The sequence below is a fragment of the Pholcus phalangioides genome, unplaced genomic scaffold (assembly GCF_987345545.1).
Source record: "Pholcus phalangioides strain wild (caught in Gottingen) unplaced genomic scaffold, Ppha-v1.0 ptg000028l_1, whole genome shotgun sequence".
Taxonomy (NCBI): domain Eukaryota; kingdom Metazoa; phylum Arthropoda; class Arachnida; order Araneae; family Pholcidae; genus Pholcus; species Pholcus phalangioides.
In genome coordinates, this window is record NW_028301618.1 from 778,951 (window position 1) to 909,466 (window position 130,516).

At 42.3% G+C, this 130,516-nt stretch overlaps 4 protein-coding genes and 1 pseudogene across 5 annotated transcripts; 3 read left to right on the plus strand and 2 right to left on the minus strand.

Moving 5' to 3' along the window:
- Positions 1 to 5,411: 5,411 nt before the first annotated feature.
- On the plus strand, positions 5,412 to 23,974 carry LOC149067699 (uncharacterized). Its single transcript, XM_089252185.1, has 9 exons — positions 5,412 to 5,583; positions 5,762 to 5,894; positions 13,938 to 14,111; positions 14,228 to 14,454; positions 16,065 to 16,174; positions 18,274 to 18,367; positions 18,459 to 18,605; positions 18,694 to 18,822; positions 20,542 to 23,974. Exons 1-9 carry the CDS (start codon positions 5,563 to 5,565, stop codon positions 23,230 to 23,232), a joined length of 3,726 nt encoding a protein of 1,241 aa, XP_089108311.1. The 5' UTR covers positions 5,412 to 5,562; the 3' UTR covers positions 23,233 to 23,974.
- On the minus strand, positions 23,351 to 40,256 carry PolG2 (DNA polymerase subunit gamma-2, mitochondrial). Its single transcript, XM_089252186.1, has 8 exons — positions 39,932 to 40,256; positions 37,913 to 38,028; positions 34,826 to 34,991; positions 32,861 to 32,969; positions 32,434 to 32,739; positions 28,399 to 28,589; positions 25,644 to 25,740; positions 23,351 to 23,694 (listed from the first exon to the last, which is right to left on the minus strand). Exons 1-8 carry the CDS (start codon positions 40,078 to 40,080, stop codon positions 23,620 to 23,622), a joined length of 1,209 nt encoding a protein of 402 aa, XP_089108312.1. The 5' UTR covers positions 40,081 to 40,256; the 3' UTR covers positions 23,351 to 23,619.
- Positions 40,257 to 51,885: 11,629 nt separating this feature from the next.
- On the plus strand, positions 51,886 to 52,617 carry LOC149067701 (synaptobrevin homolog YKT6 pseudogene; annotated as a pseudogene).
- A 5,694-nt stretch (positions 52,618 to 58,311) lies between these two features.
- Positions 58,312 to 78,085, plus strand: LOC149067702 (blastula protease 10-like). The gene is made up of 11 exons (XM_089252165.1): positions 58,312 to 58,453; positions 70,168 to 70,218; positions 70,369 to 70,543; positions 72,943 to 73,072; positions 73,185 to 73,254; positions 73,379 to 73,573; positions 73,673 to 73,805; positions 74,892 to 75,038; positions 77,366 to 77,469; positions 77,582 to 77,724; positions 77,823 to 78,085. The coding sequence occupies exons 1-11, from the start codon at positions 58,397 to 58,399 to the stop codon at positions 77,947 to 77,949; spliced, it is 1,332 nt and encodes a 443-aa protein (XP_089108291.1). The 5' UTR covers positions 58,312 to 58,396; the 3' UTR covers positions 77,950 to 78,085.
- Positions 78,086 to 93,478: 15,393 nt separating this feature from the next.
- Positions 93,479 to 113,509, minus strand: LOC149067703 (uncharacterized). 2 transcript variants are annotated; one of them, XR_016195279.1, is made up of 7 exons: positions 113,288 to 113,509; positions 104,879 to 105,213; positions 98,727 to 98,823; positions 98,196 to 98,319; positions 97,138 to 97,210; positions 93,963 to 95,725; positions 93,479 to 93,906 (listed from the first exon to the last, which is right to left on the minus strand). XR_016195279.1 is itself a non-coding variant. In XM_089252160.1 (6 exons), exons 2-6 carry the CDS (start codon positions 105,186 to 105,188, stop codon positions 95,238 to 95,240), a joined length of 1,092 nt encoding a protein of 363 aa, XP_089108286.1. In that variant the 5' UTR covers positions 105,189 to 105,213; positions 113,288 to 113,509; the 3' UTR covers positions 93,479 to 95,237. The 2 variants fall into 2 exon arrangements, 1 of the variants encoding a protein (XP_089108286.1); XM_089252160.1 differs by having other exon boundaries at positions 93,479 to 95,725.
- Positions 113,510 to 130,516: the final 17,007 nt, after the last annotated feature.

Here is a 130,516-nt window from a genome sequence, read left to right on the forward strand (position 1 = left end):
TTCCACCCCATACCATCCAACCAACTCGTCTGTATTGTGACCTTTCACGAACGAATGCGGGGTTATTTCGAGTGCCCCTGTCCCTCCTCCATACCAGAACACGTCTGGTGTCACACTCCAGACTGAATCGGGACTCGTCTGTAAACAGCACTTGGCTCCAATCATGTTGCTCCCAATCTCGATGTTCAGCAGCCCATCTTCTTCGGGCCGCACGGTGGCGTGGGGTCAACGGAATGCAGACCATTGGCCTACGTGCATAGAGCCCTCCCTCATGAAGCCGATTACGTACTGTTTGGCTGGACACCCTTCGTCCTGTTGCCAAGAGCAACCGTCTTTGCAGCTACGTAGCATTCTCTGTTCTGTTTCGACGGGCTGTTAACCGTATATACCGGTCATCAGTTGCTGTAGTGGCGCGTGGCCGACCTTGCCCTGGTCGACGTCTAACATTTCCTGTTTCTTGGAATCGATTCCACAGCCTTGCAACAACACTTCTGGCGACTCCAACAGCGTCCGCGACACTACGTTGTGTTTGCCCGGATTCCAGTCTGCCTATAACACACCATGCCATGGATTCCGGTAAATCACGTTGTTGAGACATCCTCAAGTCACCTTGTCTCAAAAAAAAATACTGCGCAATCGAATTTCACAGTTACGGCAGTAAAACAGACGTTTCTGCAACATCCCGATTTCTGCCTTTATCTCCTTTCTCTGGTTTTTGACGTCATTTGCATATGAAGTTTTCTTCTTCCGTTCCCTGCTAGGCTTTAAATTATGGATGATTCATTTTATGTTACTTATCGGTATACATCTTTGCGTAATTTTGTTAAAACCATGTGCTCCCCCAATTGTTTTGAGCAGTGTAGTATGCAAGTAATGTGAGTATATACAATTGAATGAGAGAATTTATGTATTAAAATAGTATGTATACAATGAGATTTGTAGAAGAAAACATCTTTACAAATTCTCCCATGTAAGGCGCCCAATTTGTTTGGGCCTCCTATATTTCCTTAAGCAGTCAGCATCATAGTCAACAATTTCCCTCAGATGTTCGAATTAGGAACTAAACATTCGCTCGAATTGATCATTGTTTAATGTATGTGAATATGTGAGGTATGTCCAAGTCTTGTCTGATGTTTATTCCACGAACAAACCAAGGGGCTCCAACAAATCTTCTGAGTATTTTGTTCTGCATAGTCTGTAGTTTTTTGATATTCGTTTTACAAGCATGCGCCCAAGCTGCCGAAGCATAGAGTAGAGTAGGTCTTATTATGGATTTAAAAAGAATAATTTTGTTCTTTAATGAAAGTTTTGCCTGTGGAAATGTGATGCGATTGAGCATACCCATAATTCTATTAGATTTGTTTATTACATGATCAATGTGTGAAGAGAAAGATAGATTTTTGTTGAGGATACAGCCCAAGTATTTTATTTGTCTAACAGGGCTTAAAGATTGTGTACCAATTTGAAGTCGTCTGTCCGGCGGTATTTTGCGACGTCTAGTGAACCATAAAAATTTGCATTTGTCACTATTCAGTTGGATGGCAGATTGATCACACCAATATTCTATTTCATCCATGGTTTCTTGTAAATTGTCGAAGGCCTGATTTGCATCCCTGCTACTGCACAAAACTGCACAGTCGTCTGCAAATAAAGATATTATGCCATTTTGGGGACAAGGTATGTCATTAATGTATAGCAGGAACAGTTGTGGCCCCAACACACTGCCCTGAGGCATGATTTTGTTTTATTGAAGAAAGTGTATTTTGAATTGTTACTTGAAAAGTTCGACCTAAAAGATAGTGATAGAAGAATATGACCATATGCGGAGGCATATTTAAGTCAATGAGTTTGGAAATCAATGTAGCATAATCACAACGGTCAAATGCTTTTGCCATTTGTCTCGTACTTACGTTGTTTTACCGTATTTAAATTACAACTGTTAAAATATCGAGGCAAACGTAATAATTGAATTAATATTATTGCTCATATAATATTTGCTAGTATACCATATTGCTTTTTATGCAGCAGAATAACTAAAAACCGGCCACATTAATTTCAGTCGAGCAATCATGACAGTTTCATTCGATAGGTGGCAGCAGAGGTGCTAGTTTAATGGTGTTTTTTACATCTATATCTACATATATAAAATTGATTTTCTGTGTGTGTGCGTATATTCTCCATACAAATCTACAATTTTAAAACTATCGTCGCCAAATTTCGAATATATTGTTCCGGATAATTTTCCACGAGACTTCGAGATTGCGAAACAAGAAGTGCTTCGACGGACAGACACAGATTTATTTACAGAACAGCAATTTATACACGTATTTACAGGCTAATCAGAGAGCTAACATCTTTCTCGCAAAGATCCATCACAACTAACTTTTCATAGAGTCTCTCTCTCTCTCTTTGTGATCGCCTATTTATAGCTCTGGTCGAAAATTCGAGAAAAAGAATATTCCACAAATTTCTATTTTATAGTACCAGGTTTGTGGCGCCACTGTCTGGAGGGGGCGGAACCCTCTGGAATGTTCTCTGCCAACCCTCCGCCAGTTCTCCGTCAATCGCATGTCTTTGCGCTAAACCGAAACCGATATCAACTGCTGCTGCCAACAGAGTTCGATATTTTGAGACCCATCGAACAAATCGCGCCATCTATTATCTATAGATCGTAACAATATACCGAATGGGACTCGACTTGAACGATAGGCTACTTTAGAAGTTCGTCTGAGCAAATGTTCGAAAAGGGCAAAATAAAAAACTAAAACTTTCGGGCGACAATGCTTTCTCGGCCTCAACAGTCACTTTCGAAACGTTTACTTTGGTTCCCGTGGTTCCGCTCCAATGACGTTTCAGGCATGCATATGCCTTTACAATGGTTTGTCACTTCTTTAATGCTGCTACTACTAAACCATACATGTACCTCGTCCATATTCCTCTGCGGAAACTCTAACGAATTGGTTACATGTTGGAATGTGGGTGTATGTATAGTGAACCGTCCGTGAAGTTTGTTTCTGTGTAATGCTTGTTATGTGTAGTGCTGCCATCTGCAATCAATTTTTCAAACTACAACCCCTCAACTCATAGAGCGTGAAGTGTAATGAATGAATAATTACAACATTGTAGGCCTGTTGCTCTCTGCGGCGAGACGGAAAGATCAGCTCGCATTTACGCGAAGTTGGGAACCGCAGAAAACAAACTTCAGCCGATCACCACTGCGGTGACGGTGGGATTTGAACCCTGATCCTCGCGATGAGAGTCCGTCACTATGACCACTCGACCACCACAGCGGCGCTTCTTCAATGCTGCAAAGTATTATGCATTTATTCCTTAGTCTACAAAATATACACTTTTGGAGTCCGAGCGAATGCTTCCGTGTTCCATAGAGTTTTTTTGAAAGCGCAGGAAATTCCTTGTATATCGAATAATCGAATGATATTTCGTCGTTCCTCACAGATATCGAAACACTGTGAGCAGAGAAACACCTGGTTTGTGCAGGTGAAATAAAAGAGAATGTGTCCCCACCTGGGGGAAAAAAAAAAAATCCTTGCATGGCCCGGGATGGCTTGTATCGGGTGTACATAAGGTCAGTTTATGATAATGGGATCAGGTGCTATGATAAATAGCAGGTGCCACTTGGGCAAAAATGCCTCATTTGTCCAAGCGGAAATTCGAGCAACTGAAAAGGGCCACGTAATCGGACCGACCCTCCGATGAGGGCTTTTCCCGGGGGGGGGGGGGCATCCTCCGGAGGCGGATTTATAGTTTCGTCTCCTGTGTACTCTACTGAAATTTCGCTGCCCTCTTAACTCATTCTAGTCTAGTTTTTTTGAACTACTCATTCCATCAAATGAGCCGCCCCCAGACTATATAAGCCCGCCCCTCCCATACCGTAAATATATATATCTCTGCGTCTAAGCAACACCCCGTAAAGATCTTCTTTAGGGGGGGGGGGGTGTTGGTCTAAGTCATTCTTTCGGTCGTTCACATGCTTTCACATCCACTAGGTCACTGTTTTCGTCCGTCGCTCAGCTGATCATTCTTTCGTTCTTTTGGTCACTCGCATGCTTGCACGCTGTTTTGGTCACTCGCATTGCATTCTTGCACACTGTTTTGGTCAATCGCATGCTCGCACACTGTTCTGGTCACTCGCATTCTTGCACGCAGTTTTGGTCCCTCGCATGCTTGCACGCTGTTTTGGTCACCCGCATTGCATTCTTGCACACTGTTTTGGTCAATCGCATGCTCGCACACTGTTCTGGTCACTCGCATTCTTGCACGCAGTTTTGGTCCCTCGCATGCTTGCACGCAATTTTGGTCCCTCGCATGCTTGCACGCTGTTTTGGTCACTCGCATGCTTGCACGCTGTTCTGGTCACTCGCATGCTCGCACACTGTTCTGGTCACTCGCATGCTTACACGCTGTTTTGGTCACTCGCATGCTCGCACAATGTTCTGGTCACTCGCATGCTTGCACGCTGTTTTGGCCACTCGCATTGCATTCTTGCACACTGTTTTGTCACTTGCATTCTTGCACGCAGTTCTGGTCCCTCGCATGCTTGCATGATGTTTTGGTCACTCGCATGCTTGCACGCTGTTTTGGTCACTCGCATGCTCGCACACTGTTCTGGTCACTCGCATGCTCGCACTGTTCTGGTCACTCGCATTCTTGCACACTGTTTTGGTCACGCATTCTTGCACACTGTTCTGGTCACTCACATTCTTGCACACTGTTTTGGTCACTCGCATGCTTGCACACTCTCTGGGTAAGTCATCCAGCTGTCTGGATTTTTTTTTAAACGACACTATCTCGTTAAAATTCAAAACAAAGACCAGCTTCGCGAGTGCCAGCAAACCAGAAAAATTTCTGCTTTGAAAGCTTCCCGGGTTCCGATGTTTTTAAGGGTTCCGTTGGCGCTTGATCATGCGGAACTCCCCCCCCCCCCCCCAAAAAAAAAAAGCTGTCACGGGAACATCAGTTGGAAACCCGTGAGTTAGACATAGGCGTATTTACAAGGGGAAAAGGGGGGGGGCCTTGTTTCTGGTGGAGGTGGGATCGGAGGAGAAGTCAGAGAGTCACTCACAAGAAGAAAACAGTCCTTAATGGAAGAGGGAGTTAAGGAGACACTTCCGTCCTAAGGCACCGCGGCACGCTGTTTGGGAATCATTCCCTCCTTGAAAGATGTAAAAGTGATTCCTTGACTGAAGAAGGCCGTTTCGTCAAGAGGATGATCCCATCCGGGGTCAAACTTTTACTGAAGGAAGCTGAGGTCATCATGATGACGGTGACCCCCAAAAAGAGAAAGAAGAGGAGAGAGAGAGAATCTTCCTCAATCATTCTTAGAAACTGGTTGGGAAAAATCTTTGGCCCTAATACAGGTTGTAATGACTAGTCACCATCACCTTCACTTGCCACAATTAAGCCTGCTTCTAACTGTTACAAAGCACGTTTGTCTGGTGGTGATTTTTTTGTTTTCACAACTTTTTTGGATACAATTGAGATCCGTAAACGGTTTTTTTAAAATATTTTTAAAATTTAATTCCTTTTAAAATCCACTCCAGGATGTTGATCGCATTCCGGAAGGTGAGTCCTGACTTCCGCCGCGAAGCTGGCCTGGAAGAGATCTCAGAAACGGGATAAGTCCGGCGCGGCAGAGAACGCTCATTTATTCATTATATGCTAGTATGTGCTGTAGGTCATTACAAAAAGAGTGTGTCACGTAAGCCTTTAATTTCAATTTCATTATTTTTTTTTGACGTAGGCTGTACGAGATAAGACGGTTATCCTGGTCATGCTGACGCTGGCGGTTACACGGCCAGTGTCTGCGGTCCACGGTGGTTCGAAACTGGAACCGATCCGGACGCTCGATGGGGCGACGCCACCTGGAATTGTCGGTAAGTGGTACAATAGAATGCTATTAAAGCGGCCGGTCCGCAAATATATTTTCGCCCGATTCGTTTATTAGTTTTCCCAAAATGGTTGCTGGTCCGTTAACATGTTCTATTCGATTGCTTTTTGCCGCCCTATTTCTTTGTTTATTAATTTCTTGGAGATCCGCGCGACTGTATTTCTATCCATTTTCAGCTGAATATTTCCATTTATGCACATTTTTTGCTGTGTGTGCGGTCTTCTGTTTCGTTACTTATTCTTTTTTTTGTTGGCCGGCGAACTATTTCTGAATTTATTCATTTTTTTTTCTTCTGGTCCGCCAACTGTTTTTTATTCATTTTTCCGGTCCACTAACTGTTTTTATTCATTTTTTTTTCGGTCCAATAACTTTTTTATTCGTTTTTTCTGGTCCGCTAACACTCACTCACATTCACTTCTGAAATATAGATGGCAGCACTGAAAAATCAAACACAACACTACATACGCATTCAGACTATTAGGCACACACACAATTACACTTCCGGCACAGCTCACTAGGCAGTAAATCACCATAGATGGTGATAGACCTGAGTTGTGCTCGGTTTGAAAGAAAGAAAAAAAGGTCTGCTAACTGTTTTTATTCAATTTTTTCTGGTCCGCTGTTATTATTATCATTTTTTCTACTACACTAACAGTTTTTATTAAATTTTTGTCTGGTCCACAAACTGTTTTTTATTTATTTTTTTCTGGTCCGCTAACTGTTTTTATTCATTTCTTTTCTGGTCCGCTAACTGTTTTTATTCATTATTTCTGGTCCGCTAACTGTTTTTATTCATTTCTTTTCTAGTCCACTACCGGTTTTTTATTCATTTCTTTTCTGGTCCGCTAACTTTTTTTATTCATTTCTTTTCTGGTCCGCTAACTGTTTTTATTCATTATTTCTGGTCCGCTAACTGTTTTTATTCATTTCTTTTCTAGTCCACTACCTGTTTTTTATTCATTTCTTTTCTGTTCCGCTAACCTTTTTTTATTCATTTCTTTTCTGGTCCGCTAACTGATTTTATTCATTTCTTTTCTGGTCCGCTAACTGTTTTTATTCATTATTTCTGGTCCGCTAACTGTTTTTATTAGTTTTTTCTAGTCCACTAACTGTTTTTTATTCATTTTTTTCTGGTGCGCTGATTTTATTCATTTTCGCTGGTCCGCTAACTTTTTATTTATTTATTTTTTGCTAAATTTGAATTGCAATAAAAATTTAGAAAAAAAATTGAATTTATGAGCTAAATTTGAAATAATGGAATTTTAATGAAAACTGAAAAGTTCGTTAACTGTTGAATTGTGAAAGGAAGTTTTTAAAATTCACAAATGTAAAAACTAATAAAGTTTAAAAAAAATAAATTGAATAAAAATTGAAGAAAGATGAATGAAATTAAATAAAATTTAAAACTGAATTAATAAAAGCTGAACAATAAAATTAATAAAAACTGGAAAAAAAAAATTTGAATTGTGAAATGAAATTTGCAAAAACTGAAAAAAAAATGTCAGAATTAATAAATTGAAAACAAAAATAAATTATTTTAAATAAAACTTCAAAAATCGAATTTTATATTCATGAAATAGCAACTGTCAAAAATTGGGGGGAAAAAATCGTCGAATTTTGAAATAAAATTTCCCAAAAATTTCGCAACGGTAAAATCGCCAATCAACATTGGAACAAAGATAACCACATGGAAATCGAAACCAGTGAAAACTTGTTAAAACTGTCCTAAATTCATGAAAAAAAAATTTATCAAAAATTTAACAGAGAATCAGGAAAAATCTATTTTAACTGCAAGAAAAAGGGAATAATATCAATTGTGACGTCATAACGAGCGCGTGTGTGTGTGTTATATCGGTGACGTGAGAAAACAACGATTACCCCATTTTGCGAAAAAATAGTTGTTATTTTTGTGTTAACAACAGTCTTTTTGCAGTATGTTGTGCGTAAATATGCAAGTTGGCATTTTTTTGCTTTCTCCCTCCTTGTTGTTCGCCTTGAACTGGAACAGAATTGATGAGAAAGTGCCGTCAACTTTAACCTTCCAGACATGGAAGCGCTTCTCTAGTTTCCGTCACTGCTTATAATAACGCTTCTGTGTCCCATTTTTTTTGTTTATACTCATTCAAACACAAGAGAAAATAAAAAAATGGCGGAGATGCCTAACTTGTTTCCATATCCAAAAAACAAATGGCTACTCTCGTGGATACCGAAAACTTTATTCGGAAACGAAACGCTCTTATGTGTCATAAACAGAGACCACGCGGCTGGGGTCAAAGATCTTTGGTTCAGTCAGTGAATTTGCATTACTTGACAAAAGCTATAAGTAGAGCCCGGAAGATTTCGGGCAAAATGCTATAAATGCCGAGTTTTTTGTTGTTGTGAAAACGCCTTTTTTTGGTTAATTTTTTCCTGCCATACATGCCTATTTCAAACGTTGTTTCAAGTTTGTTCGTGAATTTATTTCATGTAGAAGAACTTGGATATTTTGAGTATGGGGGAAACTGCAAAAGACTTGATACAAAGGCTATTAACAGCTGGCTGATGTGAAGATTTTTTCTGAAAAGAGAGAAAATTAAACTGCCCCTGTGCGGGGAATCGAACCCACGTCCTTTCACTTTCCGGGTGAACGCCCTAGACATTCCGAGGAAAAATCCAATAAAAAAGCTCCACTTATTCACCTTCTGGTCAAAAATCGAATTATTATTATTTTTCTCATTGCATAAATCTCTCTCCCTTGGCCTTATTAAGATATCCTGAAAATTTGGCTGTATTCGCGGAGTACAAGAACTTTAATTATAATCACCCTGTACATGTCCGTAGATGTGATAATATGAATGGAGAGAAAGTTATTTTTCCCACAACAATAAAGCATGGTAGTCGTGCTTCCATTATAGAAAACGAAATGAATGTTTTTAAAAATTATATGCGACAGTTAAATCAGAATCATTCGTAACTCGAAGGAGCCGCACAGTCAGTTTCTCTACGGACTCCGCGTCTAGTAATGGTGGAATCTACCTCATCCTAATTACAGACCACAAACACTTTACTTTTGACATAAAATCAATTTAGTTTTGAAATTGAAGCGATTGTTACCTGCTGTAATTGAAACGGTAAACGAAGTGTAAAGTGCAACCAATTTTTCGCTACTTTCTGGGCGCTTGAATGCCTTTTTGTGGTGCCTATATTCTAAGCATTTTTAGTGCCTAAACTGTTGTAAGGAATAGCGTTATTTTTCGTTATATCTAATGATAGGCATCCTTTTGAAGTAGTGGTTCTCAAAGTGTGTCGCCAAACTTTGTCGGGAGGAGGTGGGGGGTCGTCGCACCCAGGTGCGGATCCAGGGTCATGTGTCGGGAGTGGGGACTTATTACGTAGGTTCATTGGACCATCCCGTATTTTACGGGACAGACCTATATCATTCTGCTGTTGACAAGGGCGGCCCTCCATCACTCCCCCCGGATTTGTGTCTGAGCGAAGACAGGGAATGGGAGTGGAAAAAAAGGTGGCAGTCATCTCTCTCTTCAGCTGAGAAAATAGCGGAAGCAAGCGCAGATCCAGGGCGATGTGTCAGAAGAAGCGACTTATAAGTCGGATTGTTCCGTATTTTACGGGACAGACAGATTATCCCATATGGTTCTGCTTTTGGGGAGGGTCGATCACACCCCTAATCGCCAAACCACTGGATCTGCATCTGAGCGGATTACTCTTGCGAGCAATGAATGACAGGAGGCAACCTCCTTTCTTGCGAATACAGATGACTGCGCGTTGACTTGTCTGTCGTTTCTAATCACGCCAGCTTTTATACGGATGAGAGGCTTTTCTCTACAGCGCCCTCTACAGTAACTTTTTTCTGTGATTGCGCGGCTGTCCGAAACGCAGTTTTGCATTGATTGGTTGTCCCTTAGCATTTGTTAATCATCGTATATTGTCCAAACGGTGCTACTCTTCAATCATAGTTCGAAAAAATAGATAGATGGCAGCACTATAGCGAACTTCACGCGAGGTTCACGACACGCACATTCCAACATGTACCAATTCGATAGACATTCCGCAGGAGAATGCATACGAAGTGCATGTACGGTTGAGTAATACCGTGCATTTGTTCGAATTTTTGGATCCCATCAACAACCCACATCCTCGATCAACATCTTATCCGCCAGCACTGATTACGAGGATAAAATAAAGTAGCCCTGAGAAAGTTATCCTCGATGGATACGAACAATAAGATTCAAATTAATGCAAATCATCCATCTCAATAACCAGACTGGTTCCATCTCAAAGCGGGCCAACGGAATTACTCGGTGTGTGTGGCATCCGAAATTGCAGGTTCCCACCCACTATCGTCTCGAGGGTGCTGACCTTTACCCGTAGCGTGGGAAAGCGAATATAATACCTTAATCCAATAAGAGACAGAATTCGAAGATGCTAATCCAGCCCTGGTTCGGTTGCAGATCGTGACCCACGAGCAGGTGTCGATTTTCGCGATTGGGCTATAATCACGGGTTTCTCTCTCAAAAGAAATCTCGGAATCACGAGTTGATCTTCCTGATGTTGCTGCGCCAATCAACCAGTTCTGAAGATTCTCAGTATGAGGGAAAAAAGTCTCTTTCATTAATTTTTACGGGTTTGTTTGATGAAATGAAGCGGCCCCGAATCATTACGAAAGAGTATGGGTTTTACACGTCGCTGTCGCTGACGGATCAGCGACACACCCTCGGTTGACATCGAAGCATATCAGCGACACCTCCAAGTGACGTGACTTCTTAAGATTGGCCGAGAAAAAAAATCATAAATTTCAGAGAGTATATTCTACCCACAAAATAAATTGCGGCATCCTAAAGTAGAAATACGGGGTGTCGCGTTATCCCAAAATAAATAGCGGCATCCGAAAGTGGAAAGAATACGGGATGTCGCGTTATGAGTTACTTACCACGACCCGGGGCTTCGGACCCCATACGGGGGATCCCCGAAGGGAGCATTTATTTTCTCAATCAAAAAAAAAATATATACATTCTATATCACCGGAGCACCATTGGTCCGAGATTAACAATTCACCTTACAAAACTCGGGCAACACCATTAACAACCCGCGAGCAGGAATTTGGTGCTCCCGATTACCACTTTTCAATCTATTTGTTTCTCTCGGGAACATTTCACTCTGTTCCTAAGTACCTTTGCACTGCCAAGTCCATTATACCAGAAAGAAGGGCTCTTGTTTTTTGGTTTTTAATCCGTGCCGTAATTGGAATGTTAGTGCTTGTGAAGTTTATCTTCTTTCTCTGGCTTTCCCAATATTCGCATTGATATACAGTATAAGATGTTGGGTGGTGCCACTATCTTTGTTGCAGAAAATGCACATCGGGGACTTTCCATGAAACCTAGCTTGAGCAATTCCTGTGGCACCATGTTGCGTGAGTAATTGATTTATATAAAAGTCTCCTTGAATTCTTGTGGTGCTAATCTTAGGGAAGATAGCATATGTGACCCTTCCTTTGTTGCTATCATCCCAATATTCTTGCCACTCTTTGAGGATGTCTTTCTTGATAACTTGTCGAATATATGATTTTGTATATTTGTTGTTGATGTCTACTTCATCCTTTTGCGTGGCTTGTTTTGCTTTTGTATCAGTATAGTCATTTTTAATGTTTGGGGTGTCGCGTTATCCCGAAATAAATAGCGGCATCCGAAAGTGGAAATACGAGGTTAAAAAAAACTAACAGTGCGGAAAAGCAAATCGCACATTTGTGGCACCAGGGGATGAAAGGGGTAAATCCGTAAATAGTTTAAAAAAACAAAGTAATTGGTATATTTGGATGCGGTTTGCGGAAAATTTATTCACACGAAGATTGTTATTTTTTTTTCTTCGGTATAGTGAAAAAAATTTAGTTCGGATTTTTGTCGGTAGATGGCGCTGGATTCGGAAAGCTAATCGCTGGAAATTTGCAAATCAGACTCCTTCTCTTAACCAGATCTTGGCTCGCCTCTCTCTCTCTCAATGAAGAAATTTCAGCAGGTGGTCGAAGAGGACCCGGGCTGTGCTGGACGCTGTGCATGTATGTGTTGTGAACCTAACGTGAAGTCTGTTTCTGTGCAATGCTTGTTATGTGTATAGTGGCCATCTACCATCAATTTTTCGAACGACGAGTGAAGTGTAATGATCGAATAATTGTATCGTTGTATGACTCTTGCTCTCTGTAGCGGCGAGACTTTTCAACGGGGAAATCGGCTCGCATTCGCACCTCGAAGTTGCGAACCACAGAAAACCAACTTCATCCGACCCACCGTGACAAAGGTGGGGGTTCCGACCCGGGTCCTCGCGATGCGAGTCTGTCACTATGACGACAACAGTGGCCTAATCAGGCTCCTATAAAATGCACGATGTACGATTAACAGCTCATTTTCGAGTTTTCCTAATAGTGCCGCTTACATAAGGTTTTCATTGTGACTACTACAAAGCACAGCTGATGAAGTTGTTCCAACTCAGCCGCGAATTGCTGGCTGAAGCCTTTCGAACGTTTCTGACACAGAAGAGATTGGTTCAGTTCCAATCAATAACTCCTGACGAACTTTTGTGCCCGCCATCTACCGGCAAAAATTAGAACTAGTTATTTCTGGGGGGGGGGGGGGTTAAAAAAAATCATCCCTTCGAATTGACTAATTTTTCGTAAATCGCATTCAAATATACCTTCTCCTCCTAACTGGATCATGGCCCGCCGCTTTGTCTCAATGAAGAGATTTCAGCAGGTGGGGTCGAAGACGTGGGACATGCTGAAAGTTGTGCGTGTGTGTCGCGAACCTAACGTGAAGTTTGTTTCTGTATAATGCTTGTTAGGTGTGTACATTCAAATACAGGGTGGGAAAAAAGTCCGTAGAAACTTTGAAAATCCATAAAAACCGGAAAAATAACCAAAATAAAAAACGGTTTGCAGGGTTAGCGTCGCTAGGTCACTGGAATATTTTTACGACAAAGAAAAAAAAATTAAAAAAACAGCTGATAGGTGGCGCTGACGTACATAAGTTAAAGAAAAGATACGCAAATAACAAACAGATTGCCTCCAAATCGTTTATTACAGCAGTATGTGTTCCACACGTAACCACCACCACCACAGGGATTGTGCATCGAACATTGCAGGCAAGTCACAAAGCCAGCAACGGCATAGCGCGGCAGTACATAACACGTCTCGGCGGGTCGCATCTTTCAGACAGAATGAATGGACGTCATTTGCGTCTCTTTTCTTTGACTTGTGTAAGTCGGCGCCACCTATAGGCTGTTTTTTGAGTTTTTCTTTTCATTCATTCGCAGCTGAAGATGCCTGCCTTTGCTCTATTTGATTATTAAGATGCCTGCAGTAAACTTCCCAACGTCTTCTTATCGGTAGCAGGTCCTCGGCTGTACTTCTTCTACGATTTCAGGACGAAATAACTGGGTTCTAGACTCCCAAAAGTAAAAAACAACACTTTATTCCATTTATTTTCCAACACCTCCAACGAAACCGTCATGCCTCTTCGGTACAAACTTTCACACTATTCTTCTATCTTTTCCCGAATGTCTCAGTTCGTTCTCTTTTCTTTCTCTCGCGACTCCTGTTTCTCCTAGGCCTTCTTCGCACTTTTTCTCCCGAACTTTACACCTGCCTTCACTCCATTCGCAGCTGAAGATTCCTGCCTTTGCTCTATTTGATTCTCAAGATGTCTACCTCCTCTCAATTCGCCGCTGAAAATATCTTCCTCCGCTCCATTCACAGCTGAATACAGGGTGAAAGATATCTACCTCGCCTTTATTTGCAGATGAAGATGTCTGCCTCCACTAAGGTGCAGAGTCAGCGGGGTGCAGTATGAAAGGCCGCCCCTCCCAAGAGCCGAACAGCATGGGAAAATTTATCTGTCCCGTGAAATACGGGACAATTAAACGAACTCGCATAACTTTCCTCTCCCGTTGCACCACCCTGGATCCGCGCATGGTGTCTTCTCGCGATGTATGGGGTCACGTGCTGTTTTAATAACGCAAACGACATTGTTCTCTTCTTCAGGAAACCAATGCCAGCAGCGTCGGAAACTGAACTCGGATCGAAGCATATTCTGCGCGTACAGACCAGGTTCCAAGAAGCTGGACGGATCGCTCGACCCGTGCCTTTGCACGCATCTGGTTTATTACCCTGAAGCCGGTATTCATCACGTGTTATCGGAGCACCTTGGCCTGAACGGTGAGCATATATTTGATATTGGCGAATGAATGTCGCGGAAATATGTACACCCATAACAAACATTGTTTTGTCCAGAGAATGCGACTGACTCTCCGAAAACGTTGTTTCCATTTCAGACGCGGATCGGTTGACTCCGAACCTCTCGAAGATCACCGATCTGAAGACCTTGCTTCTCGTCGACTTGCCTAAGCCGGGCGGCTCGGACCTAGAAACGAAACAGGCCGCCTACGAAGCGTACGAAGAGGTTCAGAGGCGAAACTTCGATGGCGTCTTCGCCACAGTAACGCCCGATGATGGACATCCGGGAAACAAAGAATGGGAAACGCATTCGACTTTCTTCGAAGTAAGTACAGCCTTCGAATTTGAAGGGTTCTCTGTTTTCTTTCCTCTCTAATCACCGTAAAGCTTTGTTATAACCCTACGAAGTTGTTCTTTTTACCTTCCTTTTGTTTCTATACAATTATTAGTGACTTCCCCCCTCCCACATATATATTCTTCTCCACTATATGCGTATAAGGAAGGGGTCATTCAAGTAGTACGTCAGCATCGAGGGGAGGGGGAGGAGGGTTGAAGGTTGCTTACGTCATCAACCACCCTTTATTGAAGATATGAAATATTCTAAGCTGCTGACGGGAGGGAGGGGGGGGGGGTCAAAAATGGCTGAAATTCTGCTTACGTAATACTTGAATGGCCCCTAAGAGCAATAGAGAACTAGTTGGGCGAAGGTAAAAAGAGAAACCTACTTCGTATACCTACTCTCTCTTATATCTAGATACTTATCTAGTATATTTTTTTCCCCCTTCAACTTCTTCACCTTTCTCTAACGTGTGGTTAGGTTAGGACGAGGTTACCATATTTTTCGCCCAATCGTCAAATAGACATCATCCGAATTTCTCGCCTTTCCTTGTTAGCGAAGCGGTTAACACAGGGTGGGCAAAATGTCCGTAGAAACTTTAAGAATCCATAAAAACTGACAAAAATAACCGAAATAAAAAACGGTTTGCAGGGTTAGCATCGCTAGGTCACAAGAACTTTTTTAAGACAGAAAAAAACTCCGATAGGTGGCGCTGACATACACAAGTCAAAGAATAGATACACAAAATACCTCCAAATCGTTTATTACAGCAGTATGTGTCCCACATGACCACCACCACAGGGGATAACACGTTGCAGGTGAATCACAAATCCAGGAGGTCCACATACACGGTTTACAACGGTGAACTGCTTGTGGATTAGGAGCACAAGTTCTTATAACCGTTTCATTTGAATATATTCCACCTATCAGCTGTTTTTTCAGTTTTTTTTCCATGTCTTTTAAAAATAATCTTGACCTAATGATGCTAACCCTGCAAACCGTTTTTCATTTCGGTTATTTTTCCGGTTTTTATTAATTTTTAAAGTTTCTACGCACTTTTTGCCCACCCTGTATATAAGCATACCATATACATTGGATCTGTCGACGCCTCATTGACTCTGGGGTATCTCCTCGCCTCGATGCCCCGCTTGCCGATGCGAGAAACAGGCCCAGCATGCACCACCCATCCCCCCCCCCTCCCGAAAATACACCACTGCTGTCCATTGAGCTGAGAAAACATCTTTGGTTCCGATTGCAGGTGCCGATATCGAGATAATCGCCAAGTTGCCCCCCCCCCCTCCCGTGAATGGAAAGATGCCAAAATGGGACCCAGGTCAACAAATGGGAGGGTAATATTTCGCTTTGGCTCTTCGCTGACTTCGATGTCACATTCATGGGTATTGCGGGATGTACAGGCCAGGTCAAGGCTCTTCTCATGATAAACAGGAAGACTGAAGGGACTCAATTTCTCAATTTAACTGGTAGTCCAATGGAAGCTACTACTAGCGTACAAACGATATCAGGTCGCGTGTATGCGCAAGATTGTAACTAGGCTTTAACCTGTAGTTTTTCCTGTATTTTTCTTTTTCCCTTTACAGACTTTACAAACGCATTATGAGTTGGCGAACGAGGGGAAACCACCAATAATCGCCGTCCGAATCGAGCAACATCCAATTGACGCCCTTGTGGCGTTCGCAGAAGCAAAAGAGTGAGTTCAGTACTTCTTTTTTATTATTATTACTTTACGCGTCCCGTTTGGGAATCTCTGCACGGAAGAATAAGCCTGCTGGTCGTCCACTGGAAGCGACACCAACGCGAGCGACAACAGCAGACATTGAGTCAGACGACTAGGGGCGTCTGACGGCGTCCACTGAGAGCGACCCTTCATATTTTGTATAAAATATTTAAAAACTACAATTTTTGCAAAATGGGTCCAGGTGACCTGAATTTTTGTGGAAAGTCCGCACTTGGCCCGTTCGTGAACTGGAAGCGACTTGAAGATCATACGGGGAAAGTATTCTGACCCCAAAAGGAAAAAGGGGGAAAAAAAACGGCGTGAGTGGTGCGAAAATAAAAAGTACTAAGCGCAACCGCACTGCGCTTGCGCAGAAGTGGTAAGACGCGTGAAATCCCATTTCGGTGGGTTCGGTCGTTCGTCTGGTGCAATCACCGGGAGAGTCACCAGCTCAAGATCGTTTTTAGTGTGGATGATCTCTTACTTTCCAGGCAATGCGACCAGTGTCGCGAATACAGACGACTGCGCGTGAATGGTTTATCGTTTCTAGTCGATTCCGATGGACACAACCAGCGTAAAATAAACCTGAACGCGTGTAGCGGGATTTACAGACCTTGAACGTGATCGAATAGATGATTTCGGCACATAAGAACGAGGTCAGTCTTCAAGCTGAAAAAGGGATACGTTTCGTCTGGAATCTTTTCACGCGTAGCGCAGAGTGCTGCCACCTGCCTTTCAAATCAGAACAGCGAGAACCGATTTGTTTTGGAATATTGGGGCTTGGGAGAGGGTCATCCGATCTATGGCAAGACCCTTCACTTTTAAATATAGAAGTGGGGGGGGGGGGAATAGATAACACCATCGAAATAAATATACAACTTCTGACAATCAAGTTCGGTGAATAGTCCTGTAACATTAACGTAGATGAAATGTTAACGAAAGTTACCTTACTGTCCTTCGAAATAGTCACCTGCCATTACTATGCACCGCTGAGATCTCCTATACATGTCCTGGAAACTTTGCGAGAAGTCTTCTTTTGGGATGGAGTTCAAAAGCCTCGTCACGTTTCGTTGGATGTCAGGAATATCGTCAAATCTCTTTCCTTTCAAAGCGAGTTTGAGTCGTGGGAATAGGAAGAAGTCTGGAGGGATTGAGATCTGGCGAGTGTGGTGGATGTTCAATTTGCACCACCCCCTTTTTTGAAAGGAACTAACTGTTCGACGATATTGGCTGTGTGAGGGCGAGCATTGTCGTGAACAAGAAACCATTAACCTTGTTGTGCGTACTGAGGTCGTACCCTGCGTAGACGTTTCATGAAACGGGTCAAAATTTCAATGTACCTTGCAGCATTCATCGTCGTTCCCTCAGGTAGAAATTCCTTGTGGATTTTCCTGTTCTCAGTTAAGAACCAACGCACTAAACAAGCACTTTGTAAAACAAGTCTTTCACGGAACACAAACGACGCTCAACTGAACAACGGTGGCGGCAGATGGTCAACACCTGCCGCTACGCATGTGCAGCGTTTTGCTTCGCCAGTGTTGCCAGATCGGCCGTTCTGACTTCATTCACCGAACTTTATTGTCAGAGGTTGTAATTGACAACTTTGCTTGCCTCTGACAATTTTTTTGACTAGCAACTTTACTTTCTTTCGACAATTTCTTTGGCTATAATTAGCAACTTTTCTTCCATTTGACAACTTTTTTCTCTATAATCAGCATTTTTATTTCCCTTTGATAATTCTTTTGGCTACAATTGACAACTTTGCTTGCCTCTGACAATTTTTTTTAACTACCACCTTTACTTTCCTCTGACAATTAATTTTTTTTTTTGGCTATAATCAGCAACTTTATTTCCCTTCAACAATTTCTTTGGCTATCATTGGCGATGTCCGCACGGATCATGATTACCCGTATTTTTATGAAGGAAATATGGTCAACTTTTTTACTACTGATACTTTTCTCGCGGGCCGGATGAAACTCATTGGCAGGCCACATGCGGCCCGCGGGCCGGAGGTTGCGTGTGCACACATGCTATAAACCATCACACTGTATGTTGGTTTCTTTCCCCCGTAGTGTAATCGACTTCTTCGTGGTTCCCGAACGGCTACACGAAAGGAGCGTACGGCCGACCGATCTCATGCACAGTGACGAGCACGACTACCCTACCGTGAGTACATTTCCTCTCTTCTTATGCTAAATTAACGCCACGCAGAAACGTTTTTCTCGAACATTCCTCTCACACATCATTCATTCACCAGAAACCCTTCGTCGACCAACTGACGGATGCCACCGGGATCCCACGAGGAAGAATCATAATCGAAGTATCGGCCTTCGGATCCATCCACTACGGAGATCGGCAGGGACGGAGTCATCACCCGATCCACAAGTCACTGACTTACCCACAGGTAAAGAATGGCAACACGCCAAAATGGTTCGAGATCGATCCACTGATCATCTAACATCTTGGCTAATTTGGCTCTTTATACCCCGCAGGTTTGCCAACTGGCCTCTTCATCTAGGTGGCAAATCGTCCACGAATATGGTCATCGGAAGACGCTCGTCGTGAGCCACAGTCCAGAGCAGATCGTCAGATACAACGACGTCGAAAGCGTCCGGCAAAAAGTATGAACCTGATCTTTATACATGTGTCCCTCCTTCAAATATTTGTAACCTAAAGAATCTCTGTGGCCATCGGTGACCGATTCCATGAGTCAAATCAATTACTGCGACACCAGTGGACGTTCTTCAACGTCCATCTATCTCTCCTGCTCGTTATTTCTCCTCAAACCACCCCCAGAAGAGCCAAAAAAAATGCCAGGATGGCATCCAATCTCTTAAGTAGAGCCCGGATTATATGCAAATGCATATGTGCAAGTGTATATTTTGGCCTTTTTTAGCATTAATGCATAAAATCAAAGAATTTTCAGTATAAGTGCATATTTTTGAAGGTTTATTTAAGCTCACTCAATTTTTCTTATAATTTTTCAAAAATAAATATTATTCATAATATTTTCATAACATCGGTTTCTTCCCCGCAGGTGAAATTTAGTGAATTAATGCATATTTATAAAGTATTTCACGAATATTAACAGTTTTATTGTAATGCTATTTCTATAGATATGTCTAAGTGTTAAATTTTTTCAGCAATATTGTCAAAATTCTTTTGTTACTGGTATTTTCGCTATCGAGCAGCTATAACTAACTGAAAATTAAAAAATGCCTGAATAAAAAATATGTAGAAGTTATTTGCATATGCGGGGGTATATATATGAGGGGATATTTTTTTGTAAAAATTGAACACGAAGAAATGGGAAAGATGCATTTTAAAAACACATCTGCATTTTTTTGCATAGTAATTTTTTTAATGCATATTTTCTCATTTTCGGTACATATTTTGAAATTTTTGACTTTTTCAAGATTTTTAGTGCATATTCTGGGGTGTTTAAAGCATATTTTGGGAATTTTCAGTGCATATTTTTGCATTTTTAAGTGCATATTTGAAAGTGCCACTCATCCATTTTGGAACAGCAAACTTTCACTTTCAGAAATTTTTGAAAATGGAGCAAGAGTAAAAACGGGCCCCACATCTGCAGGGGACTTATCAATAGGGGGAACATTAGTTTGGGTGCCCACAAACTATCGACAGGTTTTTCTCCTTTTTAGCACACAGAGTAAGATGCCATTAATAATATTTCATAAAGGGTGGTTGATGACGTACATTATCCAAACCCCCCTTCCTTCGTCATCAGAAGTCAGCTAATTGGAACCCCCCCCCCCCCATCGATGCTGACGTAATACTTGAATGATTCCTTACCAGCGCAGGATGGGTGGGGAGGGAGGTGAACCTGGCAGATGGTGCAAGGAGATTTTCGGGAGCACTCATTTTCCACACTCCGACTGTCGGGCAAGCACAGATTCAGTGCAATGTGTGAGGAGGGGAGATATATTTTGTGTAGGTTCGTTACTGTATTTTACGGGCCAGACCAATTGCACCCTCCCCCCGGATCTGCGAATGCTGTTGGAATCAGAAAACATGCCTGCACTTTCAAAACGACCTGCACCACAATTTCGGCATTGGCGCAAATGTGCAGGGATTTGGAACACCTTGTAGCAGGGGAGAGTTCTTTGCTTTCTCTATAACGTTTTTTGTGTGACTTTCTCCCAGAATAAAAATGTGATTTTTAGAAATTATTTGAACATACATTTGCCATAATTTGGAGGGATAGGTCGCATCTTACTGGAGCCAGGCTCTGCGTCCAGACACCTGGAATTTTTCACCGATGATTATGCCCAATTTTCACATAAAGTTTAATGAATAATCCATATAAAATTCTTCAACAGGTCCAGCTTATCAAACTTGGACACCTAGGAGGAATGATGTTATCATTCTTGAATGATGACGACTACCTGGGTGTATGCAACGGAGGATCATTCCCGCTACTGAAGTCGATGAACGGCATCTTCGAATCGCCAGAAGATTCATCAAGATTGGAAGAGAACCTGCTGCTTCAACAACAGCCATCCACCCTAGTGAAACTTTACGCAGAATCTGATGCCACAAGAGGGATAAGATCAACAGGAGTGACCCGCAACCAGTGCAAGCGTAAGGGATACTTCAGGGATAAGAACGACTGCTCAAAATTCTATCAGTGTGCCAGATCGACCCCGTCCCTACACACCACTGCCTTCACCGCATTCCACTATGAGTGTCCTGAAGGCAAGGTCTTCGATGAGGAACACCAGATATGTACGTGGCCCTCTTGGGCATCACCCTGCATTACTGATGGTAGTATTGTTGATAACGAAAGCAGACAGCCAAAGAGAACAGCCTTCCCCAAATTCTTGTGCCCCGGTCCAGGTTACCACGGGGATCCCCACAACTGCAGGTGGTTTTACTATTGTGCAGATATTGATGGTAAAGGCAGAATCAAAGCTTTTGAGTTCCGTTGCCCTTCAGAGGATTTGGGGTTCGACCAGAATTTGATGATGTGTAACTGGAAGCATCTGGTGCCTGATTGTGAGTCATCAGGAATGAGTTCGATGAATGATACTGAAACTGAAGACGAGACTCCAGTGAACCCCAGAAGAATTAGAAACACAATCAGACGACACAAATGGAGCCAGAATTCGGTTGGGAAGTCTTTGGAACACCATTCTGACCTATTCAAAAATGTTCCACTGAAGAAAATTGGCGTAAATGAACCAGAAAATACAAAAGATGGTTTTAACGATACTTCCGAGCGAGACAGTCTCAAAGGAAACAAGACAACAAAAGACAACATCAATAGATTGAGAAACATTTTGCTCTTCACTGACAACACACCAGATGCAAACTTGTCGGACTGCATCAGCGAGACATCTTTATCCATAGCTGTGCCAAAAGACCGGATTTTCCATAAGAAGTACTTGCTAAAAAGCAACAAAGTCTCGCGAAAACAATCCTTGGAACCAAAGAAACTAAGTGTTGACATTCAATCAGAACTCAAAAAGTTCGATGAAAAAAGCAGCTTCAATGATGTTCTTCACAGTAATGCAACTAACAAACTTGATACTCAAACAAAATTTCGATCTCTTCATTCGAAGGACATTGACGGCAGGCCCAGAAGCTTACGAAAAAGAGATCTCACCTTACATCAAGTTGAATCAAAAAATGCAACAAATATACCCACGAATGATGGAAACAATTCAACGACTACTATTGCTGGAAGTAATATTCTCGAATACTCAACAGATTCACGCCAGAGCACGGAAGTAATTACAACCTCTTTCGAACCATCTCACAGCCCATACACCAAAGAAGTAGGACAAAACGTCACTATCTCAACTTTATTCACTTCCGGCGGTGATAATGGAAAGAAGTCTGAGTTTTCTACTCCAGTTAGTTTCTACTCCAGTGAAAATATCAGCGATTCAGACACGACAAAGTTTGATGAAAACCAAGGTAATCTGAACACAACATTCGGTGTCATTGGAACGCAGAGAATGAGCACAAGCAAGGATGAAACAATCACTGCCAGTGACTTCAGCATGAATAATTTCACAGAAAGTGGACTTTCAGATGAAATCATAGATCATACTATGAAAAATGAAGATGATTCTGTAACACAGTTTGGAACCTTACATGCAGAACATTCGAATCCAACACATGACTCTAATGTTGAGATGAAATCCAGCGAATTGTTAAACACAGAAATTAAAACCCAAGAAACAAAACATGAGATAGAAACAACAACCACCAACTTGTCATTTATGGTCAATGACAGTTTCACAGAAACTCGCAGTACACTGCACCTTACAACACCAAAATACAATGATGACAATACCAATGGAAACAAAACAACAATCGTGACTGGTGAATCAAGTATGAAACTTCCTACTAATGAGTCAGAAGATTCGCAGGAGATTGATAGTGTTCAGATCGTGAAAAACCAAAGTAACATAGGAGATAAAAACGAGAGAACCATGCCCACATCACCAAGTTACAAACTAAGGAGGAGATATCATGGGCGAAAGAAACAGAATTTACTTATAACGTCCCTTTTTAACAATGAGAACGAAATTGCAAACTCCAAAGTTGAACAAATAATGTACAGTGCAACCAGAAATGAGACTCGATCATCAAACATGCCCAATGGCAGATGGTTTGTCGTGCCACGTCCGAACTCGAACATGAGAGCAGCAAAGAACGAGAACGAATCTTTGGCGAAATCCAGTGTGCAGTCCCATATACCACCGGAAAATACGGAGAACAACTTGCTGCCTTCTGGTCCCAAGAAGAGATTCCGTTGGAACATACCTTTCCTGAATAAGAAAGAGAAAAAAATAACTCATCAAAATATTGCCTGTTCAGCAGTGGGTCTATTCTCTCATCCGGTAGATTGCACAAAGTTCTACGAATGTTACTGGGACAAATGGGCGCAGAAATTCACGATACACTTGTTTTCTTGCCCAGCAGAACTAGTCTTTGATGAAAGAGTACTCAGTTGTGTGAATCCAGAAAGGCACGAAATGTGCTCCAATCTCAGGAAATGACACAAATTAATTTTAAACTCGATTCCCCAATTTTTTAAAGGTGTGGAAAAATGAATATGTGAAGTTTGGACGCAAAGACACATTCGCGAAAATAAATCACCTCAAGAACAATCTCTTTGATGTCTTAATAAACATTTATTTTGTATCATTTGGAATCTAATTAAATCTGATCAAGTTTTTGCGCCTTTCAATGGCTCTGTGCTCTTTTTATACCAAACGAAAACAAAATCTATTGCCACACATTTAAAATCATTGCAGTAAATATGGGATTTTGATACAATAATCTGTAGACTTAGAAACCAGTCTGTGACAATACCTTGCATAACATCGTTGCTGACAATTACGCGTAAAAATGCATCTTTGTAATATAAACAGCTTCACAAACTGTCAGCTAGGTTCGACAATCAGCATCTGAAGGTAAACGAGAAGTTTTTCAAGCAACTCCATTATATGAACCTGTTCCTGAAAAGAAGGAAAAAGGTTTTTTAAAAGTAATGAAATCCATGAGCGAATATAAATGCAAATACATCTCAATAAAGCAAGATCGTGTAATTGGGAAACATCATATTCAACTATGAATAGTGCATGAAATTGCAACCAAACCATGCCAAAGTGCCTCTGGATGTCATGTCAAACCTCAGTAAACAAATTTTCCGATTCAAGACATGTTAAACCAAAATTTGATACAATGCCAAACTTGTTATAGAGCCAGAATTCTGTGAAATATATGTATATAAATGGTAGAATGGAATCAGGGGTTCGACTACATATTGCAGTGCTCAGGGCAGTAGTCGGCTGAAGTTGGTTTTCTGCAGTTCCCAACTTTGAGGCGTGAATGAGAGCCAATCTTTCCGTTAAAAAGGCCGCAGTGAGCAACAGGCCTACAACAGTATAATTATTCATTCATTACACTTCACTCACTATGAGTTGAGAAAAAACTTTAGTTTCCCTAAAAAACCCAGCCGAGGGGGGGGGGGGAAATGACTATCCACCCAGGGGAGCAAATTTGGAAACCCTGCTTGAAACCCCAATAAATAGGTGGGGGGAAAGAGGAATACAGTACTTCGCTAAGCTGAAGTTGGTTTTCTGCTGTTTTTCAGCTTCGAGATGAGAATGCAAGCTTGTTCCCCATTTGAAAAAGTCTCTCCGCAGAGAGCAGGCAGACCTACAACACCATACTGACATAACATGAAAATACAAGCATTTTCATCTTTACTTCAGAAAATGGAAAACAGATGGCAGCATGAACACTAAACAAACGCAACTAAACAACATAAATACATTAGGGGGCTATACACACACTCATAACACACATTTCAGCACGTGCTGATTCATTAGAAATTCTGCAGAGAAATGTGTATGACGAGCATGTACACTTAAGGAGTCCTTTGCTGAGAGGTTGTTCTCTGAGATCTAGTTCAAAAGATGGACCCTACCGGTGCCGTAGCAGTGGTCAGCTGAAGATAGTTTTCTGTCAGTGGGGGTACTGCTCCAGAAAATGTTTAGCCTTTGTATTAAATTGTGTAAAAGGAAACAAACATGCATTAAAAAAAAATAATAAAAGAACCAAAAATAAAATCAAATTGAATAGCTGGAAGAACGATAGTAATCTAATTCTATACTTTATCACATTCAATAATATGGTACACGGATTTTAAGCATAACACACGTAGAGTAAAAAAAACAAAACAAAAACAACCTTCTACTAGCACACCAGGGTCGGCAATGCGGAAACGACAGTGCTCTCGCCCCCTCACAGCATAAAGTGCAGTTTCTTATGTGAGCATGTGCACAACAGTCAAACATCACGCTGCTGGAACTGTGAAGTGTACAGTTTCATACAAAGATTTTTGTATATTTTTCATAAACCGGGGATGCCCACTGACATTAAGCTTAAGGATTATATATTGTACAAGTATCAAGAATGAATTAAAGAAAAAAGGACTCATTATATTAAATGTTATCGATAATATCAAGTGGAAATAGGGGGTGCTGCAATTCCACAATGCCTATACGTGAGCTGCCACTATTTTCTGTGGTTCCTAACTTAGAGACGCGAATGCAATCAGATCTCCCTTTAGTTAAGTTAAAAAAAGTTAAGTTCACAACACGTACACTCATATTCCAACATTTACCAATTCGTTAGAATTTCTGCACAGAAATATGGACGAGGTGCATGTGTGGTTTAGGTCCCCTCCTATTTTTTTCAATAGACATTTCAGAAACAGAATCTGTCTCCTTAATGAGAAAAGTAAGAGGGATTCTACACAGAGGGATACATGAATTAAATTTCCACAGGCTCGTTTTTGAAACTTCAGGAATTTAACATGCTATAAATGGAGTGTAAATAACATTCAACTTGATTTCCAAAAATCTAAAATGAAATATGTTTGTTTATAATACGAACTAACTTGCAAGGTGGTATCTCTATTTCTTAAACCCGCAAGTCCAGTAACGAGAGACATTTCACTCAACACAATGATATATGGAATTCCCATCTCGTCAAACCTTGAAAAAAAAAATCAAAATTAATTAAATGGATTAAAAAAAACTGAAAACAAAACCCAACTGAAGCAATTTCCAATAAATATGGCGCATCCAGAAAAATGACAGGAAGAGACAAATGTGCCACATACAAGGTGTGATAAGAAAATTTCCCGGACTCTCACTATGAAGAATAAAGGAATAAAGTTACACAGATGTGCTGGGGAGGATCTTATAAGCTTGTATAAGTCAGAGTTTTATAAGGAACTATCCAAAAAATGCTATTTTCCATGCCCATTATCTATATTTTTGCCATTGAAAAGATCATGAGTTAGAAAGTGTGCTCACGTTTCCAGACTGGGGTGCGGGGGGTGCTGTGAGTGCAAATTTTCAACTGAAACTCAAGATGAGCACCCACAGATTTGAAAGATTTCCAAATACTCCTGCATGAAATAGAAGTTAAATTTTGGCTGGAATTCTTACAATGATTATATTTGTTACTAGAGATCGGATGAATATTTGACTGCTATTAGGTATTCAGCATATTTGGCCCTTTTGCCGAATATTTGGTTTGGCTGAATGCTTAGGTATTCAAGATGAGCACCCACAGATCTGAAAGATTTACCAAAAATGCTCATGCATGAAATAGATGTAAAATTTTGGCTGAAATTCTCACAATGATTATATTTGTTACTAGAGATGGGATGAATATTTGGCCCTTTTGCCGAATATTTGGTTCAAGCATTCAGCCAGATACCTGTGTATATCTAAGCACATCAAACTAATTTAAAAAAATTGTATTAATAGGAATTATTTGTATTCATTAAAAATTCACTGATTATATTTCATTGTGTTGTGTGTATCTCTTTCTGTGCAAAAGGTTATGTCGGTAAATTTTTAGGATAAGTAAAACATGAAACTGAAAATAGAATCCTATTGCAAGAAGGTGGAAGTGAGCATGAATTACACAAGTTCACTAACGGAAGGATGCACCTAGACAAGAAACCAGGGATGCCGGAAGTCAAAAATGTTTGGTGTTTGGTATTGCTCGAGTAATGAACATAATGTTCACTTGGATATGTATGAAGACCATAAGTCACACATTCTACAAAAATGTCCTGTTTTTGGTGAATCTCTCATCGCCCAAACTGAGGAGGGGGGGGGGGGAGAATGAGCTATATTTGAATGATGATTGGTGTTGCTTTAGCAACATGAACATATATGTTCCGGCATCCCTGAAAGAAATGTATTGAGAGAAGCAAAGAACATCTGCAGTGGAAAATTAATTAGTAAATTTTGATGCATTTATACTTAAGAGTAAATAATGGTTGACATTTTCTTAATTAGGTGTAAAATTGTAACAACTGTTGAAAAAAAAATTGAATCTAAGTACAGTGATACCTTGTCTTATGAATTTTCCAACGAACAGATTTTTTCATGATTTTTCTGCTTCGACTAATGAACACAGATTCAGTTTACAAACTTTTTCGATGACATGAATGCCTGCACTAACTTAAAATATCCACATCATTAGCTGAATTTTCGCACCAATCACCATCAGAATTATTGTCACTAGGGCATGATTAACTCATGTTCACCTTGGAATCTTTCTTCAGATTTACCCACACTTCTCTTTCTGAAATTCTCTGAGCCATTTCATGTAAAATGAAAAATTCAGCCAAAATAGAAAATGCATTGAAAGTAAAAAAGGGGTAGCCTATGTTTTCAGAACATGCGTTCTTTCAGTGTAAGACTCTTCACATCAAGCTGAACAGTCTGAGAGATTATCCTTTCCCACATCTGCATTCATAAGGCTCAGAAATGAGCTGACCAAATCACAAATGAATGGGGGGACACTTATGAACTCGATTGGGTTGTGCCAACACTAGCTTTATAGTAGATTAAAGCTGGTGTTGGTTGTGTACATAATGTGAAATCAAAACGATCTTCAGCATCTCTCTACAATAATCAAAGAAAGTCAATGAAATCTGCATGGGATATACAGGGTGATTAAGAACTCATGGACGAAACTTTAAGAAGTGAGTCTTGTTGTACAATACATGGTAGTAACAGAAGCGGTGAACCACTAGACTGTTGCTCAGCACTTATTGTCATTTCTGTTGTGGGTTTCAGAAGGAATGGAAATATGGACATGCATTTCATGCACGGTGCTGCAGAGAGGAGTACTTTGGAAGCCTAATGACTGTATCGGGACTGTTTTCTGTCAAGGTGCTTACCGTATCCAAAAATCTTTTGAGTGACTTCATTGATGTTTGTGCAAAAGGGTCTTCTTAGTCAGTGGCATGCGGGAAACAGGGTGTGCCAGTAGTGTGGGGATGGCACAACAAGCCCATTTTGTACAGACACCATTGCAATCGCCCCAAAGATTTTCGATCTGGCATGTCTTGCTGAAAAACATTCTCTGTGTCGTCGTACAATATATGAAATGCATCTCAGAATTTCCATCTCTTCTGCAATCTATGATAGAAATTACAATAAGTACAAAAAACCAGCGTTTTATGCACTCAATGATAGCGCCATCTAGTGGTTCACCACTCGCAGTGTGGCCCTGCATTGTAAAACAAAAATCGCTTGTTCAGATGTGTTCTATCACTCCTTGAAGTTTTGGCTACATGAGTTCCCAATCACACTGTATAATGTTACCGTTATAATCTGACCTACCATCTGAATTGTGACTCCAGAGAACTGTGATTTAAATGTGGATTCGATAAAACTGTTATGGAGCTCCGCTTGAATTCTTTTGTTAAATGACTTGAAAGATCTGCCAGCTTCTTCACTTTGGCTGGATCATCGCTGTTATTAATGGTGATGGTCACTTTATAGGGTGCTAACCTATGACTCATTCGCAGAACCTACTTATTGGAGGAGGAAAAGAAAATCTAATTGTAAACAACATAAATCAAAGAGAAAGACATGATTGAGAAAAAAAACTACATAAAAAGAGAAAGAAAACAACTGAATGGTTTCAAAACAGTATGTGCGGTACTTCCTTTACATTAGTTTTAATTAGTGAAGATTAAGGAATTTTAACTATGATGTATGAAAAATTAGCATCCTAATAATGATTCCTGACTGATTTCGACTACTACCAATCACTTGCAATTCATATATATGATTTCAATTTTGATAAAAAAAAAGTAATTAGCAAATTAGAAGTAAGCAATTGAGAAGCCAGAAAAAACTGGCACACACATAAGCGTATGCAAATAAGGGAGAAATGCAACCCAATCAATGTAACTTGATGCGATGAGTAGCACCTATTTCAGGCAACAGGTAGCTAGGGAAGCTGTAACATTAGCTATGTCTACACTGGTGCGTTTTTTCTGCGTCAATGCGCTTTCCACTGGCACACCTGTCATCAAGCGTGTCGTAAATCACTCAGGCGTGACTCAAACTTGTTGAAAGGCGGCCATTTTCTAAGAGGCATTCCTTTTCCTTCTGCTCCACCAGGTTTGGATTTTCATTCAATTTCCCTTTCCTTTTCGTGAAGATTCAGTGTTGTTTTCATAAGGTTTTTCTCGATTTTTGATGTCAACAAAAAAAAAAAAAACATTGACACTTTTGAAGGCTTCAGGTCACGTAGTGCATTACGTGATATTATTGAAGGTAAATTTAAATTAACGGTAATTATAATTGTAAAATTATAAATTAAACGATTGTCTTGAAAATTATTTTTTGGTAGAATTTCATGTTAAAATGCTGGTCGATTTCTTTTTCATGTTTTGGCGAAGAGCTCGCGTTACGGAGGTTTGCTGTGTAATTATAAAATAATTCACGAGCTCTTCGCGGGGCCACCCAGACACGGCGTTAGAACTTTAACCAGATGTGTTGGAGGGCTGTTTATGATAATAAGATCTAATGGTATGATTTTTCAAAGTATATAAAATTGGTACGCCCTCCGAATATCACTTTCATCGGAGGTCCACCGTGCTGTTGAAACTCTTGACTCCACATTTTTCTAAACATTTCGTGGAGGCACACGAATAATACTTAGTCAACTGTTGGAGGATCACCCTTACCGGATGCAAGACCCCTTTACCAGTGCCTGTTTCTTGCATGGGCAAACGGGGGCAAGTGACCTTCGCCCTTGCAATTTTCTTTCCTTTATTTTTTTTAACCTTCCTTTCCGTAGAATATTTCCAAATGTGGAATTTAATTTGAGAGTAATTATGTAAACTTTTTACATAATTGTAATCTGTAGCAGACATATTCAACCTGCTGCTCGCGGGCACTGTGGTGCTTTCAAAGTGCTTGATGCTTGTGTCCGATTTCATGTTTGCGAGTACTTGATTAACGTCCCAATTTGAACACTTTGTACAAATTACATTCAACGATTAAAATCATCCTGATTTCAAGCAGTCGTATGCCAAACTTGATAAGGGTGCACCCTTTTTGATGATGGGAACAAGCATTGTGCTTGAGACTGGAAAAAAGTTGCCTCAAAGAACGTTATATAAAAGGGTGGGGGAAGGGAAAAGATTAATGTTTGCACAGGGCCCGAATTTATGAGGAACAGACTGTGCCCTTCAGCACAATAATAATCTTCGCTATTTTCTCAAAAACTGTACAGTTTTATGCAGATTTTATTTTCATGAATATTATTAGAGCTGCAACCAGAAGCGTACGCAGGACCAACCTTTCGAGTAGCAAGCCGAGTTTAGGGATGAGCGTACAAGAAACTCTCTTCTAGAGAAATTTTCTGTTACTGACTGTCGAAAGTACGGTATTTCAAGTTTAAAAATTGTTTGAAACAACATATTAAATAATTTTCTTTTTGATATTCGAATTGTGTGCGAAAATGTTTTAAATCTGATCACCTTGGGCTATCATATTCTGCTACTTTTTATTATGAAAAATTATTTAATTTTGGAATTTCAAGTTTATCACTTCTATTACCACGGATTTAGTGCTTTGATGTATGAATAAACACTTGAGAAAAATAATGCGCTGACTATAATTTTGAACGAAAAAAATTATTTAAATACGTATTAGATTATGACTTGGCAAAATAGACGTATACAGTTTTCTTAATTTCTTTGACTCGACTATATTCGGGTAAAGTTGACGAACGACTTGATTTAATTTTTAATTTATTCCGAAGTTGAGCAATTTTGAGAATGATTTCGTCTATATATTCCGTCTTTTATAGAGCAATTTTCCCTCACATATTTTCACATTAAAATGTGGAAATTGCATCCACTGCGACAGTTGCATCGGCATCTGAATTGAAAGGTTTAGCCGTATAGGTGAAGACAGAAAAAAGGCACGCCACTTGAGGCATGCGATAGAATTCAGCGGTAAAGAAAAAAAAAAACGAGATTGAAAGTTGAAAGCTGTTGAAAGAAGACGCACCAGTGAGGACATACCTATTGGTTTCTGTTGCTACAATGGCAGGTTATCACGATTTAAGTGACTTTGAACGTGATTTAGTAGTGAGCGTTCATGAGATGGGTCACAGCATTTCTGAGGTGGAGATGAAATTTGGATTTTCATGTATGATCATAGCAATAGTTTGCTGTGGGTATAAGGAATTCATAGAAACATCAAATCTCTGGCAGAGGTGCCAGGCGAGAAAAGACCCTAAAAGGATGAGACCATGGAACAGCTGACAAGAATCACTTCATGACGTAGACGTGCAGAACTACCTCAAATTGCTACAAATTTCAATTTGGGGCATCAAGAAATGTCAGCATGCGAACTGTACAATGATCCCTTCTTGACATTGGATGGGCTTTGAAGCCAAAGGCCCACTCAAGTACTTTTAATGACTGTGAGGCACATAGTTTTGTGCCTCCCGCCAGCACCGCCATTAGATAGTTGATGACTGAAATCACATTGCCTGATCTGATGAGTCACATTTTCAGCATGGGCGGAGATACGGAGATACAGAGTCAAACGTGGAGTCGACTGATCTAATGTATATATGTAGATGAATTGTCATCATCATCATCGTGCCTCCCTCCCAGACTTCCAAGTCAATCTCTGCCTATGATTCTCAGTTGTGTTGGTGGATGTGTATGAGTATGTAGAAAATCCTAAGAAGCCATGGATCCTGCATGTCAACCGGGGGGGGGGGGGGGGGGGGCGGCTGCTCAAGCTGATGGAGGCTCTGTCAGGGTATCATGGTATGGGGCGTATGTAGTTAGCAGGATATGAGGTCCCTTGATAAGGCTACAGACAACTCTAAAAGGTGACTGATACATAAGCATTCTCCCGATTGCTTACACCAATTCATGTCCTGTGTTCATTCTGACGGACTTGGATAATTCCAACAGGACGGTGTGACACCACACATATTGGGAGTTGCTACAGAGTGGCCCCATGAACCACTCTTCTGACTTCAGCATTTTCTATTGACCACCTAAGACCCCACCCAGACATGATTATTGAGCATACATGGGTTGGATACCTCACAACATGCTGTACAAAAGAGATCTCCATCATCTCACACCGTTATGGAATCATGAACTGTCCTGCAAGAATCATGCAGTGAGTTGAATGCCAGGATACCTTCACAAATTAGTGGAGTCCATGCAATGTCCTGTTGCGGAAGTTTTGCATGCTCAAGGAGGGGGGGGGGGGCAAGCACACAATATTAAGTAGGTGTAACAGTTTTTTTTGCACTTCAGTGTATGGACAGCAAAGGTACAAAATGTATTGAAAAACAATTTACACATACTAAAGGATGTTACCTACTGATCTCGTCGATTCTTGTGAAAGAAGCTGTTTCTCTTCGAATGCATCGTATAAGTAAGCCACGACAGCAAAGTCCAAGTCAGCCTTACATAATATGATGGACGGAACACTACAGCTATCAGTTTGATCATTCCTGGATTCAAAACTTTTGCCGTGAAGTTCTTGCAGTTTTTTACTCCCTATAAGGGATATGGTCTCAACATTTTCATCACCCCATGAAAACTTCTTCCTCAAGGACATAACCTGATCCTCATTGCTCTTCTGTGTGATGTCAGACATCGCAAATTGGGAAGGCATAGCAGAAAACTGTGTAAAAAGAAGAAATTAAAATAGTTAATGTGAATAACAACATTCTTTGTGATAAAAGCTAGATACATAATAATTATATCCCAGAATGGCTCGGGGAAACGTCACAAAAACACCGAACCTTTCTCCACCACATATATCTCTGTCTCTGCCAGAAGTAAAACAAATTTGTTGATTTCTTTGGATCACAGAAGAATGCAATCAGAAGCGAGGTCCATTTCTTTGGTCTCCTAAAGAAGTTGAGAAGAAAAAAAAAAGAATGAATTAAACTGCAACACCAATTATCTCATTGTGCAGGCGATTTAAAAGCCAAGTTTCTCAACCTTTCTGAACCCAAGGATCAGTAAAATGTCAGAAACAATTAGAAGGACCACTTGCATTCCATATTATGGACATGTGGTTTTAGTTGTTCAGAATATTATACATTTATCCCGTCTTTTCAACAGTGCTCCCTTAAATTTGTACAAATACAGTAGAGTCTCGCTTATCCGATTCAAAAATAAAATGGACCGGCAGAACGTTGGATAAGTGAAAATGGTGGATAATAGGTGGTGTTAAGAAAACACCACACTATTACTAATTAAACGTCACACTATGTTATAATTTTACACATTACGAACCTAATAATCATGTTTTCCAACAAAATAACAGAAAAAATGAACTTACAGAATATTCTGAAGTTGGATACAGTACTTAAAAAGTTCAGTCTTGTGATGATTTAAAGAAATATTTGATCGCAGTCTGCTTCCCTGGCGAGTGCCATTTCTTTGCTGTTAAGTCTCGCCATCTTTGTAGCATAACTATGTCGAGTGATGTAAGCATCATCCAATCCCCCCCCCCCCCTTGTCATCAAAAGTCAGCAAATCGGAAACCGCTCACATCATGAAGACTGGGGTTCAAACCCTATAGGTGCCACAGTGATGGTTGGCTGTTGGTTTTTCTGTGGCTTCAAACTTCGAGGCATGAATGCAAGCCAATCTACCCATTTAGAAGTCTCGCCACAGAGAGCAACAGGCCCATAATAATACAAATATCAAATCATTACGCTTCAATCAGAATTTTAAATATAGATTGCAGCACTGGAAAATCAGACATTACAGTAGATACACACTCAGACTGATAGGTACACACACATTCACACTTCCGGCACAACTCAATTGGTAGTAAATTGCCTGTCAATAGACTGGAGCTGTGCTCGGTTGGAAGAAAGAAAGCCCTGTTAATTAATCTACAATGCTATTTTGGCATCCTAAAATTTAAATTTGCAGTGCTGAGGTAGAACACAACAGAAACGACTTGGCGAGAAAAACTGTTGTTTAAGACGGTCCACGATACTCGTGCACGATCAACTAGACCAGTGGTTCTCCACCACCGGGCCCTGATATCATCCATACTGGGCCGCGAGTGATTAGCCATTTCATTTTCCCTCGTTCATTTTCCGTTGGCCTAGTGTTTGACCAGGCTTTCGACTCACAAAAATGAATGGAACCAGGCTGCGGGCTTGAAAAGGTTGAGAACCACTGAACCATACATGATCAACATGATCAACCCATGATGTGTAGGCCCTTGGAGTCATCTGATCTCAAACCTAATTCTGGAAGAATGAACGAAGTGACACATTCTCAGATTACATCAGTGACCCACAGCACATTTAAAGATGACTTAAGTGGTCCGCAGCACAACTATAGATCACTTGTGATCATTTTGCCTCTTCACTGTCTTCAATATGTACCCAGGGAAAAACATACATAATTCCCCCCCCCCCCGCCCTCCACCATAGAGTTCAGGAGAGAAATAACGCCCTTGAAAATTATTTTTCTCGCAGTGACGCGCATATTTTTTTCCCCCAGACTCCATGTCAATAATGGCCACTGTTTGAAGGTTATCTGTAATGTCAAGTCTATGTGACGTGTTCGGGGTTCCAACAAAATGTGGCCGTTGTTTAGAGATTACAGTTGTTCAGAAGTAGCGAGTTAGGGACGAGTTTCCTGGATGGTTTTTTTCTTTCATTAAATGACTAATTCCATAAAAGGAAGAAAAACATAAAACTTAATTAAAAGGTATTGAAGGGAGAAAACTAATTTACCACAAGAACTCGTTACACCCTGGATCTTCAGAAGTTTCAGAAATTGTCTTCAATTTTCCTTTGCTGCTACGTTTTGAGGAAGAAACGCATCCACACGAGAAAGATAGAGCCAAAGGTGAATCTTGACCTACCAGAGATCGAGTGCTCGAATATTGTTCCACTATTTCTACAGATAAGAAAAATACGAACAGTGTTATATGACATAACATACATAAGAACGTATCTCAAATGCAATCAAATTCAAACAACTGAAAACTTGGCTCTTTGGACCAAGCAACATATTTCCAGTCGTTAACAGTCCAATGGAAAAAGCACACAGTTTTGTGACTTACAGTCATCAAGTTACTCGAGAGGGCCTTTGACTCCAAAGCCTAAACAAGTGGGGTGAGGGGGAGCTATTGTACATAGACACTTGCTGATGCTCCAACATCTAAACTTGAGGCAGAGTTGCACGTCTATCTTGTGAAATTATTCTTGTGAGCGGTTGGTGATCCCGTTCCTTCAGGGTCTTTTTCCGCCTGTACTTTTGTCAGAGATTCAATGATTTTCCGGATTCTTTGTATTCACGGTACGCTCTTGCGATGGTTGTGGTTGCATTTTTCTCCTTTATTTGCAAATACTCGTCTGCACCAATTTTTCTGGTGCTTCACAGTATAATTGGGGTTTATATTTGATCTGCCCTTGTATATATACAGATGTGGGGGGGGGGGGAAAGATGATACTAATGCATTTGATGAATTAAATAATTACTTTTACTTAATCATCATTAGACAGGTATGATTAATATAAAATAAAAATTAGAAAACGAGCAGCAGCATGCTGTACACCGATTATACTATGGCACATTAATGTCACCAAAACTACAAAAATGAAATATTAGGGATATTTACAGATATTGTGGTGGCTTCATGTGCCATCTATTAGAATAATTTAGAAACACTACTCATATCCCTATATATATATTCGAGAGAACCATGATTTAACGCTATCATTTATTTCGCAGGAATTCAGTGCTACGATCATTTTGCCCTTGCATCTGATAATGGTTCAAAGCATACAATCCTTAGAAATTGAAGACTTGTTCACTAAGAATTTCTGATGATAAGAGGGGGGGGGGGGTTTATGCCAGATAATGTCACATAACTGAGACCATGAGACAATCTGATATGATAAGAGTCAGAAACGAGAACTCAGAAAATTTCCTTTTGATTTACTAGAAATTTAACGATGAAAAATTTAAGTTTTAAATATTTTGACATGAATTAGAACATCACAGCAAGTTTCCTCACTCCTCTGTACACACTTCCGGTCTGCGAAGAACTAGTCCTATTACGATGAACCATGAGAAAGACCATCGAACTTACATCAGTTTGATGTCAATGGCTCCTTTATGTTCGTGGACCTTAGATGACGATTGAATGGACTGCAGGAACATCAATGGAGTCGTTCTATACCTTGGATAACTGACTCTCCGGGTGGAGTCACCACAGTATAACCGAAAAAGCAAGTGGTCAGTGAAAATTCGAGAACATAGAGAAGAGATCGAGCGATCCCGTTGCAGCTATACAGGGTGTTCTGTTAATGAACCCACAAACTAAGAGGGTTGTTAGTAGATATCAAGAGGAACGAAAATTGTAATGGAACATGGTGTCACGAACCACGTTGATAGGGTGAAAATCGTGAAAAAACGCATGCAGGTTTTGAGATCACGCCGGAACGACAAAAAGTACAATAACTACAAAGAGATTTATTTGATTAATTATTACAAGAGTTGTTAGAAGTGGCGGCCGCTGATGTCATTGCACAGTCTACAACAATGTAAAATGATTCCTGGATGTGCTCAAAGATACCAGGAATGCTTTTGATGTCTGTTGCAGCTATGTTAATCTGCAATATGAGACCCTCCGGTGTGTCCACAGACGTTGCATAAACGAGTGATTTAAGGTGACCTCATTGGAAAAGTCACACAGATTGAGATCTGGCAAACGCAGATGCTAAGCAACGGGTATTACTACCGCAATAGCGCTACTTTGCGTCATCTGCAGCACATGATCCTACCCCAGCCCATGCATTTGGTGATGCTGCTTACATCAAATATGGTGAGAGAACCCACGAAAGCATTCAGCGATCAACTGACATACACCTTTTGTGTCCTCTGGACTCAGAGCCTGCATGCATTTTTTGCGATTTTCACCCTCTCAACGTGGTTTGCGACACCATGTTCCATTGCAATTTTTGTTCCTCTTGATGCCTACAAACAACCCTCTGAGTTTGTTGGCCCATTAACAGAACACCCTGTGCATACAGCCTTTCTGGAAATGATCCAATGACAGGGACTGCCTGCCCGCAGCATAGACCAATCATTGCCGATCATGTGTCATGATTTTATGTCATATGTCTACTTCACCATTTCAGAATGACGATGTGGCAATGGCAGTTGCAATTCCATGTTAATTTGATGAAAACAGCATCTTAGCTGGACATCAGGATGAGGATGCGGCAACATGGTCAGTTGATCTTGGGTTGATACTTGCCAAAAGGTGAAAAAAGGAAATATTTAATGAAAATTTATATTTTTACACTTATTTGAAACAGGTGGCCCCATTTTCACCTGCCGCAGATTCATACCGTTACATAACCCTGGCAATCTAACGCTACCATTTATTTTTTTTGCAGGGATTCGCAGCTACAACAAATCGGCCGAGCCGTCTGGCAGTTGAGTGGTTAGGGAACTAGCTTCTCACTGTGCAGGTCTGGGTTCGAATCCAAGTTTGGGCATGGATGTCTACTAACTTAACACTAACAAATTCCCTGGACGGATCATGCTGATCCCTTGGGAATACGTGAAGATCACGTTATTATTATTATATCTAATCACAGCAGTTTAATAAGCGTAATCCCTAGAAATGGAAGTTTTGTTCACTGGGAATTTTTGGGGTAAAGCGAGACATCAAGAAGGAGGGGGGGGGGGGGGTTGTTGCTATAACAAGACTTGCTTCAACTATACTTGATAATCAGACCGCATGAAGCAAAACACATTTCAATGTTCCACATGTTAATATATTGCCAGTAAATAACTACAATTACCGTCAAGTAATGCGCTATCTGATGCATGAGTATTCAAAGCTGGCGATGTTGCTACGATTTTTTGCACGTGTACAGGCAAGGTCGTACATTCGCTGTTGAACAAGCTGAATGAAAACCTGCGGGAGGAATAAAAAGAAAATAATTCTTAGCATATTACATTCATCAATTAATCAGGGCTAGGAAAAAAAAACCTCCAAAAATTTACATTAGCCCAGTAAATGCGTATACAGCTGGTCGCACTTGTAATGTTCCCACTTATGTTACTCGCTTAGCACAATTAATTTTCATGGTCACAACTATAAGAAATTCTTATTAAGATTTCCCGTTTAAAGCATATTCCCTGCTTACAAAGTTTTTCGACGACAGTTTTTTAAAAAACAGTATAAGCAGGATTCAGTGTATATAATTAAAGTTTCCGCACTCCACGTAGTTTTTTTTCGAAAAATGCTTATCAGAATACCGGCAAGTTTTTACAATATCTTAATGAGACCATGGGAAGGAGAGATGTATGAAATAAGAAAAACATTTCGACCACCAGGAGAAAAAGCGGGGCTTTTGTTTATTAAATTATTCTTTCCATGGCCCATATAGCATATACAGTCAAATGCAGTTTTAACAAATACAGTTATAGCGAATAAATTTTGTTTTAACGAACAATTTTCTACTTCCCCAGATAAGTTTACATAGGGACATTTTCAAAAAACTTGGAAAAGCTTTATAGTGAAGTGATTTCTAAGGTCTCTTGGAGTTGGTTATAATGGGATTCAACTATATACCAAGTTTTGATGGCATACATCTACCAGAACGGGTGTTGCGCATGTCTGAGTAGTATCAGTATACTGACACCGAAATTCTGGGTATCAATAGCCAGGGCCATCTTAAGAGCGTCATGGGTCCCTGGGCCTATTGATTTTCCTGAGGCGCTACCTGGCAAATCAAAAATTTTAACTGATTCTCGTGTTTGTGAGGCCCCTCCCTTGAGACCCCCGGGCCATGCATTAAGATGGTACTGTTAAGCCGGGTTTTCCTAGGAGCAGAATTTCAGCGCCGTGTGAAAACGATGAGTGTTCTACAAAATGTCTGACCACACTCCTTATGTAGTATATTTAGGCCTACCGTTCATCCATATAACTTGATCATTTCCATATAAAACAGGTCACAGTTGGAAATCACTACTACTACTATTACTTTTCGTATAATACATGCACTCGAACACAAACGTGTTCATTGGAAATTCAGGTTTTTTGACCAATCAGTTGGCACGCTGCACGCGCGGTAGGAACCCGCTTTTAGGACAGTGGTTCTCAACCTTTTCTGATTTCCGGAGCCCTTGTCATTGTGTAATTTCTATGGCGGAGCCCTGTTTAACTCGAGGAGCCCTTTATAGAATATTATTTATATGGCGGTACCCTTTAATCCTCTATTTTTTTTGTTTGTTTATAAAATTTATTGATTTATTTTACTATCCTTGAGTGGCAGCAGAGCCCCTGGGAAGTACACATGGTGCCCAAGGGCTCTGCAGAGCACCGGCTGAGAACCGCTGTTCTAGGAAAACCCGGCTTTAATAGCAATGCTAAAGCCGGTGGTTTTTGTAAGGAGCAGATTTTCTGTGTCGCGTGCAACATAAATCGCCCAGCGTGACACGCCATCTACTCATCCACAGGAGCTGTTTTCTTACAAACACGACTCACGCGAGCGCTTTACGCCGGACGTAATTGGCGGACTGCTTCTGGAGGAGGACGCGAATGCGCCATGCGTGTCGCCAATATTCTCTTCATTTTGTTGTTTTTTTTTCCCTTCGTACCGGAGCTTGCAGACGACAGAATAGCTGATGAAAGGTCTATAGGCCTATCTGTGCTCTGAGCTGATGCGCCACGCTAGGAAAGCACAAACGCGTAGCGTGATCAGGTTACACGTTTCTGCCGACGCGAAATGGCCCAATTCGGTTCACGCGGCGCAGGAAAAACCTGCTCCCAGGGAAGGCCCAGCTTATACGAAAGAAATTCATAACCCTCTCACCATTCCTTGAATATGTTTTTTCTCAGTAGCAACCCAAGAGGTCCGTACTTGACACCGGTTATGACGTTTCCGTCGGCCTCTAGTTCGAGTATTTTGTTTCGTTGGCAGAGAGCGAGCAGCCTCCGGAACGACGAGTTTGGCGAGCTCATAGCACGTAAAAATCATTGGCGAGAGATCGAAGAAGAAAACGATGGCTCTCTTTCATTAACATATGTTCTTCATCCACGCATAAATAAATATTCTCGGTGCTAATATCACAAAGTACATCGTGGATGACCGCATTTTCACCACACGTGCGCGCTCAACAACACAAGAAAACTGTAAACAATCAGTTCGAGGTCAAACGATAGGAAGCAAGCTGTATCGTCTGGTTGCCGCTAATATAATTTTTATTGATGTATTGACCATACTACCCGTAGTTTACGGGACAAATTTTCGCCCATAATACTTGGCTTGTTTATTCATTGTATCACATTTTTTTTTGAAAATTATGAAATTCAAATTTTAATTCTTCGAAATTATGAATTCAATATTTTAATTCGAGTTTTGCATCAATTAAAATGTCCTCTTTTTTTTCATATATGGTCATAGAAATAAGTTAAAAGTGTGATTAATTTTTCATTCAATTCAGTTCCTTCTGAGCTAAGTCCTCAAACTTGAACTGAATTCGATGGAAAGTTCAGTCATTTTCGTTGCCCACAAGGAGCCGTTCAAAACAAAGAACCTAATAATAAGCAGACGACAGGTCGAGAGTAAGGCTTCAAACTTCTATGACCATATGTCCAGTATTTTCTGAAACACTCGCATATTTTTTGATCGACCCTTTAAATGTAAGGTTTTTCTCGTTTTTTATCCTCCCAACGGAGCTCACGTTAATTTATTATGGCATCGAGATTATATTAAGCCGGGTTTTCCTAGAAATAAGTTTGTTGCGCAGCGTGAACCGAATTAGACTATTTCGCGCCGACAGAAGCGTGTTACATAATCACGCTACGCGTTTGTGTTTTCCTAGCGAAGCGCATCAGATCAGGCCGGCTATATAAAGTATATGGCTTCGGCATCAGCTACTCTGTCGTCTGCATGCTCTAGTTTGAAGGGAAGGAAAACACTCAAGAGTGAAGAGAATATCGGCAAAAACCGCAGCGCACGACGCATTTGACTCCAGAAGCAGTCGGCCAATCACGCCCGACGTAAAGCGCTGTCGTCAGGCGTATTGCGCTCTTAGGAAAACAGTCATGCTGCTTTTCTTACTGGTGAGTGGGCGGCGTGTCGTGCTGGGCGATTCACGTTGCGCGCGGCACAGGAAACCTGCTCCTAGGAAAACCCGGCTTTACTGGAGGGAGCATCCAGCCGCCGCGACGTCGTCTACATCTAATGCAAGGATACCACGTGACTCGGTGCAAACAAACACGATCCCCCATAGAGATCAATGTTAAAATTGCCGATTAGCATAGAAATGTGGAAATTTAGTAAGGTTTTCCGCCACATCAATAATTTTAAAAATTGAATTTTTGATTTTCGAAATATTGAGTTCGCTTTGAGATACGAAGCCCAGAAAATCAAATATAAAATAATGAGCCAGACCCACTTTTGAGGTGGATGTCCATGCAATAACATTAATTTCAGCTTTTTATTTATATCTCAAGCACGAAAATGAAAATTAATGTCTCCGTATTGTCTTATATTATCCAATTGCATCAATCCATTTTGTTTAGGATGTTTTGAAATTAATTATGGAATTATTTCTTTAATTATTATTTCTTTCATTACTTCTGGAGTAATTGCTTTAATCAATTCTGGATTTGTTTCTTTCATTAATGCTGATATTATTTCTTTTACTAATGCTGGAATTATTTCTTTCATTGATTCTGAAATTATCTCGTTAATTCTGGCATTATCTCTTTCATTAATTTTGGAATTATATCTCATTAATTTTGGAATTATATTTCATTAATTTTGGAATTATATCTCATTGATTTTGGTATTATATCTCATTAATTTTGGAAATATCACTTTTTCATTAATGCTGGAATTATTTCTTTCATTAATTCTAGAATTTTTCTTTCATTAATTTCGAACTATCTTTTACTTTAATTCTGGAATTACAGCTTTCATTAATTTTGTAATTATCACTTCATTAATGCTGAAATTACTTGTTTCATCGATTTTGGAATTATCTCTTCCATTAATTCTATAATTTTTTATTTCATTAATTTTGGAATTTTCCCTTTTTCTTAATTCTGGAATTATTTCTTTCATTATTAATGCTGAAATTATCGCTTTCATTTATTTTGGAACTAAAATTATCTGTTTCATTAAAACTAGAATTTTTCTTTCATTTATTCTGGAATCATCTTTCATTAATTCCGAATTATCTTTCATTAATTCCGAATTATCTTTCATTAATTCTGGAATTATCACTTTCATTAATTTTGGAATTACCTTTCATTAATTTCGGAATTATCACTTTCATTAATTTTGGAATTATCACTTTCATTAATTTTGGAATTATCACTTTCATTAATTTTTCAATTATCTTTCATTAATTCTGGAATTATCACTTTCATTAATTTTGGAATTAACTTTCATTAATTGCGGAATTATCACTTTCATTAATTTTGGAATTATCACTTTCATTAATTTTGGAATTATCACTTTCATTAATTTTGGAATTATCACTTTCATTAATTTTTGAATTATCTTTCATTAATTCTGGAATTATCACTTTCATTTATTTTGGAACTGAAATGATCTCTTTCGTTAATTTTCGAATTGAAATTATCACTTTCATTAATTATGGAATTATCACTTTCATTAATTATGGAATTATCACTTTCATTAATTACGAAATTATCACTTTCATTAATTACGAAATTATCACTTTCATTAATTTTTTAATTATCTTTCATTACTCTCATGAAAGGAATGCCACATGCGACTCATGAAAGGAACAAATCTAAGTTTTGAGAAAAGAGCATTTTATAGTGGGAAAACATTAGCATATATATAGCGCCTGCGAGCAGTTTATATTAAAATATTTTAAGAATGTTTTTCTAGTACAAGGTAGAACAAAAAATTTGAACAGAGTTAGACGCAGAAAATTTCATAGTACTGGAAAATTGAAAAATTCGAAAATGTGGTTTTTTTTTTGGAAAATTTGCGCGCACCAACCCCTTCAATGGAGAGTAAATACAGTCCAAGGGTACCCCTTGGGTTGTTTCCTAAAAGAGCGCAGATACGTGTGGGAAGAAAGCCAAATTTTTCAAAATTGTAAAAATGAGAACGCTCAGAATGACGTCACCAAGTTGGCATATTTTTTGTGATAATTATGATTATTAATAATTATTGTTAGCTATGGCAATCCTAACGATCAAAGGAATCGGAACATCGATATATTAGGAGAGTGGCTCTCAAACTTCTGTCACCTGTGGCTGCCTTGCCTGATTCGTGGTTTATCGGCGGCTCCCCAGAACAGTTTGGCAGATATTTTCCCACACAAACGAACCACTTCAGAGCATAAATAGACACACAAGTCAATATCTCCAGCTCGCCGCGACGCCTCTGGGAACCGCACCGCACACTTTGAAAGACACTGTCTTAGGAGATTGATATACACTGGTGTAAGAAATTAAGAGAATTTGCAGACTTGGTCGATTATCTCTGGAACTACCGTACCGATTTTAATGAAATTTGATATGTACATACACTGATACAATACAAAACAAATAACCATTCAATAATTGTAATACACACGCATGATCGTGCGTAACACTCGTTGGAGTCGGAAGGTATGAAACAGCGGTTGCAGAATAAACAAAAAAAATGGGTTAATAGGGGGTATGGTCCCCTCTTACAGATATACAGGTCTCGCAGCGTGATTTCATACTTGAAATAAGGCAGTTTATCATTTCCTGTGGCAATTGATCCCACACGTTCAGCAACGCTGTTTTCATTCCCTGGATGGTTCCCGGAGGGGGGGGGGGGGTTGCGAGTTGCAATTGCCTTCCCCAGAGCGTCCCAGACATGCTCTATAGGGTTAAGGTCTGGAGATCTGGCTGGCCAATCCATCCGGCGAATACCCTCACTCTCTAGAAAATCGTCGAGCAGAAGAGCTCTATGTGGCCTCGCGTTATCGTCCATTAAAATGAACTCAGGGTCAACTGCATCCCTGAAAAGGCGAACATAGGGCTCCGAGACCTCATCCCTATACCTCACACCAGTCACAGTGCCTCTTTCAAAGACATGGAGAGGTGTGCGGCCATCCAACATGATGCCTGCCCAGACCATTAAACCTCCTCCGCCATAATGGTCGATTTCACGGATATTGGAGGGTAGGTAGCGGGTCCCTGGTTCTCTCCTTATGAACGTACGGCGAGAATCGGTGCTTAGCCTTCCGGGAGTCATCAGTGAAGAGAACGGTCGCCCATTGATCCATACTCCGATCTCTATGCTCTCTGCACCATGATAAACGGATTCTCCTGTCCGTAGAAGTGAGCGGGACGCAAACAGCAGGTCTTCTTGACCTGTTGTTGAAACAACCCTCTCTCATGAAGTCTTTTGGAAACAGTCACCCTTGATACACGGGTTCCTGTGGCTGCATACAAGTCACGAGAGAGCTGAGAGGCTGTAGCACTCCTGTTACGCCTCGCTATAATCGACAAATGGCGATCTTCTCTGGCCGTCGTGGCTCTTGGACGACCTTGCCCAGGCTTTCTCTCGATGGATCCGGTATCCTGGAACTGTTTCCATAAGTTACACACGACGCTGCGCGTTAAATTGAACTCTCTACAAATCTGGACGTGAGATTGGCCTGCTTCTAGCCTCCCCACAATTCGCCACCCCATTCCATCATCTAAACGTCAGTTCAGTTCTTTTCATGAAATTCGATAAAATATGCAAATTCTCTTAATTTATTTCACCAGTGTAGGTTTTTCCGGGATCTCCAGCCACTTCCGTCGAATGTTCAAGTCAATTGGCCGGCCAGTTCACGAAATGGCCAATTTCGGGATTTGGCAGTAACATATATAATTTTTGCACCCGGCCCTTCTGGACCAGTGCCTGCTCTTAATAGAATTTGGTGCCGATCATCTAGGTTCTGGGATGAAAGTGAACTAGGACCCTTGAATGGTTTTGAGGAGTATTCCGCGGACTTATGAACTATCCACCAAGATAACCGGAATCGAATCCTATTAAATGAATCCACCAATCGCTGCTGGTGGTGTTTGGCAAGAAATACTGTACAACCGGAATAATTCCATAAGTTGCTGGGTAAATTTCATCACGTGTGCGGAAAATTCACCGACAGCAAAACAATTCACCGTCACGCAATTCACCGAATGGGAAGTTAACCGCTGGGAAAATTTACTGCCCCGCAATTCAACAACATGAGAATTCACAGCTAGTAAAATTTACCAGCAAACAATTGATTGATGGACTAGCATATCGAATAAGGGGATGAGCAGGTGAGTGAGCCAGTGAGCAATTCATCAAGTAAGTCAGGAGTAAGTGAACGAGCGGGTGAGCAAACGAGCACGTGAGCAGGTGCGTGAGTGAGTCACTCATACGATCACCACTGGCGTATTTATGGGGGGGGCCTTAACGGGGCTATAGACCCTGGCGTCAAGTTCAGAGGGGCAGCAGATTTAAAAAATGCGTGGCAAAGAAAGTAAGTAGAATGGGAGAAGAGAGGACGGTAGAATTTGTATAACCCTAAATAAATCCGTCTCTGCGAGACAGTAAGGGACTAGGTCAGTGAGCGACCCGAGATCATCTAGCGAATACGGGGATATGACCTAGATCTGTGTTTCCCAACTGATGTACCCCGGCACCCTAGGGTGCCGCGATATCGGCTAAGGGGTGCCGCGAGATAGTATATATTGAGATAAATATCAAAAAAAATATTAGTCCACTTAAGGTCTTAAAATAAATTAAGTGTAATTAATTACTTTCACATGCATGACAGACTCATCGGATAAGTCGCCACCTGGTGGCAGTGTCAGCAATGTGAGCTTTGGCCTGAGTTAGGTTTGGCTGTCCGTGTAAGGACCCGCTCGGCCAACGCCATCTATAGCAGAAAGCCGCAGGACGTCAGCTCGTGATGTCAAGCGAAGCTCGTGACGTCACTGAAGAAGTCCATTTCACCTATAGTCATTGGATATACTGCAAAAAAAAAAGGTAAAGATTTCGCATCTGCGTCGGCTTGCTATATCCACTGGCTACATGTGAAATGGACTTCTTCAATGACGACAAAGCTTCGCGCGGATGACTCCTGCTATAGATGATGGTGTTGGGTCAGCGCACACGAGCTTTAAGGAAAGGGGATTCTTTGGCTTTGTAGTTTAATGGTCTAGGGCAGTGATTCCCAACGTGGGCGTTAACGCCTCTTAGGGGGGTGTTGGAATGCTCCGGGGGGGGGGTAGAAGCTACGGGTATAACATAGGATCCTATGAGTTAGATTGCGTTCGGGGACGGTGGGAGAAAAAAAAATTCTAAAGAAGGGGGTGATGGGACAAAAAATGGTTGGGAAACTGTAGTCTGTCTAGGGCGCTCACCCGGCAAGTGAGAGGACGTGGTTTCTCGATTCTCCGCAAGGCCAGTTGAATTTTCGTTCTTGGATTTATCTTCGCATCAGCCACAGTTGTCGAAACCTTCGTAGTAATAGCGGAGAGTGACATCATCTTCGGATGTGCTCTGAAAGACCTCATTCGTCAACACTTATCAAGATTAGCAAGATGCAATAGATATGTACTTTCAATCTCTTAACACTGAAAATGTCGACTGGGTTGCCTCACACTGTAATAAAAAAATAAAATAAATTTCGCTGCTTGCGAACGAAATGAATTCGTTGGTCTTTGCGCCGATTCCACACTCAAAGGTAAATTCACCGAGAGAGTGAGGTAGGTGTCGGTGGCTGTTTTTTTGGCTTGTACTGAGAGAGGAGTATCTTAATCTAATGAAGAAAGCAATTATGCACTTTTCCCTTTTCAACATCATCTACACTGCTCAAAACAATTAGGGGAGCACATGGTTTTAACAAAATTACGCAAAGATGTATACCGATAAGTAACATAAAATGAATCATCCATAATTTAAAGCCTAGCAGGAAACGGAAGAAGAAAACTTCATATGCAAATCAAAGTTCATGACGTCAAAAACCAGAAAAATGAGATAAGGGCAGAAACGTCTGTTTTACTGCCGTAACTGTGAAATTCGATTGCGCAGTATTTTTTTTTTTGAGACAAGGTGACTTGAGGATATCTCAACAACGTGATTTACCGGAATCCATGGCATGGCGTGTTATAGGCAGACTGGAATCCGGGCAAACACAACGTAGTGTCGCGGATGCTGTTGGAGTCGCCAGAAGTGTTGTTGCAAGGCTGTGGAATCGATTCCAAGAAACAGGAAATGTTAGACGTCGACCAGGGCAAGGTCGGCCACGCGCCACTACAGCAACTGATGACCGGTATGTACGGTTAACAGCCCGTCGAAACAGAACAGAGAATGTTCTGTAATGTCTTCAAAGACGGTTGCTCTTGGCAACAGGACGAAGGGTGTCCAGCCAAACAGTACGTAATCGGCTTCATGAGGGAGGGCTCTATGCACGTAGGCCAATGGTCTGCATTCCGTTGACCCCACGCCACCGTGCGGCCCGAAGAAGATGGGCTGCTGAACATCGAGATTGGGAGCAACATGATTGGAGCCAAGTGCTGTTTACAGACGAGTCCCGATTCAGTCTGGAGTGTGACACCCGACGTGTTCTGGTATGGAGGGACAGGGGCACTCGAAATAACCCCGCATTCGTTCGTGAAAGGTCACAATACAGACGAGCTGGTTGGATGGTATGGGGTGGAATCAGCATAGGCGGACGTACGGACCTGCATATCATTCGGAATGGCACTTTGACGGCCCGAAGGTATGCAGACGTGATACTGCGACCTCATGTCATCCCTTACGCTGGAGCCATTGGAGATTCCTTTGTTTTCCAGGATGATAATGCCCGACCGCATAGAGTTCGTCTGGTGGCGAACATGCTTGAAGCTGAAACAATACAGCGTATGGAATGGCCAGCGTGCTCTCCTGACCTGAATCCAATCGAGCATGTTTGGGACATGCTCGGGCGACGCATTGCTGCGCGACCAAGGCCGCCTGTTACTGTCCGAGACTTGCAGATTGCACTTCTTGAGGAGTGGAACAGTATTCCCCAAAGTCTGATCGATAACCTCATCGCATCCATGGCAAACAGGTGTGCAGCAGTCTTAGCTGTTCGAGGAGACCACACGCCCTATTAAAACTCGTGCATCATGTCTAAACAGTACTTTTTTTTATCGTTTACATGTAACCAAATTGTTGCCCTAAATCATCTTTTCATGTTTTTTCCATATTTTCAAAGAATTAAAGCTTAATTCCAAATTTTTTTACGTCTTTTTTCTGTATTGCGCATTGATACGCGTGTACTATCCATTGTATGCCAATACGTGGCTGTCTCGCACGGTTTTCTTCACTTTTTTGCTTGCTTCCCCTAATTGTTTTAAGCAGTGCATATAAAATTGATTTTCTGTATGTCTCTCTCTCTCTCTCTCAGTGTGTGTGTGTGTGTGTATGTTCTCTATACAAATCTACAATTTTAGATAGGACCCGACCAAATAGGACCCGACTTGAACGATAGGTTACTTTAAAATTTCGTCAGAGCAGGGCAAATGCCCCAAATGAGCAAAAAACGGTCAGGCAACAATGGTTTCTGAGCCTCAACAATCACTTTCGGAATGTTTACTTCGGTTACCGTGGTTTCCTAGCAATGCGTTTCAGACGTGTATATGCCTTTACAATGGTTTGTCACTTCTTTAATGCTACCAGTGTATGTATATGTATAATAGTTTATGCCTTTATAATGAATGGTTTGCCACTTTTTCAATCCTCCCAGTAAGGAGATTTTGTGAATAGATGCCATAATCATTATCAGCATCACTTTGAGGGTCAGGAAAAGGGGATCCTCATAGAAATCAGGTATTCATTTGAAATTGCCAATTTTACTGTGGGGTCGTTCAAGTATTACGTCATCATCGATGGGGGGGGGGGAGGGGGTCAAAAATGGTTAAAAATTCATTTGCTTACGTAATACTTGAACTTTGGATAATCCTTACGTCATCAACCACCCTTTATGAAAATATGAGTTAGCTGTATTAGAGCTGATGACGAAATTTTGCTGACAAGGGGGGAGGGGGTCAAAAATGGTTAAAAATTTGCTTACGTAATACTTGAACGGCCCCTGTAGAATTGCGGAAATTTGGTGGGGGGTTTTCTGTCACATCAATAATTTTAAAAATTGTATAGAATTCTCGATTTTTGAAATATTGAGTTCGCTTAGAGATATACGAAGCTCAGGAGATTAAACATGAAGTAATTAGCCTCGGACCTGCTTTCGAGTTGAATATCCATGTAATAACATTGATTTCAACTTTTTATTCACATCTTCTCAAGTATGAAAATTAATGTCTCCGTATTTTCTTTTGATATTCAACTGCATAAATTCATGTGGGTTAGGATATTTTAAAATTAATTATGGGCCCGTAAAAAGTATATCGAAAAAATTCCACAGCTTTAATTAAGCATTTTTGGAAGCTGAAACTGGCAGAGATAGATAACTTGAAGTTCGGGGAGGGGCATCGAAATACTGAGCGACCCTTAAAAAAAAAGGGGAAAAAATATATATATTCATTTCTACGTTTCTTTAAATCTATAATTTTATCTATAGTTTGTTTCAGGTTAACTTTGCAGTGGAGAGAATGGTAGAGAGTGTATTCCTTCGCCGCAAAATATAGTTCCCATACATCGGAGGTTTATGATGATCATTTATATAGAATATTTCAAATTTTTTTATGATTTTGAAAAAGATACTGAAAAAATACCGTTTTGAACCAATGTATATTCGTTTAAAATTTTTAAATTAGAAAAATATTGGTTACCATTATCAAAAATCCATGGCGAGCTCAAGAACATTTTGGCGCGATTTCCAAGAAATTTTCCCCGCCAATATTACTATCGTGCTTTTTTTTTTTTTTTTTGATTGCACAGTTATATATATATATATATATATATTATATCGTCAGTTTGTTGAATTTTTTCCGATATAATTTTTCATTCAGTTTTGCATGTAGTTATATGCCTACACACCCAGACGAATATTCAATCAGGTTTTTTTGTCTCGCGAAAATAACCTCCAACGAATTCAGATATTCACTCATAGATTACAGCAAGTGTCCCTCTTTCACGACAGCGCCGATACCGTTGTGGAGGCTCTTTCTTTATGGGTGTAGGTTACGGTTCCAGACCCCTCCTTTTTTTTTTATCTATTTCTTGCCGTGTTCGTAGGATAGGGGTGGTTTCTGAATTCCGATAGCGGAGGGTGTTGACATGAGTAATGTCTTTTTTTCACCCACGCTAACGCCGTCTTCTCCCCCACAGCAGAGACTGTTCCTCCAGATGCCCCTTCGGTGTCTCTCCAGATAAATATAAATAAGCAAGAGAGAGAGGCCCACAATGGTTTAGGCTTGCAGTGTATTTTTTTCTTCTGTGACAGTTGTATCTTTCTTTTCACCATTGATTGACACGCTAAAATAATCTACGTTCTTTTTGGCAATAATTGAAAAAGAAGAGGAATTTTGGATTGCAGATGGAACGCATGTTGGACAAACAACAGTTAATAAGTAATACTGCTGCAATTTTTTCTACAAGCCTTACGTCGCTGTGGTGGTCGAGTGGTTATAGTGACGGACTCGCGATGCGAGGATCCGGGTTCGAACCCCACAGTGGTGGTCGGCTGAAGTTGGTTTTCTGTGGTTCCCAACTTCCAGGCGCAAATGCGAGCCGATCTCCCCGTTAAAAAGTCTCGCCACAGAGAGCAACAGTCCTGCAACGATAAATCATTCAATCATAACACTTCACTCATAGTTAGAAAAACTGGTGGCAGATGGCAGCACTACACATAACAAGCATTACAGAACAAAAAAAACTTCACGTCAGGTTTCACTACACGTACACGCACATTCCCGCATGTACCGATTCGTTGGGGGGTTCCGCGGGGGGGGGGGGGGGGTGTAGCAGTAGCAGTAGTAGGTAGGGCCTCCAAAAAATGGCTCAGGGATCCATGATGTTCTTAAGTCAGCCACCTCGTTGGGCAATTTGCCTGTTGTGGCGTTGTATTTGTATTACACGTAAAAAAATTTTTTTTCTTCGAGATTGGCGAGAATCAGCCATACCTTACCGAGGCCGCGCATCGATACACAGGTTAAGAGGCTTTCGTTGGCATAGCAACGAGTGATGCGGTTCCCTCGTAGTTTCCTCTTCACTGCAAAGTTAACCTAAAACGGACTAATAGATTTGTTTATTTCATGAGCCGCGCAGGAAGTCGCCATATTGGTTAACTTAGACATGGTTTGCATGTCCCTCAAAGAAAGAGGGAGATATCGCATGATCCAAAAAGCCTTATTGAAGAAAACCCGGAAACACAACGTCGGGTATTATAGCTAGTATACTATAATATAGGCGCCCTGATCTGATGCGCTACGCTAGGAAAACACAAACGCGTAGCGTGATTATGTAACACGTTTCTGCCGACGCGAAATGATCCAGTTCGGGTTCACGCTGCGCGGAAAAAGAAACCTATTTCTATACATGGAAAACCCGACTGAAGTAACGTAAAGATACCAGCCGATGTAAAGGCGTTCATCCTCCAATGACGGGACTCCATTTCCTCATCAGAAATGCCGGACACGAGACTGGCTGAAGTTCCAAGCCTAGAATATAGCGAGGATATTTAGTTGTTTTATTTTTCTGCTATCACTTCCGTCAAAACTTGTTTGGACAAGATTCAAAGACGAATCAGAATCAGCGTTAGGGAGGCTGAAATCAGCGGAAAGGGGGGTTCTCGTCTGCGACACAGAAAGTGGTGAGTGTGTGTGTGTTTCCAGCGACGCCGCCATTTCTTTTCCTCCTTGTCCTGAAGATGTTTCTGTTGTATCAGCGGAAGTTTTGAAACCACCAGAAACTCGCCAATGATGCTCTATTACCTGGTCGTCCTCCGCAAGACCGAACCGAAGTGCACCGTCCTGTGCTCGGAAGCGGACGTCTCCTCCTTCAAGTTCTTCAACCGCAACAGCGCCAAGGAGTTCATGCTGTTCTCGATCCAGGCGCTCGTCGACAGGCTGCCGCCGGGAGGGAGGGTGTCGGTCAAGGAGCAGGACTACATCTGCCACGTCTGGATCAGGGAGGACTCGCTGGCGGCCGGGCTGGTCTCGGACCTGGAGTACCCGCTCCGGGCCGCTCACGCCGTCCTCAACAAGACCCTGGCCGAGTTCGGCGAGGCCGCCTTCGTGATGCCGGGCAACTGCCCCCAGGGCGTTGGCGTCGGATCGTCGTCGTTGGACGAGCAAGGAGTGGAGTCGGCCGAGATGTCGTTCTCGGGCCTGAAAGTGATCCTGGCCGACAACCAAGACCCGAGGAAGATCGACCCGCTGCTGCGGATCCAGGCCGATCTGGACGAGACGAAGATAATACTGCACAACACCCTGCAGGCCGTGCTCGAGAGGGGCGAGAACCTGGACACCCTCGTCGCCAAGTCGGATCAGCTGAGCACGCAGGCGAAGGTCTTCTACAAGACTGCCAGGAAGACAAACTCTTGCTGTAAGTGAATGGACTAGATGTGAATGTAGCCACCCCCCCCCCTCCCCCACACGTCCTCCGTGGTGTCACGGGGGGTCGGGTTTTGATAATGAGTATTTGGACACATGTCAAAATAAATTTTTCGCTTCTTGGCCTACAAATTGTAATGTCGCCAACAACGCCATTGATTTTTTAGATTTTGTATTCCCCAACCGGCCCATGGGCCGCAGTCATCGCACCCAATTCCAGTTTCACGATGTCATGGTTCTCCCAAGGTTGGTAACCACTGCTACACAATCATGGTCCCGCAAGGGTGGGGGGGGGGGCGCTGACAGGGCTGCAGCCCGGAACGATTCGCCATTTTCCCGCGAGCCAAATGTGGCCCTCGGTGTCAACTGATGTGGCTCGTGACCTCGAATCAAATTTTTTTTTTTTTTTTTTTGAAAATGAAATTAGCACATTCGCAGAGCACTGTACTGCCCCGTGCCACAGTTCCGCGTTACTCATGTGGCCCACGGCACACTTCCAGATCACTCAAGTGACACCCGTCACATTTACAGATCGCTTAAGTGACCCATGGTACAGTTCCACATTACTCAAGTTACCCGCAACGCATTGACCAATCACTCAAGTGACCCGCGGCACAGTTTCAGAGCATTTAAGTGGCCCGCAACGCATTTTCAGGTTGAACAGCTCGCAGCACATTTCCAGCTCACTTTAGTGCCCCCCCCCCCCATTCTCCAAAAGGTTGGGCACGCTTACTTTAAACTCACTATATGGGGGGGGAGGAAGTGCCGTTTTAACGCATTGGCCCATCCAGGGGCTCCCAAAAGGGAAAGTGGGGGGGGGGGGCTCAGAAGAAACGATAAAAAGCTGAATATTTCGAGAATTTTCCAGGTAGGGGTCCCTGAAAAAATCACTTTGGCCCGGGGGCCCCTTCCCTCGATGCTTTTAAGACTGTCCTGAACGGCACCACAGCGGAAAGGGCCGTCAGGGATAGATGACTGCTACCCAAAGCACAACTAAACGCGCTTTTGTGTCAAGAGCATGCCTTCGCCCCCGCCCCTCCCCCACGTGTAAGTTTACATAAGTCGTTATAGGCCGAATTTAGTAGACTCCTTACGGTCAGGGCACCGGCCACATTTGGTCTGCGGGCTAAGGGTTTATCATGTATGTCTCAGAGGATGAAAAATGGCTAAAAATTTGCTTACGTACTACTTGAATGGCCCCCATAGCCTACAGATTTTTAAGCACCGATGGCAATTTTCTAGTCGCCATGGTGACTTGGAGCCTGGGATTTGTCAAGCCCTGACCTAGAAACGGTACAAGCATGCGAGTAATTGAGTGACCTACAGCGTGCGCAGAGCATATTAATGATCAAAAGAAAGGCCTACAGAGCATGGGACCCTGGTCAGTGAGCGATCAAAAGCGTGACCAAAAACGTGTGCAAGCACGTGAATGACCGAAAGAGAAACAGAGAGAGAGAGAGAGAGGCCAGGTGTCGGTGAGCGATCTATAAATCGTGGCCTAGAGAGCATGTGAGTGACCAGTACAAGTGTGCAATCATGTGAATGACCAAAAGGGTGACGTAGAGATTGTGTGAGCATGTGAGTGGACCAAAACAGTACGCCAGCATGTAATGTAAGTAAGTAGCATAAAGAGTGACACATACAGGCACGCGCGTATTCACAGGAGCGTTAGGCCAAGCCGGGAATTACTCGGGGGGGGGGGGAAGAACAGTGCCGTCTTAACTCATGGGCCCACCCGGGCACGGCCCGGGGGACTCAAGAGAAGAGGAGGGGGCCTCTTAAAAGTGAGATCCGGTTGAAATTTTCTAGAATTCACCAGGTAGGGCCTCAGAAAAACCACGGCCCGGGAGCCCATGATGCTCTTAAGACGGCCCTGGGGTAGGCAAGGCAAATTCGAGAAATAAATGGCCAACAAGGATACTAGAATAGCTTAGAACGTGAGAAGGGCGGCAAAATTTGTGTAGCCCACAGGCGGAAAAACAGTAAATGCGCCGGTGGGCACACGTCGGAATGCGCGTCTTTTAATCAGGTTTAATGAGTAATGTAGTGCTCGGCCCAATGTCCGAAGTTCGGGCTTTAGCCGGTACCTATATAGCGATTCCTATACATTCCTACATCGATCACTATGATTCGGGGTGATCGTCACCATGAACGATCCTTATTACATTATGTTTTTTCACACTGTAGATTCACTACACATGTATGGGGGGGGGGGGGGTAGGTCTGTGATGGATCCCAGTCAAAGGGTCCTGCAACAGAATATGAGGGCCATGAAAGAGGCCACGGTCTTGGAAGTTATGTAATGAATTGTGTGAACAAAGCAGGTAAGTACGAGTAGTCAGTGCCGTCTTAACGCATGGGCCCACCCGGGGGGCCTCACAAAATTGGAAACTAATTGAAATTTTCGAGAATTTTCCAGGTAGGGTCCCAGAAAAATCAATTGGCCCGGGGGCCCATGACGCTCTTAAGACGGCCCTGAGAGAGTAGGTATCTCCCACACACTTAAATAAGTCGTTTTCTATTACTTTTTCGATAATCCGAGTTGGTCTCGATCCCGTTCACCTAGGATTATCGAGACGCTATTTACTGCTTAACCGTTAGGGGGCGCGGTATCGCACTCTCCTTAAAAGAGCACCGCCCGAATGACGGGCATGTACTGGTGCTCTTGACTCGAAAAAAACAACAACATTCAAGCACACCCGGTACCTCATTTTTAAGGTGTCGACATACGAACGGGAAAGCGGATGAAGTGGATGAAACAACTGAGGATGCGACGGCGCTATCCCAGAAAGAGGATGAAACGGAAAAGGATGAATCGGGACAACACAGCGTGTATGGGGGAACCTCTTCAGAGCCGAAAAGCCTCTTTTGTAATGTGCCGCGCAACCTCAAGTGTAGGCTTATGTGTGGGCCGCAATAATGTAAAAAAAAGAAGACCCGTGGTACATTCCCAGATTACTTGAGTGACCTGCGCCACAATTTTATATCGCTTGAGTGACCCCGCACATTTTTTTCAGATTACTTGAGTGACCTGCGCCACAATTTTATATCACTTGAGTGACCCCGCACATTTACAAATCACTTGAGCGTCACGTGGTACCTTTCCAGATCACTTGAGTGACCCGTGGCACATTTTCAAATCTTGAGTGATCCGCACATTTTTTTCAGATCACCTGAGTGACGCACGGCACTTTTTTTGCAAATCACTTGAGTGACCCGCGGCACATTTAAAAATCATTTGAGTGACCCGTGGTACCTTTCCAGATCACTTGAGTGACCCGTGGCACATTTTCAAATCTTGAGGGATCCGTACATTTTTTTCAGATCACCTGAGTGAAGCACGGCAATTTTTTTTGCAAATCACTTGAGTGACCCGCGGCACATTTAAAAATCATTTGAGTGACCCGTGGTACCTTTCCAGATCACTTGAGTGACCCGTGGCACATTTTCAAATCTTGAGTGATCCGCACATTTTTTTCAGATCACCTGAGTGACGCACGGCACTTTTTTTTGCAAATCACTTGAGTGACCCGCGGCACATTTAAAAATCATTTGAGTGACCCGTGGTACTTTTCCAGATCACTTGATTGACCTGCGGTACAATTCCAAATCACTTGAGTGACCGGCGGTACACTTCCAAATCACTTGAGTGACCTGCGGTACACTACCAAATCACTTGAGTGATCTGCGGTACATTTTTAAATCCCTTGAGTGACCCGTGGCATAGTTCTAGATCACTTAAGTAGCCCGCGACACGTTTTCAAATCAATTAAGTGACCCACTAAAATGTTCAGCGAGCACCCCTTGACATAGGTGTGCCTTTCCGAATGATGGGCATGGGTGCTCTTGACTCAAAACAAAAGCCCAATCCGCACCTCATTCTTAAGGTATCGACAGAGGAACGGGAAGCGGATGAAGTGGATGAAACTGAACTGAACTTTATATCACCTGAGGATGAAACGGCGCTATCCCAGCAATAGGATGAAACGGGAAAGGATGAATCGGGACATCACAGTGCGTAAGGGACCCTTTTTAGAGACAAAAAGCCTCGTTTCAAATGTGCCGCGCAACCTCAAGTGTAGGCTTATGTGTGCGCCGCCATAATGGAAAAAAACAAGACCCGTAGATTACTTGAGGGACGGACCTGCGCCACGTTTTTATATCACTTGAGTGACCCCGCAAATTTTTTTCAGATCACTTGAGTGACCCACGCACATTTTCATTCAGATGACTTGAGTGACCGGCGGCACATTTACAAATCACTTGACTGACCCGTGGCACATTTTCAGATAGCTTGAGTGATCCGCACATTTTTTTCTGATCACCTGAGATACCCACGGCACATTTTTTTCAAATCACTGGAGTGACCCACGGTACCTTTACAGATCACTTGAGTGACCGGTGGCACATTTACAAATCACTTAAGGGACCTGTGGTACCTTTCCAGATCACTTGAGCGACCTGCGGTTCATTTTCAAATCACTTGACTGACCCCTGGTACATTTTATGATGACTTGAGTGACCCGCACATTTTTTTCAGATCACTTGCGTGACCGGCGGCACATTTACAAATCACTTGAGGGACCTGCGGTACTTTTCCAGATCACTTGAGCGACCAGCGGTTCCTTTCCAGATCACTTGAGCGACCTGCGGTGCATTTTCAAATCACTTGACTAACCCGCGGTACATTTTCAGATCGCTTGAGTGACCCGCACATTTTTTTCAGATCACCTGAGTGCACATTTAAAAATCACTTGAGGGACACGTGGTACCTTTCCAGATCACTTGAGTGACCCGTGGCACATTTAAAAATCGTTTGAGTGACCCGTGGTACCTTTCCAGATCACTTGATTGACATGCGGTACACTTCCAAATCACTTGAGTGACCTGCGTTACATTTTCAAATCCCTTGAGTGACCCGTGGCATAGTTCTAGATCACTTACGTGGCCTGCGACGCGTTTTCAAACCAATTAAGTGACCCACACTCTTTAAAATGCTGACATAGGTGTTACTTTCCGAATGATGGGCATGTACTGGTGCTCTCGACTCAAAAGGCATTCCAGCCCAATCCGCACCTCATTTTTAAGATATCGACATACGAACGGGAAGCGGATGAAGTGGATGAAACTGAACTGGAATTTGTTACTCGAGGATGTGACGGCACTATCCCAGCAAGAGGATGAAACGGGAAAGGATGAATCGGGACATCACCATGTGTACGGGAGGCCCCCCCCCCCCTTTTAGAGACAAAAAAAATCTGTGCCGCGCAAGTTCAAGTGTAATCTTAAGTGTGCCGCCAAATAGAAAAGGTTTGAAAGCGTTATAATGGGGGGGGGGGGGGGTGAGAACAAAGGACCACCAGTATGATGATAATAATAATTATAATTTGATGATGATTTCTAGAAATCGAATACCAGTCGATATTTGCATACGGTGATATAATTCCGTCTCGTATTGTTTTTTCAATGTGCCAATACTTGACACAGTGTTATCAATTATGATTGTCGTTACATTTTACGATTTGTGGCAGATGAATGTGATTTGACTCACCCATAAATAACAGGTATCCAAAAGCCCGCATATAACGAAGAATGATTGGGTTTGGACCCTCATGTCATATACGCGACTGACATTGACGCCATCAATTTTCTTGACCCCGTCGCGATCGATGGGATCGGTCATTAATGAAGTCGTCCTCTTCCTCCAGTCGACATTGTTTTTAAGGACCTCCGTCGGGTTCTGGTGATCATCGACATCTTCTCTGTTTCGGCGTTAGACATGATGCTGCCGCACGCCGCAATGTCGTTCACATTGGTGGTCTCCCTTGCAATGCAGGTAAGAACTTCTTCTTTTTTCAGTTGAAGGTAAACTCGCTTATAACGACCGATCGAATATTCTGAGAATTTTTTGTCGTTTCGACTGAATTAAAAACACGGTGAAATTGGGGGAACGGGAGAGTCATAAATACGAGATATCAGATAGTTTCAGAAAATTAATGAGAAAAAAATATACTTTCAGAATCAACGGAATAAAATAGTTTCAGAATCAACGGAATGAAATAGTTTCAGAATTAATGGGAGGAAAAGTTTTGGAATTAACGGGAAAAAATAGTTTCAGAATTAATGGAGGAAAACAGTTTCAGAATCAACGGAATAAAACAGTTTCAGAATCAACGGAATAAAACAGTTTCAGAATCAACGGAATAAAACAGTTTCAGAATCAACGGAATAAAACAGTTTCAGAATCAACGGAATAAAACAGTTTCAGAATCAAAGGAATAAAACAGTTTCAGAATCAACGGGGGAAAAATTCAGAATGAACAATAAAAATTTCGGAATTAACGGGGAAAAATAGTTTCAGAATTAACGCAAAGAATAGTTTCAGAATTAACGCAAAGAATAGTTTCAGAGTTAACGCAAAGAATAGTTTCAGAATTAACGCAAAGAATAGTTTCAGAATTAACGCAAAGAATAGTTTCAGAGTTAACGCAAAACGCAAAGAATAGTTTCAGAATTAACGCAAAGAATAGTTTCAGAATTAACGCAAAGAATAGTTTCAGAATTAACGCAAAGAATAGTTTCAGAATTAACGCAAAGAATAGTTTCAGAATTAACGCAAAGAATAGTTTCAGAATTAACGCAAAGAATAGTTTCAGAGTTAACGCAAAACGCAAAGAATAGTTTCAGAATTAACGCAAAGAATAGTTTCAGAATTAACGCAAAGAATAGTTTCAGAGTTAACGCAAAGAATGGTTTCAAAATGAATGAACAGAATACTTTCAGAAAGAACGGGAAGAAATAGTTTCAGAATTAACTTCGGAATTATCGAAACAAAACAATTTCAGAGAGAGAAAACTAACCAAAAAAATGTTTTCAGAATTTTACGGGGGGGGGGGGGGGAAGCCTCAGAATTAACGGAGAAAAATAATTTCAAAATTACCGAAAAAAAACGGCTTCAGAAAACTGAGGTGCCCCGACGACTGAATCAAGAAAAACGCTGGGGGAAGGGGAAGGGATCATATATCACTAGTGCTCGCCAAAAACATTGCCGTTTGCGAAAGAAATCGCCAAATATCACTCCTAAGTAACCCTTGGCAAGAAATACTGTGCTACAGCAAGTGTGTAGTGATTTAAAACATATTTCTCCGGCAAAAAAATGCAACATAACTAATATGCGAGATTATTAGTTAAGCCGGGTTTTCCTAGGAATAGGTTTCTTGCGCCGCGTGAACCGAATGAGACCATTTTGCGCCGGCAGAAACGTGTTACATAATCACGCTACGCGTTTGTGTTTTCCTAGCGTGACGCATCATGTCAGCACGGCTATATTATAATGATATATGGCCTTGGCATCAGGGCCGTCTTAAGAGCATCATGGGCCCCCGGGCCAAATGATTTTTTTGAGGCCCTACCAGGCAAATTTTCGAAAATCTCAACCAGATCCTATTTTTGTGGGGCCCCCTTTTCTCTTGAGGCCCCCGGGCCGTGCCCGGGTGGGCCCATGCCTTAAGACGGCACTGCTTGGCATCAGCTACTGTGTCGTCTGCATGCTGCTGTTTGAAGGGAAGGGAAAGAAAACACACAAGAGTGAAGAGAACATCGGCAGAACGCACGACGCATTTGACTCCTACAGAAGCAGTCAGCCATTAACGTCCGACGTAAAGCGCTGTCGGGAGGCGTATTGCGCCTCTCTAGGAAAATAGTCATGCTTCTTTTCTTACTGGTGAGTGGACGGCGTGTCGCGCTGGGTGATTCACGTTGCGCGCGGCACAGGAAACCTGCTCCTAGGAAAACTCGGCTTTAGGCGTATTCATACAAGTAAGAGCTTCGTTTAAACAAAAACAGGAAAAACGATACATTTTTATGAAGGGAAAAAAATAGAAATGGAGAAAATAACGGGAAATTACTGTAATGTCCCGTATATACGGGTCGTGCCAATAAGCAGCGAGGCGGAATGCCGAACAAGTAATAAATCATTTTTATACAACACTAGCTCTAATAATACCCGGCGCTGCCCGGGTTCTCTTCAATGAGGCTTTTTGAATCTGGGCTTCGTACATCTCTAAGCGAACTCAATATTTCAAAAACCAAGAGTTCAATACAATTTTTAAAATTATTGATGTGACAGAAAACCCCACCAAATTTCCGCATTTCTACAGTAAAATCGGCAATTTTAACACTGATTCCTATGAGGATCACCCTTTTCCTGACCCTCAAAGCGATGCTGATGATAATTATGATGTCTATTCAAGAAGCTCTCATTAATGGGAGGATTGAAAAAGTGGCAAAAAAACCATTATAAGGGGCCATTCAAGTATTACGTAAGCAGATTTTCAGCCATTTTTGACCCCCCCCCTCTCCCTCCCTTGTCAGCAAAACATTGACCGCCCCCTCCCCCTGTCAGCAAAATTTCGTCAGCAGCTTAGAATATTTCATATCTTCAAAAACGGGTGGTTGATGACGTAAGCAACCTTTAAAATCCCCCTCCGAGCCCTTGTCATCACAAGCCAGCAAGTCTGGAAATCCCCCCCCCCCGCCACCGCGATGTTGACGTAATACTTGAATGACCCGTAAAGAGGCATAAACTACGTATTATGCATACACACTGGCAGCGTTGAAGAAGTGACAAAGAGAGAGAACCGCGGTAACTAAAATAAACGTTCCAAAAGTGATTGTTGAGGACCAGTAACCATTGTTACCCCGACAATTTTTTCAACCATTTCGGGCATATATTTGCCCTGCTCTGACTAACTTTTTAATGTAGCCTATCGTTCAAGTCGGGGATATATATATATATGCGAAATTTGGCGACGATCGATCTAAAATTGTAGATTTGTACAGAGAGAACACACACACTTCTAGGACCATTGGAGCCTCTAGGACCATTGGAAGTATGCCTCTAGGACCAACGGTTCTCGCCAGTAAAACGCCATACTCCTTGTTGCGCCTCGCCCCCGTATACATATATATATTCCAGGATATAATAACATATACAGTCAAACTCGGTTATAACGACACCTAAGCTATAACGGCAACAATCGGTATTCTGGTTTATCCTAGAGGCATACTAGGGCATCACTCAGGGCCGTCTTAAGAGCGTCATGGAACCTGGGCCAAGTGGTTTTTATATGAGGCCCTACCAGGTAAATTCTAGAAAATTTCAACCAAATCTCATTTTTGTGAGACCCCCCCCCCCCTCTGTTCTCTTGAGGCCCCCGGGCCGTACCCATGCGTTAAGACGGCATTGTCATCCCCCGCGGCGCGACCCCCCCGCCCCGTCAAATGTCGGGCAAATCGCCCGGGGCACGAGACCCGCCTGCTGCCCCCTAGTTGCGGCCCTGATTAATTTCATTAACCCTTATTCTAGTGGCTATAAGTAATATAAGCTCGAGGGGGCTCAGGCTTGTGCCGCCTTTTAGTGATGACTCATTTACCTCTGTTAACAACAGATGGCGCCACTGTGATTTACAAAAACCCTCTAATGGTTCACTAATCAAAACAGAATTGCTGTTACTATTTTTTGACCACGGGTTACCGACATGGCTCCCGCATGGGAAGGGGGCTGACAGGGCTAAAACCCGGGGGGGGGGGAATTTATCTTTTTTTTTCCATGTTATAAATTCATTATTAAAGGCAGAGCCGCAGTGTGGCTTTCCGGGGCCCTTCTTGAAATGGCTATTATTATGCAAAATAAGTGTCAATATTTTTTGGGCTCCTGCGGCAGGCCCGTGGCCAGAAATTTCGTTCGGGGGGGGGGGGACCAAATTGATAGAACAATAGATTTGACGACCATCTTTTTTCGGTCATTTTCTCACATTTCGGGGAGACCAGACCTCCAAGTTCCTCTCTCGCTACGACCTTGCCCTGGGAAGTGTCCCGGTTGCCCCAAGCTAGTTACGGCCTTGATGGGCCCATGAAAAGTCTGGATTGGGGCCCGCCAAAGATCGCAGCCTGGGGGCCCTTCACTCACATATTTTCATAAATGATGGTGCCTCTGTGAATACAAATATTTGTAAATCGGAATCCGGTAACCATATGACCATGGGCGGAGATACGGGGGGGGGGGGGGGGGAAACCGAGGGCAATGCCCCCGCCCCCCAGCATCAAAGGTGAAGTCGACAGACCTAATGCATATACGTATAGATGAATCGACATCATCATCATCGTGCCCCCCAGCAATAATGACCGTGCCCCATGGGTGGAGATACGGGGGGGGCCCCCCCCCAGCGTCAAAGGTGGAGTTGATTGAACTAATGTATATATGTATATAGAAATTGACATCATCATCTTGCCCCCCCCCCAGACTTCCAAGTCTATCTCCGCCTATGCTGGGCTCCCCCCCCCAGGTTGAGATCTTTGGTGGGCCCTCAATCCAAACTTTTTACGGGCCCTTTTATAGTGAATTTATTGCATGAAAAAACAAAAAATTATGGTAACCTCCCAGGGACCGCCTCTGGTCACTGGGCTGAAGTCCTAGCAGTCCCCATACTCTCGTAACTTGGTCAAAAGTCGAAAAAACCTGTAATATTTGTTGTTGTTTTTTAAATTAGTAAACTATAGTCAACGCTCGTTATAGTGACACATCCCACGTTATAGCGACCATTCCATTACTACCAGGGTTGAAACTAGACGGGGCCAACTTCCCCGGGCGGAAAAATTTAGGGGGGGGGGGGAGGAGTGGCAGTTTAACGGGGTAGCTCCCGAGGGCGCAGAGGAGCTGGCCCGGCGGCCCCAGGCCACGGTTTGTTTTCTGGTCGACAAAGCTTTTTGTTCTGCCCTTCGGGGGGCCGTTCAAGTATTACGTCAGCAAATTTTTAGCCATTTTTCATCCTCTAAGACAGCGGTTCTCAACCGGTGCTCCGCGGACTTCCCAGCGGCTCCGCGGCGACTCAAGGAAAATAAATATGTAAATTTGACAGATAAATAAAAAAAGAGGCCTACGGAGTTCCGCCATAAAAACTATATGCAGAAAAGGTTCCTCGGGTCAAATAGAGCTCCGATGTAAAATTTATGTACAGAAAAGGGGCTCCATTTTTGGCAATTTTTTATTGCTGTTTTTGTTTAATTAATGTAAATTAATGGAAGTAAAGGAATCAAGTACTGGAGTTCCATGACCTTCCACAAGGGTGGGCCTGACAGGTAGGGCCGTCTTAAGAACATCATGGGCCCCCCGAGCGAAGGGATTTTTTCCGAGGCCCTATCTGAAAAATTCAACTACGTCTCCTTTTTCTGAAGCACCTCTTCTCTTGAGGCCCTTCGGGCACGGCGAGGGGTGGGGGAGGCATGCATTAAGGCGGCACTGCCTAAGGTTCTCACCAGGCGTCCTCCTTTTTCAGTTTCGAATCTGGTAACCCTATCTGAAGACCACATAATCCGTGTTTTCACTTATTTGTTTCGATCATCCGTATTGTCCGAATGTTTTTGTGGAAAGAAATCATTATTTTTTCTACATAAAATCGATTGTTGCAAATGTACCAATTTTGTTACCGAAATTTTCGTCTCATAAAAAAATTTTATGCCAAAAAATAACAAAGAACTCTTTCTCTTTTTCATCATCGCATGAGTTGCCTGAAATTTCGAGATTAGATGGCAGCACCAACAGTATATAAATCAAGGCTCCATCGAGCTTATATTACTGGAGAGAGTATGACGTCAGCGGTCTCCGCCTTGGAAGTGCTGAGCACATGAAAAAATAATTTCAGCATCGATGAGATAATTCCAAAGTTAATGAGAGATAATTTCAGCATTAATGAAGGAAAATATTCCAGAGTTAATGTAAGAGATAATTTCAGCATTGATAAAAGTGATAATTCCAAAGTTGATGAAAGAATGAATGAATAATGAAATTTATGAAAGATAATTCCAGAGTGAAGGAAAGAGATAATTCCAAAATTAATGAAAAAGAGATAATTCCAAAATTGAGGAAAAAGAGATAACTCCAAAATTAATAAAAAAAGAGATAATTCCAAAATTAATGAAAAAGAGATAATTCCAAAATTAATGAAAAATAGATAATTCCAAAATTAATAAAAAAGAGATAATTCCAAAATTAATGAAAAAAAAGATAATTCCAAATTTAATGAAAAAGAGATAATTCCAAAATTAATGAAAAAGAGATAATTCCAAAATTAATGAAAAAGAGATAATTCAAAAATTAATGAAAAATAGATAATTCCAAAATTAATGAAAAAGAGATAATTCGAAAATTAATGAAAAAAAGATAATTCCAAAATTAATAAAAAAAGAGATAATTCCAAAATTAATGAAAAAAGAGATAATTCCAAAATTGAGGAAAAAGAGATAACTCCAAAATTAATAAAAAAAGAGATAATTCCAAAATTAATGAAAAAGAGATAATTCCAAAATTAATGAAAAAGAGATAATTCCAAAATTAATAAAAAAGAGATAATTCCAAAATTAATGAAAAAAAAGATAATTCCAAATTTAATGAAAAAGAGATAATTCCAAAATTAATGAAAAAAAAGATAATTCCAAATTTAATGAAAAAGAGATAATTCCAAAATTAATGAAAAAGAGATAATTCCAAAATTAATGAAAAAGAGATAATTCAAAAATTAATGAAAAATAGATAATTCCAAAATTAATGAAAAAGAGATAATTCGAAAATTAATGAAAAAAAGATAATTCCAAAATTAATAAAAAAAGAGATAATTCCAAAATTAATGAAAAAAGAGATAATTCCAAAATTGAGGAAAAAGAGATAACTCCAAAATTAATAAAAAAAGAGATAATTCCAAAATTAATGAAAAAGAGATAATTCCAAAATTAATGAAAAAGAGATAATTCCAAAATTAATAAAAAAGAGATAATTCCAAAATTAATGAAAAAAAAGATAATTCCAAATTTAATGAAAAAGAGATAATTCCAAAATTAATGAAAAAGAGATAATTCCAAAATTAATGGAAAAGAGATAATTCAAAAATTAATGAAAAAGAGATAATTCCAAAATTAATGAAAAAGAGATAATTCGAAAATTAATGAAAAAAAGATAATTCCAAAATTAATAAAAAAAGAGATAATTCCAAAATTAATGAAAAAAGAGATAATTCCAAAATTAATGAAAAAGAGATAATTCCAAAATTAATGAAAAAAGAGATAATTCCAAAATTAATAAAAAAGAGATAATTCCAAAATTAATGAAAAAAGAGATAATTCCAAAATTGAGGAAAAAGAGATAACAGCATTAATGAAAGAAACAAATCCAGAATTGATGAAAGCAATTACTCCAGAAGTAATAAAAGAAATACTAATTAATAAAGAAACAATTCCAGAATTAATGAATGAAAATTCAAGAAATAATGAAGGAAAAAATTCCAGAATTGATGAAAGAAATGATTCCAGTAATTAATGAAATAAATGATTCCAGTAATTAATGAAACAAATGATTCCAGTAATTAATGAAATAAATAACTTAATCTTTTTTTCACCTTTAGATGAGTTCTTTATCCTTTTCTTTAATCTTTAAAACCTAATATTGTACATTTCTATGTGCAAATTGCCAGGCGGGAGCTTTGTTTTCGCCGAGTCACGCCTCACATTTGATGTCGCTGCAGTCGCGGCGGCTGGAAGCTCCCTCCAGTAATATAAGCTCGATGCAAGCTTCAGAATCTCTGTCGTCTGCTTCTCCCCAGGTTACTTGTTTTGGACGTCTCCTTGTGTCCTGAAAAATTACTGAACTGGAAGTTCGAACTTCCAGTTCTGTTTGTGAGCTTAGCTTGTAGGGAACCGAACAAACCGTCTGTCGTCTGCTCATTAAGAGGTTCTTCGTTTTGGACTTCTCCTTATGCTCAGATAAAATAACCGAACTTTTAGTTTGAATTTCCAGTTCAGTTTATGAGCTCTGTTTATAAGGAACTCAGCGGAATAAAAGAATATAGTTTTTTTACTTTAAACTTCATCATCACCACATGAGTCACTTTTAAATTTGACATTAGATGGCAGCACATTACTATAAAGTGGAGTGTGGAAAAATTCATTTTTTACGATCTTACCTGTCGTCTGCTTGTGTGGAGGTCCTTTGTTATTACTGAACTGGAAGTTTGATCTTCCAGGTCAGTTTATAAGGAACAAAGCTGAATGAAGAATTATACATGAGCTTCGTCATCACCACATAAGGCACTTCTGATTTTCAAAGTACCAACAATATCTTTAAAAATGAATGTCCTTCTAGTATTCTAGAGCAGCGGTTCTCAACCGGTGCTCCGTGTGCACTTCCCAGGGGCTCCGCGGCCACTCGAGAATAATAAAATAAATCAATAAATTCGATAAACAAACAAAAAAGAGGCCTAAAGGGTACCGCCATATAAATGATATACTAAAAAGGGCTCTTCGAGTTAAACAGGGCCCCGCCAGAGAAATTATTCAGTGAAAAGGGCTGCGCGAGTCAGAAAAGGTTGAGAACCGCTGCTCTAAGACATACGTATAAACCCTTAGCCCGCAGACCAAATGTGGCCGTTGGCCCCTGGAAGGGCAGCTTCTGCGTCGGCACGGGGTGCATGGGTCCAAGAACCACCCCTGGATTTGAATGAACTTGATGTGAAAAGATCTTTTCTCTCTCTAAAATCTTTTCTCCAAAAAAAGGAAATATTTTCGAGAGCACTAGTTTTTTTTAAAAAAAGAAAAAAAAGCGTCCCGTAAAATACGGGACATATAGTCACCCGAAATGACTCGTGGAAGATAATATGCAGAATGGCTTCTCCAGGGAACCGCCGAAACACAGCGATTCGGTCGTTAGAATGTAAGGTTTCCAGGCACCCCACTCCCCATATATGAGGACATGTCCTAATTTTTGTATATTTGCGTCCTCATACGCGTTACTAAAATGTATCCCTTTTCATCCCCATAAAAATTCGCAGAAGCAACAACCCAACTTGCCTGCAAGAAAGGCGGAGGGTGTTCCAATAATGGCTTTACGTGTTCCATTCAGGGCCGTCTTAAGAGCATCACGGGCCCCCGGGCCAAGTGATTTTTCTGACGCCCTACATGGCAAATTTTCTAAAAATTCAACTACTCATTTTTTTTTGAGGCCATCTATTCTCGAGGCCCCCGGGCCGCGCCCATGCGTTAAGACGGCACTGGATCCATTGTGTGCTTCTCAAAGTGGGCGTCACGGCCCCTATGGGGTGTCTCCAACCTTTGTCAGGGGAAGGGGATCGCTTCGAGCTGCAGATATTAATGTCCGTGCCTGTTCATGCTGTGAAGTGGTTCACTCTTTCTCGAATGCACAATATCTTACAAAACTATTCTGGGTAGCCGAAAAGAAACAAAGACTAAGGCAATTGAGCCGTGGGAAAGGGGGGGGGGAAGACAAAAGTTACTCAGGGTTATCTCAACAGAATCATCGTTGGGGTCGGGGAACTCGGGCAAAGTAATATTCCGCGGTCCCTTGTGCCCAATATTCAAAATTTTAAAAAGTACGTCACCAGATTTAACTGTCATGATGTCCCCCCTATCAACCCGAGGCCCCCTCCCCCCCAGATGGTCTTGGGGGTTCTTCCTCTTTGCATCCAGAGATAAACAAAGAAAAAAGCAGCTTGATTTTTCGATTCCAAAACATGTAATTATTGTTTCTTGGTCCGTACAGCGGCGGCGCCACCTACTGTCAAAATATGTAAGTGATGATGCGAAGGCTGCTCGCGCATGCGTCCTCTTTTCTGAGTTCCGAAATCTATATAGAAACCCTATCAGAGTGTGTGGGGGAAAGAAAGCGACCACGGATGCTGCCATCTTTCTTTGAAATATTGCGTTTTGATAGAGCATTATTTTCTTTTTTTCCGTACGGCATATATTCACACAGAAAGACCAGACGCGCCTCCACGTTAATATTCGTGAGAACCTCTAACGTATTGGAGACGCGCCGGAGACCGTTTATTGAGTAAAAGAAAATCTGACTGCAAGAGCCATACAGAATGGACACAACCGTGGAAGACAATACTGTCCCATCACGAGTCCTAGATTCTTGGATAAATATGTGTGAGAAAAGGAAAGGTGACAGAGCAGCGCGTCCGCTTTCGAGGGAGCTTGGTGTCCAGACCTAGGCTCCCACCCGGGCCGTCTGCGCCGGGGAGCATCTCTGCTGGCCGTCTGCCAGAGAGTGATGGCTCCCATCTAGCCGTTGCTAGAGAGCGCTCCCATCCAGGAAGCTGGAGAGCCAAGTTTTACCAAGGGGGGACACCGCGCCGTCCCTCTACGACGGTTACAGAAAAAAAAAAAAAAAAAAAAAAAGATTGAGCGAAGCAGAGTGCCCGTGCTGTGCAGATTTCCAAAATGATGAAAAAAAAAAAAAAAAAAAAAAAAATAGTGCAAGAAAGAACAGTATACAAATATACAAAATGTACAGGAGATCCTATAATACACACTATATACACACGATAATACACATGTGATCCTATAGTTACGGCGTCGACATCAGGGAGCTTACACAAGCCCTGGGTGTGGTGAGTGGGTGAGTTGGTCGTATCGCATCTCGTTGAGGGGTTTCGGATTACACCAGCATAAAATGTTGACCGGTGGAGCGTGATCTGGTAACTGGCGGGTCAAGATCATCCGTATTTTCGCTGTCAGAGTCGCTAGACGGGGGGTCAGACATGGTATCTTGACGTAGAAGGTGCGAAAAAGCTTCCAAGAAGTTAATTAGTGCAGCAATTTTGTTGTAGTTGAAGGGGCTGCGCATCATACGTCGTTTCCATGCATATTGGTGCACGCTCCAGTCTCCCAAGAAGAAGGAATGGTACGATTCCGTAAGGGTACATATGGAAACGTAGTGATGGAGATCGCCGATTCCCCCGCAGGCGCAGAAGTGGTTATTCGAGGCCTTAAACCTCTTCAAGTACGTCGGGAAGGGACCATGTTCCGTGTAAAAGCATATATTCACACAGGTAATGTAAAGAAAAATATTTTGAGCAGCAGAAAAAGTAGATCACATACCCGTATCTAGGACATGGCTCCCCACGAGGGTGGGGGCTGACTAGGCTCTAGCTGGGGGGGGGGCGAAAAAACGATTCTCGTCATTATTTTTTCACACAATAAATTCACCATTGAAGGGCCCGTGAAAAATATGACTTGGGAACGCTACAAATTATTCTACAATAGGGACCCTGATCCAGGATGTGTGTGGGCATCAACTTGGTACCACGGGCCCCGAGTTCCCCCCCCCCTTCCTTCCCTGAACATTGACCAATAAATTTTCATAAAAACTGTATAAATTATTCCATTTGAGCTTTCCCAATTTTCTAATAACTCAGGACCTTTTTTTTGATTTGAGGCTGGGGGGGGGGGCCCTTGAACAAAGCAGAAATCAAGAGCCCCCTCTCCTCCCCACGCCAACTAATGTTGAAGATGTTTTGTGAGTGAGTATATATTGTTTATATATTTTGCCCCCCCCCCCAAATAGTTGTCACACTTGCCCATGATTAGTTCTCACCATCATAATTAAATGTGAAAAGATTTTTGTGGTGCCCTCTCTCGGAATTTTCAGTGACGAGCCACCAGTGCCTTGTACGTGACTCTTTCTTTTGCGTTTCTTTGCAGGTGTTAGTGGATCCGGCTCCACTGGAATCTCTGAATGATCTCGACGACAAGGTAATTCCATGTTCCACGCGTACCCATAATTTCCATTCCCCCCCCCCGATGCATTAGAATTTTTATTGCTGGATGCAGTGGAGGGGGGGGGGGGCCCGTCAGTGTTCCACTGAAAAGAAAAAAACTGACCAAGATGCCTCGTAATTTCAGGTGCTCATCACCCTGCTGAGTCCCAACAGAACGAGCAAAGGCGAGTTGCTCTTCGAAGGAGACATCGCCGTCGATTCCGAAGACGTCGATGGGTCATCCTCGGTGACCATGAAGGCCTTGCCGAACCGTGGAGCGATATGGAGGACCAAAATCATACCCTACGAGTTCCATGACTGTAAGTACAGTGTGTATGTGACCAATTTCGAGATTGTGACTTTGGGCTTCTTGAACACGCAGTGGTTCCTCAAACAAGTGCATTCGCTCTAATAATCATTTACCCGTGGCTCCCTTCATTCCCCCCCCCCCCACATCCTGAAGAAGGTCCTCCTAGGCTGGGATCTTTTCCTTCTATTATTCCGGAAAGGATCTGCAAGTCCAGCACCTACAGTTATTGCCCTAATTGTTATACACCTGGGACCTCTTCCCTTTCAGGTGGGGCTTTATGGCGGATGAGATGGGGGAATGTGTTGGGTTTCTGCGCCTAATGGGGGTGCTCTGGGCCTCCGTGGGAGGTTTGACTTCACTCCTACATGCTCCCTATACGTTAGAGGTTCCTGTTGGAATGTTAACGTGGGAGTATGTGTGTGTGGTTCTCGGTCCACCTATGCTCCTTTCTGAACCGACGGGGGTTTCCAGGAGCTTTCCCGGAGTGTGGCTGCTGCTGCTTGGAATGGAGTAGGGTCCCGGTGGCTTGCGAGTCGGGGGATGTTCGCCGGGCCCGGATGCCAGGAGAGTTCTTCCAGCATGGCACAGCCACAAGCCATCCACTTATAGGGACAGAGCGGGGGTCATGTCTGATGTTATGGGATCTTTTGCGGGCCCCCGGTCAGACTTTTCACGGGCCTTTCTATAGTTAATATATAGCGTGAAAAAGCAAAAAAAAATAAATTGCGAGAATTGTCCTGGGCCTCAGGGCTAGAGCCCTATCAGCCTGTGGCATCCTTGCCCCATGATTATTTTCCCGTGGCTTCCTTGCCCATTTATCCGCGTTGTCCCATGTGGTTATTTATCCGTCGTTCGTTACCCGGTGGTCACTTGTCTGCGGTTTCTTTTTTGCTAGCGGTCATCCATCTACTGTACGATTTCCTTCTGATAGAGGTCTATACGTGCGGTTTCCTTTCTCTCTACATGCGGTTTTATTCCGCTAGTGGTCATTTGTGTATAGTTTCATTCTGTTAATGGTCATCTGTCTGTGGTCATTCTGGTAGTGGTCATTTGTGTGCGGTTTCTTTCTCTAGAGGTCGTATTATATGTGCGGTTTCCTTTTCCCTCCATCTGCGGTTTCCTTCCGCAAGTGGTCGTTAGTGTATTATTTCCTTCTGCTAATGGTCATTCTTCTGTGGTTTCCTTCTGCTAGTAGTCGTATACCTGCGGTTTTTCATTTTTTCTGTCAGGGGTTCCTTTCCACAAGTGGTCATTTATCTACGGTTTCCCTTTCCTTCTGTCTGTGGTTTTTCTTTTGCTAGTGGTCATTCTGTGTATGGCTTTCTTTTGCTAGTGGTCATTCGTGTATGGTTTCCTTTTGTTAGTGGTCATTCGTGTATGGTTTCCTTTTGCTAGTGGTCATTCGTGTATGGTTTCCTTTTGCTAGTGGTCATTCGTGTATGGTTTCCTTTCACTAGTGGTCATTCTGTGTATGGTTTCCTCTTGCTAGTGGTCATTCGTGTATGATTTCCCCTTTCACTAGTGGTCATTCGTGTATGGTTTCCCTTTCACTAGTGGTCATTCGTGTATGGTTTCCCTTTCACTAGTGGTCATTCGTGTATGGTTTCCCTTTCACTAGTGGTCATTCGTGTATGGTTTCCCTTTCACTAGTGGTCATTCGTGTATGGTTTCCTTTTGCTAGTGGTCATTCTGTATATAGTTGCCTCTTGCTAGTGGTCATTCTGTATATAGTTGCCTCTTGCTAATGGTTATTCGTGTATGGTTTCCCTTTCACTAGTGGTCATTTGTTGGGGCTTCCTTCTGATAGTAGTCGTATATATGAGGTTTCCCTTTTTTCCGTCTGCGGTCTCTTTCCGCAAGTAGTTCATTAGTGTATGGTTTCCTCCTACTAGTTGTCATATATCTGCCGTTTTTGTTTCGCTAGGGGTCATATAATTGCTGTTTCCTTCCGCTAGTAATGACTTGTCCATGACACCCTTGACGTATCGGATACTTAATAATATTTTTTACCATAGTGTGCCCCCTAACAGTCAGGTATCCTCGACACAGTCATGGCAGTAACACTTGTAAATGATTAAAGGCTACACCCAACTAAATAGGCACATATCCAGGGGCGTAGCCAGAAATTTCGTTTGGGGGGGCACTTTCATTTCGGTGTGGGGGGGGGACCTAAGTGATAAAACAATAGATTTGGCCATCTCTCTCCCCCTTTTCTGTCATTTTCTCAAATTTCGGGGGGGGGGGGACCAGACCCCAAGTCCCTCCCACTCGCTACGCCCTTGCACATATCAGTCTCCTCAGTCCGGTGATACTCCTCCTGGGAACCGTAACACGTAGTTTGAGAACCACTGTCTTAGAGTCTAAACTTCTGACTTCGAATTGCCCCCCCCCCCCCCGTTGAAATTTCAGCCGTCAGTCAGGAGACCCAGAAGGTGATAACAGACGCCATGGCCCAGTGGTCGTCCAAAACCTGCGTCAGCTTCGTACCGAAAACCGAGAATGACAAGAGTTACTTAAGGTTCAGGACCGATTCGCCTGGGTGAGTGAGATTTACTTTACCAACCGTACACACCCCTGGGTCTATCACCTACAGGCAACCCTCCCCGTTATCTCTAAATTTCTTGTAATAATTTTCTAACATTTTCCTTCAGGTGCTATACGTTGGTTGGTCGAAAGCATTCCGGTGGCCAAGACGTCAATTTAGGAGAGGGGTGCCAGCACGTAAGTATCTAACGCGTTATTCTGAAGGGTCAATATGTATGCAGAGAGAGTGCCGCCATCTACCTTCTGAATTACAAGTTTCTAATCGGAAAAAATAAATGCTGTTTTGTATTTTGGATTTCAGCTGCAGATAGCGACGCACGAGATCGGCCATTCGCTGGGATTCTTCCACGAGCATTCCAGAAAAGATCGGACCTCCCACCTCCGGATACTGTGGCAGAACATCCAGCGAGGGATGACGTCACAGTTCTCGACCGGAAACGACGATCCGAGGGGCGTTCCTTACGACGTCACTTCCATCATGCACTACAGCCCGATGGTAAGCTTTGATTGGTCAACCGAATCTATCACGTGACAAAAATATCCACTGTTGTAGATTTCGGAATCGTATTTGACCTTTGATGTTTCGTTTGGCCAGTCTTTCAGCAGTAGAATGTTCGAGAAAAACACCATGGTCGCCATCGATCCGTTCCTGCAGCCGCTGATTGGTCAGAACAGAGGCATAACGTTCAGGGACGCCAAGCTCGCCAATATCATCTATAAATGCAACGGTGAATAAAATTATTATGATTCATATACCTACAGGGTGGTCATAAGATAAACTCGCCGATACACGAGCCCCTAGCGGTTGCAAAAATCAACTAATGCTAATGGAGTTCGATATGTAGGTGTTTTAAAGTATGTGCTCTCGAGAATGAGATGAGAAACAAAACACAGCGGTTACAATTACAGCAACAAAATTTCGAAAAATTGAAATGGCAACACTCTTTTATGCATTGCGAAAAACCATGCAACGGCGCAGTAAGCACCACAAACGACGGCACAGGACGCATACAAAGAGGAGATTGCACCATGGGGGTTGATGCACTTCCTGCGGATCTGACCGAGTGATTAGCGCACCAGATCTTCTTTCTTTGTCTGCGTGTTGTGCCGTCGTCTATAGAGTACTGTTCCGGATAATTTTTCACAAGTTCTTGAAATAAGCAGAGGATGGAAACAACTTTGCGGGACGCTACAAATTTACTTACAGAACAGCAATTTTTACATGTATTTGCAAACAGAGGTACACGCTAACCAGATCAGAGTTCTCAACTCTTGTCAAGTCCAACAACTATCTCCGTTTTTATAGATACGACGAAAATTCTAGAATTCTTCTATAGTTCCGGTTTTGTGGCGCCACCGTCTCGTCAGGAGACCTTCTAGATAAATCTAGAATCTTCGAGCATATCTTGACATTTCCGGTTCGGCAACAGGATATCATTGTCCCAAGGAGTTCTTCAAAAATTGCTCTATGATATTTTCCGTAACAGTACCATAAGTACCGTTTCAACGTCATTCATGATCTTTCACTGCGCCGATCATTTTGCAATGCAAAAGTGTGTTGGTATTTGAATTTTACAAAATTTTGTTTCTGCAACCGTGACCGCGAGGGATAGGTTTTTGTTTCTCATCTCATTCTCGAACGCATGTTCTGAAACACCAACATATCGAACTTCATTAGCATTAGTAGAATTTTGCAACCACTAGGGGGGGGGGGGGTCTCGTATATTGACAAAATTATTTTATGATCACCCTGTGTACAAACATCTCATAACTCATTACGACAAAAATTTATATTATTCCCTCTTCTTTTGTAGAGCAATGTAAAACGAAAAGCGCTGCCAAATCTTGCAAAAATGACGGCTACTTGGCGCCTTCGTCGCCGGATGATAATAAATGCAGTTGCGTCTGCCCGCCAAATACCAGCGGAGAGTTCTGCGAGGTTTTAACCGGCAGTTATTACGGTATTTTTATATTTCTGTCTTTTTCTTCTGTTCAGGTTTTTATGTTAATGTGTTAGATGTAACTCAGTGTTTCCCAAAGTGGGTGGTATCGCCTCCTGGAAGGATTCAGTGAAGGTAGAAGTTATGGGTTTAGTATAGGAACCTATGGGATGGCTTGAGTTGGGGGTCGACGAGGAAATAAAAATTGAAAAAAATGGACGATGGAGAAAAAAAAAAAGGTTTGGGTAGCTGTGGTGTAACTGGAAGATGATGGCATTTTTGGCAGGACAATTTGAGCTCTTGGTGGAAAATCAGGCAGAGTTTTCTGCTCTGCAGCAAGGAGGTAAAAAAAAAAAGAGCTTCAGATTATGGCTTTTGGCAAGATTTGGGGTAGATACTGTATCTCTACACAAAGAAGGGGGGGGGCGGAGTGGCTTCAGACTGGTTGTTTGTGAAATTTGAGATGGTGATTTCTCTACAGAGCAAGAAAGAGAAGTTCCGATTTCTTGCCATTTTGGCGAGATTTGGGGGATTGAGATTTCTGCAAAGAGAAAGAAAAAGAGGTTCAGATTTTGGTTCTTGGCGGGATTTGATGTGGTGATTTCTACACCAGGGAAGAAAAAAAGGTTTAGATTTTAGCTCTTGATAAGATTAAAGGTGATAATTACTGCACCAGGGAAGAAAAAGAGATTCAGATTTTAGCTCTTGGCGAGATGTGAGGTGGTGATTTCTTCATGGAAGAGGAAAAGCCGGTTTAGATTTTGGTTTTTGGTGAGAGTAGAGGTGGTAATTTCTGCACAGAAAAAGAGGTTTGGATTTTGGCTCTTGGCGAAATTTGAAGAGGAATTTTTTCACACGGAGGAAGAGAAATATACTGTATTTTGGCTCTTGACAAAAAAAGAAGTTGAGATTTTGACTCTTGGCGAGATTCGAGGGTGATTTCTGCACAGAAGAAGGAAAAAAGGTTCAGATTTTGGCTCTTGGCGGGATGTGAGGTGATGATTTCTGCACAAAAGAAGAAAACCGGTTCCGATTTTTTCTACTGTGACCATATGGTCCGTATTTTAAGGGACATTTCTGTATTTTCCTTTATTTCTCATCCCGAATTTATTTTACTAAATATAAATATGTAGTTTTTTGAATGGCAATGTCTCGTATTTTTCTCAAAAATATAGTCACTCTAAGGTTTAAGCTCTCGCCTCGAAATTAGTAAGGATATCCTGGCTTAAGTCTACAAGTCTATATATATATATAATTGACATAACCAAAACTTGTCAGATGTGTGAAGTATCGACACATGACCTCCGTCGATGCGCCTTGGTTCAAAACTCTCGAGAGACCAATTTTTCTGAATGTGTACCATTCATCGAGCTTATATTAAGACGCCTTCATATACTGTAGGCTAGGGGAGTATGACGTCAGAGGTCTTCGCCTTGGCAGTGCTGAGAACGGTGTCGCCAACATCATTCGTCGGAAGATCACGTGACTCACTGAATATCGGCGCAATCTCCGTTATTTTCTTATGGCATAAATAGTTTAAAACAGTAAATGAAAGAAATAATTTCAGCATAGATGAGATAATTCCAAAATTAATTAAAGAGATGATTCCAGTATTAATGAAAAAGATAATTCCAGTATTAATGAAAGATAATTACTAAATTAATTAAAACACTAATTCCAGTATTAATGAAAGATAATTACAGAATTAATGAAAGAAGTGAATTTCATTATTAATGAAAGATTATTCTAGAACTAAGGGAAGAGATTATATATGTTTCAGAATTAAGGAAAAAAAATAATTTCAAAATTAAGGGAAGAGATAATTCCAGCGTTAACCAAAGATAATTTTAGCATTAATATGAAACATAATTCCAACATTAGCCAAAGGTAATTTTAGCATTAATGGAAGGTAATTCCAGCATTAACGAAAGATAATTCCAGAATTAATGAAAGAGAACTTCAGCATTGACGAAAGTGATAATTCCAAAATTAATGAAAGTAATAATTCCAGAATTATTGAGAGAAAATTTCAGAATTAATGAAATAAGTACCAGGAACTGCGTGTCATTCAACGAGTCACGTGATTTCCTTGCATTAGATGTCGCTGCCGTCGCGGTGGCTGGATGCTCCCTCCAGTAAATATAAAGCCGGGTTTTCCTAGGAAAAGGTTTTCTACGGTGAGCTCTGCGTGAAATCGCTGATTGGTTAAAAACCTAAAAAATTCACGTTTTTTAACCAATCAGCGTTTCCACGCTGCACACGTTGCAGGTAACCTGCTCCTAGGAAAACCCGGCTTAAGCTCGATGGTGCCATATTCCTTGTTTCTCTTCTCTGTCTCATCTCAACAGGCGAAAGGGAATGTGGTGGTGACGTAACAGAAGAGACCGAGATCCAATCACCCGGATATCCGGATTCTCGCAGACCAGGGGTTAGCTGCACTTGGAAGATTCAGGTACGTGGCATTACGCCCGTGCATTTTGCACGGGGTTTCACAGTCCCATACATGTGTGTCCATACCCATGACGTTTTATGTTTTACTTTTCCTTTCGCGTGAACACCTTTAGGCCCCCAGTGGTAAGAAGGCGTGCTTGGACTTCTTGGACTTCAGCATCAGGCCGAGGATGGACAAACCCGGCACCCGATACGACAACCTGTGCGTCTACGAACACGTCGAGGTCAGGAAATCCGGTGGCGACGACGGCGACATGTAAGACTCGGAATCAATAAGTTTGTTTTTCCCGACGCCAAACGCAATGGTCTGCTTGCGATTTATATACGCATTGGCATGTCTTTTTTTTTCTCCAGGTTCTGCGGGGAGGACGTTGCTCCCGGGACGAGGATGTGCTCGACGTCCAACGTCTTCTGGATCATCATGAGGTCGGACACCCGCGGAATCGGCAGAGGATTCAGAGCCAAGATCACCCATTCGTGAAGGGTGTGTGTCACACAACTTTCCCTCCGTACGTGTGTGTCGTGTGTCATTTCGACATCGACATCGTCTGTGGTCATCTCTCGTCACCGATTTGTCTCATTGTCCTTTCATTAATAAAGTTTTGTTTCCGTGTGACAAAAAATGGATTTATTTGTGTCGCCCCCCCCCTTTAATATTATCAAATAAGGATCACGGAAATGCTGGTAATTGAGACTATTGTGTACTAGATCAGTAGTTCTCGAACTGTGGCACGTATACACTCTTTGGGGGGGGGGGGTGCGTCACGGGACACCATTTGAGATGTACGCGAAAAATACCTGGCAATGATGGACGAAACGAGTAAATTGTTTAAAAAAAGGGTGAAGCATTAATTTTATAACACAAACTAGGGGGCTCTGCCCCTTCCCCTCCACCTTTGACGGCCAACTACCCCCCCCCCCCCGTTTCCTCCTCACAACATATCTTGTTTATTTCGTCCCACTTCATCAGAGTGCTATGAAAAGTGACGTGGAAGCATCCGCTCACTGATGAATTTTGCAATAGGGGGGCCATTCAAGTATCGCGTCAGCAAATTTTTAGCCATTTTTGACCCCCCCCCCGATGCTGACGTAATACTTGAATGACCCCATAATAAAGCAACAAAAAACAAATGTGATGTACCCCCAGTAATGGGGGGCCCTGAAATTCAAGGGGATACCCCTAGAAATGGGGGTACTTGATGGGTTCTGGGGCTGGGCTATGAAAAATTTTCACTTGTTCATTTTCCAACGAATAAATTCCAGGGCCCCCCAATCAAGGACCCTGGACCCAACTCACAGAATTTTAGCGAAGCACCCAGACTGGATTTAGACACCCCTGGGTTATTTCGGGCTTCCACTGTTGCAAATTTTACCGTGTAAAACAGCAAAATAACAATGTGATTCATCCAGAGCCCCCCCCCCCCACAAATGTAACCTGTCAACTTCCACATGGGGCCGCTGACCTGGAAGCTTGTCGGACATTCCCCCCATATGAAAAATATTCATTTTAAAAACGAATAAAATCCATGGCCCCCAACCAATTACCAGGGACCAAATTTGCATACTTTTATTGGGGCCCAAGAGTGGCTTTATCTCAGGCTAACGATATTGCAAATTTTACAATATTAAGCAACAAAAAACGATGAGATTATCCAGGGCCAGCGAAATGAAACCTGTAAATTTCTCCATGGGGGCCCTACCCCGAGGCTTGCCGTAAATTCCTTCCCCCCACCTCCCCCGTGAAGGCCACGAAAACTTTTCACTTGTATCCATTTTAACAACGAATGAAATCCAGGGCCCCCCCCCCAACCAATTACCTGGGACGAAATTCGCAGATTTTTGTGAGCCCCCCCCGGACTGGATATATCTCGGGCTATGGCAAATTTTTCAATGTTGAAGCAGCAAGAAAGCAATGAGACCCATCAAGGGCCCTTGGAAAAATGAAAACCTCTTAATTTCCCCCCATGAAGGTATATATGCAAAGCCCCGCCTTAGGTACTGCGACCATCATGGCCCCCACAAGGGGTGGGCTGACAAGGCTCCGGCCCTGGGGCCTTGGAGGATTTTAATCATTTTTTTGTTTTTTCACGCTATAAATTCATCATGAAGGAGGCCCCGTGAAAGTCTGGTCGGGGGGCCCGTAAAAAATCCCAGCCTAGGGGCCCTGCTTCAGGATGTGGGGGCCATGGCGACCATGTTTCTCATGCGTTAGCATGTGTATAAGCCGCACTTAAATTCGATATTGCCGTGAGCCGGACTTGAGATAAACGTCACAAAATTTTAATCGTGTCCAACAATTACAGTCGAATCCCTTTATAACGAACGTCAAAAGACCGGAGGAATCACTTCGTTAAAACGAAATTTCGTTATAAAGGGGAATTCCAGGTTACCTAGCATTTTGTTCCCATGTAAACTTATTTGGGGGATTAAAAAGTGTTCGTTAAAACGAGATTTTCGCTATAACGGTATTCGTTAAAACGGGATTCGACTGTAATATGATACGGCTAGCTACAATGTCCGGCGCTGTCCGGGTTTTCTTCAGTTACTGGGAGGATTGAAGAAGTAACAAACCATTACAAAGGAATGAACTACAGTCGAATCCCGTTATAACGAAAGCCAAGAGACCGGAGGAATCACTTCATTGAAACGAAACTTCGTTATAAAGGAATTCCAGGTTACCTAGCATCGTTCCTATGTAAACTTATTTGGAGGATTAGAAAAGTGTTCGTTAAAACGAGATTCGACTGTATCATACATAATACGGGCAGCATTAAAGAAATGACAAACCATAGTAAACGCATTGCTACGGAAACCACGGTAACCAAAGTAAACGTTCCGAAAGTGATTGTTGAGGCTCAGAAACCATTGTTGCCCGACAGTTTTTCGCTCATTTGGAGGTATTTGCTCTGCTCTGACGGAATTTTAAAGTAGCCTATCGTTGAAGTCCGGTCCCGTTTTTGTGTCGAATCCAGTTACAACGAATTCCAAAAGACCGGAGAAATCACTTCGTTATAACGAAATTTCGTTATAATGGGGAATTCCAGGTTACCTATCATTATTGTTCCCATGTAAAACTTATTTGGGGGATTAACAAGCGTTCGTTAAAACGAGATTTTCGCTATAACGGTATTCGTTTAAACGGGATTCGACTGTATATGCGAAATTTGACGACGACCGATCGAAAAATTGCTCACTCACCCGCTTACTCACTCACGGGCTCAGTAGCTCGCTCGCTCACTCGTGTCGAACCGTTGCCTTCGATCGCTCCTCAAACAATGATATTGCCCAGAGCATTTTCCCAGTCCCCTTGGGTTGGGTGGTTTTCAAGGTGTGCGCGTCGCGGCTCCTAGTTGGGGGGGGGGGGGCTTCGTGGAAAGATGGTGATATTGACGTGCGTCTGTTTGTTTTTTGAAGTGGTTCTCTGTTACATTATTCTAAGGAGCTTCATATGGGAGGTGGGGGGGTCATGTGAAATTTTTTTTAAATACAGTCTATCCCCGGGTTCCCAGACTGGCCATGGGCAGTGGATAATTACTGGGGGAAATGATCTTTGTTAATTGATTTCAAGCTCTGGGCTGGCAACGACGACCTTCCAATTGGAATAAATCGATTAGATAGGAAAAGGGGCCGCGATAACCTATCGGGAGGCACGAGTGAAGTCACAGACAGAACCTATAATGGCTGGCGTCAGGGTCCCCCTTTATGGGACGGCAACCCCCCCGTCAGACAGAAAATCGCTTGGGTACCTGTTGTGGCGCGTGCCTCGCAGCTGCCGCGAGTTTCTTTTTTGTGGCGTTTCAACAGGTGACGCGATGGGAACAATATGAGGATGCAGCGATGCCTCACGCGGGGCGTGGGAGGGGAGGACCCTAACCCACCCCCCCCCCTCTACTGTTGCCTTATGGGGAGGGCACCCCTACCACTTACGATTGAGTGTTACGAGGGACCCCGTCCCCCCCAACTCTACCACCCGTGATTGAGTAACGATAATATAATTACAAACCTCTTCCCCGTCCGTTGGGAAACGCTCGACTTCTTCCTGGCCGAAGCTTCTTTTCGGCCTGGCCTAGCCCCACTTTTTTACGGACTGGTGTGAAAATAAAGACTTATGTGGTTCTCAACCTTTGGAAGCCCGCGGCCCGGTTTCATTTATTTTTGTTAGTGGAAGGACCGGTCAAACACACGACTAACGGGAAATGAATGGAGGGAAAGGGTAAATGGCCCGTGTGAATGATGTCAGGGCCTGGGACCGGGTCGCGGCCTGGCGGTTGAGGAATACTGCTCACGGTTGAGGAATACCGGGTCACGGCCTGGCGGTTGAGGAATACTACTCTAACACACGACTAACGGGAAATGGGAAATGAATGGAGGGAAAGGGTAAATGGCCCGTGTGAATGATGTCAGGGCCTGGCGGTTGAGGAATACTGCTCTAACACACGACTAACGGGAAATGAATGGAGGGAAAGGGTAAATGGCCCGTGTGAATGATGTCAGGGCCTGGCGGTTGAGGAATACTGCTCTAACACACGACTAACGGGAAATGAATGGAGGGAAAGGGTAAATGGCCCGTGTGAATGATGTCAGGGCCTGGCGGTTGAGGAATACTGCTCTAACACACGACTAACGGGAAATGAATGGAGGGAAAGGGTAAATGGCCCGTGTGAATGATGTCAGGGCCTGGCGGTTGAGGAATACTGCTCTAACACACGACTAACGGGAAATGAATGGAGGGAAAGGGTAAATGGCCCGTGTGAATGATGTCAGGGCCTGGCGGTTGAGGAATACTGCCCTAACACACGACTAACGGGAAATGAATGGAGGGAAAGGGTAAATGGCCCGTGTGAATGATGTCAGGGCCTGGCGGTTGAGGAATACTGCTCTAACACACGACTAACGGGAAATGAATGGAGGGAAAGGGTAAATGGCCCGTGTAAATGATGTCAGGGCCTGGCGGTTGAGGAATACTGCTCTAACACACGACTAACGGGAAATGAATGGAGGGAAAGGGTAAATGGCCCGTGTGAATGATGTCAGGGCCTGGCGGTTGAGGAATACTGCTCTAACACACGACTAACGGGAAATGAATGGAGGGAAAGGGTAAATGGCCCGTGTGAATGATGTCAGGGCCTGGCGGTTGAGGAATACTGCTCTAACACACGACTAACGGGAAATGAATGGAGGGAAAGGGTAAATGGCCCGTGTGAATGATGTCAGGGCCTGGCGGTTGAGGAATACTGCCCTAACACACGACTAACGGGAAATGAATGGAGGGAAAGGGTAAATGGCCCGTGTGAATGATGTCAGGGCCTGGCGGTTGAGGAATACTGCTCTAACACACGACTAACGGGAAATGAATGGAGGGAAAGGGTAAATGGCCCGTGTGAATGATGTCAGGGCCTGGCGGTTGAGGAATACTGCTCTAACACACGACTAACGGGAAATGAATGGAGGGAAAGGGTAAATGGCCCGTGTGAATGATGTCAGGGCCTGGCGGTTGAGGAATACTGCCCTAACACACGACTAACGGGAAATGAATGGAGGGAAAGGGTAAATGGCCCGTGTGAATGATGTCAGGGCCTGGCGGTTGAGGAATACTGCTCTAACACACGACTAACGGGAAATGAATGGAGGGAAAGGGTAAGTGGCCCGTGTGAATGATGTCAGGGCCTGGCGGTTGAGGAATACTGCTCTAACACACGACTAACGGGAAATGAATGGAGGGAAAGGGTAAATGGCCCGTGTGAATGATGTCAGGGCCTGGTGGTTGAGGAATACTGCTCTAACACACGACTAACGGGAAATGAATGGAGGGAAAGGGTAAATGGCCCGTATGAATGATGTCAGGGCCTGGGACCGGGTCACGGCCTGGCGGTTGAGGAATACTGCTATATAGCAGTGTTTCTCAACCGCCGGGCCGCATCCCGGTACTGGGCCATGACATCGTTCAGACCGGGCCGCGACTGATCTGCCGTTTCTTTTTCCCCCATTCATGTTCCGTTAATCATGTGTTTGACCGGGCCTTCCACTTACAAAATTGAATGAAACCGGGCCGCGGGCTTTCAAAGGTTGAGAACCACTGCTATATAAGGCTAACAGAGCGGGATCAATCACCCATATTCCGTTTTGATCTTCTTTTTTTTTGCTATTCTATATCAGTGTTTCCCACCTCGGGCCGCGGCCAGATACCGGGCCCTGACATCAGTCCCACCGAGCCGTGAGTGATTCACTGTTACGTTTTCCACATTTATTTCCCATTAGTCGTGTTTGGGGCCTTCCACTCAAAGGGAATTCCTCTTAAAAGAATCAACCGGGCCGCGAGCTTTCAGAGGTTGAGAACCTATATGATGGGTTGTATAACACAGTCGAATCCCGTTTTAACGAATACCGTTATAGCGAAAATCTCGTTTTAACGAACACTTTTCTAATCCTCCAAATAAGTTTACAATGCTAGGTAACCTGGAATTCCTTTATAACGAAATTTCGTTTTAACGAAGTGATTCCTCCGGTCTCTTGGCGTTCGTTATAACGGGATTCAACTGTATAAACCAATCACATATAGGTTCATCAGTTATCACGTGGTATAGAAGGTTGAGACTTCCATAGCATACGCGCTCAACTCATGACCCGCGGGCCAAACGTGGCCCTCGGAGTCATCTGATGTTCCCCGTGGCCTCAAACCTAATTTTGTAAAAATGAACTGAGCACTTTTATATATCACTTCAGTCACACCTGCGGTGCGATTCCGCAACACTCAAGCGGCCCGTGACACTTTTTCGGATCACTCAAGGGACTTGCTGCACATTTACAGGTCATTTTAGTTCGCTGCACTGTTCCAAATCAGTTAAATGACCCGCTGTACATTTCCAGACCACATAAGAGACCCGCTGTACAGCAAGTAGTGCATTAATACGCATCTGCTTGTTAATACGCCACTTCCCGGGGGCCCACAATGCTGTTCAGATGGCCCTTGTTCCTGAAGTTCGTTTTAACTGTTTAAAAGTTCATCTCGTTATAATTCGAGTGGGGAGATAGGACCTTGGGTCGCATTAATATGCGCAACCCCAGGCTGTCGTCGGGTCCAAAAAAGTGGAAGAGAATCAATATCACGGGAAAGGGGGGAGGGGTCAGAATCCGGGCCGTCTTAACGCATGAGCCTACCCAGGCATGTTCCAGTGGGGCCCATATACAGGGTTTATGGTAATCTCAGAAGGGGACCATAATGGCGGGGGGGGGGGGAATCGTAACTTAGTTATCATTGTAATTTTGTGTGCCTGGGTAACACCCACTAGGAGGTGTTGGCCTGGGGCTCCCAGTCTGGTGATCTAGACGGTGACGTCGGAGTTGGGGATGCAGTGGGTGCTCGAACAGCCACAGCATTTTCTAGCACTGGATTGAGCACCTCCCAGTGTTTTGATCCAAAAACCAAAATATCCTACACAAAGACCAACTCGAGCACCGATAGTATTTGGTGGCACTGGATATTAAGCACCTCACAGAATTGATTCAAAAACCAAAATCTCCTATATAAAGACCAACTTCGAGCACCCATACTATTTTGTAAGCACTTGAGCACCCCCCACTATTGAGCACCCCCAGAATTAATTCAGAAATCAAAATATCTTTTATAAGACCAACTCGAGTAAGCCTACCCACAGGTCAATGCCTCTGAACCAAGCGATGAATTTTCGTGCCCCGGGGAGGGGGATAGGGCCGGAGCACCTAAGCAGGAGCGAAGGGGTTGCGGACACACCGGGCCGCTAAATTTTAGTGGCCACAAAACGGGATTATAAGTATGTACTTTTTTTTTTACTTCAACTTCTTTTGAGCTTAAAATTTCGTCCCAGACCCCCCCCCCAGGCACCCTTACCACTGCTAATCCAAAATAAGGGTGCAGGGGGATCTGGTGCCGTGGGTTCCGGACCGCGGGGAGGGGGGACTGACTGACTAAATTCTTCTTTTAAAACTGTTCAAAATTACACGTAGGGGAGGCATGATGCATGCTTATCCGGCTGAAAGGGTATCTAGTTGCGGCCCTGCGTAGATAACCGCTTCTCTATGGCCCTGACAGCCCCCCCCTCTCCCTACCTTGATGCCACACTTTCACTGAGCACCGGACCCTATTGTTTTCAATTTTATTGTCGACTGTTTTTGTTTTATGGCCACGAAAAATGGTAGTTTCATATTCTCGGATTCCATTGGTGCACCTCGGGTGCACCAGGGTGTTCATGGACACTAGGGGCAGGGGCCGTTACTAGGATTTGTGCCGCTCAGGCAACCATTATTTTGCTGATCCCACAACTTTAAAATTCGATAATTTTACATTGGTGCTGTTTATTCTCGCCTTAAACTGCCACCCCCACCCCCTTAAATTTTGCCTCCCGGAGCAGTTGCCCCCCCCCCGGCCCTGAATAGTGGCATTGCGCCCGAGTGACGCAGTGGTGAGATGCTCGTCTTCCACTAAATGAAGGAGGTTACCGTCAAGGTCCACGGATTCAAATCTGGGCACAAGAACATAAGTTCCTTACCTACCGAGCCTGGGGCGACCATAGATGGCGCCCTCATTTTCCCACCCAATTCAATTGGTTGGAAATTGACATATTATGGCGATATATGACCGGAGTTGGTGTGCGGTGAAGTAGGTAGTTGAGACTATGGGAGGGGTTAGGGAACCCCGTTTTAGAGGTTGAAGCTCTAATACTCCAGCCCGTCCCTGCCGGGGGCCCCACGGTTCTGCCAAAGCTGAGTCCACATACACCGGCAGAACTGCACAGAATTCCCTCAGCGCATAAACCGGTTTTTGGGGGGGGGGGTGTGTAGCTACGCGAAATCGACCCTTAAAACCACCTCCGCTAGCCACGCTTCAAAACCGGTTTCGGGGGTGTAGACCGGGCTCCTTCGTTCTTGAAGTTGGTTGGAACTGGTTCAAAATTCACGTCGTTGTGATTCGAGTGGGATTTGATAGGAATTTTTTTTTTTCCTAACATGCAAAAGAACGGGCTTTTCCGCCATTGTCCATTAAAAACAAGATGGCCGCCGCCGCCACCGCCGCACATGGGGCAATTACCACGCATTGACTTCTCCTTTAAACTCGTCGGTTCCTGAAGAATAAAATAAGACCATGGCAAGAGCCGACATAATATATAATAGCGCTCGGCTCTTTACTCCAAATGAAATAATGGGTTGGCTCCCCCCCTCCCCATCTCTCCCTCTCTCTCCCCCACAACAACGTTGGGTCTCTCCCCCCCCCCCCTCACCCTTCCATTGGCTCTCTTCTTTTTTTTGGGACCTCAATCAAGAATAATTGAGGAAGTCGCTCATCCTCGAAATATTTTTATGGTTGCTCTTCTCTGATGTACGAGTAATAGTGGCGTGGGGAGGGGGGGGGGTGATACGCGTACACACACACATCTCCACCAATCCACCCCACGTCCATGAAAACGATGGTAATGATCCATCCGAACGACCAATTGCTGAGACTTTGGATGACGTCATTCTTTTTTTTTGGGGTCCCGGGGGTTAATTAAGAAGGATGTGTGTGTGTGTGTGTTGCCAGAAAAAGAAAATTGCAACACAGCTGCATCGATATCTCTTTTTGGTATAAGAACCAATTTTTTCGGCTTTATATGGACGTTTTCAAAGAAATGGGCCCGTGGGTTTAGTCGAGCGGCCTCTCCTAACCCCTTCTCGGGTTGATAATGTGTGGCAGGTTACTCCCGGATCAGGATTTTCCACGGGTCATCCTGGTAGATCTTTACAACGGACGGTGACGTCTTAATGCATGAGCCAATCCGAACCCGGCCCAGGGGCCTCATGAAAATGATTTTAGATAAAACAAATTTCTGAGAGTAAAATACATGCAGATTGGTAGAAAGGAATTTGTAGACATGTAGGGGGCTACACAGGGGCGTTGCCAGAAATTTCGTTCGGGTGGGGGACCACTTTCATTTCGGGGGGCGGGGGGACCAAAGGGATAGAACAATAGATTTGGTCATCGTTTTCCCTTTTTTTCGGCCATTTTCACACATTTGGGGGGGGGGACCAGACCCCGCAAATCCCCCCACCGAAGGTAGAAAGGCATTTGAAGCCCCAAGGGCGTAGAGGGGGGACCAGACCCCCCTCCCAAGTCCTCCCCCCCCCCGCTACGCCCTTGGGGCAACAAATGACTTTCTACCAATGATTCCCACGATGCTCTTCAGACGGCACTGTCCACAGCTCATTTGAAGCAATAAGAAGAAGACCAGGGGAACCTCCCCCCCCCCCCCCCGGATGGCATTCCCTTCACAGACTGATGTTTTGCACGTGATAATTTTTCATCCTAAAGCAAGGATTATTAACCTTTGGCCAAGGACTTAACAAAGCCCCCCCCCCCCCCCCCAACCACTCTAAACGCCACAGGCTCCCTATGCAGATTCTTCAGAATTTGAAGAAGAATAAAGTAATAAAGTTCTGCCCCATAATGCATTTTCACGTGTCATTCTTTAGCAAGGGGTTCCTAACCTATTGTTTTTCGTACCCTTTTGTGTTAATGAGAAAGAAGACCAGGGACCCCTCTCCCCCCCATGAACCCCTTTTCCGATTAATTTTCTACATGTAATAATTTGTCACGGGTGTTTTTAACCTTTCATGTTTCCTGTACCCCCTTGCGACAATAAGAAGACCAGGGATGGCCTGAACGCCACGGACGCCCTTACAGATTAATGTTCAGCACTTAATAATGTAAGAATAGTAAAATACATAGTTGGTTTCTCATCTGAGCTCATGGACCCTCCCTGTAACCGCCCTCTAAATTACCGTTCCTAAGGGGGACTCTGTAGGTCCCGGCAACTGCTCTTGTGCTGCTCCGTAAGTGAAAGGCCCGTTAATACACACAACTAACGAGAAATGAATGGAAAAAATGAAATTGCGTATCACTCACGGGGCCTGGTGTGGCTAGTGTTAGGGTCCGGTATTGGGCCGCGGCCCGGTGGTTAAGAAACACTGCTCTAGTGCATATATGATCATCTCTTAGCCCGCGGGCCAAAATGTGGCCCTCGGTGTCATCTGATATGGTCAGTTCAAACACAGTTGTGTGAAAATAAGCTACGGCACATTTCCAAGCCACTTAAGTGACCCTCGGAAAAATTAGAGACCACGTAAGTGTAGCTCCACATCACTTAAATGGGGTACAACACATTCCCGGATTACGTGAGTGATTCGCAGCATATTTGCAGTTCACTTGAGTGATCTGATAAGCATATTGCTCTAGGTGTTGATCTGATAAGCATATTGCTCTAGGTGTTGATCTGATAAGCATATTGCTCTAGGTGTTGATCGGATAAGCATAATGCTCTAGGTCTGGGGCGTAGCCAGAAATTTCGTTCGGGGGGGACCACTTTCATTTTGGGGGGGGGGACCAAAGTGACAGAACAATGGATTTGGCCATCTTTTTCCCTTTTTTCGGTCATTTTCTCACATTTCGGGGGGGGGGACAAGACCCCCAAGTCCCCACCCCCTTGCTCTAGGTGTTGATCTGATAAGCATAATGCTCTAGGTGTTGATCTGATAAGCATATTCCACTAGGCGTTGATCTGATAAGCATATTCCGCTAGGTGTTGATCTGATAAGCATATTGCTCTAGGTGTTGATCTGATAAGCATATTTCGCAAGGTGTTGATCTGATAAGAATATTCCGCTAGGTGTTGATCTGATAAGCATATTGCTCTAGGTGTTGATCTGATAAGCATAATGCTCTAGGTGTTGATCTGATAAGCATATTCCACTAGGTGTTGATCTGATAAGCATATTCCGCTAGGTGTTGATCTGATAAGAATATTCCGCTAGGTGTTGATCTGATAAGCATATTGCTCTAGGTGTTGATCTGATAAGCATATTGCTCTAGGTGTTGATCTGATAAGCATAATGCTCTAGGTGTTGATCTGATAAGCATATTCCGCTAGGTGTTGATCTGATAAGAATATTCCGCTAGGTGTTGATCTGATAAGCATATTGCTCTAGGTGTTGATCTGATAAGCATATTTCGCAAGGTGTGTTGATCTGATAAGCATATTCCGCGAGCTAGGCACTTGACTTATCAAATCAAACACTTCGTCCCAAAAAATCAAACACTTGAATTACCTGCCGCACAGTTGCAGAACACTTGAGTGGCCCGTGGCACATTTAACAACTTTGCTCAAGTGCCCCCCCCCCCGGATCATTTACGGATTATTTAAGTGACCTGGCGTAAACCCGAGTTAACGTGTGCGACGTTTGTTCGAGAAACTTTCTACCCGCAGGTTAGGTAGTTGTTTGTCGAGCACTGCGGTGCTCACTGAAACATGGGGGAGGGGTGCTTTTGGGATTTGCTAGAACCAGATTCCGATAGTGTGGATGGATCCTACAATTTTATACTTCAGGCAAGTTACGTTTGAGTCTGAGCATCTGTGAGTGCTCTTATAAATATGGGCGTGGGTGCTCGCGGTTGTAAGATGTTTTGGAAACTCTCTATTCCATCTGAGCTTTCCCATGCTCGAGTCTCAAGCAAAGTCTAAATCTCAGATGATACTTTCAGTCAGTTACTCGAGAGCACCGTAGTTCTCAGTACTTACTGACACTATTAATTATAACAGATGATCTCTTTTCCACAATCAATTCCCCTTCCCCCTTGGTGCTCAGTGAAATATTCAAGAGTGCTCGACCCATGTCGTACTGAGAGAGGTATAAATGGACTTTCCAATTACAGTGAAACCTCTCCTTTGCGGACATCAACGGGACAAAAAAAATTCAACCGTAAAAGAGAGGGTGGCCGTTAATCAGGGACGTTTGAAATGGATACTTCTATTATACAAAGGGGGAAATAAAAATTTGGGCGTTAAAGAGGGGGGTGACCGTTAAGGGGGGGGGAAGAGCCCAATGTATACAAGGTCAGCATTGCCTTATGCATGTGCTTCTTCTCCATAGGCATAAACGGTGCTCGCGGTCTTGACATCATGGGTCCCCCCCCCCCAGGCAAAAAAGATGCTTAGTCGGACTTTGCTGTCGAGAGGTTTTCATTTGTGCACCAAAGGCCCTCCCGGACCACGCCCTGATCCGATTGTCAAATTGATTCTAGTGTCCCTGAATATGGTAAGTGCACTTTATGAGCAGATGTCTTCGGCTAGCCAATCTTGGATTAGCTAGTCTGGCTAACCAGGTTATTTGGCGATTTTTTTTCTTCGCCAGATCGAGCCAAATCAGCCGTCAAAGGGTTAATTTTTGGCGACCAAAGTTGATGCTTTCCTCATTTTAAGTGATCAATGGGATTCAAAAGAAAAACTCAAACAATTGACAAGTAAATCTTTATTGTAATTAAAAATTCAAAAAATACATTTGGGGAGGGGGGGGGGAAACAACGATGTACATTTACGGTGTGTGTGTATATATATATAGGCACAAGCACGCACGTATATTCAAACTCTCGTTTTAAGGCACTGGAGTGGTGTTGCCATTCATTATAAGGAATGTTAAGAATACACTTCACCCACACATACAATGGATACTATATACAACACGATACAATCAGGATTCCCCACAGCCAATCGCCATTTCCGCCAAATTGCGACGAATCTGGCGAGTAAATAAAAACACAAACACGCACTAAATAATTCCTCCGCTAATATATTACCAAATAAAGCACCAATTTGGCTATAATTTCTCTGTCTATTCAGCCGAAATTGCTGAAATTTGAGCCAGTGGGAACCCTGGATACAATACAAATTCACGACATCGATAGGCACAACAGAATACGAAACGACATGCAAAGCTTTGAATAATTCGAAACATCGATATTTTCTTTTAAAACATCATCATGTACAGCATTATATGGACATGGCAACAGCATCTTCTCTACCGCATTCATGAAAAATAAAAATTTACATGAAAAAATGGTCAATTAATAGCAGTGAAATCACGTCCGACATCAACATGAATCTTTTCACCACAAGGTTGTCCGTCCGTCCGTCCATCCTCATGGCTACGGCGCGACGCGCATGGATTGGCTGAATCTGACTGCGTGATGAGGTGTTTGACCGTATGAGCTTGTGATACCTCGAACCCCCGGCCCGCGGATCAAATCAGCACCTCTCCTATAAGCCCCGTTTACATGTGTAATAAATATCCCCCCCGGTAACAGGGATTTTCACTACACATTTACATGCAGTTCATGCCAGTATCCCTCCCGTTCTTTTCCGAAATCGTCACTGGTCACGTGGGTTGACGCAAGATGGCCGACGGAGCAGCTAACAGTAATTTTCGCAGCACAAAGGATTATGGGAGAGGAGGTTGAAGTCACCCACCATTATTTCGTAACAAAAAGATGGGACTCTTTTGACATGGATCTCTCCGCTCCATCTTTTTTTCCCCCCTTGAAGGAAAAAAAGTTGCCGTGCGGGCAATAATCACCAAAGCTACCCCCCCCCCCGCAATCTTGCAGGTGCAAACGGGGCTCTAGAGATAGAAGTCCTCCGCACGGGTTGCCAAGTTCGTTCGTCTGTTACGTCATTAAAGCTACCTAGCAAGTAAGTTTGCCACATTTCGAACTGCAGCATCCTATTTCGTTTCTTCTTATATATTTTTTGGCGCAGAATCTTCCCGGTTTGGCTCACAAATACCGCATGGTGATTGGATGTGGGGGAGGGGAGGGGGGCATAGAAATCGCAAATTCTGAGATCGTTTCTTTTTTTTCTGCACAACGACGACACTGGCACGAGCAGTGGAATTTTTTTCTCTCCTGAATATTCTGAGGTGGGAGGGGAGAATGGACTACTTACTGACGTCACGAGCAGGAGGTCTACCCCTAGGAGGTGCTGATCAAATGCGACCCATGAAAGGTGTTCCGGTAAAGAAAAAGTATCTGTAGAGTGAAAGGCTCTGATTAGGGGTCACTTTTTTTGTGACAAGTCATATCATTTGAGCTATCGGTCATATTTTGCGGATTTTCAAGCAATAGGTCTTTTTTCGGTCATTTTATCACCTATACTAATCTCTGTAGGCATTTTCTTCAGCAATGCACTTACAATGAATTCTGGTCTCTCCTCTCCCCCCCCCCCTCCTTTTTGGAAAAGAACTTTTGCATTCCTAGTAGCAACACCATCTGCAGCAGCTCGTGACGTCATTGGAGAAGGTAATCTCACCTATAACCCCCCCCCCCCACTGGATATATCCCTACTCCAGTTGCCTTAATCTCACCCCATATAGCCATTGGACATACTGTACTACAAAAAAAGGGGGAGGGTGAAGATGGCGCATGCGTCTGCCCTGCTATATCCAATGGCTATAGGTGAGATGACCTTTTTCTTCAGCCCAGCACTTGGCTAATACCCAGCACTTGGCTGGCCACACAGGACCAACGGACTCATGCGAACCAACCAGCCACAAAAAGAGACCGAAAAGAAGTGGCCCAGCACCAACGGGCTCGCTCAAGCTTATCTAGCCAAAGACAGTGAAGAAATAACCAACAAGAATATCGGCCCAGGAACCTGTACAGTATATCCAAATAGCAAACAAAAGTGTTCAAACGCGCTTTGTCCCCCATGTAAATTCATCATTTCGTTTTTACTCATTTTCAATAAAACAACCTGGAGAATTCTGGGACCGGATCGCGGTGGTCTAGCTGGGGGGCTCCTTCGGCCGTCGTTCGGGTTTGTGGCTTCCTCCTGGGCTTCCCTTGGGTGAGGGGGGGGGGTTGACGCTGCTATTGAGGGAGCAACAATGAAAAGACCAGGGGCCTCCGTGCTTGCAGCTGGGACTTAGACAGAGGATTCGGGGGTGTCGAGGGGGGGGGGCCGCTTGCTGATGGTTCTCCAGCGGGTGCCCCGGCCATCCCCAGCACGATCCAACCCACACGGGTAAAGGGAAACTGCTAAGAAAGACTCCGCGGGATGTTTACGTTTGTAAGCGAAACTCCGTAAGGTCATTTAGTTAGATAACAAACCTGCAAGCAAGACTTCACAGACTCAGTGCCGTCTTAATGTATCATGGAGCATCATTAGCCCCCCCCCCCCCCCCCCGGGCCAAGTAATTTTTCTGAGGCCCGATCAGGCGAATTCTCGAAAATTTTAACCACATCTCATTTTTGTGAGGGCCCACTCTTCTTTTGAGGCCTATGGGCCGTGCCCGGTCAGACACATGCCTTAAGACGGCACCGCGGGGAGCAGACTTTGGTTTGGGAAGCGGGAGTTCGCAAACCGTTTCATTTGTGAGACTCCACAACTCGTTTAGTTTGGGGAAAAATCATCAAGCTGTTTGGGAGTCAGTAAGCGAGCGAAAGAAGATTGACCTACAGAGCGTGTAAGCTATTCATGGGAGTGACCTAGAGAGAGTGGGTGTGTGAGAGACGTGGAGTGTACGTGTGTGAGCATAGGAGTGACCTGGAGAGTATGTAAGCATGAGAGCGACCTAGAGAGTGTGTAAACATGGGAGCGACCTAGAGAGTGTGTAAACATGGGAGCGACCTAGAGAGTGTGTAAACATGGGAGCTACCTAGAACAGTGGTTTCTCAACCTTATTCATACCGGACCGCGAGTGATTAGCCGTTTCATTCATTTTCCGTTGGTCGTGTGTTTGACCGTGCCTCCGACTCACAAGAATGAATGAAACCGGGCTGAGGGCTTGAAAAGGTTGAGAACCCCTGGTCTAGAGAGTTTGCAAGCGTGGGAGTGACCAAAAAGAGTGTTCAGGGAGTGCGGAAAATTTAGAGAATGAGAGGTCAGAAGGAAAAAATTTGACAGGAGTGATCGAAGAGCGGCAAGAAATTTGTACAGCCCTCAGGTGGCTAAAACCATAAATCTACCTCTAGTGCAGAGGTCTTCAACCTTTTTCCAGTCGCGAGCACCACCATCACCAAAAGAAGAGCACCCTTACGGCAAGTTTAACATACGAATGCATGGAGCAAATGACGATGACTTCATTCAATCCTTGAATGCAATTCCACAAGGGTGTTTAATTGCATCGTTGATCAAGTACTCGCGAGCACGAAATCGGACAAGAGCATCGAGCACTCTGGGTACTTCAGGGAGCACCGTGGTGTTCGCGAGCTAACGGGTTGAATATGCCTGCTCTATACAGTGACTACAAGGTTGAGACTCAATGAAACATTCGATTGATTGCGATTCGATGGGGGCGGGGGGGTTAAAGTTCACGAGATGAAATTATCGAGAGATTCCTCGAAGTATTTGGCTTGATTTGGCGAGAGAAAGACTCCGCATGGGTATTTGATAGCATGGTTGTGAAGCTCCTGAAGATGTTGATCGGGTAAAGGAAGACCGCAAGATTTTTTGGCAACATAATCATAACTCTGTAAAGCGTTCGATTCAACATGATTGGCTGTGGCTTTAGAGTCTAATCACGCATGTATTTTCCAGTAGTTCTGATTGGTTGAATCCCACAACATGGCGAATTGCGGTGATTTAACGCAGCTTATCTCTCGATTCCATGAGGTACTCAAACTCTTTTCTCAACATGATCAGAATGGTGATTCTGATCGTCTGACACTAATCATGCAGTCAAATTCAACCAATGAGAGCTAGAATCAGCTCACGAATGAAAGATTATAGACTATATTACAATCGAGACGAATTTCCAATAAACAACCACGTGTTCATCAACAATTTGAGGTCCATTGTCTTGTGTTTCCCGTTGGTTCAAGCTCAACACGAGGTTGAAAGAATGTCACGTGAACAGAACAGTTGAGAAGTCTGTTGCATCAGGCGGTTCGTAATTCGAGCGTTGAGCGGATTGAAGGATTCCCCCACCCCGTTACGTGAAGAAATCGAGTGGAGGCAATGGAGATATCGAATCCTTGGACTTGAACAGCATCGGAGGCGGCACCATGGCACTCAATCTCTGAGTCTCCGAGTCCGCGGACTCGGCCGATCCGTTCTTCTTGTCGGCCGGGTTCGGGCTGTACGATTCCGGTTGCGGCGGGCTACCCGGTTTCGATCCGACGGGTTCGACCCTCTGCAGCGAGGACAGTATGGGGTCCGAGCTCATGGCGTTCATGGGCTGGCTCGTCAGCTGCATGCCGCCGTAGAAGTTGTTGGTCGTCGAAGGCGTCACCGTCGACGTGAGCGACGACGCACCGCTGTGGGTGTTGAATCCCGTGTAAGGGCAGCTGGTCAACGCGTTCTGGAACCCGAACGAGTCGTAGGGAGTGTTGCTGTACGACCAGGCGTCCATGTTCGGCGTCAGGGATGGCAGAGGGTTCGGATTCGGGAAGGTTTTCGTGGTCATCGGCGATGCCGTTCCTATGAATGAGATAATACAATGGAACAATATTAAACAGACATTAAACTTTACAAATTTAATAGATTTCAATAGATGTAATATTTTAAACGTAGCGATTCAGAATTTCAGCGAGACACCCCCCAAGTTTTTTGATTATATGATTCCGATTCCGCAAATAAGATGTGGGACTCCATGAGGTGTTAAATCTGGTAAGTGGAACTTCAGTGTTTGATTTTGTGGGACGAAGTGTTTGATTTGATAAGTCAAGAGCCTAGCACGACGAATATGCTTATCAGATCAACACACCTCGCGAAATATGCTAATCAGATCAACAGCTAGCGGAATATGCTTATCAGATCAACAACTAGCGGAACATGCTTATGAGATCGACACCTAGCGGAACATGCTTATCAGATCGACACCTAGCGGAACATGCTTATCAGATCGACTCCTAGCGGAACATGCTTATCAGATCGACACCTAGCGGAACATGCTTATCAGATCGACACCTAGCGGAATATGCTTATCAGATCGACACCTAGCTGATCTTCAATTCGTTAGAAAGCAAACACATTACGGAGTCTCATTTATTAAATCGATGTTCATTTAGGTACGCAAGGTTCCTCTGTGGTAGGAGTTTATACCAATAATATGAAGTCGACGAACCCCCTGTTCCAATAAAATGAAGACCTCTGGCTGTTTTAGAAAATAATATTTGGTATACGTATACGGTATAGAAATGTAATAACGATGAATTAATTTTTTTCCAACCCCAAGCTCATGGGTCCCCCCTCCTGAAATTTCTCCAAGGACTCTAGGGACCCCTGGTTAAAACCCATCTGAACTGAACCAGGGGTTCCGTCTGGTATGTGAGATTCTATACGGGATTCCAAACGGGAATCCGAAAGATGTCTAATCTGGTGAGAGAAATTCGCAAAAAGTTTATTCTGGTAAGAAAAAATTTCACAAGTTGTTTATTCTGGTGAAGAGAAAAATCCACAAGCTCTTTGATCTGGTAAGGAAAAATCCGCAATCTGGTAAGGAAGAAACCACAAGCCGTTTAATCTGGTAAGGGGGCCGTTCAAGTATTACGTAAGCAAATTTTTTGCCATTTTTGACCCCCCCCCCCTCTTCCCCCTTGTCAGCAAAATTTCGTCATCAGCTCTGCCCCTCTGAATCCTAACTCATATTTTCATAAAGGGGTGGTTGATGACGTAAGCACTACCGAAAACCCCCTCCCCACCTTGTCATCAAAAGTCAGCGAATCGGAAACCCCCATCGATGATGACGTAATACTTGAACGGCCCCTAAGGAAAAATTCGCAATCTGTTTAACCTGGTAAGAAAAAATCCGCAATCTGCTTAATCTGGTAATCGGACATACATTATGATATTCACAAATTATGTCAAGATGTCTTTGGAATGGTAACTACCTGTCTGCAAATAATTGGTCTTCCTCGGTGGCTCACGTTTCCTCCATTTGGCTCGGCGATTCTGGAACCAGACCTTATAATGAGAGAAAAAATATTCACAATTCTGGAAATTCAAATGCATCAGAATATCGCAAATTCAACATTTTGTCTTTGGCAACAAGTGCAATTTGGTGAGAAATACTTAGGAAATTCGGTTAATCCGGTAATCAACCATGCCCATCTTGTGACTGATTGATGTTCATAAACTTTCCCCCGTAGCATTTTCAATCATATTACATTTTTCATTCGAATGTGGCTTTAACCATAGCCCTACATCCAGGAGCAGGGCCCTCAGGCTGGGACCTTCGGCAGGTCCCCAAGCCAGACTTTTCACGGGCCTTTCTATAGTGAATTTGTAGCATGAGAAAAACAAAAGAGTGATAGTAATTGCCCCCACCCTTATGGAGGCCATGGCCTTAACCATAGTGATAATTGATCATCTGTGAATACTCCACGGTTTCGAGTCAGCGGCACACGGCGTTAGTCAACTGTATGCTCTGCAACTTCGAGGAGCGAATTCGAGCAGCATCTTAGTGGAAATACTCTTGATACTGCATCGGAGAAGACCCGCAACCCTCCAAAAATCATCACGTCTACTTGTTGTAAAATTCAAAAGATTGATGGTGGCACCTACTTACATCTCACCATCTCACATACACGGTGCATACATCCGTAGCTTCTGGTGGTAGACGTTGCTAAGCAGTCCGTGGGATGAGTATCAGGACAAGGCAGAAAATGGCAGTAAAATATAACAAGTGGCTATTTTATGTCATGGAGTAGGGGGTCCTTGCTCCTTGATATCCTTTCGGGGTTGCAACCGGGGGAGGGTCCTCGATCAAATCCCTGTCTACATCCCCTGTAAGCTATCGATTAACGGTCTTTTATGGAACCTTCAATCACAAAATGGCAACATATCATCATCAGTGAATCAACATTTGTCTGAGCCTAATGTCCCATTTTCGTCATGCTGACCACGGTCTCATAAGCCCAGAGAGAGTTGAATATAGCAAGATTCTCACCTGTACCCGGGATTCGCTGAGTACCAGGCGCAGGGCAAGCTCCTCCCTGGCAAAAACATCCGGATAAGGAGCTCTCTGGAAAGCTCTCTCCAGCTCTTCTAGTTGGTAAGCAGTAAAAGTCGTCCTAGGAAAACAAAGTAAAACATGGGTTTTATTTCAAATTTTACAGATGACATCCTGTTAGCGGGACATTAACAGAACGAGACTATTCTTCCAGCCCTGTTATGACGTGGTCAAGTCACTTTCGAGACAGACGTTTCGTCCACTGCTGTGGCGGGCATCTTCAATGCAAGCGATGGCCGCTGGAAGAAGATATCTTGGCGACGGGATTAGGTCTATAATGTCAGGAAGGCGAGATCATCGTCTCCTTTCCATTCGACATCTGCACAGCGCTGAAGACGTCAACCCTTGAATAGCGGACGAAATGTCTGTCACAAACAGCGACTCGATCCCGTGGTCTCATCAGGTCTATGAATACATTGCCAGTTGATGTGATGAAGACATACATATACACACGCAAAACTCACTGACCTTGTCTTCTTCTTCTTGACGGCCTTTTCTGTGGAGTTCGAAGACGAGGAGGAAGATGATTTGTCGTTGACCGCGTTGGACACTTGCTTAGAAATATCTGCAATTCACATAAAAACACGAAGAAAAAGAAATAAATTATTACGCACGTCATATCAATGTGGCACCACATGAATTAATTCACCGCAATATGGGGGGGGACGTCCAATTTTTCGATGGAATTAAAGTCACCATCAATTGTATGTATGTATGTATGTCATGGTTGCCTCATGACCAATCGGTTTATTGAATAGGTCTAATAATTACGCCATATACCGTACCTAAAGGCAATGCCGTCTTAACGCGTGGGGCCCACCCGGGTGGCCTTAAGAGAAGAGGGGCCTCACAAAAATCAGAACCCGTTGAAATTTGCGAGAATTTGCCAGGTAGGGCTCCAGTGCCCGAGTGGCATGGTGGTAAGATACTCGTCTACCATCGTGAAGGTTGTTGTCTGGGTCCCGGGTTCGAGCCCAAGGGAGGATACAGATAAGATATTTTCCCTAACGAACTCGAGGCGACCACCGATAGACAGCGCCTTCACTTCCAACACATCTCACTAATGGCAGTAAATTGCAATATAGCGATATGGACAGAGTTGGTGTTTGGTGAAGTAGGTAGGGCTCCAGAAAAATCATTTGGCCCGGGGACCCAGGATGCTCTTAAGACGGCCGTGCCTAAAGGAATCGATTCGAATAATTAAGGTATCCGACTACCTTTCTTGCCACTTTACGACTACCTTCTTTAAAATGGTACTGGAGTGAACTTTAATAACATTTTTCGATAGAAAGTGTCTCGAAATGGTGAAAACTGTGATAAATTTTGGTCTACCTATGACATTTCCTATGAAAACGTCGTTTTTATGTCAAATTTTAGGCAAAATTCATGTGATATTCGAAACACGATTGCAAAAGATTTTGTTAATGAAATGCTTTGGGATTTTCACAGTGCATTCAGCCAGTACTGTTACAGGTTATGAACCAAAATTTAAAGGTTTGCATGACATGCTCATAAGTTACACCAAAATATGTTTAAGTACGAGTGAATTTTTTTGAAATTTCATCCTACATTTTGTCTATAAAAAACACTGTAATGCAAAAAATATATGTGATAGACCTTAGATTTTGGTTCATAACCTCAACAATATATAGCAAAATATCACATTAAAATTTTGCAAGGATACAATGAATCAATTTTCGCAAATCATGTCACAAACTCAAGTAAAATGCCAAAAAAAAATAACACATTTTTCGTAAAACACGTTTTAAAGTCTTTATTCGCGTATTACTTGTATGTAAAAACGCAACACTAAAGTAAACGTAACTTTGATTCTAAGCGTCATATAGGGGCCGTTCAATTATTACGTCGTTGGATGTTTCCGATTTGCTGACTTTTGATGACAAGGGGGGAGGGGGGGGGGGTTGGATAATGCTTACGTCATCAACCACCCTTTATGAAAATATGAGTTGGATTCAGAGGGGCCGAGCTGATGACGAAATTTTGCTGACAAGGGGAGGGGGGTCAAAAATGGCTAAAAATTTGCTTACGTAATACTTGAACGGCCCCATAAACAAAACAAGGCATGTTTTGGAATCATAACAAACAGGGCTTTTATAAAAAAACAAAACAAAAAAAATGAAAATCTATATTTTCTTCCAAAATGACGTTTTCAACGTAGTCGGATACCTTAAGGGGAGGTCTGAAAAACCTGTTGGTTTTGGTCCTTCTTGAACCACCGTTCATTGGGTGGACGTATTCTTCTACTCGAATACGAGGGATCCTCATATGTTACATCGACGTGATTCTCCACCCAACTAATGATTGAACACAATGGGCACTAATTTCATTAACGCGGTTCCAATGCTACACAACACAAGCTAGAAGGCTGCCAGGGCGGCAACCCTAGGAGCAGAATTCACGTCATGCAAGAGACCCGAGATTATCGAAAATTTTCATCAATACCAGAGCTCCACTTAAAAAATTAGAACTAAAATGTAGGACCGGGGATGGGGAGGCACCCCCCCCTCACCCTTAGACAACAAAATCATAGCATAATTTAGAACAAATCGCTCAATTTTTTTTAAATTTAAATTCAAAAAAAAAAAATTGATAACACTATTTCACAGTATCCTAGAAGATTCGTCATTCGATCATTTTTGTCGCACCACGGTCATTTCCCGCACACGAGGGCTAATTAGACAGGGACCTACAATTTATGGCCGATTCCGAACGGCAGGCTTGTTTTTTATACTCACCGAGAGGTTGGTGCACTAACCCGCTTGATGCGGGACTCCCTGCGGTAGCAATCTTTTTCCGTGGTCATGTCGCCGTTTCTGTTGTGTGTACCCCCCCTGTTTCTGAGACAAGGACGAACCGGGTATCGAACTCGCGACACCTCTAAACATCCTTTGGCACTTCAGGCGAGTATCTTATCGACCTGGGATACCGCGCCCTAGAAGATTTGACTCAAGCCAAAGCAAACTGACAGAAATGACTTTGGTGCAAAAACAATTTTTGGCAAAGAAAAAAGTGTACTAGCAACCACAGATGATTCTTTTGTCTCTCCTCACAATACATATTACATTCTTTCTTTGGAGTCTCCCACAGTCCAATCTGTCACAAAACTCTCTTTGACAATTCACACAGCAAATTATGAAGACATGCAAGTTTTCTACGAATGACGCTCTTTCGAGACCACTTTCAAAAGCACAGTGCAAACTACTATGTAAATTACAAGGTCCGATATAAATAAGTCAAGGTGAACCGGATGGTTTTACTGCGTCGACCCATACTGTTTTTTTAGAGGGATTTGTTTACATTTTACTGTTCAATGCCAGTGTGATCGTTTTTGACAAATGAAGCACTTTCATTTCTAGCTCGTAGCTGAGCATTGTAAAATACTGTTTATGTCTCCTGCATATCCCGAAAATACTGAAGACAGTCGAATACTTATCGGGTAGCATCAGAATCACCACACTTAGAATAGGCCTATGTATCCAATGGCTTTATTATGCAAACAGTTGTTTCACTTATACACACAAAATATGCACCATAATTCTGAATGATGAAAGTTACTGTCCACAAGACCACGAAGTAAATGCAAAATTATTTATTTCCTCATCCAAACATATCCTAGTTTGTGGAAATGACTGCTTCTTTACTTGTTGAACCTGAAGCAAAAGAAAAATTAACAAACCAAATCCTCAACATGCGCACCCTCCTCCCCCAGATAACCTGAAAAACGACACAATTTCTGCTTTGGTAGAGAATCGTTAATTGCGATCTACTATATTTGTATTATTTGGTAATGTATCGATGATTCTCTCCTTAATTAAGATTAATTATACGGATTTTCTGATAGGATTTGGTAAGAAAGTAGGAAAAAAGCTAGAAAGTAGGACATTTTACCAAAAAACCAGGAAAAGTGGGACGAGTGGGAGCCCCTGTAATACGTGTATAGAAGATGATTTGTATGAAAATTTGGATCGCAGGGGAGCCGCGAAGAGAGTTTGCGAACTCCGAGCTCGTTAAGATACCCCCTGAATTTGATTACAATACTTGATTATGTCGATAAATTCCTATTTTGTTTATTACCGGTATATAATTAACGAGACAGAATCTTATATTACGTATATCATTTCCTTTCGTTAGTGCTACACTGTTTTTGTTTACTTTCCGGTACACTCACAAATTGGATTTTTTTGGATCTACTTTCCTGCACAACTGATGAAACTGGATGTGGTGAGCCCCAATTGAATCCGATTGTTATGTTTATCTTGCTGATAACAAAACACACGTCTATTTTGTTTACTTTGATGCACCTGATGGGAATGAATCTCAATTCAATCCCATTGAATAAAATATGACTTTCCCGTAAAACTGATGAGACTGAATCCGATTGTTACGTTTATTTAACTGAAATAAAACGTCTATTTTGTTTACTTTCCGGTGCACGTGTGATGGAAATGAATCCCAATAGTTTTCCTGGAATAAAATATCACTTTTGTTCACCTTCCTGTAAAAACTGATGAGACTGAATCCGATTGTTATTGTTATTTGACTGAAATGAACGTCTATTTTGTTTACTTTTGATGCACACGATGGCAATGAATCCTAATAGGTATTCCACTGAATTAAAATATTACTTTTGTTTTACTTTCCCCGTAAATCTGATGAGAATCAATCCGATTGTTACGTTTATTTTTCTGAAATAAAACGTCTATTTTGTTTACTTTCCGGTGCACCTGATGGGAATGAATCCCAAAAAATAGTTTTCCTCGAATAAAATATTACTTTTGTTCACCTTCCTGTAAAACTGATGAGACTGAATCCGATTGTTATGTTTATTTGGCTGAAATGAAAGTCTATTTTGTTTACTTTTGATGCACACGATGGTTATGAATCCTAATAGGTATTCCACACTGAATAAAATATTTTACTTTTGTTTACTTTCCCGCAAAACTGATGAGAAGGAATCCAATTGTTACGTTTATTTTTCTGAACTAAAACGTCTATTTTGTTTACTTTCTGAAACATTCGACGGGATCGAATCCAAACTGCTATTCCATTGTTGAACGTAACGTTATTTTGCTTACTTTCCTGTATTACTGACAAAATTGAATCCAATTATTTTGATCATTTTTGTCGCACCACGGTCATTTTCTGCACACGAGGGCTAATTAGACCGGGACCAACAATTTCATTGCCGATTCCGAACGGCAGTCTTTTTATTATACTCATCGAGAGGTTAGTGCACGAACCCGCTTGATGCGGGATTCCCTGCGGTAGCAATTTTTTCTGCGGTCACATCTCCGTTTCTGTTGTACCCGTGAGGAAAGTTTTCTGAGAAGCACGAACCGGGTATCGAACTCGCGACACTTTTAAACATCCTTTGGTACTTTAGGCGAGTATCTTATCGACCACCGATAGACAGCGCCTTCATTTCCAACCCATCTCATTAATGGCAGTAAATTGCAATATAGCGATATGGCCAGAGATGATGTTTGGTGAAGTAGTATCTTATCGACCTGGGCTCTCTACCCGCGCCCTGCAATTATTTTATTTCCCTGAAATGAACGGCAGTCGAGTTCGGTTATGACATACACCCTTGGTGATTCGAGAATTGTATGTTATAACCGATGTTGTTAAGATCGTGAACCAAAACCTTAAGTATATCAAATATATTTGTCGAAGGCCGGGATTACACTATAAAAGTTTCATAAAAGTTATTTTATAAAACTTGAAAAATCCAACCAATAAGCATATTGGTTACATTCGAGCAAATGTAACTGATGATCTTATTGGTTGCATTTTTCAAGTTTTAGAAAATAACTTTTATATCAAACTTTTACAGTGTGATCCCGGCCTATAAAAGTTTTATAAAAGTACTTTTATAAAATTCAAAAATATTCAACCAGTAAAGATTATTGGTTTCATTAGCTCGAATGTAACCTATGAGGTTTATTGGCTGGATTTTTGTAGTTTTATGAAGGGATTTTACCAAACTTTTATAGTGTATTCCCGGCCTAATTACAGAGTGTTTTATAGACAACATGTAGAGTAAAATTTAAAAAAATTCACGTACATAGCTCACGAACGTAGTCGGGTACCTTGACCATAGCCCCCACATCTTAGAGCAGACTGGGTTCTTTTGCGCCCCCCCCCCGGTCAATTTTACACGGGGGGCCCCCTTCTATAGTTAATTTACAGCGTGAAAAAGTCAAAAAATGATTAGAATTGTCCCGGGGCCCTGCCAGCCCTTCCCATGTGGAGGCCATGACCTTAACCAGTTAAAAATTTTAATCGATTCCCAGGTCTATAATTTGAAATAATCATTATCATCTTCAAAGATTCGGATCCCATGAGAGAGAGAGAGAGAAATATACAGTCAAACCTCGTTAGTGCGTCACCCGATTAATACGTCACTCCGCTTAACGGGTCACTTTTCGGAAGTCCCAATTGTCCTCACGCAGGAATTGGCACAGCTATGGCTTACTCCGTTTAACGAGTCTCACTCCGCTTACTAAGTCATATTTTTGCTCTCCCAAGAGTGACTCATTAACGAGGTTAGACTGTATAGACCCGAAGAATAACAATGCACAACAACAACAACAACTCACCCGACGAAGTGGTGGTCTTCAGCTGAACGTCCGCGTACTCGTCTCTGACCGTCCTCGGAGCGACGACGCTGTAACTCGGCGGCGGCAGGCATCCTCCCAGGCTCCCCCCGGCCGTGCAGGCCGACATCACGGCCGAGGACGAATGCTGCTGCTGCTGGCTGAGGCTGGACGGCGGAAGGTAGCCCAGGGCCGCCGAAACCGCTGCCAGAGTGTCGGGGGAATCGCAGCCGAGGTCTTGTTGGAGGCCCAGCATAACTTGGATGCTGTGGAAGTTGCCTCTGGAGTCCTTCTGGCCGTTCGACTGCTGCATCTTCTCCTCGTTCTTCCGCAAATTCCTATGAATACGGGACAGAGATAAGAATAACGTGAGGATTCATATTTGCCATCGATTTTGACAGAAAATTAACAGCCGGAAAATTCACCGACAACAGTGGAGCGAGTGAGTGACCGAATGAGTCAGCTAATAAGCTTGTGACCGCTGAGTAACTCATTTACGAAGTACAGATGATACTGGATATAAAGCGAAGGTAAGAGGTATCCAGTGTCATCTGTACTTCGTATAATTAGCGGAGAGGTTCATCGTTTCGTTCCCACTCACTTGCTCTTTTGCTCACCTGCTCCGCTCGTTTTCTCACCTGCTCGTCACTTGCTAAGGGTGGTATTCACCGAAAGGATTTAAACAATAGTCATGATTTTTCGATAGGAGATATATGGTTAAATTCAGGTTTTTAACCAATCCGTGTCGATCTCCTAAAAATTGTGACTATGGTTTAAACTTTAAACTGTCGGTGAATATCACCCTAACTAACTTGCTCACCTGCTCACTCACTTGATCAATCACTCATTCTCTCACTCACTCATCCACTCACCTTTCATTCATATTCCTAGCTTTCACTCCCTTTCTTATCCATCTACTCACTGACTTAAACGGCCGTATTCACCAACACAGTTTAAACTGCAATCGCAGGTGGAAGGATTGAAGATCGAAACGGATTGGTTAAATTGAGGATTTTAACCAATCCGTGTCGATCGCTAATCCTTTGCGTTGGTGAGTACGGCACAGTTAGTCACTCTAAACTCTCTCACTCACTCTCTCATGCGCACTCATTCATTTGCTCACCTGATCACTCACTAACTCCCTGACTCATTGATCAATCGCTTACTTACTCACACTCCCCCCCTCCCTATTTTCACTAGTTCACTCACGTGGTTAATTCACTTACTCGCCCTGTCGATGGATTGCTTGTTGGTGAATTTTCATTTCGGTGAATCGTTGGCAACGAATGGCCTTTCCGCACACGCTTGTCATCTGGCCGTGGTGGAATTTCATTGACATCAGTGAAATTTTTAAACATTTCGGGCATTTAAGAAATGTTTTTAGGCAAATTTTCTCTCGAGTTTTCATAAACTAAATGGACAGATTGAAAATGAACGATGGTATTTTTTGCAATTCTGCCTTCTAAGACTGCGTTTCCCTCAACCTACGGTCCGCGACGATGGCGTAGGTGGTCCCGTCTTAACGAGTGGGTCCGGGGGCCCCTCACAAAAGTGAGATTCGGTTGAAATATTCTAGAATTTACCAGGTAGGGTCTCAAAAACCGCTTGGCACCCATGATGCTCTTAAAACGGTCTTGTCCACAGGCAGACTTTGATAATTAAATTCTAACTGAATGGAAAATTATTCAATTGTTGTAATTGATATTATAGTAATATCCACGTGGAATCGCAAATAAAAATTGTACCTTCATACTTAGGTTCGTTATACCTCGTCAAGGAAAATGCGAGAAATTGGCGATCCTAAACAAGGGATTCTCTGCCCAAAAATGCAATTTACGGCAAAGTTGCTAATTACTGCAAAAAGGGTCGGGGGTAATAAAAGGTTGTTACAAATAAACACTTTGTCGGTTAAAAAGGTGAACAAAACTTTGACGGGGAAATGAAACCTCCAAATGACCCGATTACTGTAAAATACGGGACGCGTCACCAACAGTTTTGAAGAAAGCTGATGTAAGTCAGAAAAAAATCCCCTAATTGTGGTTCAAATTGCTGAAAAATCGAGCAAAAAACAGTTTATCTTGGCAATGTGAGAGAAAATATTTGCATTTATACCTGAAATTGTCATAAGTTTTATAGAAAAGGCGTTTATTAACAATTTTTAGTGAATATTATAAACTTAGGTAAACATCATAGAAAAAACGGGACAAATGCATAAAAGAAGGAATTCGGGACCACTAAAACTACAGAAATGTCCCGTAATACGGGACGCAAGTGGTCCGAGGAATCGTATCAGCCATTTTACTAGTCCTTGGGTTCATGAAGGTTGAGAAACACTGATCTCACAGGCCACGGGTTGAGCATATATGACTTTTAGAGGGTGGGTCGCAATGATTTTCTTGATAAATTTTGATTTCTTAGCCTTCAAGTAGCATTGAAATGAACGGAAACTAATTATAATAAGGGGCCGTTCAAGTATTACGTAAGCAAATTTTTAGATATTTTTAACCCTCCCCCCCCCCACCCCTTTGTCAGCATAGGGAAACTCGTGCCTCCCCCTTTCTTCCTGCGTACGTCTGCAATCCCAATATGCGTTTGGAAGTGGGGGGGGGGGGCAGAGCTGAAGAAATTTTGCTGACAAATTGGAGTGAGGGGTCCAAAATGGGCAATAGAGTTAAACAACAAAATTCAAGATCAATTTTAAGAGGCTTATTTAGTTCTATCGTATTCAATCTGTATATGTAAAATTGATTCTTTCAGTGTGTTTGTGTGTCTGTGTATGTTCTCTACACAAATCTACAATTTTAGATCGATCCTGACCAAATTTTGCATATATACAAAACGGGATCCAACTTAAACAACAGGCTACTTTAAAATTTCGTCAGAGCGGGGCGAATGCCCGAAATAGGCGAAAAACTGTCGGGCAACAATGGTTTTTGGGCCTCAACAATCACTTTCCCAACGTTTACTTTGGTGACCGTGGTTCCCTAGCAATGCGTTTCAGACGTGTATATGCCTTTTACAATGGTTTGTCACTTCTTCAATGCTGCCAGTATATATTTACAATAGTTTATGCCTTTATAATGGTTTGCCACTTTTTGAATAGACGTCAGAATCATCATCAGCATCACTTTGAGGGATAGGCAAAGGATGATCCCCGTAGAAATCAGTGTTAAAATTGCCAATTCTACTTTAGAAATGCGGAAATTTAGTGGCATTTTCCGCCACAACAATAATTTTAAAAACTGTACTGAATTTGAAATACTGAGTTCGCCTATAGATATATCGTCATCCATATTCCTCCGCGGAACCTCTAACGAATTGGTACATGTTGGAATGCGGGTGTACGTATAGTGAACCTTCCGTGAAGTTCGTTTCTGTGTAATGCTTGTTTATGTGTAGTGCTGCCATCTGCAATCAATTTTATGAGTTTCCCCCCCCCCCTACTCATAGAGCGTGAAGTGTAATGAATTATACGCGCGCGTTGTAGGCCTGTTGCTCCCTTTTAACGGGGAGATCGGCTCGCAGTATTGGATTAACTGGTGAAATCACCACATTTGCTGACAATATTGAGCTACTCTATTAAACTGATGATAATTTATTTATTTATTTATGCAATATTGTTGGCCCAAGGCCTATACAAGAGGACGCGGTGGATTTGTATTGAAACATTTGACAAGAAATCGGAGATCGTGGGGGAGTTAGCAATGGTAGAGGGAAGCTTGTTCCATTCAACCATAGGCGTAAGCAGAATTTTTTCAGGGGGGGGGGACAGTTCAATTGTTTTTCCTTCTCAAGAGGGGTTTACGTTTTTTCCTGCAAAATAACGTTATAATCCCGGCTTCAGGGGGGTTAGAACCCCCCCCCCCCCGTACGCCAATGCATGTATTGGGAAAGAAACTGAATTTAAAACAATCTCTAGAGGCAAAAATAGGTTTTAATTTTCTAGGGGTAGTCAAGTCCATTGGCCGCTGTGGTGGTCGAGTGGTCATAATGACGGACTCGCATCGCGGGGACCCGGGTTCGAGCCCCACCGTCACCACAGTGGTGGTCGGCTGAAGTTGGTTTTCTGTGGTTCCCAACTTCAAGGCGCAAATGCGAGCTGATCTCCCCGTTAAAAAGTCTCGCCACAGAGAGCAACAGTCCTACAAACAGTACAAATATACAGTCATTACACTTCACTCACTTCACTTCTGAGATATAGATGGCAGCACTAAAAAATCATACACAACACATACGAACTCAGACTATTAGGTGCACATACTTACACTTCCGGCACAACTCACTAGGTAGTAAATTGCCCATGGCGATAGACCTGAGTTGTGCTCGGCTTCAAAAAAAAAAAAAAAAGTCAAGTCCATTGGAAACATAGGAAGGCTTAGTCAGAATACCGGCCCTATCGAAATTTAAATGACCATGCATAATCTCGTAAAGCATGGCTGAGCGGGAGATAAGTCGGTGATGTAGCGAGTGGGTGGAGATTAAGTTCCAGTTTAAGATCGGAAACTGAACTAAAAGATGACCAGCGGGCGGATTTATTTCGGATAGATTCAAGTCTGTCGATGTTAGTAGAGGTGTGGTGGGGGGGGGGGGGGGTCCCCAGACCTCAGCTGCATGAGAAAGAACGGGAGAAATACAAGTTTGTGGTATTTCTCCCGTTCAGAGAAGCACAGAAGTCGGACGACACGAGTAGAATGTTTGAGGTTGCGGCGAAGGAAAAGACAAGTTTGTTGAGGCATTTCTCTCTGGTAGACATAATCGATATAATTATTCCAACGAGGAGATCAGCCGAGATTATGACTCCCAGGCATTGGCGCACGCAAAGGAAAGGCCCCCACCCCACCCCCCCCACCCCGAGCCAAGATTATAGTGTTTTATTTTGCAGGGGAAAAAGTAACCCCCCCCCCCTCGAGAAAATTCTGCGTAAGCCTATGCTCCCAGGTATTTAAATTGATAAACTTGGGATATGGTTACGTTATCGATCGAGTATGCGAGTTACGAGTAGCCTCTCCTGAAAACTATTTGAGACAGGTTGACAGGTGTATGCCAAAATGTGGGCACCAATCTGAGATGGAAACAAGATTACGTTGGGGAGTTTCTTAATCAGATTTTGTGATTAATTGCAAGGTAGATTACACAGTCGTCAGCAAAAAATCTAGCGGTGCGGTTGAGGGTTTCAGGGAGATCGAAATCTCAATCATTCAAAAAACTAAGTTTATCTACTTATCCTCTGTATAGCTAATAAGCAATATACTTTGACCATAATCTGATATTCCATAATAATAATTGCCAAAGTATTTCGACTTGTAACTGCTTGAGTCTCGAACAGGTTTCCACGATCAAATACCTAGGCATTCATATCGATTATAACCTCGGATAGAAAACTCTCATTCACTACAATATTTGCAAAACAAACTTCGAGATAGTAACTCACAAACTACATTGAATCCCACTTACAACATTAAAAAAAAGTTTGTGAAAAAAACGTTGTAAGCGGGAAAACTCTTTAGACGGGGAAATCTCAATAATCTCAACGAAAATAAGTTGTACTAAGCGGGTAAAACGTTTCAAGTGGGAACGTTATGAGCGGGATCGACTGTATATTACTTTAACTCATATACAGATCAATCCCTCGTGTTAACGTTATACGTAGTCGCAACTATTATAATAATTATGGCTTAACCAGTGGCGGATTAAAGTCGGTCGAGGCCCCGGGCGCAAAATAAAATATTGGGCCCCTCCCTTGAATTAAAAAATAATTTGAAGTTTGGGTTTTACGGGGGCCCTTCCCCCCTTCTTACGTATCTGCTTTAATTATTTCTGAATGCCAATCTGTTTTGACTTTGAAAAATTCTCGTTTCTCGAATATATATTAAATGGATCTCTCGCTTATAACGTTTTTAAAAAAACCCGTTGTAAGTGAGAAAACGCTTCAAACGGGAAATCTTAATGAGAATTTGTTGGAGTTGGAACCACGAAAATAAGTCGTAGCCTACCAGGTGGGAAAACGTTGTAAGTGGGAACGTTATAAGCGGGACCGACTGTATATATACAAAGTGATTACTTAATTCTCTTGTTGCCGAATCTGGCGAACCGTTGATCCTGGAGGCATTCTTTCCATTAGAAAAAAGTATCCAAATAACGAACTCAGATGACGTCATTCAATCGGTTGTTAAAATACAGAAATTGGCTTTTTATACGGACACCCTGTCCTCAAAAACCTAATAGGAAAGTTATTGTCCGATCTCTATTGAGGCCAAAACAAAAAACTGATACATGTTTTCAAGTGCAATATTCACTAACACAGCGTTTCTCAACCTATGGCCCGCGGACCAGAGGTGATCCGCGTCATTAAGATTTCCAGTTCAATTAAAGCGTTTTCTCGCTTACAACGTTTTTTTTCATGACGATTTTTTTTTTGGAAACGTTATAAGCGGGATCCACTATTTCACACAAAACACTTCCGCATTTAATTCATCTTTATCCCGAAATTTTGCAACAATTTACCACCCAATTACGAAATGACATGTATTGTGATCCAACGTCCATCCCAAAAGCCAACAACCTGATTGTGGTAGGTAACGCAGTTCTCATGTTTACGCGAAAACAAAACCGCTGGAAGATTGGCTTCAACGCAAAAAAAAAAAGACCTTCAGAGAAGCTTGTATTTGATTCATGAAAGGGTGGTTAGGAAATCGCCTGTCACGAGGAAGCCCCAAAGAGAGCTTATCAAGACGAGAGACTGAAAATGGGCACGAAATCATATGTTTTATAGAGACACAAATAGCTTGGCATCATATCTGGTGATGAAAAAAAAACCGGAATTCACATGTTTAAGACGGTAAGTACGATCCCCAAAACCTTACGGCATAGGGCATAATCCAGTCTAAGACGAATTTAACCCCCTTAAAAGTGAAAAGATCACTTGAGGAGAACGCGAACACCCCCTTTTCAAAGAATGGAAACCTATCAATCTATTCGGTTTTTCCACCACCGCGGAACAATGTTCACACTGAGGCGCTCGTCAATGAGAAATCTGTGATCCTATTTGCATGTGGAATAAAATATCACCATTTAACTCGTAAGTGAAAGGTGGGTTGTTTGAATCAAAATGAGCGACCATGCACTTGTCAACGCTGAAACTCATGCTCCATTCATTTGCCTGTGCTGCGATCATATTCAAGTTTGTCTGATGCAACCCCCTATCGCTTGGATTTCCGACTACCCCCCCCCCCCCCCGGTTAGCTTCACGTCATCTGTGAATTCGCTAACAATCCCATCTATACCTTGATATCGAGTTTATCGACAAAAAGTGTGAAAAAGGGGGTGTCGGACCAAGGACACTTCCTTGAAGGACTCCACTTGTGACACCTGTCCAATAAGAAAATCCTCCGTTGATCATAACCCGCTGTGACCTATCTCTCAACCACGATTCTATCCAGTTCAATCCAAGTTGCCACCAATCCCAGTCTCACGTGAAAGCTCCAAGAGTTGGATCCGATCGAATGCCTTCTGTAAATCCAGATAAATAACGCCCAAGTTTTTGCCTTTGCCCAAAGACTTGGTCGCATGATTCTAGAAGGAAGGATTGACTAAATATGTATGTTACTAAGTAGGCCTACACTAATATTCATTAAAATTTTCATTGTTCCATCCAATAGGCCCATGTGTCTACTGATATGACTCCTTGGCTGATTTTGATTTTCCCTATCTTGAATTTTCGTAAGAAACGAAAAAAAATTCAACCGGGCTACGCAGTGGCGGATTAAAGTCGGTCGAGGACCCCGGGCGCAAAAGAACATATTGCCCCCCCCCCCCTCCTCAAATTAAAAAATGATGTGAGATTTCGGTTTTTCGGAGCCCCGGGCACGCCCGCCGTTAAATCCGCTAAATCTAGAACTATCTACCTATCGAACGTTCTTAAATCTAGAACTATCTACCTTGGCTTTAAAAAACAAACTCGGACGACAAGCCCTCGGCTGACCTTGCGGGAAACGATTCGTTCCAAAGTAAGAAAAAAGTCATCTGTATATTATAGGTTATTAGGAGATGGGAGGGTTGGACACGGGAAAGAAAAAGAAACGACAGAAGAGGAAAGGAATCAATCAATCAATCAATGGAATTGAAATGAGCGACTTTTGTTTGATTGAAAGAAATCAAATCAAGAGGTTAAAAAAGAGCGTCCAATAATCACCCGTGATGTCTCCGGTTTTTTCTTTTATTGTAATCAATAGCAATTGGAAGCAATTGGCTCAAAAGGCCTCATTCGTCGTCGTTGCCTATTATTAGCCCTTTGGTTGAGCGAGTGTAATGAAATAATTCCTATTTAAGCCTCCTCCACCCCTCCCCTAATAAACTGCAATAGGAATCATTCCGAATTACAACTAATAAGCTGGAATTAAAACATTTACTTACTCGACTTCTTGCTTTACTTGCTTCCGTAGAAAAAGAACAAAATAACAGTGATGACGGCGAATATTTTTTCCGAGGGTTATTAAAAGAGATTGTTATTATTATTGTTATCGCCCAAAATGAAAGGCAAACAAATCTGCACTGATTAAAAAGGATATTGGGCTTAAAAAAGTGCCCCGGCACCAATTTATATGTAACCCGATTGCGGCAGGAAGAAGAATTTGTGGCGCTGTTGGATATTTTCGGATATATGTTGTGTGCGTTACATTAGAAGGGGAGTTTCCCCCCTTCTCGCGTCGTGGCGCCGCCCACCCGCGTGAACTTCCAGCCAATCGGCGGGGGATGGGGGCGGGGCGCGAGCCGTGATTTGTTGGCGAGGTTGTCTTCGGGTCTCTCCAATGGTGATTTCTTTCTCATCCGAATGCGGACTTGGAGGAGGAATATAGAGTTTAGAATAAGAATTGCAGAGAGAAGGAATAAGAATATGGATTTTGAAATCTATTTTTTAAATAAATTCTAGGAAAATATAGCGGATTCCGCTTTAACTGAGAAATTTAATATTCTGGATGCTATGCCGAAACTAATGTTTGGAAAGAAAAGTGATTTGTCTCCTCCGGGAATCTGATTGGCAAGTGCGTTAACCAATGCACCAGAGACACACACTTTGCATTTCCTTATAACACGCATTGATAGCGTGAAGCGCTGATGATGCGGAATGCAAAAATTCTTGCATTCCGCATTCCGCAAGCGCTGAATGGCAGTGTTCTTCAAAGAACACTGAGGTTTTGAATTTCCAAGCGGATTTTCCCAAATTTTGATGGCCCTTGGGCCAGGAAAGAAATTTCCTGTCCCATTGAGCTTAGCCGCCAGGCCTTTTGTAAGCCGCTGTAATAGCCCTGAGGGCAGGTTCGGCGTTACATTCTCGCATTCCGCAATCGCTGAGTGGAGTCACAGCAGCATAGTGGCTCACGTTTTGTTTGTCAAGTTGAAGGAAAAAACTTCAACTTGACAAAAAAACTTCGTTTTGGCTTTTTTTTCCTGTTGATTTTTTGAATTCAGTGGTACTACAGCAGAACGTCGGGGGATCGAGCATCTATTTAGGCTATGGGGGCCAAGGAATGCTCTCAGAAACGTTCTGACCAAAAAGTGACGGAATCCCCAAAAAAATCCCTGAACCCTGATAGCTTCAAAAATTTTTCTTGTCACTGTTTCACCTGAAGCAATTTTTTTTGTATAAGAAGACTTCCTGGAATTCCCGGAAAATCTCATATTCCTGAAACTCAAGACCTACATGCGGATTTTTGCGGGTCTGTTTTCTTTGAATTCTGTGTTGTCCCCCCCCCCCCCTCCGACGCCTCTTTTCCTTCGTTTGACAAATTGAGCTTCATGATCCGAATCTTATCGCTTTCCTGAATAGCAAATCCTAAGACAGAGAAAAGGAAAAGCTTCACTTTCTAACTTTGCCTGAGGTTATTTTCCCCCCATTCTACAGATTCTTTACCACAAATTAAACCTCGTTTATACGATGTTCAAGGGATCATGTGAAAACGTTGTGTATGGGGGGGGGGGAAATCGTACAACTGAAACTTCAGTGAAAATGAGCCCCCCCCCCCCGATACCTCATAGAAAATATCACAAAAAATCAATGGTTTTAATTGCATTTTGTTTGCTATATAATAATCATTCTTAGGGAAAAATACTCACAACATTAACCCTTTGCACTCGAGGCCTTTCTCGCTCGGGCGAACCAGCAACTCGAGACGATTTTCCGCATACTTGGTGAATTTCTTACCGCAGTGTCGCTTTCACATTCACTATCTATTACCTTGATTTTTCGCCTTCTTACACCTCTTACTTCATCGCTATCTTCATCACAGGTTAAATCCTTTCTATCGTCAAGTAGTCTATTCATAGACGTATATACACTCATGTCCATAAATTAAGGATGATTCAGAATCACACGGAAATCGAAATCTAAAGTAAAAATTTCACCTGTAGAATTATCACACCCATCTGCAAGAATGATATGCAAATTTCAGGAAGCCACCAGATGATGCCAATAGTACGTCACAATGACGAGAGTCTAAGAGGGGGGTATATAAGGAATGGTGGCAAAGAAGTGAAATTGTTCACAAGAGTTCTGTAAGGCGCTCAGTGCCATAAGCGAATAGTTATGACGCATGTGGATGATTTTTTACGTGGTAGAATTATCGGCCGCCTGGAATGTGGGCGTACTCAGATGGAAGAACTTGGAATTGCCCAAAGTGTCATCTCTAGGCTTTGGCAACGATTCCAAGATAACGGAAATGTCAGTAGACGTTACAGTACAGGTCGCCCCCGAGTTACAACGCCGAATGAAGACCGGTATTTGGCAGTAACTGCCAAAAGAAGCAGACGGAGCACAGCATCCGACCTGTCTCGTCAGCTATCTGCAGCCACGGGTATCACAGTTTCAAGGCAAACCGTGTACAGACGTTTGGGAGATATTGGTCTATATGCTCGCAGGCCTGTCAGATGTGTTCCGCTGACGGCAACTCACTGTCGGCAGCGATTAGTCTGGAGTAGAGAACATGCAATGTGGATATCGTCACAGTGGGCTTGTGTGATGTTTTCCGACGAGTCCAGGTTTAGCTTGCAGTCTGATTCACGTCGGACTTTCATATGGAGAACGCCAGGTACCCGTTACCACCAAGACAACATCATTGAACGACACCGTTACGGTGGTGCAGCATTGCTCGTTTGGGGTGGAATTATACTGGGTTCCAGAACAGATCTGCATGTTCAAACCGGAACCATGAAAGCCCAAATTTATCGGGACATCATTCTGGAACAACATGTACGTTTGTTTAGGGGTGCCATGGGCGCAGAATTTGTGTTTATGGATGACAACGCCCGTCCTCACCGAGCAAACATCGTAAACGAATGCCTTGAATCTGAGGATATAACCCGTATGGAATGGCCTGCATTCTCACCTGATAGAGCATGTGTGGGACATGCGTGGCCGACGAGTTGCAGCCCGTCAACCACCTCCTACATGTGTACCGGAACTTCGGAGAGCATTGCTTGCTGAGTGGAGTGATCTTCCCCAAGATCAGATCGATAATTTGATACTCAGCATGCCTAGGCGTTGTACGGACTGTATTTCATCGCATGGGAGACATACAATGCATTAACCATCATACCAACCATGTAATAGTAAGTTTTTGTAAAGGAGATATTTTTTACAATTGCTCCAGGGAGCAAAAATCGTAGTTTTTATGAATGGTATCATACATACACCATCGTTTTTGTTCTTTATCTTTTGTTTGATAAATGGGCTTTATGAATAAGTAACGTTTGTTTTGTTTCTGAACCTTTATTTGCCGGAGCTGGCATTATCCTCAATTTATGGACATGAGTGTAATTTCGTCCTTCATCAACGAAAAATCGAACTCGTCTTCACTTGAACTGATTCCTTTATCGTATTCCATGCTTATTGGGTCATTAAAGTATTACGTCAGCATCGGGGGGGGGATTTCGGATTTGCTGACTTTTGATGACAAGGGGAAGGGCGGGGGTTTGAATGTTGCTTACGTCATCAACCACCCTTTTTGAAGATATGAAATATTCTAAGCTGCTGACGAAATTTTGCTGACAAGGGGGGTCAGTGTTTTTTGCTGACGGGGGGGGGGGAGGGGTGAAAAATGGCTAAAAAACTGCTTACGTAATACTTGAACTGCCCCCTATTGCCACGACTGTCGAGTTCGAACCTAACGCGAAGACGCATATCATATATATAAATGTGAAAGTACGCCTGCATGTATGTCTGTTCTTTATTCAAATTTGCAATTTCAGACCGATCGTCGCCAAATTTTGCATATATACCAAACAGGACCGGGATTGAACCACGGGCTACTTTAAATGTTCATCAGAGCTGGGCAATTGGCAGAAAACCCGTCGAGCAACAATGGTTTCTGGGCCCCAACAGTCACTTTCGGAATGTTTACTTTGGTTACCGTGGTTCCCTAACAATGCGTTTCAGACATGCACATTAGGGTGGAACAAAAAAAAAGGGTGTTTTTTCATTTTGTTTGGAAATTGACGTTGCCTTAGTATTCAAAAGATGCCTTTCAAGGTTTTACTGGCTTGTGTGAATGAAGCCTTCACGACTCTCGGTTGTTGATACAGCAAGAGATGCTTCAGTTACGACTCGTACTCATTGTTCAACTGCTTGTGTGTGACACGGAACATTCGGTACAGATGGAAAAGCAGGTTCAGATCATTTTTGTGGGTCCATTTCCTGATTTTTTATAATAGGTGGTTCAGTCACTCGCACTTGTTCACATGCAATTAGTTCCGAATAGTGCTTAGCAGAAAAGTTTATTTTCGGAACGTGGAATGTACGGATTTGTGATTCTGAAAATCCTTCATTTCTAATTTTTAGAATTCTCTTGATTCTCAGTTTTTTGGCCGTACTATTTCCACGAGATATATCTGATCTGCACTTGAATCAGTGTTGTCACTGTCCATTATCGGAAGGTTATTAAAGATTGGTTTAAATATCACAATATATACATAGGCAATCTTTCACAATTTTCCAAACTTTTTCCGATATCACCTTGAAGCCCAAGTAGACTGATGGAACATCCATCTAGACGCTTCGCAAGATCTCTTAGAGGTAACTCATTGAAGTGAAAAGGACAAATAAGCCATTGCAAGGGATGGCCTATTTCTTTCTCTATTAATCTGATAACACCATTTTTATAACCAGTGTTGGCAACAGTTCCGTCGCATCCGATCGCCATCAATTCCTCCGTATCAAAATCTTGCTTCAAAAAGTCTAGGATTGATGACTTGATATCCCTTGCTCTACTGCTTCTTGGAGTTGTGTGACCGAGATAAATTGACTGGGGGTTCCTGCAATATAGTTATATGTTCTTCAGATATGGTTCTACACTGCTGGCCACCCAAATTGCAACACCAAGAAAGACAAGAGATATCGCAACAATATTTATTTTGTAGATAACATGTTGACCAAGCATCAAATGATTAAATTTATAGACTTCTGTGAAGTGTGGTTCCTGCCAAAAACAGTAGCCAGAGTAGCCGCCATTGTTGGAGATCACCGCTGCCACACGCCTCGGCATTGATTCAAAGAGACTTTGGATGCGTTCTTGGGGTACAGCAGACCAAGCAGCTTCCACGCGTTGCCAAAGTTGATCTGGTGTGGCAGCTGGGGATGTAATCTGGGTCAATCGTTGAGCAACCATGGACCACATGTTTTCTATCGGCGAAAGATCCGGAGAGCGAGCTGGCCAGGGAAGCAATTCAATCTGGCGATTGACGAAGAACCTTTGGACAATGCGTGCCACGTGTGGTCGCGCATTATCCTGTTGAAATATGGCTGTGGGCAAGCCCTGAAGGTAAGGAAGGACAACTGGCTCCAACACCTCGGAGATGTAGCGCTGGCTTTTTAAAGTACCGGCAATGCGTACTAGAGGAGTGCGAGAGTGATATCCAATACCGCCCCATACCATAATACCCGGTGCAGGACCAGTGTGGCGGTGCATAACGCAGCTGTTCAGCATCCTCTCTCCACGGTGTCTCCAGACTCGAATCCGACCATCGTGGTGTTGCAGACAGAAGCGTGACTCGTCAGTAAAGACAATTTCATTCCATTGTGCCGTCCACACCCTTCTTTCATCGCACCATTGGCGGCGGAGACGTCTGTGGTTCTGCGTCAAGGGTAGACGAAGCAACGGACGTCTTGCGGACAGACCACTCTGCTGTAAACGGCGTCGAATGGTACGCGCAGACACTGGATGATGCGGTAGAGACTGAATGTGCTGTGCTATAGTTCGTGATGTGGCTGAGCGATCCGTCACTGCATTACGCACAATACGCCTGTCATCACGTGAAGTGGTGCACTGAGGTGGATGCGATCGAACACGTCGGTCCGTCGTACCCTCCTGCATCCAACGGTCACATATCCGCATTACAGTTGTTTGGTTTCGTCCAACACGACTACCGATTTCCCTGAAAGATAATCCACAATCTCGGTAGGCCACTATCCTTCCTCTGTCGAACTCGGATACTTGATCAAAAGATGATCGTTTTTTTGAAAAAACCACAAGAAAAACACAATTGCCGTACTTCAAATCGTCGAAATCTCCAAGCCTTAAATAGCGCTTTGAAGTGGCGCCACAGGCGCGCGTGATGTGCGTCTGCGCTGAAATTCTAATCATTTGCATATCTCACCTCCGCTAATGCATGTTGTAAATTTCATATTATTTGCATGCTTCCTTCAGGGTGTTGCATTTACGGTGGCCAGCAGTGTATATTATATGGAAAGAATCACCTTCTTTGACATTAACTAAGGTTTTGTCTTTTCGACCATCAAAATATATTCCTCGCACATTTTGTTCTAGGAATTTTATCTTGCAAAAGAACTCTCTGTGATGCTCCTTCACGCCTTATTTTCATCCGGTCTATTGTCATATTTGACTTCTCTTTCATCAATAATCCAACATCTTCCAGCAATAACTGCAGCTGATCGATCAGACACACCAATTCTATCACAAGCAAGAGCAATATTTGGTAATTTAGTTCCCATCTGTGAGGATGATGGTAGAACTACAAAAGCAAATGAAGTACTTGCTTCAGCAAAGATTGATGGACCAGCTTCAGGTACTGGTAGATAGAAATGCTAACTCTTTTCAACGGCTTACTGTGTTTTGGCTCATATAGGTCACTTTCCTCAGAATCGTTGGATATAGATGAGTTTTCAGTGGTTGATGAACTAGTTTCCGCCGTTTCTTCTTAAGATGACTTCAAATGGGATATCATTTTCATTTTCCTTTGTTCATTGTTTTTCAATTTCTTCATTATTAGGACATCTACTCGAAAATCATATTAGGGACCATTCAAGTATTACGGCAGAAGATTTTTAGCCATTTTTGACCCCCCCCCCCTTGTCAGCAAAATTTCGTCAGCAGCTTAGAATATTTCATATCTTCAAAAGGGGGTGGTTGATGACGTAAGCAACCTTCAAATCCCCCCCCCCCTTGTCATCAAATCCGAAACCCCCATCGATGCTGACGTAATACTCGAATGACCCCTTATAAACTATTCAAATAACTGTAATTCGCATTACGCCGTTGCTTAAGTCTTGTGTATTCTTAAATTGTTATACTAAAATATTTGAAAGGAAAAAAAAACGTTTTTCACGAAAAATTTCTTTTGTTTTGCATATCTAAGCCAGGCCGATAAGATGTTCGCAAACTGTGCCGCTACAAGATGCTCCGGGATGTGTGTTCGATACCCTCTTTTGTCCTTGCCAGTGTCTTTTCTGATACAAGGAACTATTACAAAAACCATGATGTAAGATGAACCATCAAACAGCACATTGATATTGAGGAAAGTCTGCACATACCAAACGTTTGCAGTACGAACCTCTCGGTGAGAAACATGAAAAAAAGCCGCTGTAAATCCGCTTTTCGAATCCGCTGTGAACTGTATAAGTAACGGTCTAATATTAGTGCTATTGTGCAGAAAATGAAGGTGGTGGCGAAAAAAGAAACATAATTAAATGAGCATGTTTTTCGTTATGGGGCCGTTCAAGTATTACGTAAGCAAATTTTTAGCCATTTTTGACCCCTTCCCCTCCCCTGTCGGCAAAAGTCAGCAAAATTTCTTCATCAGCTCTGCCCCTCTGTATCCTAACGCATATTGGTGGGATCAGAGACGTACACGGGGGAGGGGGGCATAAGGGGCTCGTGCCCCCCCCCCCCTCCCACGATCAAAAATTTATTTTTTTTAATGCAAAATTTTTTCTTTGCGTTGTTATAGTGTAATCCCGGCCAAAAGCCAGGATTACACTATAAATAAAAGTTTTAGAAAAAAAAAAATCTTTTATAAAATTTGAAAAACGCAACCAAATCGGTTACATTCGAGCAAACGTAACGAATACGCTCTTATTGGTTCTATTTTTCAAGTTTTATAAAAGACCTTTTGTTAAACTTCTATAGTGTAATCCTGGCTTCACAAACATCTCTATTTACTCACTAAATCTCTCTAGGGGGGAGGGGGGGAAACCGATGTTATGGAAATGTTATGAGCGATGTTTATTTTAAAGATAGTTATTAAAGAAAAGGTGATTGTGAGCTGAATTAACCTTAATTAAACCCTTTAAAAATATTCACTTACAAGCCCTAATACCCGGCGCTGCCCGGGTAAAATTATTCATTTCTACGTTTCTTTAAATCTAGATTTGTTTCTATCATGAGTCGCGCAGGAAGTCGCCATATTGGTTAACTTAGACACGGTTTGCATGTCCCTCAAAGAAAGAGGAAGATATCACGTGATTTCTTCAATGAGGCTTTTTGAATCACGTGATATCTTCCTCTTTCTTTGAGGGACATGCAAACAGTGTCTAAGTTTAAAAATATGGCGACTTCCTGCGCGACTCATGATAGAAACAAATCTAGATTTAAAGAAACGTAGAAATGAATACTTTTTCCCTTTTTTTTAAAGGGTCGCTACGTATTTCGATTCCCCCCCCCCCCATCCCTCCCCGAAGTTCAAGTTATCCATCTCTGCCTGTTTCTGCTTCAAAAAATGCTTAATTAAAGCTGTGGAATTTCTTCGATGTACTTTTTACGGGCCCATAATTCATTTTAAAACATCCTAAACTATATGAATTTATGCAGTTGAATATCAAAGGCAATACGGAGACATTAATTCTCATTTTCTCGCTTGAGAAGATATAAATAAAAAGTCGAAATCAATGTTATTGCATGGATATTCAACTCAAAAGTAGGTCCGGGGCTAATTACTTCATATTTAATTTTCTGGGCTTCGTATCTCTCTCTAAGCGAACTCGATACACTTCAAAAATTGAGAATTCAATTCACCCCCAACTAAATTTCCGCATTTCTACAGTTAAAATCATCAATTTTAACACTGATTTCTACGGGGGATCATCACTTTGCCTGACCCTCAAAGTGATGCTGATGATGATTATGGCGTCTATTCAAAAAGATCTCATTACTGGGAAGAATTGAAAAATTAGCAAACCACACTACAAACGCATAAACTATGAGGCTTTTTGGATCACGTGATATTTTCCATTTTTTTTTGAGGGACATACAAGGTAACCAATATGGCGACTTCCTGTGCGATTCATGAAAGAAACAAATCTGAATTAAAGAAACATAGAAATGAATCGTTGTTTTTAGTGGGAGCTAGAAATTTTCTTCAAGTTATCGATCTCTGCCTGTTTTTCATTCAAAAGATGCTTGATTACTGCGGTTATTCGATGCAATTTATATGGGCCCATAATTGATTTAGGCTGGTATTACACTATAAAAGTTTGATAAAAAATTCTTTTATAAAACTTAAAAAATCTAACCGATAAGCACATCTGTTACATTTGAATGAACTTATCTGATCCGCCTATTGGTTGCGTTTTTCAAGTTCTATAAACGAAATTTTATAGTGTTAGGCCGGTATTACACTGTAAAATTTTGATAAAATCCCTTTTATAAAACTTGAAAAATGCAGCCAATAAGGTCACCGGTTGCATTTTCTAGAATGTAGCCAATAACCTTATTGGTTAGATTTTTTAAGTTTTATAAAAGGGATTTCATCAAAATTTTACAGTGTAATACCGGCCTAAAAAACATCCTAAACTGATGCAATTGGATAATATAAGACAACACGGAGACATTAATTTCTCATTTTCCCGCTTGAGAAGATGTAAATCAAAATTTGAAATCAAATGTTATTGCGTGAATATCCACCTCAAACGTGGGTCTGGCTCATTATATTTTATATTTGATTTTCTAGGCTTCGTATCTCTAAGCGAGCTAAATATTTCGAAAACCAAAGATTCAATTCAATTTTTAAAATTATGGCGGAAAAATCCCATTAAGTTTCCGCATTTCTAAGCTAAAATCGGCAATTTTAACATTGATCTCTATATATGGGTATCATCCAATGTATGTCCCTCAGGAGTGACGCTGATGATGATTATGACGTCTATTCGAGAGAAAAGCCTCATTATCAAGGGCGTAGTGAGGGGGGGGGGGACTTGGGGGTCTGGTCCCCCCCCCCCCGAAATGTGAGAAAATGACCGAAAAAAGGGAAAAAGATGGCCAAATCCATTGTTCTGTCACTTTGGTTCCCCCCCCCCCCGAACGAAATTTCTGGCTACGCCCCTGCTCATTATACATATACTAACAGGATTAGAGAAGTGACAAACCATTGTAAAGGCATATACACGTCTGAAACGTATTGCTGGGGAAACCACGGTAACCAAAGTAAATGTTCCAAAAGTGATTGTTTAGGCCCCAAAATCATTGTTGCCCGACAGTTTTTCCGCCCATTTGGGCATATTTGCCCTGGTCTGACGAACTTTTAAAGTAGCCTATCGGTCAAGTCGGGTCCCATTTAGTATACATGCAAAATTTGGCGACGATCGATCTAAAATTGTAGATTTGTATAGAGAACATACACAAAATCAATTTTATATATATAGATGCTAAAAATTCTTTGGTTTTATGCGTTTATATGCATTAATGATTAAAAAATGGCGCAAAATATGCAAATGCATATGTATTTGCATATAATCCGGGCTCTAATAACTCTCTTTGATGAAATAATCGAGATTCGGCTGATAAGCAGCATCTTTTGTCTCCTTATGAAAACTTTAGTAGCAAAGCCAGAGAATTCCGCGTATCTCTCTCAAATATGGAAATTCTACAGTCGAATCCCGTTTAGCGAATACCCCGTTATAGCGAAAATCTCGTTTTAACAAACACTTTTCTAATCCCCCCGATAGGTTTACATAGGGACAATGCAAATACCTGGAATTCCTTTATAACGAAATTTCGTTATAGCGAAGTGATTTCCCCGGTCTCTTGGAGTTCGTTATAACGGGATTCGACTGTAGTTTTACCGTAACCACTTTTTTTTTCGGTTAAATTTCTCATGGCACCCCTAGCCGATCTCGCGGCAAACCGTTTGGGAATCACTTCAATACTCACTAATATTAAGTTCCGATTATCTACTCGGATACTACAGTATATTAATCGACATCTATGGCCTAGTATGTAGCCTACAGCCGACACGCGGCCCCTCTCCCTCACAGACGGGAAGAAAGATTTAAATCGCTGTTTTTAGGCCACGTGCCCCTCGTCAAGGGCCACGCGACCGCACGGGCCGTCATCTCTCGAGTAGGTTTTTAATATACATAAAAAGCATATTGGAGCCCACAACACGTATTGGAAGGAAGCCGAAAAAGAATTTTAATCTTGTCCATCTCATTACTTTTATTACCCACAAGCCCATACATATGCCTACATTGTGCACCCCCCGCCCTTCAAAAAAATCATTGGGTCCCCCATATTCTCACAGGAAACGGGCCATCAGATACAAAAAAGGGCACTCGAACCGCAATTTGTCAGAGGAGCGCGTGTCTGGAGTGTGCGTGGGGTAGGCCTGCCTAATAGGTGGCCATCTCTGCCTTATGATTTACTGTTAACTTTTATATGGGAGTCGGGAGGCCCTTCTTTATTTTGAAGGGCAGGTCACGTGATCGGGTCTGGTAGGGGGAAGTTACTTAACCGTAGGGGGTACGCACCTCTGATAATGGGTCGCTCGGTACGGGGGGGCCTTCTATTATAGGGCCTATGTTAAGGGGTTGCGACATCGTCTCTCGATAGTTATTATTATTATCATCGATGATCTTCTTCCGCGTGGGAAAATATTCGCACGGCCGGCCGTTTTCAATGTTTTCTATAAATGTTGGTTCTCCCGTCATGTTCATTCGAATTCGGAATGTTTTGCATCAGCTTTGAGCTGAATTTTGCGAGATGTAATACACCTACGGAGCTGAATATAGACTCGTTTTGAAGCTTATGAATGCAGCTTTCATTTGATATGTGACACGCTAGTGTATTTGAGATATATGTTGCGGTAAATGTGATAAACCATTATGCATAATCACTAAATTTCGCAAAAAGAATGTAAAATATATTTTAAAAAATAGCATATCGTAGGCCGTTCGGCTAAAATGATTCTTCTTAGCCCCCCCCCCTCCCCCCTACCTTACTAGAAATGCTTCCTCTCGATAATTTTAACCAGATCTCATTTTCATGAGGCCCCTCTGCACTTGTTCCTGGGCCGTGCTCGGTCGGACCCATGCATTAAGACGTCACTAAGACGTCACTTGGACTGTCATGTGTAAAGTCAATTTATTTTAACTCTTTTCTGCTGCTGTGTCTTCAGCAGAATACTATGACATCAATTCCAGCATACAGTAGAGTCTCGTTTATCCGACCTTCCGTATTATCCGACGTCCCAACGAAAAAAAAACTGATCAAGCACCAACTGCTGAGCTTTCAGAATTTCACATAACGACGGAGTTAAGGCTCTAGAAAAACTGCAATTAAATACATTAAGCAACAAGAAGAAGCCACAGGAATCGCCATAATGATGCTGCAAAGATGGCGAGATTTGGCAGCGAAGACACGGAACTCGTCAGGAAAGCAGACTCCGATCAAATTTTTTTTTTTTAAATCATCACAGGACTGAACATTTTTAAGGTATCCGACTACCTTTCTAGTCACTTTTCTTTTAAAATGGTTCTGTAGTGAGCTTTAAATACATTTTTTGATAGAAAGTGTCTCGAAATGGTGAAAACAGTGGCAAAATTTGGGCTATTTATGTCATTTTCTATGAAAAAGTCGTTTTTATGTCAAATTTTAGGCCAAATTCATGTGATATTCGAAACACGATTGCAAAATTTTTTATCAATGAAATGCTTTGTGATTTTTACAGTGCATTCAGCTACTAATATTGCAGGTTATGAACCAAAATTTAAAGGATTGCTGACATGCTCATAAGTTACATTAAAATATGTACGTGTGAATTTTTTGAAATTTCATCCTACATTTTCTCTATAAAACGCTGTAATTCAAAAACTATATGTGATAGACCTTAGATTTTGGTTCATAACCTCAACAATATATGGCAAAATATCACATTAAAATTTCGTAAGGATGCAATGAATCAATTTTTACAAATCATGTCACAAAGTCAAGTAAAATGTCAAAAATAGCATTCTTCGTATATAAAACACGTTTTAAAGTCATCATTCGCGTATGACTTGTATGTAAAAGCGCAACACTAAAGTGAACGTAACTTTGATTCTAAGTGTCATATAAACAAAACAAGGCCCGTTTTAGAATCACAACAAATAGGGCTTTTATAAAAAAAAAAAAAATAAAAAAAAAATCAATATTTTCTTCCAAAATGACGTTTTCAACGTAGTCGGATACCTTAAGTATATACTGTGTATTTAACTTGAAAATATTCTGCAACTAAGTTCATTTTTCCTGTTGTTTTGCTGTAAACATGATTATTGCCGCCAGTATATAATAGCCTATAAGTTATAGGCTATTATACTGGCAGCAAAATTCTTCCCGAAATACAGCCTATAACACTTATATTTCTTTTTGGTAGCTTAAATACGCACTGCTCATTTTTTTTTAATGCAAAAAAAAAAAGTCATCTTCGTCTAGGCCACAACTACTACTACACCACACATGTACCTCGTCCATATTCCTCTGCGGAACCTCTAACGAATTGGTACGTGCGGGAATGTGGCAATGTGCGTGTAGTGAAACCGGGCGTGAAGTTTGTTTCGGTGTAATGCTTGATATGTGTAGTGCTGCCACCAGTTTTTCTAACTATGAGTGAAGTGTAATGATTGAATTAATTAATCGTTGTACAGGCCTGTTGCGAGACTTTTTAACGCGGAGATCGACTCGCATTTGCGCCTCGACGTTGGGAACCACAGGAGAAGCCAACTTCAGCCGACCACCACTATGGCAACGGTTGGGTTCGAACCCGGATCCTCGCGATGCGAGTCCACCACAGCTTGTCAATTCTTGTTGGTATTTAAAAATATTTATAATTATTATTATTTTTTAATTTTGCTGTTTTTTTATTTTTATTTTCCCATTAGCGGCCGTGGAGCCCCTGAAGAGTACAAGGAGTCCCAAGGGCTCCGCGGAGCACCGGTTGAGATCCATTGCTTCAATGAATGCGTCCCCCACAAGATTCACTTTATGCCCCCAGCATTTTTAGTGCAAAATGTTGTCACCAAGAAGTATTTTTAATAATTTAAAGCACGCAGTCATGTGAGGGATCATTCAAATATTACGTCAGCATCGATGGGGGGAAGGGGTTTCCAATTCGCTGACTTTTTATGACAAGGGGGAGGCGGGGGGTTTGGATGATGCTTACGTCATCAACCACCCTTTATGAAAATATGAAATATTCTTAATGGCATCTTACTCGGTACGCCAAAAACGAGAAAAAATCTTTCGCTAGTTTGTGGGCACCTGAACTAACACTCCCTCTATTCATAAGCCCCCTACAGAGCTACTTTAGTGATCTCTAAATGTTTCACGGATCCTTCAAGTGCTCTGGAACTGTGCAATGCATTACTCAAGTGATACGTAGTTATGCCACGGATCACACTTAAGTAATCTGGGAATGTTCCACGGGTAACTTAGTGATTTAGAACCACACTGTGGTGAGGGCTGCTTAAGTGCTTTAAAATTGTGTCACATGTCACTCAAGAGATCTCTTAATGTGCCACGGATCGTTTAAGTGTTCTGGAACTGTGTCGCGGGTTACTTAAGTAATCTTTGAATATGTCACGGGCCTACTTCAATGATCTGAAAATGTGCCACGGACCACTTAAATGCCCTGGAATTGTGCCACGGGTCATTTAAGCGATTTTTAAATGTGCCGCTTAGTTCATTTTTGCAAAATTGAGTTTGAGAGGGGGCAAGCCACATCAGATAACCTTCAGGGCCACATTTGGTCCGCGGGTCAAGGGTTTACCATAAATGGCTTAAAGTGTGGGTCGCAATGAACTTTTAAAGAGAAATTTTGAGTTCTTACCCTTTAAATAGTATTGAAATTCACAGAAATCGATTATGATAAAGTTATAGAAAAAGGTATTTTCTTTCGAAATTTTAATTTTTTTTTAAATGTTCTTAAATTAAACAAAAAAATTTTTCGTCTTGGGGGGGAGGCGCGCGAGCCCTGTATCCCCCCCCCCTCCCGCGTACGTTTCTGATCCCATCAATATGCTTCATGAAGTAGGGGACAGTGCTGACGCAATTTCGTTGACAAGGCGGGGGGGGGGGGTGAAAAATGGCTAAAAATTTTCTTACGTAATACTTGAACGGCCCCTAACGCGCGGGGTCTGATACTAGATCCTTTATTTTCGTATACTATTAAGGTGTCAATTATAGCTTGGAAACACGGAAGAATTAACGATAAAATTTAAATTATGGAGATTTCGCAGAAAAGTAGTAAAAATTCAAACTTTTTGCATTTATTCGTCAAAATTGGCAAATTTCGCATTTATCGCGGTTATTTCGTATTTAGGCACCCGTATAGGCTCCAGTGTAGGGCACCGGTGTGTAGGCGCCTATCTGTAGGACCGGTTGTTGAGCTCCATTATTAAATATAATAACAATCAGACGGTTTTAAATAGATACATGTTTGATTCGGATCGGACGCATAAAAATGAAGGACATCACATAACAATGGTTGCTTGCCGACTGCGAAGAAAAACATTCGATTTTATATCACAACTAGCGTTGCTAGGTAACAATCATTCGCACCAGAAAATTGCGAAGTGCGACATCATTATTTTTCCGCAATCGGTAAAAGTTCAAGTAGAGGTCGCTACACGTAAATATGAATTTAACGTATATCCTTAATAATCACTCATCTTCTGAGAGTACCTTTGATAAACTTCACTTTTTTACCGGTGATTATGCATAATACCGAAACGTAAATTCTCTGTTTCATATGGAAATACAGGGAGTCCCCCCATCGAGGGGTTAGCGCACCAACCTCTCGATGAGTATAAAAAAAACAAGCCTGCCGTTCGGAATCGGCAATAAATTGTAGGTTAGGTCCCAGTCTAATTAGCCCTCGTGTGCAGAAAATGACCGTGGTGCGACAAAAACGATCAATGATCATATGGAAATAAAAATTCAGGTTCTTTTTCATTAATTACGAATTTTTATTACTTCTGTGTAAAAATTTCTTTCATTAATTTTTAATTTTTATCGATTCTGTACAAATTTATTTTTTTATCGATTCTGTACAAATTTATTTTTTTATCGATTCTGAATTTTTATTACTTTGTTTGTGAAAATTTCTCGCATTAATTCTGAATTGTTATCGCTATTCTAGAATTATTTCTTCCTTTAAGGGGTATCACGACCCCTGAAGTCGAATTTTCAAAAATTGACTTCAAGAAATATTTCATTCAAATAAGAATAAAATACTAAAAATTTCTTGTCAATCGGTTAATTTGTTCTTTGAATTATAGTGTAAAAAAAAAATATACAAGAAAAAAACACTGAACGTGAGTTGGGGCCGTTCAAGTATTACGTAAGCAAATTTTTAGCCATTTTTGACCCCCCCCCCCCCCCCCCCTCGTCAGCAAAACTCGGATGCTACTTCAAGAGTGCGCCTACAAACTATCGAAAGGTTTTTCTCGTTTTTGGTTCACCGAGTAAGATGCCATTAAAAATATTTCATACTAGCTATAATACCCGGCGCTGCCCGGGTTTTCTTCAATGAGGCTTTTTTGGATCACGTGATATCTCCCTCTATTTTTCTTGAGGGACATACAAACCGTGTCCAAGTTAACCAATATGGCGACCTGCGCGAAATAAACAAATATAGATTTACACAGAAACGTAGAAATGAATACATATTTTTCTTTTTTTAAGGGGCGCTAGGTATTTCGATCCCCCCCCCCCCCCCCGAACTTCAAGTTATCCATCTGTCTGTTCCAGCTTCCAAAAATCCTTAGTTACAGCTGTGGAATTTTTTTCGATGCACTTTTCACGGGCTCATAACTAATTTTAAAATATCCTAACCCACATGAATTTATGCAAATAAATATCAAAAGAGACAATATGGAGACATTAATTTTCATACTTGAGAAGATATAAATGAAATCAATGATATTGCTCGAATATCCAACTCAAAAGTATAATGGTTTGGCTAATTACTTCATATTTAATCTCCTGGGCTTCGTATATCTCTAAGCGAACTGAATATTTCGAAAATCGAGAATTCAATACAATTTCTAAAATTATTGATGGGGCGGAAAATTCCACTAATTTCCGCATTTCTACAGTAAAATCC

Coding starts and splice junctions, on each gene's coding strand:
- LOC149067699 (XM_089252185.1), top strand. CDS start 5,563: ATGTTGATCGCATTCCGGAAG. Junction 14,112..14,227: donor GGAGCACCTTGGCCTGAACG/GTGAGCATATAT, acceptor TTTCCATTTCAG/ACGCGGATCGGTTGACTCCG. Junction 18,606..18,693: donor AGTCACTGACTTACCCACAG/GTAAAGAATGGC, acceptor TATACCCCGCAG/GTTTGCCAACTGGCCTCTTC.
- PolG2 (XM_089252186.1), bottom strand. CDS start 40,080: ATGAGCTCGCCAAACTCGTCGTTCCGGAGGCTGCTCGCTCTCTGCCAA. Junction 34,992..37,912: donor AGATAGCGCATTACTTGACG/GTAATTGTAGTT, acceptor TCTTATCTGTAG/AAATAGTGGAACAATATTCG. Junction 32,740..32,860: donor GATATATGTGGTGGAGAAAG/GTTCGGTGTTTT, acceptor CTTTTTACACAG/TTTTCTGCTATGCCTTCCCA.
- LOC149067702 (XM_089252165.1), top strand. CDS start 58,397: ATGATGCTGCCGCACGCCGCAATGTCGTTCACATTGGTGGTCTCCCTT. Junction 58,454..70,167: donor TGGTCTCCCTTGCAATGCAG/GTAAGAACTTCT, acceptor GTTTCTTTGCAG/GTGTTAGTGGATCCGGCTCC. Junction 75,039..77,365: donor TTTAACCGGCAGTTATTACG/GTATTTTTATAT, acceptor TCATCTCAACAG/GCGAAAGGGAATGTGGTGGT.
- LOC149067703 (XM_089252160.1), bottom strand. CDS start 105,188: ATGCAGCAGTCGAACGGCCAGAAGGACTCCAGAGGCAACTTCCACAGC. Junction 98,320..98,726: donor GTCAAGAAGAAGAAGACAAG/GTCAGTGAGTTT, acceptor TTGTTTTCCTAG/GACGACTTTTACTGCTTACC. Junction 97,211..98,195: donor TCAGCGAATCCCGGGTACAG/GTGAGAATCTTG, acceptor TCTCATTATAAG/GTCTGGTTCCAGAATCGCCG.